Source organism: Poecilia mexicana, unplaced genomic scaffold (genome assembly GCF_051168715.1).
Source record: "Poecilia mexicana isolate PSO_F unplaced genomic scaffold, ASM5116871v1 scaffold_5, whole genome shotgun sequence".
NCBI classification, from domain to species: Eukaryota; Metazoa; Chordata; class Actinopteri; order Cyprinodontiformes; family Poeciliidae; genus Poecilia; species Poecilia mexicana.
In genome coordinates this window covers 1,853,491-1,993,642 of record NW_028263374.1, presented here as the reverse complement: position 1 = coordinate 1,993,642, position 140,152 = coordinate 1,853,491, and the positions used below count along the sequence as shown (strand labels likewise).

Genomic DNA, 140,152 nt, shown 5'->3' with positions numbered 1-140,152 from the left:
TTTAAAGGGAAAGAAGAGGAGATAGAGAAGAGGTCTGCCTCTAGAGCGGCAGAAAGAGAGAAAACAAAACAGAGAAACCACAGCAGCAAATAGCATATCTTTATATAATAACAACTATAACATCACTGAAAAGTACAAGGTACTACAAGATGAGTCAGTGGCAACCTCACCCAAAGAGTGTATCTGCGTAGCATCTGAATGTAAAACACCCAATGATCGTAATTCCCTAAATCTTCAGTTGTTAAAGCGAGGCTCCAATAGGGATGTAAGATATAGTATGATATATGTTTAGTTTCTCATAAAATGCTTTTGGTAATGGAGTCGCTTTGGTTGTTACAATGCCCTGTGATGGGACTGAGGGCCTGTCCGGGGAGTCTTTCACTTAATGAGAATAAAAGACACACACTAGTGCACCTTGACTGAACTGACAGAGATTTACTGTAGAACAAAATGGGATATGGAATTATTCTGCCTCAATCACAGAAGTATCTTCATGAAGATAACTTTTCTGTTTTTTCAGAAACCCAACTGATAATGGATGGGAACATCCATCCATTTTCTAAACACCCTTGTCCCTAGTGGGATCAGGACAGGTGATGGTGCCTCTTTCCAGCGAGACGTTTCTGGACAGGTTGCTAGACCATCGCAGACAGGACAAACAACCATGCACAACACACACACCTAAGGAGAATTTAGAAAGACCAGTTAACCTGACAGTCATGATTCTGAACTGTGGGAGGAAGCCAGAGTACCCAGGGAGAACCCACCATGCACAGGGAGAACATGCAAACTCCATGCAGAAAGACCCTGGGCCGGGAATCGCACCCAGGACCTTCTTAGTGTAAAGCAACAGTGCTACCAGCTGCGCCACTGTGCAGCCCAGCTGGGAACATATAGGGATGAGAATTCCCACATGTCCACATCAATACTGACCCAATTCTATTTTAATAGAGCAAACACTTTCAACTGGTACAGTTTTGGTTATGCACCAAGGTTTGGTTCTCATTTTTCTAGATGGAATGCAATGTAATCCTCTTCCCAATGGTTCTGCACTAAACTGAATTTTAGAACATGTTATTTATTTGAATTTCAATTGCTCCCTTAATCGGTTTAGACTACATTATATGCTATTATCCAACTAATTTTAAGAACATTTCAGAAGCAGATTTTAATAGAATTTGAAAGCCCTAGAAAACTTTTGAAATCCTTCTGGAGAATACATGTTTCATGCATGGGATCATTGTTTTCCCTTCTAAAAATTTAATCTGTAGCACACACAACTACTCACAGCCACACACATGCGCACACACACACACACACACACTCAGCTCTTCAACAAAGCCTCCTTGCGGTGCTGACCGAGTCTCATTAGAGAATGAGCTCTCAGGACCGGAGACACAATTGCCTCACTCTCTTTGTCTTTCTTCCCCCTCTCTTCCTCTGTTCTCTTGGCCTTTTGATGTCAAGGGTACTGAACCGTAGAGCGCAATCCAAAGAATAAGCTCATCAACAGTGGCACATGTGGCTTTCTCAATTTTTTGGGGGTGATTTTTCTCTAATTGCGCTGAATCTACACGCACACTGGGGAGCAGACACACACGGAGCAGCGAGCCCTGATAAGATGCTGCTGTTCTGTCGACACTCCTCAGTTCATCACAAGCAGCAGTGTTGGAAACTCTAGTGCTGCGATTGACTGATAGAGACATCACAAAGACTGCATTTTACTCCACTTTTCCTCTTGGAGTTCAAAAGGCCCGCCCATAGCACACACACACACGAACACACACTCAGCTCATCTCAGCACTTCTCTTCGACCCAGTCCATGTCCTAAACACAGATGCAACAGGCATGGAGTCAGTTTCAGTAGAGAAAGAGGTTACTTAGCAAAACGTCTGAGACAAAAGACATAAACATATCTTCATTTTGTTATTTTGAAAAAAATCTGGACCCCTGCAGAAACTAGGGATGCACTGACCCACTTTGTTCCCTTCCAATACCAATACAGATATCTAAGGCTTAGTATCGGTTGATACCAATCCAGTACAGAAAAACTGCTAAAATGACTTAAAATGTTTCTTTTTTTAAATAATGCACTGAATTACAAATGTATTTGATAACTTTGCACCAGTACACCACACTTAACACCAATAACTTCAAAACCTTGGTCCAATATGGAAAAACAAGACAAGTTTCATATATATATATATATATATATATATATATATATATATATATATATATATACACACATACATACATTAGAGATGTGCCGATCAGGTTTTTTCCTGCCGATTCCGATCACCCATGAGGGCCGATCACCAATACCGATCACATAATTATTATTTTTTTAATCATAAGCACTACTGGTTACATTATGTGGAAAAAGGAACCATGAATTCACCTTAATTTAGACAAAACTTGTTTTTAATAATTTTTTCCAAGAAAAAAACAAAACAGGCACTGTGCAAATTGTACTGCTATTGATAATACTATCTTTAACAGACTGAAAACATATGTAGGCTCTGAAGAGGCTAAATAATGTAGAAAGTCAAAATAAAACTCTCAACATTGCCAAAAAATTCAAGTATAAAACTTAACATTCAAAGGCAAAAACAGGTTCCTTACAATAAACAATCCTGAGTTACAGAATGAAAACTTCCTGGTAGCATGGCGGCTAGCTGATTACTGCTAGCTCTGAGTGTCTGTTTCTGACTGAGCGGAGTAATTATGCAGAACAGGGAGGAGATCGATTATTTTTTCAGAGATTATCTGTCTCATGTTAGGACAGCGAAAGTTTTAATACGTATGTAAAATTTATTTTTTAAGTTAGATGCTGCATGTTTAAGCAGAGGTTCGGTGTGAGAGTCACTACCAGGTGGAGCAGAAGCGGCGCTCCGTCTGTCATATATTACTACCTGTAGCTCGTAGCGGCGGTTCAACAGCGAGAGCAGAACCAGCGTCTTACATCGCAGCTCGAAGACTTAAATAATTTTGCGGGTTATTTGTTTAGCTTTCTGACCGTCATGCTAATCCGGGTGAGTGTTTGTAGCTGTGCGCTGCTTTACCTGCTATATGTCTTTTTACTGCAGTGAGCCTCGATGTAGCAAAACTCCGTCAAGTATGGCATTGTTCTTATGCCATATTAGATTCGTCGTGTTGATGCATTTTGACCTGCTTCACCCCACGTGCTTCAATTTTCCGCCGCAACATGCAAACTTCCCCATTCACTCAGTGCGTCATAGTTCCACACCACATCGCTTAGGATTTGTTGCTACGCGTTTGCGCAGAGTGAAGGAAAGAGGAGACCAGCTGCACAGGCAGGCTGCGAAATGAGAAGCAGGTGATCGGTTTGTGTGATCGCCAACAAGAGACCGTGATCGACGATCACATGGGCGTAGGTTTGGGTAGGGACGGTAGGGACATGTCCCGACCAATATTCACGGGATATGAAAAAGTCCCGACCAATTTTTGCCATATTGGCTCAAAGAACGTGGATCTACGATCTTTGATTAGCAGCAACAGGCGGTGCGTGGAACGGAAGCTTCTTAGTTTGACATTAATTATGAGCCTCCGAGACCGAGTCGGAACGGTGCTGTCGGGGAGGTGGGGGGAGGGGGAGTCAGTTGAATCGTCGGACGTTCTTTGATTAGCTGCAAAAGGCGGCGGCTAGCTGGGCACACGCGTCTCCTTCTGAGTCTCCGAGACCATGTCGCCACCAAAAAAGAAAAGGACAGACATTAGAAGTTATTTCGCTACGTCGGCTGTAAGTACAGTGAGTGGACCCGTAAGTTAGATATCTATCACGCAACGCATTTGTTGTAAAGTCCGGTGTTTAGTAAGGTCAGCACTGAATGTGAGGTAGAATAGGTCTGTTAATTATGTAATATTTTTTCACATAGGATGCTCAGACAGCAGAGCAAGGGGCAGAGCAGAACGATGGAGAGGTGGCTGGAGCTTCAGGGCTCCAGGTGAGGTGTTAGTTCTCAGATATGAAATATACTGTGAAATTATCTCAGTAAATATGGCATTTGAAGTGTTAGTCTTAAATTAAGTTAAGCTAGTGTGAATACAAACCAGGTTACGCTTTGTTTGCTCTATAGGAGGCAGTCAGTGTGAGTGCCAGTGACCAGGGAGTATCCAGAGGATATTTCTTTTGATCTTACTTGTAACGTTTGCTGAATTTTGTAAAGGAAAAAGTAAAGTGTTCTTGAACTGATCTGCTGAGTATGACTGTATCTGGTTGTATACACAAGATGTATGATATGGTTATGGTTGGGGGGAGGGGTTATTAAGCCAATGTGGTTTCCCCCCCCTTCTCAAAAATGTTCGGTGCTCTTCGGCATTTCACTGTGCTGGGGGGGGGGGGGATCAAGGTCCCCACCAAAACTTAGACCAAACCTACGCCCTTGGACGATCACATATCAGTGACGTGCGGTCATGGAAAAATAATAAATCATTTATATTGCTATTTTCACCCTGTGGTTTGTACTATAAATTATCTATTTTTTACTTAGCTTAACCAATTCTGATGATTTTTTTTTCTTCAGAATCGCTGGATTTTAGCATTTTCCCATTCAAATGCTCAGAAGCGAAGCCGGTGAGGCAGCAGGGAAGCTGAGTCTCACCTGGGATTGCGCAACCTCTCGCTAACTGCACTGCCTGCCACTCTATGGGAGCATGTTCGTCCTGTCTGTACGCCATGGCTAAAAAACATTTAATATATGGACTGATTTTCCATAATTTCGCTTATGTATATAATGTACAGTGTTTTTTTTGTCACCAACTGTGTTTGTATCGTGTTTTGTGTGAGGAGTAGCGATCAGAAACGGCAGAAAACAGATTCCAGGGGAGGCAGGCAGTTCTCTTCCCTCATGGCAGGGGGCGCTCATGATCCCAGATATTATTGTGACTGCACAACTGCAGTGTAAGACACAGTGAGCTAGCCATGGAGCTAGCCACAGTAAATAAGTAAAGTACAGCGATATATTTGTTTTCTCCTCTCTTCCGACGTCAATATGAAAGACTACATTTCTACACTTAAACAGTTTTCTAAACTGGATTTTCAGTTGAAGCAGGAGATAATAACTAAAGGAAGACCAACACCGGACTGAAAGTTTTGCTTCGAGACAGTTTGATTCTCAAACGGAGTAGAAAAGACATCCCAAGGATAGACTTGGCTTTGGATGAACGGATATTTTTGTGTAGAATTAGCGGTGCGTGGATTTAATTGATAGATAAAGGTAAGACAGCAATAAGATCTTTTTTTATGAAATGTGCGTTTTGTGGGCTACAGTTTGTATGTCTAAATTATTCAGTAAAATAGAAGCGGTAGCTAATCTACCACAGTAATTATTTATTAATTAAAAATTAAGCCTAAAACATACTACAACAACAGACTGGATGTTCTGTTCTGTGTGCAAAATTCTTGAATGTCTTTTGGTGTTAAATCCTAAAACATGAAGTGGCATTGTTGTCAGTTGCTATGGCAACGAATCTGCGTTGCTTAACGAATACAGATAACTTTGCTGTGGATCATAGCACGAAATCAATACCTACATTTATAAGTTTCACTGAGTTAACGCGGCTATGGATGACATGTAAATAATTAGTCTTTTTGCCCTCCAGCGTTGTACGCTTGCGCGAAATTTCCGTAGGTCCAATAACGTGTGGTGTCTAAGTCATAAGTCAGTGCCTCACCAGCAATGAACCTCACCGCACGTCACTGGTGTGTGTGTGTGTGTGTGTGTGTATATATATATGAACAACATCAGACATCTCAGTCCAGAAATGTGCAGTTCTAGGCACAGCCAAGATACTGCGCAGAACCCTCAAGCTCCCAGGCTTTATATATATATATATATATTTTTTCCCCACATTATATTTATATTTTGGCAATAAAAGGGTGATTTTTGGGGGGGACATAATCACTTTGGCCATTATTTTTGTGATGTTGTGTTAAGTGTGTAAATCCCATATACTGTACCAAATAGGAGAACTCTGGAGTGAAGTAAAGGGGATCGAATACATATACATGTCCTACCTTTTTATTAGATAAAAATAAAACTAGGAGAACCATTATGATTTTTCTTGTGTTTCACAACTGTGCACTACTTTGATTTTATAAAGAAAATCCCAATAAAGCACACTGCAATTCATGTCTGTAACGTGATGAAATCTGAAAAGGTGAATAGTATTTCACAGTAGGTCTACTGCATTTCTGGTCTGACACTACATGTGATTCAGTGATCCTTCTGCTAACCAACAAAGAAAACAAAAGAGGGTGAAATGTATTATTATTATTTGGTCATCAGTCGCAGTGGGTGTTTAGAGACGGTTATTGTTAATGCAACATTTCCATAGAATTTGGATACCAGAACAGATGAACACCCACATTGACCCAGTGACTATATTCAACAATATTACTTCTCTATGTTATACATAAAAAAACCAGAATCTGACTCACTCCAGAGTTCCTTTTTATATTCCAATAGTTTCTCCTCTACAGACTGAGTCAGGCTTTCCTTTGTGCTTCCTGTGTTATTTTTTTTAGATTTGAGCATTTATCAAACAGGAAAATAGTTGGGGGTTTTTGTTCCATTATAAAAGGTTATTTATCTGTTTGGAAAAAAAAAAGACAACAAAACTTTTGGACTTGCTTCTTCACAGGGGGTTGTGGGTGTTGGCATGGTCTGAGTCACAAAGTACTGCAACTCACCTGGATTTCCTAAGAGTGCACAACTTTCTTTTCCCCCATTTTTCTGAGCGCCTGTCTGGTTTGTGCAGTACGGCTGAGTTCTTATGGATCTGATAAGCAACTACATTATGTTTCTTTAACAGTACACGCATAGCCCCATCCAAAACTTGTTTTATCTCTCAGTCAAACAGAAGTTGGTGTTGAACAAAGAGGGTAGATTTGGGTTTTGTTGTGGTTCAGCTTCAACTCACATGCCCAAACCTCCCAAAAGCAACAAGTCAAGAAGCTTGCAAATTGAAAGTACATGAATAAATTAGCTGAAGGGAAACCTACTGATTTTGGAAAAAAATAGAAACACTTTTTTTGCTTTGCATGAGTCACATGATCTACAGCCGGACGTTACTCCTGGAGGGAACGCCAAAGAAGACAACAGGAAGTGGAAGGAGGACGATGGCTTGTTTTTGTTTCAAAGCTACATTAAAACTGAAGCACAAATTAAAACCCCTAGAAAAGTCCCTTTTTACAACACAGAAACAATCAAAGCGGGACTACAGCGGCATAACAAAACTGTAACACTGACTCATATCTTATCTTGACAAATAAATGAATCAAATCTGATAAAAGTTTAATCATCTCTTCACAATCAGTTAGTGCCCCAACTGGTCAGAAAAAAAAATAGCTGAAATAACTCCTCTTCAACTTTTGCTCTTCATCAAAGCATCTGTGTTGCATAGCATGAAACTAAGTCATGTTATTATTGAGTCATTGCAGCATTTTTATAGCTATTCTGTAGAAGAGGCACATGTGCATCTTACGTCTCTATGGATACGTTCACATCCAATGTTCAAAAGAATATCCTTTTCTTGTTAGCACTGCAGCAACAAAGACTTAGACAAATTGATAGTTAAAAAAAGAAGTTTCAAAAATAGGATAAAAACTTTGTAGTCTTTTTAACAACAATTTTTTCCTAATGGCATTAGTTAGGAGGGTAATTGTTATATGTGGGGTTTTTTGTTTGTTTGTTTGATTTTCTTTTTTTACTGCTGCAAAGGATGTTGCAATAATATCGGCTATAAGTAACCATCATGATAAGAGTTGCTATCAAGGAGCTGCCAGCACCCAGACGTGAACTAGAACTGTAAAGTAGACTAAACTGCAAGATTGCCAAGAGTCGGCAAGCAAGGGTATTATGAAAAATGGCCAAAAACAAAAAGAAATGGGCTTTGAAGGTTAATTCAAAGTTGTGCAGAAGTTCAGATTCAGAAACAAAGCAGGCTGCTGCATGGTTTAGATCCGCTGTCTGCGGGAGGATACGCGTTTCCGATGCACACACAATGATCAGCTTTGTACGTCAAACAAATGACAAGCCTCCCGTGTTTGAAACCCCGGCCACAGCAGGTCTGAGTCCCGTTCACCGTCTTCCCTGAAAGCTCTCTAAATAAGACGTATAAATAGGCAGATGACACAAGCGCATCCTTCACAAAGAGACACTGAGGAAGGAGAAAGGAGAGGAAAGCGGACTCTGGCTTTAGTCACAGCCCTCCCTTTATCCTGCTGCCTTTCAGAAGAGCAGGTTAAAAAGCAGTCTTTTTTCCTTTTCATGCCTTCCTCTCTCTCTCTCTTTATGTCTCTCTCTCATCCCTCTTTCTCTGGCTCTCTCCCTCTTTGCGCTCTCTGAAACAGGTCGTCTATTGTGGCAGCTAGCGAAAGGCTACTGTGGCATTTATCAGAGGGGAGGAAGGCGGGGGGACAAAACAGTCCCAATAAAGAGATAGAACAAGAGAAAGGGAAGAAAGGATGTGGATGAAGGCCACTTTTTTCTCCTCTTCCTTTACAAAGCATCTCTCCCCGCCGTCCCCCTCACGCACGCACGCACACACACACACACACACACTCCTTTCCACCCCCTGCTCCTTCAGGCTACCTCAGACAAAGGAGGCCCGACTCTCACAATGCGCTCCCTCCGTTAGCCCGGCACACTTTATATCCGCACTCTATTTACTGCCGCTTCTGGAGAGCACACACACACACACATTACAGCTGTGTGTGTTTTTGTGTGTTTGGGAGTTTGTTAGGGTCGTGTTGGTGGTTGGGGTAGAAGGGGCAGTCTATATTTGCCAAGGGTCTTTACAGACCAAGGACCCAAAGCTCCAAGACGTTACTATGGAAACTCCTTTGAGCAGCAGCACAACAGGTGATTCTGATGAAGGCCTGCTCGTCTCAACATTGACAAGCCACAGGAGGTCTGGACAGTGTGTGTATGTGTGTGTGAATCTGTGTGTATTTCAATAAGGAGGGTGGCTACCAATAAGTTAGCACCGTAGATCCTAACCAGCTCCAACATGTGGGAGATCATGTTCAAAGTGGCTAGCTGGACACGCTAATGACAAGGTGGTCGGCCTCCTGCACAAAGCCTGCAAATCTGATAACATCTGCTACCAGGAGATAACAGGAGTCACAACAGAAAGAAAAATACCAAAGAAGAGCAATAGGAAAATCTGGAAAATCATGTAAAATAGTACCAGTAATACTTTGACCACAGTACTGAATCATGAGAATGTTCTGAGGTTTTTAAGTGGATGGTTACAGTTTATGTAGCTGGACACGTGACGGCTCCATCTAACAGATCGTTGCATCTTTACTAATGACAAAAATTACCCTTTCTTATGAGCAAGAAAACTGTGAAAGAAGCTAATTGTTTTATCAAAGTAATTATGTTTTTAACTATTAGCCGTTTTTATAACCCCACCAGCAGAATTTCTATGGTTAAATGAAACCATATTAGTTTTTTTTTATATCTAACTGAGGCTTCTTCCACCATAAACAAATAAACTGAACTAGTTTGTCTAATGTATAAATGTAACCAACTAGTTTCTAGAATCATTATCAAATTAGTCTTCCTCTGAATCTAAACAGGTTTTATGAACTAAACTTAATAACTTGGGTTGATCCATATATTCTATAAAACTAACCACATCATTTCAAGATCCTGAAACCTACCATCTAAATCAAGAACTACTAATCTAAACCAAGTAGTATATAGAGTTAAAATATAGTTAATGTGTATTACTCTGTTAAATATTATTGAATAGCTTTTAGCACCATCAAGTTTGAATCTTACCAAAAGAAGAGGGACTCCTTTGTGCCAATAGGTAACTTTTCATCAAAGCTGACAAAAATCACATGTGGGATACCTCAAGGGTCCATCCCTAACCCCCTCTTATTTAATACAACTCAAAAATTTAATATCTGTAAATATAATAATTTAGTGGCTAAATACAGTAAACTTTTATTCCATAAAATTAAACAATGTTAGTGCCTAAGCCTAAATAAACAGTTTGTGAAAATAGCCAATTTTATTTTTTATAGCTATTAAAATAGTTTACCAATACCAGACCACTCTGTCGTAAACCGTATAGTTGTTGAGGACTTAAGCAAGTCATTTTAAATGTTTCTAATTAAGACTGATTACGACTACAGTTGGGACTTTTTGAAATGAGCCTTTGTCCCTCATTTTAGAAAATTAAATTCAAATATTAAACAGATTTTTTACGCATAAAGTGAAATATTTCAAGTCTTTATTTCTTATAATGATGATTATGGCTTACAGATACGAAAACCCAAAATCTAGCATCTCAGAAAATTTGAATGTTACATAGAATCAATAAAAACGTTCAGTTCTTAAAATAAGTGACAAAAAAAAAATCAAAAACATTTTCATTATATTAACTTTTTTTAGCTGTTTTTCTAAGCAGTTACTAGCAATATAAAATATTAGTAAACATTATTCTGTGTTCAACATATGCTATTATTGATGTGTTCACACAAAGTAAAGAGCTAAAACTGTTTTTCTAGACCATAATAACAATCAATGACATAAAATAATATTGACTGGATAGTTTGGATCACTTGGCTTTACAATACAGTGTTTTGTCATTGTACACCGTGAAATAAAAACTCTGAATTGTTTCCAGTTTGGAGGCGTGTATGCTTTCTTAAATGATAAAACTGACAAATGCCATGTAAAGACATTTATCTGGGTAGTTTCTCCTTCAATTGTGTTCTCAGTCAACGATAAAACCAGCACACACAAAAAACGTAGTGATAGTGGAAGACATAGCAGATACAAAGAGGAATGTTTACTGTTTGAGAAATGGAAAGGGTGGCAAACCTTAAGACATGGTTGTTACAATCAGATTACTGTTGCTAAGATATTACAGCAACAATAAGTTTAAGACTTTTGTTTTTTTTACTAAGTACTAGTTTTGCTTATGTATTAATGTTTTACATAAAATAAAAAAACTGATAGAATATTCTGTAGCTAAATTTGAGTGTAAAAAGTACACCAAGCATTAGCTTCCATAAGCTAGCTTGGATGCCACTGCATCCAGGCTAGCGTTTAAAAATGCTAGCCTGTTTAAAAATCTTGTGATGAACGGCGATAGTAAAAGTAACTATCCAGGCTTTTTTTCTTTCTTTCTTTTTTTTGACGACCAAAAATATTACAAATACAAAAAAATGTCTTTGTTTAAAGGAAAGAAACGGCAGCAAAGGCTAGTGGACCTGACACGAAACTAACGGGAAAAAGTCAGCTCCTAGCTTTAGCACTGGAATCACATTACACTACCGGAGCAAAATGAAGACTGAATGTTCAGCCTCATACAAGAGGAAGTAGCCACTTCATTTCTTAAAAGTCAGAATTTTTAGTTACTGGATGAGAGAGAAGACACGAAAAGAAGTATAAAGACTTTTGCAAGAAAAATTTCACATTATTTTCAAATTTTAATAAATGCAAATCACACAAAGAAAATCCAAAATAAATAGTATTTAAATATCTGATTCTGTTTTCATACAGTGTCCAAGCATTAAACAAGAAACTAATATAGTATATAGACACATAATGGCATAGTGTTTCTTTAGATTTCACAGATTTTCAAAGAAAATGCAAATCCCGTCAGTAGGCCAGTGTACGGCAAACAAACGGTCTTTGGACACTTGCAAATAACAGTATGCAAACACACACAACAAACAGGTATAGAGTAATATATATATATTAAAAAAAAAAGTCCAATTACGGGTTGACTACAACAGAACAGCGCTGTGTGAGCGAAACGGAACCTCATGTAAATGACCCAGGAAACTGGTTTGTTTTTATTTTGTGCGTCCCGAGTTCAGCTATCAATAGAGTGTTTGTGAATTCTCTTGATGTACGCAGAAATAAACAAATCGGCTGGAAAAAAAAGGATGGCAACAAGCCGATTATACCTTTATCTTCCGATGTGGCGGACAAAAAACATCTGTTCATGCACAGGACGGTGATGGTGATGCAAATCTGTTGGTTAACACCGAAAGTAGTAAAAGCTGTTGAAACATGTCAAAAGAGCTTTTTGTTCGGGCCTCACCGGCGGATCGTCAAATGACCTTTTCAAGATGGAGCTACAATTAACTCACCTAAGTTTACTCATTATTTATTATTACTACTACTACTACTACTATTATTATTATTATTATTAGAGACTTGAAGAGTAGACTATACAGGAAAAACAAATAAGAAGATAACAAACAAACAAACAAAAAAAACCCTGACGTATATGGACCTGCTCAATCATGTCCTGTCAGGCGAACAATGCGAGGCCGTTATGCGATGTGCGTTACGGGAACAATGAGACAAAAGAAACTTGTAGTCACGGTGCTTGAAACTCACCGCGTACTTCCCAACAAAAACTTCTCTCTCAGCCGTCTGTGCATTTAGCGAAACACACCTTGGTCCTGTAGGAGCTTGTGTCTGACAGGGCGCGCTGGAAGGTGCGCACGCACACACACGATGCCGGCGTTGCAAATTAGAAAAGAGAAAAGTTTAGGGAGATTTAAAAAAAAAAGGGATTAGTAAGTGCTGAAAAGCAGCATGAGAAATGCAGCGCTGCATTCAAAAATGCTTCCGTTCTTTATTCTTTACAACTGATTTACAGCTGTTGATAAATCGCCCGCAGTGGCCCGGGAGTGCAGGCTGTACTCCTGCATTATTTGCGCACTTATTATGTGCTTCACACGGATGAGTGACTGTGCATTCACAGCACAGCTGGAAGAATGTAAATGAATGGCATGTGTGCTGTACACAATGAGCCTGTTTATTTAAACTGCGTGTTTAATCTCATCCTTGTACTCAGGAGAAAAAAGAAGAAGCGTATTATTACCTTGACAGACAGTTTGCAGGATGCGACTATACACCTGCAGCAGAAACAACGCACGAAAAGCTAAGAAGGAACAGGAAGACAAACGTGTTGGAAAACCCCCCAGCTTGTTCAGTGAAAGCTCTTACCTTGAAGGTGTGAATGCTCACAGAGTTGTGAGTGTGCACGGCTGCTTTTTGTCTCAGGGCGTCTCTGAAAGTGGACCATTACGAGCAGAAGACTTGCACCTCATCATCCAACCAGCACAACCCACTGCGTGACCTTTCTGTGTGTATGCGCATGTGTGTTTCCTCCTAAGTGTGCACATTTCTCGTTTTTTCTTCCTTTCACAAGGCAACAGGTTGAAAGTATCATTAAATAGTTAGGCTACAAAGAGGAACGATGTAAAGATGTGGCAACAAACCTTTGAAGTCCATGTTTTTTAAGGATAAATACACATTTTCACACCCTGTTGGCCTCAACGGTATAATCTTAAAGTTTCCAAGGTGACCAAGAACTCTCCAGATAAGATGCTTCTTCAAAAAAAATCCTTGACTTTTTCCCACTTTGGATAATTGAATATGAATTGATTCTTGTGCTAGTTTGCAGAGAACCAGTAGTAGCTGAAGGATTGTGTGTAATGAAGGCTCAATGCAACTCAAACGGGCTGTTAGATAATGCAAAAGAAGACAATATGAAGCTGAAGAAACGGACTGCAGTATTGCAGTCTTATCAGAAACGCAGTGAAGAATTAACCAGAATAATCTCACTTCACCCGCTTAACAGAAGCCAACCGATGAGAAACATCTGCTCTCGCAAAGCCTAAGAAGAATTTTGAAAAAAAGACCAAACCTTGATTTAAAAGTGCATTTCATCAAGTTGATAGAGATCTCTTGAGCAAAGTAATGTCATTACCCAAACACAAGTGAAAGCAAAAACTAAAGTCATTTTTAGTGGTGTGAGTTTTGTAGCGTTTCCACCATAAACCGCCAGAGATGAGTTTGGAACAGGTCAAGTTTGGCAAAATCAGCTCCAAACAACAACAGAAGCTAAAGCTAACAAATGATCAAAATCAAGCATTGAACACTTAAGTTTTTTTTTATTATTATTATTATTATTATTATTATTAAACCTTTAGTTAACCAGATAAGACTCACTGAGTTCATGACCTCTTTCACAAGGCTGACCTGGCCAAGAAAGACAGCAACGCTTGTCACAGTGGACAAGACAGACAGACAACAATAAAAAATACAAACATTATCAACATATAAAGAGCAAACAGTCAGGAAGGTTGTGGGAGGGTTCCTCATATAACTCATAAAATAAAATTGAAGGCGTTTTCTCAAAGCTAAAGTTTGCTGAGGCAACATAAAGAACTGGACTTCAACCATGTAGCAGCAGCACCTGAAAATATAAAAGGTGCCGAGAACAGTGCTGAGCGGCGCGCCAGCCGGTGCTCACATGCCATCATCTCTTACATTGTCACAGCTCAAACCCGTAATGCCATAGTTTTTCGCGCACATTGTACTTCTATGTCAAAACATACTGAACTCCAGTGCATTGCGTAGTGTAGCGCTATGCTTGGAGCCCCATATAAAAAGGCTATCGTCCTCGCCATTAGCTGTCTGTTCCTGACCTTGAGATTTGCGCTGCATGTTTTCGAACCCTCCTCTCTCAGCCCATCTGATTACTGTCAATAAAAGTCACTATCACCACAGAATGAAAACATAATGAACTCTCTTGGAGCTACAGATGTCTTGTCCAACTGGTGACGAGGTTCAGCACCAACCTATGAGTAGAAAGTATCCGAAATACAGTCATGGTTGAGATATAATGATGTTTACTCTAAAAGACTAGATGATGCAGAATATTAAGTTCATGAATATCCTGACATATTACCATGCAAGATCTTGTGGCAGGCATGCGATCTTGTTAGACAACCAAAACAAAAGCATCCTAACAAAAAGTGTTTATTTCATATGATAAATGTGTTATACTTATGAAAATGAAAAAAAGTATAAATGCGTATTATTTTACTAATTTCATGTGATTATCAGTGATAAGTAAAAAAAAAGTATTTAAAGTAAACCAGAAGATACAATCTGCCAATATTGCTGTAGTTTATATTGTAGCTATCTCTGAATTAACTTCCAGATTTGCGTAATTGTTGTCCACTGTTGTCCAATTGTTATACACAGAAATTGGTGCCAATATTTAGTAATGCTAACCATGCTAATTGGTCTTATTGCTAATATGAAATGTTAAAGGTAGTTTAGAATATCAGCTCCAAATCATTCTTTTCTTTTTATATTTCAAAATCCAGTTTTGAAGCAATTACTTGCTAACACACACAGTGTGACATCTCCTCTGATGATGAGTGGCTACAAGAGACTAGCTAGAAATAAAATGAACACTGTCTTTATCTGTCAATTACAATTCTTCAGAAAATCTAAGATAAAAGATTTTTCAAAAAAAGAGAAAACGTTAACACACTTCTAAATACCGTATCACTATGACTCAACCACGCTAGCATTAGAGCTCATATAGAAAACAGTAGAAAAAAGAAAATATTCAAATGAAATCTGCAAGTACTTCAGAAATCCTCTAAAATAATTTATAACTGCCTATATTAACAGTTCAAACACCAAATATATGCCTTCTGAGCCTGTGACCAGAGAAGAGCTAACGACTCATTGAGGAACTTCCATCTTTTCTCCAGCGTGAACATAATGGTAACAAAACAGAACACTGGATGAAAAAAGGAGCTGAACAAAAAACAAACCACAACTTGACTCGACGAACGACTAAAAGACTAAATCAAACACTGAGCTCAATGGGACTGGGGTTTACTTTTCAATGTTGGCTTATTATTGTTGTTATTGCTGTTTTGTTTTTGCTAAGTGTAACTTTTGAACTATTCTATCTTTTTCTACAAAATAATTGTTTTGCTCATTTCCTGCCTCCAGCCAATTCATTTCACACTCACCTTAATTCCTGTTGTAATCCCGCTCAACCTAGCAACATCAAAATTATTTCAATGGGTCTTTTTCTGACTCTACAGTTACATATGCTCCACAGAAAATCCACTAACACCATTTTTACCAGATATTTGGTGAAACTAATAATTTTTTTATGCATTTTGGTCTCGCCTGAAAATTATTATTTATAAAAACTCCGACAAAAGAGGAGATTTGAGAAAACTCAATATTTGCATTTGTCTGTGTGTGTGGGAAAACAGATTTAGGGTCCAATGCATTACAGTCTGCGACAAATAATCCACCAATAATATATCCACATATTTGCTTTGGTGTGATTCAAATGGACTTTGTCTTTTGTTTTATTAACTTTATATTCTAATACGCTATTTAAGGTACTTCAACCAATACATATATCTGTCAACACAAATGAACATCCTGGCACCACATTTAATTCCTAACAGGAAGTCATGGTCATGAAGGATCCTGACTGGTTTACATAAGTTTCAGCTTTACACTGCACTGGCCTCCATTGGTTCGGCATGTTTAAAACAACGCTCAGAGGCGCATTTGTTCAAGTTCGTATGGATGAAGATATTTCTGAAAACGATCCCTTGTGTATATTATTTTTAAGCGACTTGTCTGAGATTTTAGTTTATTAACACCTGGCTACATGTGTACCGAGGTCTGCTGTCCCCTCATTTAATGCCATTTTTCTTGTTCCAAAATTAAACAATGTGTGTTTTTAATATCTCAGCCATAAAAAATAAAAATTGGGTGAGTGCACTAAGGGTGGGTAGCTGTAATTCAATTGTCAAAATATATTATTGATGTTGTATGCGCAGTTTGATTGATTTACACATTTAATATACTTATATTACCAAATATTACATGCAAATATTAGCATTTGCAATACCACACACCTAACATTTGATAAGTGAATTCAGCTCTAGCTTGATGTTTAACAGTCATGGGACACAACCAACAGAAATGTGACATTTGGATAAAACAGCCTGTGTTTGGTCAAGTCGGCCAGCCGAGTGTTTTGACATCAGCAGTTCTAGCGATGCTTCCGACAGAGACAATGCAGCGAGAAGGTCTTCTTTTAAAAAGATCACAAGGCCTCCCTGAACCCTGCATTGTTCTGAGTGATTGGCTTGGCCTCACACAGTGCTAAAGGATAGGCTGAAGAAACACACACACACACACACACACACACACACACACACACACACACACACACACACACACACACATCTATAGACACACTATTATTCTCTATTGTGCTGAGTCTCTGTGGACTCTTGGTTCAATAGGATTCAGAGAACAATGCAGAGAGGATACAGGAGGTCAGAAGAAGAGGGGGAAAAAACCTTTGTCTGCTCTGATACTCTTGTGGAGACTTTCAATGTATAGGAGATGGTACACACACACACACACACGCACACACACACACACAAGTTGTCACTCCCACATACACACTTGCTTAATGCATTAAATTCAAAGGTCTACTTCAAGCATAAAAAGCTGTGCTATAAATAGTGAACAACCATGTGTGTGGTACTCCATGTTTTATATTGAAAAGCCGTGCATTTACCGTTCTGGTTTTACATACTGGTAAAACAAAAACAAACACAAAAAAAAAACAAAAAAAAACTCAATATAACGTAAGTAGGCTCTAATTCAGTGACTTTATATCCAATCGGTTTACATAGGGCCCAGTTTGATTATTTTTCATAAATTAGTAACTTTTTGGAAAAGGAGAATTCTTAGTTTCTGAAAAGTATTGCTTAAAGAGTAACTAACCCCTAATCAATGTTTTGTTGGGTAAACTTTGGTGTTAAACAGTTGGGTAAACTGTCTAAATTTGCACTTGAAGGTTCTATGTTTATATTTTTGTGCATTTTTGTGAACAGTTCTTTAAATCTGCAACATTTTGCCTAAAATGCTGTGAGTGGCGCCCTCCATGGATTGAAGGGTGGCTACTGCAGTTGAATTTTCTTACTGGTTACAGCGGTGCGCTACTTCACATTTCCATCTCCGGGTGTAAAAGCATTTATCTAAGGGGAACCAGGAGACGGGTCAGTGAGCGTGGTGATCGTTGATCGACACATTTGTGCGATTCATTTGCAACTTGGCCACGGAGCGGAAAGGATCTCCTCTATGCAGGACGACTGCCTGCAGCTGCAGAGACCGGTGCTCCACATGCTGGGGCCATAAACGTCTCCAACAACACAGGAAAAAGTTGCAGGAGTTGTTTTATGAAAAAAAAAAAGTTGCTAGATTGCTAGAGTCATTAGGTTTGCAACGGTAACTTCCCTCATCCTGACCACAGACTCCAACACTTAGCCGTGACCTTCGATGTCTCTTGGCTCCGCCCACTTTAGTGGAATCTTTCAAAGATTTGCCTGTTATGCTTTCACATGGAGGTTAGCTACACTTTAAGTCTCAACTTGTCTCGTAAATACAACATCGTGCGTTGTATGGCCTCAGGAGTTGGACATACAGTCGATATGCAGAAACAGGTGAGTTAAAGTCCAAGTCTTCTCCAGAGGCGGGGTCCATCCTGGACAGCTGAAAACACACACACGCAGGACAAACAACCATGCCTGGACACACTCATAGCAAACGCCAGTGAGCCCAACAGTCATGGTGGAAGGAAGCCGGAGCACCCAGAGAGAACATGCAGAAACACCCAGGACCGCTGCCATCATGTTAATACAAACCAAATGGGTTGTTTCAAGTTAAAAGCACTGCACCTAACAACTGATCAGTTGTACGGTTTTACCCATATGTCAGTGTGTAATTCATAAAACGAGGAGGGCGGAGCTACAGTACAGCCTGTGATCTGCTTTACTTTAATGCTTTACCTGTAGGTAGGATTCAGAGAACAATCCTACCTGGAAACCGACGGGGCATTGAGGTGCATCGGTTTTAAGTTAAAACACTGGAAAAAAGGCAAGTGTCTCTCTGGGCTGTGGCTTATGAGGCAAATGACTGACAGACTGAGGAGTCACCTTTCCCTCCTCCATGAACCCATTCACCTGGGAAGGCAAAGCTCCATGAGGGTGGGGGGCTGTGGGGGCAGAGAAGGGGGGCTATGATGAAGGGCCAGGGGAGGGAGGGAGGTGAAGGGTGACATGCCGAACCACTCCTTGAGATTATCTTCTGTGTGTATGCCGAAGTGTATAATGCTCAGTCTGCACCAGTGTTGACAGAGGGATGCTTTATGTCTGCACCACTGTGTGTGGGGTGGAGGTGTGTGTGTGTGTGTGGGGGGGGTGGCTGCTCACTTTTCATGATAGAAATCAATTCTTTTCCAAAGTAAACTTTTTCTAGATGTCTGAGTGCTTTTAATTTTTTTATTATTATTTTTCAGTACGATTACATTTAATTCCTGACAAAATTACTGTGGATGGGTGGATGGATAGATATTTTTTACTCAGTTGGATGGTTAATGATTTCTGGATTTTTTTTTAAACTAGAAAAGACTTAAGTTGAAGTTCCACAGCAGCAGCAGCAGCAGTGTATGACACCTGGATCTCCGTTGGAAAACAAACAGGAGTCAGTCGGGAGTCAGTGAGAAGCCATTTCGCTGTCAGGAGAAATGGCTCCTGACAGCCATTTCTGTCAGGAGCCAGGAGCCGGCTCCTTACTTTACATCGGAGTAAAGTAAGGAGCCAGAAGAATGAAAGGAAAGAAAAGAGGAGTGACAGGAAGAAAGGTCAGGGACTCCCAGCTGATGGACTGCTTTGTGTGCAGTCAGCCAATCCCCTCCCCCCCACCCTCTACATAACCATCTTCAGTGCTCAGTGAGACCCCCAGGGTGGCACTATGCCCACCAGCCTTCACATACCTTCTCCTCCTGCTCACTGAGAACAAGACATTGCTTCACAACTGACCTCAGAGCAGTCTGCTATTTCACACCTCGCTTAGCTCAGACCTGCAGCTCATTCTTACAGGACACTCCTGACCTCTGACCTCACAGTGCTTCCATGCATAATGTGTGTTAACATAGTACAGATGACCAGTCCTGCTCAGCTGGTGGCTTTCCGCCCAACTGGAGCCCAGAACCTCCACCAGTGAAGAACTGCAATCCTTCTAAATATTTAGGAGACGATTTCAGCCAATCAGAAAAGAGAGCACTTATCCGCTTATTTGCATTGACTAAACAGAGCTGACATCATCATCATCATCATTATCCTCACCATGATGGACATGACTATCCCACATAACACCAGGAACAGACTGAAGTTTGTTTGTGTTTAAGTTTTTTTTTTTAATGAGCCGAGAGAGGATTTAAAAGCACAATTAAAAAAAAACAAAAAACAACACACTCCCAGCTCAGAGTTTCATTAGTTTCTACAAGCTCCAGCTGAGAGAGTCCAGCTGTCCACTCACCAGTGCCGCTGCTCTCCACCAGACAGCCGAGGGAAAACTTCCGTCCTAACCGCTCACCGCATCCAAGAGCGCGGCGCGACGCGGCGCGGCGGGACTCAGGCTGCTCGGTGACAGTCCGGACCTCTGCTCCCGGTCATCCGGAGCCGCTCCTCCTCGGTTGCAGTCTGCCTTGGAGGGGTTTGGTGACGGAGCGCAGACAGACACTGTGGCTGACCGTCGCCGGTGCGTAAATGTTTTGGAGCGGGCTTTCCATCCGCTGCTCGGAGCTTTTCCAAACAGCTCACCTCCCACTTAAAGGGAGAGGGACGAATTTCCAGGTGACGGAGAGTGGACCCGAACACACACCCTCACACACACCGAACAAAGAGTGTGTCGGGGGGAGAGGCGGTCCATAATCTGCCCCTTCTTGTCATAATTACACACAGATCGACAGGCGCTATCGACTTGCTCAAGATGATCAGGACCACTGGGTTTCTTGTAGGAGCCACAGGCTACTTTCCATGTCAGTTTCAAACGCGGCTGTAGATCGGCCAACAACAGAATATTTGCATTAAACGTCAGATAAAAGTATATATAAAAAAAATTTAAGCAGTTTTATTTATCATGTTGGAGACGCGTTCACTAATATTTCCATATAGATCACCAATCCTCCAGCAGTATCAGAAGTTGGTATGTGTGACAATACTATCAAATACTACATAAAAACAGGGCCAGTATTGCTGATACCAATACTGATACGTTTTATTTAACTTTGATTTATCAAAATTTAGACATTTAGGCGTTTTTGTAGATTTTATGATAAATTATATTGGTAAAACCTGAGAAAGAATTTGAACAAAGGATAGGTGTCCACCTAAACTTTGCTTATTGAGGAGACAAACAGAAACAAGAGAAAAACAAAACACATGTATGTGTGTTTTTCCTAAAGTGCAAAATATAATTTGAGAAAATCACAAGCATCTACAAGATAATTCAATAACATGTTAACATGAATTGTGTGCATATTTTCTAAAGAAAAAAGAACAAAAATTATTTGAGAAAAAAATTTAAATTACACCTTTTTTGAAAGAATACAACACAATAATAATTCAATGTGAAACTAAAGTATCAATTTTATTGCATTAGTTTTTTATTTTTACCCTCATTCTTTTGGTCCTTTTGACTTGATTATTTTTGGGCCCATGGGATAAAAAGTTTGCATACCCCTGATCCAAACCACACAGCTCTGGCTGTATGTTTAGGAACCTCCTGTTGGAACATAAACCTCCACCTCAGTCATCAGTCGGCTGCCTCTAACAGGTTCTAAGTTTGTGTTTTCAGCTCCATTCATCTCACCGTTAGACCTGATCTGCTTCCAGAGGAGGCTGATGAGCAGAGAGACTAGCAGCACACTGCAGCTGTGAGGGAGAAGGGACTGATGTGTCGCGACGCAAATAAGTGAATAACTGAAATAAATGGATGAGGAAAAACCCCAGAGTGAGTGAAACATAACATGGCTGAGCACAAACACTTCCCTGAAAACCTGAAGCTAACGCAGATGACACAAAAATCACAAAGCCAAGAAATTATTATTTTTTTTTTAAATGGCAGAAAACCAACACAAAACAGTGGATAAAGGTGGAAGGAAAACTAGTCACAGGTTCATTCTGCTTAGTTAAACCACATTTTATCACAGTTTTGTTTCAATTTCCTTTAAAACTTCAAAATATGAATTTCTGGAATTCCTGACAGATTTCATCAGATGTTGCTTGTTTTCCAGTCTGTTGAAGAGATTTTGTTTTATCTACAGATCTGCTAGAAATCAGGACTTGTTAAATTGATATGAAGTTTAACAAGTTAATTCAAAGTTTAAAAATTGGCACAATTTGCTTTTCTCACAAGATTTGGCTGCTTTGGGTTTCATCTTTTCTCTTAATAAACACAATCATCAGCTGTAAACAGAGTGGCTGGGACCTTTTGTTTTAATGACTGGAAAGCCCACAGTGGTCACTGAAAAAACTTAAAAACGTAAAGAAAAATTTAATGAAAATTAACCAATGAAAATCCAACACTGTTTTTGAGATGTGGTTCAACAAAATCCTAAAAAAAAAAAAAAAAAAGTAACCAAGTAAAACAGGCCTGGACACAACTGATGGATAGGGATTGTACACAAAATGACTAACAAGTCAGTCGCAGGAGGACGATTGATGACAACTAGAAAAGAAGGATATCCACAATGATAACAAAGAACTCAGAACAACCTCCAAAGAAATTCAAGGTGAACTCCAAGGTCAAGGTACATCATTGTCAATTTGCACCAGCTGTTATCTTTTGAGCCAAAGCGGACTTCATGAGAGACAACGAAGGAGGAAAGGAAAACATAAAAACACAACTCTTCCAAACTGTCCTCCCAGATTGCTCGCATGCAAATCTTATTGAACATCTGCTGAGGGTGAAACATCTAGAGAAGGCAGCCTTCAAACCTGAGACGACTGCAGCAGTGTGCAGATGAGAAGGGAGGCAGAATACCTGCGGGCAGGTGCAGAAGTCTCACTACTACAGAAACAGTTTAATTGCTGTGATTGCCTCAAAAGGTCATTCAATGGTGGTGCAGGGGTCGAGCGCAAGACCCATATTTGAAAGCCTTAGTTCTCACAGGTTCAAGTCCCGACCTGATGACCTTTACTGCATGTCTTCCCTCTGTCTCACAACCTGCTTTCCTGTCTGACCACTCTCAAATAAAGGCCACTAGAGCCAAAAAAACCTTAAAAAAAAAGATGCGCAACAAAGTATTAAGTTACAAGTACCATCACTTTTTTCCAGATCTGTTTCATTAGCCTTTCTTTTTTTTTAATTCCATTGAAGCACATTTCAAAAGCAATGTCTGATTTTCATTGGATCATTTTCAATAAGTTTTATTTTATTTTTACTTTTGTACGTTTTAAGTTATCTCAGTAACCACTGTGGACTTTTCAGTCATTAACAGAGGTGTACTAACAGTTTTGGTCTGAGTGTGTATGTTTCGTACTTACTGGGGTTGGGTACAGAATGTCCAGATTGAACAATAAAATGTGTTTGATCTGGACAGTATGAAGTGACTGAACCTTCATTTACCTCCACTGGCTTATCCAGTTAAAACTACAACAGGCACAATCTTTAATCTCATTCAGCATATTGAAGGTTTAGTTGATGACAGCAATGGGAAAACAATAGAGACAAATTAATACCCTGAAATACCTAAATTGCTTTTCAATTACATCATCTGGAGTGAGTTGGTGTTGTTTTTGTTCTTGCACCAGTGTTGTTCTTCAATCATTACTCCTGATTTTCTCTGTATTTTTATAATAATTTCTAAAGATGGTGTCTCAGAACTATGCGAACTGTTTTCATGAACGGGACGCGTCGGAGTCACCGAGTCCAACATGCTGAGTTAAGTTTCCCTCCTTTAACCAGTCGGGGCTTGTAGATGAAAATAAACCTTTCTACACCTCCTCCAGTATCACCTGAACCTCTTTCATTTATACAAACAAAATAAAACCAACTTATCAATTCAAAGGCACAAGCAAGCTACTAATTAGTTTAAACAATAAACAGCCCTGGGTGGGCTCTGTTAGTTACCTTCAATGAGGCATAATATATGGGTACTTGGGGGGAAAAATTGCATTGGTTACCACTGTTGCTTCACAACATGTTCTGGGTTCAAACCGCCGCCACAGCCCTTTTGTGTGGATATTACATGTTTTCTGTGGGGAACTCTGGCTTCCTACCACAGTTCCATTTTATATTAACTGGAAATCCTAAATTGCCCTTAGGTATGCCTGATTGTTTGCCTGTTAACTTTGTTGGACTTCTCCAGGGTGTGCCCCACTGTCTCTCCTATTGAGAGCTTTGAACAGGCTCAGTACCTCAGAAACCATGTACAGGACGAAGTGGGTTCAGAAAACGGAAAGGTGATTCTTTCCAGCTTCGTGCTACTTTCCTTCATTTACAGTGTTTTCCAGGTTCTCATAAACCGCAAACTTTTTCACATTTTGCCACAAGCAACCTTAATGTTTTCAAGTGCATGCAAATACTACCAACTATGCATTCCAGATTTCAATGAGGAAAATGTTAATCACTTGGAAAATATTGCAATAATTATCAGGCCTGAGCAGCAAAAAGTACTGCAAAGGCTTATTGCAACTGACAATTGTATTGTCTTTTCTTCATCCACAAATGGATTTTTGGTTTTCTTAACATGAAAATTCATCAAACTATGCCACTTTGGAATCAAAAAGGGGGGTGTCCAAAAAGCGCTACAGCACCCTCTTGTCTAAGATGACCCAAACTGTCCATCACAGAGATCTGACATGTGGAACAGATCCCTCCAAATTCAAGAAAATAAAGTCTCTGCAAGGTATGTCCTAAAATTTACAGGAATGCAGGAAGACTCTCTGAAGACGTTTTAAAAATTAGGCCCAGGACACGTAGTTTCTCTAGAGCCACAAAAAAGTGTCTTGGCACCATGGTCCAAAACCCCCAGGAAGTCGGTCATTTTGTCTCATTTACACACTTTGTATTTCAGCGAACTCCTCACAGCTTTGGACTTGCAGAATCAAAATCAGTCAGTACACTATCAAGGCTTTGGAGATCAAAAGTAATCAAAAGCTTTTTGCTGCAACAAAACGTGATGGTTACCAAGCCTCAACAGCTTACAATTTGACATCAAAGATTCAAGGTGAAATAAATTACACACACAAACTCACAGCTGCATAAAACATATGTCATAACCAACCAGCACATTCACATGGTCATTTGGTGACATCACTGTAGCCCTACCCACACAGGAAGTAACATATTTTGCTGCTGGATGACTTCCTTTTTGCACTCTGCCTCAGAAATGTCAACATGTGTCTGAAGTCACCGAACAAGGTGACACACATCCTGCACTGGACAGTGACTGCTGACCGTGTGTGTGCGACAGAGTGGCACCGTCTGCATACGGCTGACTCAAAATCACACAAACCGAACTGGACATGAATTCAGATTATTATAGTATTTGATAGTATTGTCACACATACCAACTTCTGATACTGCTGGAGGATTGCTGATCTATATGGAAATATTAGTGAACGCGTCTCCAACATGATAAATAAAGATTATTAATAATCTTTGTTAATTTTGAGTTGTACGTTGATTATTCTCACTTTGACAGATGACAATAAATGAGTGAGATGGAAAAATTTTCAGTTCAATCCTCAAAATTACAACTTGCGTAATAATTGTGCACACAGTGTATAATCCTTTTTATAAATTATTCAAATCTGCAAATTAACATGACATTGATGTTCATGATGATGGCCTAAGAGGAAAAACGTCTACCTGAATCAAGCTAAGCTTGTTTTCAAAGTTTCTCGTTTTGCAGTGTTTAATGTGAGCGGCGAGTGGGGCTTAGCTGAAATTCCTTGGACAAAAAACGCTAAGCTAAGTTAAAGTGCCAAGAAAATAATAATTGTTTGAACACTTCGAACACTGTAAGTGAGAAAATCTTCAAGGTGTAATTCTTTTCAATTGCCTGCATCTCAAAATGTGATTCAAAAAGTAAAGACATCAAGCCAAGAACAAAAAAAAAGAAAAAAGAACTGATATAGTTAGGGGAGTGCACACAGTGAGGAGAAGATAAAAGGAGGTGCGGCTGTGTGAGGAAAGAGAGAAGGACAGAGAATGGAAGGGATGGAGAAAGAGAGAAAGAGAGAGAGAGAGGTTGAGTTTGTGTGAGGGAAGCTGATGTACCATTTCTAATCCTCCCGTTCGTGGCTTTGTGCCGTGGCCCAGCAGGAAGTGGGAGCTGGGCAGACAACAATTAACAAAAGAGCTGTGAAGAATACAATTAGCCATCAATGGCCAACCACAGGCTTTTGTCCTGTCACCATGGAGACGGCACAACACCACTATACGAAGATTACAAAACCCCTTTTCTTAATTTCTCTGTTTTTTTTTTCTTGGTCCTCTTTTCTCTTTTATCCCTTCTCTTTAGACCACTCTATTCTTTTCTATTCTTCCTCTTTCAAAGTAATATCCCGATTTTCCCACTTAGTCTTTCTTCTTAGTTGTTCTCGGACATACTTGTATGCACAACTACTCATGTAACCATCAGTGTTCTTTCTATAAAATGAAAAGCTGTGAGCCCTTGTTAGCTGTTCGACTGACACCAACAAAAATTCTTTAGAAAAAACTTGACTGGATCTTTCCATGTGGAGCTTGTATGTTCCGCCCGTGGTTTACTTTGGTTTCCCCCACAATACAAGAACTTTTATGTTTGGTTAAAATAAATGTGTTTATGTGAATGGTGTTTGTCTCATGTTTTTGTGTAGGTTCTATTAAAGAGTGGTGACTGATCTAGGGTGTCTAACCACCAGTAATTGTTCAATGACAATCTAACGGTACTCCAAGACTTTGCCAGATTGTAGGTCGATGTTTGCTGGTAATCCAGCTGGCCTGGCCTTCCCAAACTCTGAAGTCAGAGCTAGACGGGCAAGTGACCAAGACTCAGAGGCAGTTTAAGTGTTTTATTAAACTTCTGAACAAATAGAAGTCCTTAGGGGTGTTTTCAGACCTGATAGTCCGGTAGACTCCGTTTGATTGGGGACCAAAATTGAAACATTTGTTCCATTTTCAGCTGGTGCCATTTGCTCTCATCAGCAAACAAAGGATCCAAACCCTTTGAAAAACCTGTTCAGCCCCTGTTGCCTGTGGGGGCGCTGCACAAGAACCTCTACAGGAAACACTAAAACCTCTGAAGAAGACACTGAACACAACTTAATTCTTCATGACATGCAAACAAAATGGAGTGGTGACAGATTTGCCTTTGGTTAAAGACCACAAGCCATTTCTCGAGCTAGTGTTAGACTTGCATGTTTGTTTTGGTTGTATTTACCCAGAATGCCCTGCGCTACAGTCAGCTTCCTGCTTTTGGAATGGTCTCTAGACCCCTTGGAATTCACATATGTGTCCAAACCGCACCAGAGTTCACTTTAACCGAACAGAGACCTAGGTTGCTGGTCTGCATCAGAGTTTGTTTATGCAATCACAAGCAATCCAAGCAAACTGGACCTTCTAGGCTAACGAACTAGAGTACGATTAAAGTGGACTAAATAGAGCTGGTGGGAATGCACCCGAATTCAGAATTTGTAATTCTTGGGGGTTTCCTGTTGTCCAAACTCATGAGTGTTGTGAAGAGCTCCAGGTATCTAGGGAGAGTGGCTGCAGCAGAGTGCAGGGGTTATCTAACACCAAAGATCTGTACATAGCTAAAGCTATGAAGATTCTAGTTAGTAAAATTCACTTTGAAAGTTACTTGTAACAGCTCAAGGCACCCAGGACTGTGAAACTTAAGGCGCTTTTCTACTAGAGCATCCCTAACTGGTTCGGTCAGAATTTCGTACCTATTTCTCAATTAGTACTAGCCGCCGTGAGCCGAGTACTTCGCAGAAGCAATTTGATTGATGGCTTACCACATTTGTTGATTGGCCTGTGATTACTTCACAGCAAACGTCAAATAATATTTCTAATATGTTTGCACAATCTTAAGCAATCTAAGCAAAACGGACCGTCTAGGCTAACAAACTAGAGTACAATTGTGTGTTAGCAGTGGACCGGCGGACATGCTATCAGAGAGCTGCTCAGTATGGAGGAGCGTAATTCTGAGCTTAATCACAACCAGCACCAGGAACACATGCGATAAACTTTGGAGGAGAATGACGGTTATTTTAAAAACGGGCAGCAATGAAGACAAATGAAACGCTGCGGCTGTGGTCAGCTTTCTGTTGGAGCTGCAGTTTTGTGCTGACAGTGTAAAACACTGGAAATGGACACTATTAGCTTGGTGTGAAGTGAATTAAATTTTTTGTTTGGATTTTCTTTTTTTTAAATCAAGTTCATGAGTGGCTATTGGTTTTATACCTTTTGACTACAATACCCAAATCCAACAGGTTGCACATTTGAAAAGAATAAAGGTGGCAAAATGTAATTAATCAGCTGATCGGAGTCTTTATCATTGTGTTTGGGAAAGCAGTGAGTTTCTATGAGACGAAATGAAATATCTGCGTTTATTTGAGTCCATCAGAACCAGAACCTTGAGGTTCTCCATTACTGAGTGTCGCTGCAAACATGAGTGGAGAGTTGACCACAGTTGCCGTCCTGACCACAGCAGTGAGGAACAGATCCGTAATGGAGACGCTCACCTCTGGGCTGGAACCGAGCCGCACATTAACCGGTTAGAGCAAGACTTTCCAGCGGAAAAGCTCCTGTTAACGACCTGGTGACGTGTTGCTGTAGTGACGAGGGTTTGTGGAAGATCAGACTCAACTGGTGGAAGATCAGAGTCAACTGCACACCTCTCCAGCACACCAGGAACTTACTCTCTTTTAAAATGAAAAAGAAGGTTACAGCTATGCAGCTGTTACCTTCATGACATTCTCACAAAATATGATGGGCTGCACATTGAATCGTATGATTTTACCCTTCTGGAGGAGGAAAACAGCAGAAAACCAACCCGGTTTGCTTGGAGACTTATCTACAATGCACCCCGCCTTTTGCCCAGTGATTGCTGGAGATAGGCACCAGCACACCACAAACCTTATCTTTTTTAGACGCCATTTAAAAGTATTGATATATTTCAGGGGCTTTGTGGATCATTTAGTGGAGGAGGTGCGCCGTACTGACACGGTTTGGTTTGGTTTCCCGTCTGCATGTCTTCCTCTCCTCTCTCCACTCTTTTTTATGCCAGATTACACAAGTTGTGCATTGCGACAAAGCTCCGCTTCAATGTAAGATAAAGTTTTGTAGATAGGGTGGGGACTTGTCACTTTTTCCTTTTTGCTGGTATCGGTGTAGTTTTTTTTTTCTTTCTTTTTTTTGTACAAGCGGGTTCTTTCAGACATCATTGTGAGGTTTTGTTAACGATTTGAGAACACAATAATAATCCAAGTAGAAATTACTGTTTTCCAAACTGAAACAGTTGGGGCACCTCTTTTCCTACAAAGCCCGTCTCATTGTTTCTGTCACAGAAGGTGAACAATGGAGTGAAACTGTATTTTACTGAATGACTACCTTCAGCCTGCCAGCGACAACAAAATACTTCGAAGCTTTGTTCAAATCGTGTTGCATTCTCTCTGCACGGGCAGCAGCACAGCTCATGTTTCTGAAACAACAGCTGTACCATTAGTGATCCATTGTTAGAAGATAAAAGCTGAGCGATAGTCGCGGCCAATAATTTTATGGAGATGCTGAAAAGTGCTCTCACCAAACAGTTACAGCACAATCCTCCAAACCTCCAGTATCAAACTGGTACCAACAAGCACTCATACTGTAACTGGTTTATTACTCCAGTGCATGTTGGTCTGAATTATTAAAGAAGTGGGCGTAACTTTGATGTGTGGCATTAGATAATATCACAAGCTCAAACATTTTTTTTGTCATTCTAAATGAAGGGAAAGAAACGTCATAATTAGACTCAGAAGACTATCTGGCACTTAGAAATTTCAGTTCAATGCATGCAAACAGATACAGACCCATTCAACAAATTATAACTGTATTTATTTATGACTTTACCTCAAAGTGAAACACATTATATAGTTTAATTACACACAGATGGATGCTTGAAAGCTTTTATTTCTCTTAATTATGATAATTTTCCACCTATGACTAATAAAAATATGACTTTTAAAATTACAGTACTGCATTAGATCAATAAAAAAAATGTAACCCATGTTTAATACCTGCTGTCATCTTGTCAATTTTCAAAACGTACTTTTAATCTGACTCATGAGCGTCATCAGAAATTATATTCTAACTTGTTAAATATGACTATAGACATAAGTTTGGTCTATTATACATTTAATACATCCCATAATTTGTACAAACATTATGTATGACTTCTAAAAAAATGTCTCTTACTGAGTAAATACAGATTAAAATGTGTGGGAACGTATCTGAAAAACAGTAATTTGATTATGCTATAAAATGCCACCATGTGCATGGAAAATACATAATACTGCAGCGCTTAAGTTGCATTTCATCCATCTTTCAATTTGAACATTACAAGTGAGATAAGTAATAATGGTAACTTCACCTTCAACCTTCAGAGATAGCTGGAGGTCGTCTTTGAAGATGACCTTTGAAAGATATCAAAGGTAATGAACTACAGTTATGTAGACCAGTGGTGCCCAAAGTCGGTCCTGGAGGGCCGGCATCCTGCATGTTTTAGTTCTCTCCCTGGTTTAACACACCTGGATCAAATGATGGCTCATTAGAGGCCTAAGAAGAACATTGACCTGCTGAACAGGTTGTTACTACCACCAGGGAGGGAACTAAAACATGCAGGATGCCGGCCCTCCAGGACCAACTTTGGGCACCCCTGATGTAGACCATAGATGCCGTATGCTGCGATGCATCAGCAGAATGCTTTAGGATACCTCTACAACTTGCCCAGCTTATGGTTGAGCTTAACTGAATTTCAAAACACAGCACATAAAGCATCACAATAACAAAACATACCATTACCCCTCCTTTAGATTAGATATAATCTGTTGACTAATTAGTTGACTTCTGAACGCAACTGATTGGAGTTGACTTTATTTAAGAGCATCAGAGTAACAGCTTGCGTTGTCACCTGTGTCCCTCCACGATGGGAGCCATTACTCAACCACAGTCCACCCGTCTATGCTTACTTCTCCTCAGGTTGAAGGCGAGTTGAAAAAGGCCTCCAGCAGTCAGTGTGTGACGGTCCATCGTGAACACAGGCGAGGCCATCGCAGAGGCAACATATTCACATCTAAGGATCAGTCAGAGCCACCAGATAAGCTGACAGGCATGTTTTTAAACTGTGTTTTGTGGCGAACGTGGAGAAAATAAAAGCATGCACAGGAAAAAAAAAAAAACCTCTCTACCATGTCCCCAATAAGACATGAAAGTTCAAACTTTTCCTCAGGTAGAATTTTAATAATACAGAAAAAAAATAACGTGGTTTTTTTCAACATGTAGTATTATTTGAAGTATAACACCTACCATATTAGTACAATATGATTTTCCCCTTTTTTTCAATCTTGCAGCAGCAGAGAAAACTGAATTTCCATTATGGTGACTTAATAAGTGAAATAGGTCAGGAAGTGTGATTAATGACCTATTTAGAATGGTATAAAGTTTATAAAAGTAACAAAATGCTTTTCAGTCGAATGACTTTTAAAAAATAAGTTCACCAGCACAAACCCCTGTCCGCAGTGACAGTTGCTGTGGGTTTAGTAACCCAACATAATCTACATGAAGCATGTCATAATAAACCCAACCTCAACTGCAGTCAACTGCCCACATGGTCTTCCTGTGTCCTAGTTTTCCCCTCACTTCTGAGGTTGTTATACTCTAATGGTAACGATTGGAATCAGGTCACTGGGCTGCTATCTCCACTGTGCCATTAGATAGATATCTTCTCTATCTGAGAACTGCTGACTGCTCTGCCCACCTGCCAACACACTGCACTCCATTAGGCGCACACACATAGTAAACTACTCAAACTAAGTCCGGGGTAATATTCAAGAGTTACCCAATTCAATTCCAGGCCGATGGAGTAGACCGACACTGAAAGGTGCATGTGCAGATACTGAAGCAGCTCTTCTCTTCACCTGCTCTCCGGAAGAACCTGTTCAACTGAACGGTGAACCAGATTACAATACATCACGTTGTTCAGAATGTGGACATGAAAACATTGACGACAAAGCGCTGCTAGCATAATAACAGCTTCTACTACTGATGAGTAAAGTTAGCATGCCGTTCTGAATGATGGTGTAAGGTTTTGAATTGACGTTCTGTGTTGGCTCTCTTACCTCGAGTTGTCAGGTCGCAGTGAGTTTGTGGGGAAGTAAAGAGATTATCAGTGGTGAGTTTAGCAATTTAAAACAACTCAGACTGTTCAATGTCGGATAACACGCTGTAGTAGACAATATTAAATGGTTAAACTTTCACAAGAGGACATTTTAAATTTTTTTGCTGTTTGCTCAGAACTACAAATCTAAAATTTGGGCTAGTGGAGGACACTGTCTGTATGAATCCACCCAACATCCAGATCAGGAGTTGGCTGGGATGACGTCCAAGCAATTTCCAAACCTGGAAAATCTAAAAATCTACTGTCTTGACCCAGTTGCATGAATCCAAACGTTAATTTCACCTTTAGTACTCTTAAGAGTGGACTGAACAGTCCCAGGTGATGAGACATATGGATACAATCAGCAACCAACACTACTTCAAATTACTAACACACATTGTTAAGCAGAAAAGAATGACAAACTGAACATTCTTTACACAAAAGTTTAGGCAATTAATATTCATCAACATCTTGTGTTTCACAAATATGAACATTTTAGTCTGAGTTCTAATAAATTAACTAAAACCAATTCTAGCTAATTTATTAGAGCTAACTGAGCTATTTACCTTCCACAATTATGAGAACTAATTATAATTTTATCTAATTATAATATACTTACTAAAATCAAAATTGAGGTATTAAGATTTTCTTTTTTACATGTAATACCAACCAAGAAAGATTTGGCATTGTGACTTTTTATGAGATAATATATGTCAAATAAACTTAGGCGCATTGTTTTTTTTATCAGTTGCAAAATTATTATTATTTTACAGTTTATACCATTTTATTTGTATATTATTTCTTCATATGCTGTGTGAACTCCTGCTTTCTTTTGTTGTTTTTCTTTGGCTGCAGGTACCACATCATATTTCACTGTGTTGTGAATATCTGGACATGTGACAAAAAAAAATCTAATATAATTCTAATATTTAAAATAAGGACTAAATTTATAAATTTCTGATGGAGGATTTGACAGAACACAACATTTAAAAAAAAAAAAGAAGTACGGTAAAAACACAATCTGGGTCTATGTAGTGACCATCCAGGTTTAAGGACAGACCCAGAAGAGCGACTCCAGCCGGGATCATCTCATCTCATAGGTTTGATCTTCATAATCCACAAACCATTACATACTTTTGGACACAGAGACTTGTTGTGGCAAGTATCATTATCACCTTCAAAACTTAGGCTGTTTTTTTTTTTCTTTCACCACACCAGCGTACACAGTGGCGCAAAAAGTTGGTATGCAAGCGCATGCAACGCATAGGGGCGCTGCACCAGAGTGGGCGTCAAAACCCCGTCTGGAGGGGGCGGCGCCCCGATGATGCCTTCGCATACACTTCACCGCGCCATTACGCTCCTTCACCTCGCGCACATGTAAATGTAAATGTAGCGAGTTTTACCTTTCACGTCTCGACTGTATGTTTTCTACGCTCCTTCACCCTTACGTACCTTCCTTTGGGGGGGGGCAATTTATGTTTTCGCATCCACCTGAATAATATGTAGTTGCGCCCCTGAGCGTACACAGCATATAAATCCAATCACGGTCTCTTGTTGCCGATCACACAAACCGATCACCTGCTTCTCATTTCGCAGCCTGCCTGTGCAACTGGTCTCCTCTTTCCTTCACTCTGGGCAAACGCGTAGCAACAAATCCTAAGCGACGTGGTGTGGAACTATGCAGCAGGTAAAGCAGCGCACAGCTACAAACACTCACCCGGATTAGCATGACGGTCAGAAAGCTAAACAAATAACCCGCAAAATTATTTAAGTCTTCGAGCTGCGATGTAAGACGCTGGTTCTGTTCTCACTGTTGAACCGCCGCTACGAGCTACAGGTAGTAATATATGACAGACGGAGCTTCGCTTCTGCTCCACCTGGTAGTGACTCTCACACCGAACCTGTTTGAAGCTGCAGAATCTAACTTAAAAAAAAATAATTTACATACGTATTAAAACTTTCGCTGTCCTAACATGAGACAGATAATCTCTGAAAAAATAATCGACCTCCTCCCTGTTCTGCATAATAGACCCTTTTCACAGTGACGTCAGACAATGGCCGCCATAACTCAAACCTGGGTATCTTTACTTCCGGTGTGATTTTGCCTTGGGAACCAAGCTGAAAAATTCCCGCATTCTCATAATCTTAAGGATATAATAAAAGGTAAGTTTAATGATAACAGCATTTAAGTGTTAGATAGCTGTTATTAATCATTGTAAATTCACCATTCTCTATCTGTGTATAAAATAAACAGCCTCCGATCAGAGAGTAAACCACCTAGCAGCAGCTTTAGCCACATTTAGGAAAAAATATACTCTCTGTCAGCGCTGTAACGTTTAGAGGTTCACTTTCTGTATTTTATAAAACAGTGTTTACGTGTTAGATAACCGTTATTAGTCATTGTCAATTTACCATTCTCCAACCAGCCTCCGATCATGAGTAAACCAGCTAGCAGCAGCTTTAGCCACAGTTAGGAAACATATACACCGCCGCCTGTCAGTGATGTAACGTTTAGAGGTTCATTTTCTGTATTAATGGAAAATAAAGGACATAAAAATAACTTTAATCTGATTACTGGATTTGAAATACGAGCTCGTTAGATTATTCGTTACCGGAAAAAGTGGTCCGATTAGAGGAAGGCATTACAAAGCAGCGGCGGCACCGGACATCTCTGCTTATAACAAACAAACCCCTATTTCATGGGATGAGTGGCAACTCCAGTCTATAATTTAAGAACAGATTCTTAAATTAGAATCTGTTTTAGGCTCAAGATTAGAGCCTAAAACGTTATAGTTCAAAAACAGTAAAAAGTTCTGGTTAAGGAACAGTTATGTCACGTAGTTAGCTAGCTAACAAAATTCACTAATGCTAAGCTAACGGTTACGCAAAACAAAAATACCTACCTTCATAGTCAAACAGGTATTGTTCGGTGAAGAATTTCTAGCCTTTGTCTAATTTAGATTTTGTTGTCAGAGAAAATTGGTTTGAAAATCGTGATCTATCTTCAAATCTTATTTTAGGCAAATGTTTTAGAGACTGTAAACTCCATGCTCCGGTGTTCTGTCTGATCAACATATGCTGTCAGATATATACATATATCTAAAGCTCTCTTTCTATATATAGATATATATGTGTCCATTTTACATATGAAATAGACAACTTTATCGTTACTTACTATGTACACCGGAACTAAGGATACACAGCTTCGAGCCAAAACGGAGGTTGTGTGACGTCATGTGAAAAAGGTCTATTACTCCGCTCAGTCAGAAACAGACACTCAGAGCTAGCAGTAATCAGCTAGCCGCCATGCTACCAGGAAGTTTTCATTCAGTAACTCAGGACTGTTTATTGTAAGGAACCTGTTTTTGCCTTTGAATGTTAAGTTTTATACTTGAATTTTTTGGCAATGTTGAGAGTTTTATTTTGACTTTCTACATTATTTAGCCTCTTCAGAGCCTACATATGTTTTTAGTCTGTTAAAGATAGCATTATCTTTAACAGACTGAAAACAGTCTGTTAAAGACTGTTTAACAGACTTTTAACACACAATGCCTGTTTTGTTTTTTTCTTGGAAAAAGTTAAAAACAAGTTTTATGTCTAAATTAAGGTGAATTCGTGGTTCCTTTTTCCACTTAATGTAACCAGTAGTGCTTATGATTAAAAAAATAATTATGTGATCGGTATTGGTGATCGGCCCTCATGGGTGATCGGAATCGCAGAATATGGACTGGAAGCCCCGAGATCAAAGTGGGGAACACCCCCAAAGGTGGTGGAGAATGACCGAGCTAAGATCCTGTGGGACTTCCAGATCCAGACAGACAAGATGGTAATGGCGAACCAACCGGACATTGTGGTGGTGGATAAAGAACAGAGGAAAGCCGTTGTGGTGGATGTAGCAATACCAAGTGACCACAACATCAGGAAAAAGGAGCATGAGAAACTGGAGAAATACCAGGGCATCAGAGAGGAACTGGAGAAGGCCTGGAAGGTGAAGACCACAGTGGTGCCTGTGGTCATCGGGGCCCTCGGGGCAGTCACCCCCAAACTGGAGCAGTGGCTCAAACAGATCCCAGGAACAACATCAGACATCTCAGTCCAGAAATGTGCAGTTCTAGGCACAGCCAAGATAATGAGCAGAACCCTCAAGCTCCCAGGCCTCTGGTAGAGGACCCGAGCTCAGAGGATGAAAGAGACCACCCGCAGAGGTGAGAAGGGAATTTTTTTATTTTTTATATATATAACACACCTTGTTCTTTATAAAGTAATTAAAAATGTACGTTGGACCATGTCTAGTGCCGTCCTGTTGGACCTACCTGGTTCGAGTAACGTCATTTTCAATAATTGCCATTGGTACTGCGGTTTCTTTGCAGGTCCGGGTCAGATGTGTGATTGGAATTCAAAAAGTTTGATGGTTTCAGAACTGATTTTTCTTTCACACAATTTCCGTGCCATATAATCCAGAAGCTTGTGCAATGTTTGTAGTGTATGTGAACATGTGATTGGTTCATTTGAGTTGTAAAGAAGGACAATCCAAAATGCTTTGGTTTACCAATAAAGCTGTGTTTTAGCACTTTAAAGTGTTGCTGGAGTCTTCACCTTACACGATTTTCTACGCTCTATACGCACTTTAGTAGTTGTAGGTAGTTGTGTCAGAAACGTCTAATTTTTCTTACAAAATGCAAACACGAACAAATGTTACTGAAAATCCCAAAGAAATGACATGCATACAAACTGAGAGTGTTAGGGATTCAAAACTCTGTTAACACCTAGCAACAATGTTTCCGGGTCTCATGGACGGAAATCAGAAGCTGGTTTGTTGAAATTGTAAATTTTTATCAAGTTAAAACAAAAATTTGTAAAAAAAAACAAAACAAAATAAAAAAACAAAACATTGAAAGGCAGGCTGTGACATTTATCTTTAAAGAGGGCGGACCATGTGTCCATTTGACTCTGGTCAGCTTGTTTAGGGAAAGCTTTTGAGAACTTATATGGAAGGACATGAGATATTTATGAAGTGTGTTTAAAATAATGTTCATTCTTTAAAAACATCATTCTTATGAAAGGATACTTACTGGTTTAGTCAATTTCAAACAGCAGTGGAGTGATCCTCACTCTTTTGTCCATTAACAACTCGTCCTTTAAATTATTCTAGTCACAAAATTCGGAGCTATTTATTTGTAGATTAAAACATAGGGATTTTTAAAATTAACGTAGAGTGAATTTGAACTATAAAGCGATGCAGCGAGTCATTTTGTATGGTTTAGCTTAGGGTTGGGTTTTCTACTTTTAGACTTGTTACTAAAATATATTGTCACTTTACTAAAATTATGGCCCAAGTCATTTTTTGCCAAAAGTGTATTTTATTTTATTTTATTTTTTTGCATGAAACATCTTTTGACAAGAAAGATTTATTTATTTATTTGCCAAAATCACTTTTGGCAAAAATGACTTGCGCCATTATTTTAGGAAGGTGATGATATGCAAGGGAAAAGAGGTATTATGGATCCAAGGTAGCTCTTGGTCTTCTTCAGAAAATAACATTTTAAAAGTCCAGAAAAGTCATCTGTTGAGTCTGGCTGGGTAGATTTGGTAAATTTGCTGAAGAAAACACTCAGGGGAATGTTGTGTGGGGTCGTTGGGTGCAATTCGGTTATTTACTGGGGAAAAATATTAAGATTCAAGCATTTCACTTAAGATTATTTGCGTTTCTGCAGCAGTGTGACCCGCTGACATCCAGCGCCAACATCAACAGCAGAGAGGTCGGTGGGGGCCCTGACAGACAACACTGAGATAAACAGCAACAGTGGAAAAAACCTCATAAGATTATTCTGCTTAGCTGACACTAATATCACAGTGATAGCACACATCTGCTTATGTGTGCATTTACAAACCTGCTAAAAAAAAAGAGACAGAAACACAAGCACACACATATGCCGAATTGTGGCAGACCGCACGGGAGATGCTGAATGGGACTTGTCGAAACAACCGTTTTCTCTTTTTTTTCTCCTCCTTCTTCATATGTCAACACGTTGCAGATCTTTACCATCCGATAAGCGAAGTTCGCATTATTTCTGAGAAGCGAGGCACACCGCAGCACCCTTTTTTTTCCGACCCCCTCCCTCATCCGCTGAAGGCAGCAAAACAACGCTGCGGAAGCATGCCGAAGGCGAGAGAGCTGCTCTTCGCAAACACTACCCTATAAAGATATGGAGACCACAATAACCCGATGAAGCCGATAGTGATGTGCAACGACATTCTACGAAAACGTCTCTCCGGGGGCCGGTGTGTGTGTGTGTGTGTGTGTGTGTGTTTTGGGGGGGAAGTTTCGGAGCTGACTCTGGAGCTGGCTCTGCTTGGCGAGGCCCCAACATCACGGCTGAACCAGGATGGGTCAGATGTTCTTATCGTCGAGCGTTTGCCCATCAGCCTCTGGCGGTTCTTTTTGTTTCATCATTCTCTCCGTCTCTTTACAAAGCCGGCCAAACTTTGCCCTCCGACGGCGAGCCGAATGAAAGAGCCGCTCTCTGTCCGTGGACGCACACAAACGGGAGATAACGGGGCCTCTGCTGGAGCGAGGGAGTTTGGGATGGAGGAGAGGTGTGTGCGGTGTGTTAGTGGGAGTGGGGGGGTATGGCACTACCCCACACAAAGGCAGCCCTGAAATAGCCCTCTTGCACAATGAGACCTGCCACTCTGTCTATGAGATAATGTCTAATTGAAAACACTGCAGCCATTGTGCTCCTGTCACCGGCTCTATTGTCCAGATAGCCCTCTCCCCCCCACCACCACCACCACCTCTCTTTTTCCATTGACGCGGCGCGATTGTTCCTCACCATTGTGGCAACCCGATTCTCTCTCTTTTCCCTCTCTTCCCCCCCTCTCCATCACCCCTTCTCCCCGTATTGTTATAATTTCATTACTTATTTGTTTTTTTGTTCTGCTTCTCCTTTCACTCCCCTGCAGACCCTTTGTTTGCTACAATTAGGCACTTCATTTGGATATGCTGCCAATGTGGCCCTTTGTGTGCATTTCTGTGTGTGTTAAAGATGGAGAGAGAGAAAGAGAGAGAGAAAGAGCAGGTGTCAGTTTCATGAGGAGATAAAAACAGGAAGCAAGATAGAATAGCTCTCTGAGATGAAATAAAGCCCTTGTGAGCATCACAGAGGAGGGAGCCTGGTTTGATCCCGATGCAGCTCTCGATTCTGGGAATATGAAACAAGGCCCTCGTGCAGCACGAGCGTTGTCCGGAATGAGTTTCCATCTGCGTGACAGCCTTTTGTTGGGAATGCAGCAGCAGGCCCATGTACACAAATTAAGTAGGACCGGGAATTTAATGTGATAATTACGTAGATTTTGATGCAATTAATCACATTTTCCATTTTACATGCAAAAAAAAAAAAAACTGTGTTTCTGGTACACCCTTAAATCTGATGCACAGGCAACATCCGCAAACAGCGATGGATGACAAAGTCTCTTCTCTTGGCCTACTGCATTTCAGTTTTTGCTTCAAAAGTCAATCTGATTGGACGCTGGAAAAGGCTATTGTTGTGTTCAAGTTGTACTTAAAGGAGTTAGCCTATCAGTGATGCTATTCAAGCCTAAAATAACATCTCAATGCTAAACATGTAGCAGCAACACAGACGTCCCCAATGCTAATGTCAGCAAAAAGGGTTTTGGAAATGAAAATGTTGCTTATTTTGTCAAACACCAGAGCAATGACTAATATCTTCAGGACAAAAAAACTAATCGGGCCTGTAACATTCAACTAACCTACTAAGAGAAAAGGAAAGAAATAATAATAATAAAAAACTGATAAACTAAATAATAATAATTTAATAAAAAGTAAAATAAAAACACTGTTAACTGTTATCACAATGCAGAAATATTACAGATCAGTGCATGTCTAAGAACCAAGGTTTTGTTTTGTGGAAAAGACGACAGTGAGGCCAAATTAGTTCTGAGAGCTAATAAAGAATAACACTTTCTAGGTTTTAAAAACAACCAGTCCGCAAAGCAGAAGGAAAAATTTTAATTTATCTAAATCACTTGCTAAGTTAGAAATCCGTTACATTGTGGATATTTGATTCTTAATCTTAACTAGCCATCACAGCGAATAACTGAATAGAGTGATAGACTAGAGGTGGCGAAAAACGTGTAGTTTTCTTCTACGGACCAGATAGAGGACGGACATACGGTGCAGTGATGTTACATCAGTGGCTAACACAGAAAATTGCAGCTGCTGCTCTATGTAGCAACCACATTTCCTTTCAGTACCACTCATACAAATGTTAAGTGCAAGCAGTGTGTTACAGCCAATCAACATTATGAACAGAACTAGCTACAGAATGTTCTACAGAACAGGAATGGTGCTGGTTACCACCTAGCATTAGCAAAGCTATGGAGCGTTAGCTTTAGCAGCTAGGATAACAAGACACAAGGCACATTTGTAATATTCAGACATGTTTTACGGGTAGTGAGAGCAAAGAAAGGAAAACAGCGAGCTAACGCTATCAGTGCTCAAACCACTTATTGAGATAAAGTTTGAATCACTGATAGCCTCGGCTCCGGCCCAACATGCTCTAAGCAACGAAACAAAGAGAAACACAATGAAATAAATAATATGCAAGTTGCTTTATCCTAATTATACAGTGACCCCTTCTGATGAGCAGTGGAGAACATCCGGTGGGACAGTCAATTGGACAGTCCTTCCACTAGCTCCTCTTATCTCAGAGAATAGATTTTAAAATACTGTTGTTAGTTTATAAATCACTAAATGGCTTAACATCAAAATGCACTTAAAACCTTTTGTTGTCGTATTAACCTTCCAGACCTCTGAGGTCTTCTGGTTCTGGTTCTGGTTTGCTCTGCGTCTCTACAATCAGAACCAAACATGGAGAATCAGTCTTCGCTTTTTGTGCTCCTCTAATCTTGAATAAACTTCCAGGAAACTTCAAAAGTACTGAAACACTGAAGCCCTTTGAACAGGCTAAAAACCCATTAGCTTAGAGTTGTCTTTAATTACAACTAGAACATCAATAACATTCAACCTGTCATCTTTTTTCTTACTTTGTCACAGCAATGTCATGTTTTATCTTATTTGTTGTTTCATTTTCTTCTAATCGCGCAAAGCTCTTTGAATTGCCCTGAACTATCTTGCCTTAACTTCTGTCCAGGCAGCGGAGGGGAAACCACTTCGCCGCCTCAATCACACACACCATCTCTTCTTGGGGAATCTATGATCAGATTCCTTCTGCAGAAGATCAGACAGCCAGTTTCAGGCATTCAGTCTCTTTTTCAGTCACGATAACAGATTGTACTTTACTTAACAGACAGCAGATTGTACTTTACTTTGGCTCAGAGGTCATGCTATATGAACGTTTTTTAAAAACTGTCGGAAAAATCAGAAAGGCATCTGTCATTTGGACAGATTCCACTTCACCACTTGGAGCAAAAACATTTTCAACTTTAAGCACAAAGCACATTGCGGAGGCAAGAAAAAAAAAACAGATAAACTAAAGGCGACTGAGATGTATTTGAGTATATCTCTGACCTGTATGCTGAACTCAATGCATCTCACCGTCCAGAGCGCATCTATGACTGATGTGACACATTAACCAGGATTTCCTCTTGCTGAAATCGATAATAGAATTGGTATCTCTAAATTCATATGAAGTCCCATCAATAATGTTCAGGCAACCTTCTGCTTCCATTGAGGACTAAAGGGTGAGCTTGGAACAAGGTTCAGCTGTCTGGACATGAAGTAGCTGATGCACCAGAACGACTCGTGAGGGAAGCTATGCTATGCAGCTTACGGAACATTGTGTGTGCTGTAAACACCTGTCTCCCACTGCAGTGAGAGAAGTGCAGAGCAGGATGACATCTTTGCTAGCAATAAAATATTTTCAACATTAGTCTTGCTCCGACTTTAATTGCTCAGTTTTAGGAAGCATGGCCAACGGAGACTGATGGCCTTCGTTCACTTAATCCACTGACATTGCCAAAGTGCAACCCTTTACAGGCAGACTACAATTCTATAACGGCGCAGAAAATCAACGTCACCTTTCACAACTCCTCCTTCTGTTCGCCGACTGGCCAGGTTGAACATTTACCAGAGGATTCCAGCTCAGTGACAGAAATCCCAGACAGAGCAATAAAGGAAGGACGGTGATGGCCAGGCTACAAGGCACCATGTCTTGGTGTGGTTTACTGAGTCCATGCTTACCTTTGACCCCAACAACACTGTAATTATTGTTCAATGGTAGGGGATGAAGATGAGCTTTAAACATTTTCCTTCAGCTGCAACTCACCTGGACAAAACAGGCCTTGCTTTCAACTCAATTCATCTTGGACTGATGAGTCACTAATTATAAAGACAAGCATTGTTGTTGAAAGCAATAGATGTAGAATTTTGCTCTGGAAGGCTTGTAAAGGTAGAAAAATAAAATGAAAGCAGCAAAATATCAGGGAATCCTGGAGGACAATTCATTTCCATCTGCAGGAGAGCTACAGCTTCAAAGAACATTTATTATTTAATAAGATGACGACATGAAGATGACGTCCAGCAGAAACTACACAGAAATGATCTGAAGACAAGGTGGATGTTCTTGAGTGGCCCAGTCAAATCCCAGTCTTCAATGCCACAGATAAACCATGACTGAACTTGAAAAAGGCAGTTTGGAGCCGATCCCTGCGCAGCCTGACAGAGCTTGAACAGTTTTGCAAACTTCAGAGATCAAATTTATGCTGCAGAAAAAGGTGTTTATTTTGCATTTTTATGGATTTTGCAACAAACTGACAACTTTCTTTTTCAGATTTTTTTTCATCTCTTCAGACCTTAGGACAGTGCTTCAGCTATGCATGGTCTGCAGTGCAACATTTCCCAGTTGCTATTGATAGCATGTGCTGTGACTGTGATGCAGCTCAGCGTAACCCTAGACCTCCAGACAACGGTTGTTATGGCGATGCTTTCTGCCTCCTTCATCGTCTGGACAACTTGCAGTGCTTACATGTAGTTTGTGTCTGGTTTATCACTCTGTTGAAACCCAGAATGCTGCCGAACAAACAATGTAATAATAGTTGGGGCATCTTAGATAACACCATGACCAGGCGGATCGCTGTCACCTCAACAACAAATATCCTGATGTTTTAATAGATCTTGTACATCTTATATTTTTATTTTATGGTTATTTTGTGGAAATCAGTTTTCACTTTGACATTGAAGCTTTTTTTTCAAAAAAGTTAAATTTTGTTGCTCATGGTGAGAAAAATTACTAAACAGGGACAAACAGCCAAGGGATGAATACATTTTAGATGGACTGTACACTTTAACCCATATGGTTAAAACATATAAGACAAGACTGTAAGTCTTTGATTAAAAATAAAAATCTCAGTAGAATCATTTTTGCGACATTCTAGATAAAAATGGCTTCACAAGTTTTGATAATCTCCTAGCCTCTGAAAGGGGCAGCTGCATGGTGCAGGAGGTGCTGAACTGTTTGGCCACAGGCCATTGTGGAAACACATTAAAAGTCAAGCTGTGTGTGTTTGTGTGTGTGTGTGTGTGTGTGTGTGTGTGCGTGTGTGTGTGTGTGTTTCTTTGAGCAGAATCACCAGAGCTTTCAGGAGAGACGACTGTATCATTTCACTCAGACATATTAACTTTGATAAGACTGCCCTTTATTTCTTTTTTTTTGGGGGGGGGAGGGGGGGTTGGGTGGCTGGGGTTAATTGGTGCATAACTACTAGAGCATGCTGCAAATTATTAGAGGTCAAACCTTTAATCCATTTAAAAAGCAGCAGAAGGGATGGCCTGCATCCGCCCAAATGTGTGAGAATAGTCAGTAAAACTACTTTAGAATGTGATTATGAATAATATAGGGTGTGTGTGTGTGTGCGTGTGCGCGCGCGTGTGTGTGTGTGTGCGTACCAGGTTTTTATGTCCTTATTGGAACCTATTTTTGTCTGCAATGTGGGGTTGTGGGGACCACTGCTCTTTGTGGGGACATTTTATTGGTCTTCATGAGGGGAAATGCTGTTTTTCCCCTGATGAGTTTTTGGGTTCAGGGTTAGGTCTGTGATGGCTGGGGTTAGGAGACACAGTTGTCTCAAAAAGTCTGGCATGAGCTCAGATACACACCTGCATAAATCTATAAGCATATATTTCTATGGGATGCATGTCCTTAATGAATATCCATTGTTGTCCTCTTCAATGAAAACATAAATGCAAAACCCAATAAATAAATCTATTCAGCACTGGAAAAAATGAAGAGCCTACTGCATCAAACCCCACTGAAAACCTCCTGGTTATTCCACCAAATACAGATTTCTGAACTCTTCCTGAGTTAAAACAGTAGTATTTAAAAAAACAGGTCAGGTTCACGCAAAGATAGACCTATTAAAGAGGCAGCATCATGTGTTTTCCAGTTACACAGTGCCATTTTAGGTAATCAAGTATGCTAAATGGATATGAACTTGTTCCATCCATCTGTCCATTTTCTGTACACCCTTGTCCCTTAGTGGGGTCAGGAGGGTTGCTGGTGCCCCTCCAGCTAACATTCCAGGCGAGAGGTGGGGTCACCAGTTTGTCGCAGTATGAACTTGTTTTCTTTGCATTCAGAAAGCACTGAAGCTTTTTCGTGATTTTGACCATTTCTCATTTTCTAATAAACACTCAATTTTTGGTTGGAATTTTGGAGACATGTCAGCAGTGTCCATGTTACTCAAGAGTAAAATCAGAGAAACTAATTATTTTAAGTGGTCTCTTAATTTTTCTAGAGCTGTATATAATTCATAAAGTAAAATAATTATTTAGTTTTTCTTTTTTTGTGTGTTTGTTTTGTTTTGGGATGTTTTGCCTCTTAAATCTTTACTGGCCCAGTCTGACAATTTTCTGGTGACCCACTGAAAAAATTGCAGAATTGTGAGCTAAAAGCCTAAAATGTCATTTATGTGCTACCTCCTATGTGACATATTTTATTTTGGTGGTGTTGGGTTTTTTATTTTGTCTGTCTTAATTTTTCTTTTCTTTTTTTTCACTTTTAATAATTTGAGGTTATTGAGCCGGTTCCATCTGGCAGAGGAACAGACAATGGAAATCCGTCTTCGCTGTTATCAGGTACATTTGCAAAATGTTCATTAATGCATTATGTCTCTCTCCATCAAATAAAAGGAATGAAGTGAGATGGACTGTGCAGCGTTCTAACAGACATGTAGGCAACAGAGTACCTGATCTTATCACAGCACCTTTATCCACATGCTGCGAACTTGAATCCTGAGGTCAGATTTGTGTGGATAACTAACAGTTGTTCTACCAAAGCTGTGGCTCTCTGGAGCTCCTCCAGAGTCACCATGGCAGTGAATGCGTTAACTTCTAAGTTTAGAAGGTTTTAGGGAGGCATGAGGAAGCACACACACACACTGCAGCAGTTTATTATGTGCAACAAGAGGTTTGTGAACAGTAGCAGATCACAGTGGCTCACTCTTCAATAAAGCGCTAGAGCTTTTTTAGCTGCTGTCGTGCCTAAACAAGTCAGACCGCAAATGTCACATTCATTGAAAAACTTTCCCCAGGCAATCCTAATTATTCCCAAACTACTTCAGTGCCAGTTAATAAGCCGGCGCTCATCAAAGGTTCTGCGGCTCTGTAAGCTTTTGACCCTGAGGAATACTAGAACCGCACGTCAGAAGTTTGATCAACAGTCTGTTTTCAACAACAAAAAAATAAATAAATTCCGAAATTGGAATGTGTGATCATTGCGGCCATGGTAATATTTGTGTTTTTATATTTTCTCTTAGGACACCCAAACAATAAGCTGGGTGTGTTTCTAACATTTGAGTGAGTGGATTGCAGGCGACCAAAATAGGACAAGAGAAGGTAGCATGAAGTTCCCAAAAGAAGATTTTAGTTCTCCAAAGATTTTCTTTAAGGCAATAAATGGACCCATAATGATGCCACAATAACCAAATGGAGCTAAATAAAACCAGCACCCACTCGGTAAACACAAGGTGAAAACTGCACAAGCAGAATAGAATAGAATAGAATATCGTTTACTGTGCCACAACTGTAACAGCTGTAAAGTGACAGGTCAGGTTCACACAAAGGCAAAACTACGGCATCCTGTGTTTTCCAGCTACACAGTGCCATTTTAGGTTATCAAGTATACTAACTTTTGTTGATATAAAATTCTAAATATGACTTAAAATAAAATTTACTTTTTAATTTAACGCTTTGAATTGGACCTCTGTATCTTTAAAAAACTCTTCATCTTTCTAACACCCCGCCGTCTGGAAGTCATACAACATGGCTCCTCCATTAACCCTTTAACAACGTTTTTACCAGCATTGCTCTGGCAAGCAGCTCCTGTAATGAACTCAGCAGATGTTTGCTAATTGCTACTAATCTTAGTTGTTTGTTTAGTTTAGATTTTTTTTAGCTTCCTTCATCTTATGACCTTGTGACAATACTGTCGACCTCCATTGCTGAATAATTTCAAAATCGATCCATTATTACTTCCATAAACAGAGCTCTGCTATGTGATGTCTACGCTCTTCTTCTGCGCATGCAGGTTGCTTTGGTAAACCATTAAAACAGAAGTCTGATCATCACAGAGTAATACGGACGACCGCGCAACGAAAACTGAATGTCAGTAAAAACAATCTGAATTGTGCATCAGGATGTGTTCAAACATTTATTGGCAATGGATCATCCGTCCGTCCGTCCGTCCGTCCGTCCGTCCATCCATCCATCCATCCGGTCAAACTGAGGATACTTGAGCTTCATTCCAGTGAACAAGTTCGTTAGCGAGGAATTAACACTTACACATTTCGGTAACACTTTATTTGAAGGGGGTTGAATAAGACTGACATGACACATGTCATAAACATGAATAAGCCTTCATGAATATTTATGACTGTCATTCGGTAAATTATGACACTTTTAATACAAAGTTGACATTATTCAAAATGTCTTTGTTATGACAACTTGACATTAACCAAGAAATCATTACTGATATAAATTTGTTATAAAAGTATTACTGATTGCACTTTAAAAATTAGGTAACTTTATGTTATTAAAGGTAAAGTTTAAACAGTAATGATTTCTTGGTTAATGTCAAGTTGTCATAACAAAGACATTTTGAATAATGTCAACTTTGTATTAAAAGTGTCATAATTTACCGAATGAAGCTTTATGACAACAGTCATAAATATTCATGAAGACTTATTCATGTTCATGACAGGTGTTATGTCATGTTTATGAAAGTGTCATGACAGTCTTATTCAACCCCCTTCAAATAAAGTGTTACCCACATTTCATGTGCAAAAAAGACAGACAGAAGACTTATGTATATGGATTCTTTAGTGCATTAATCATAGACACAGTCATTAAAGTCAACTAAAGTTGGAGTACATAACTCTACTATGTTGTTCTCTTCAGTGCTTTGAACAACCTGGAAATATTAACTCACAGTAAAACAAAAATAGGTAGGCTGGGCAAAACGTTTGATGCTGCTCGATTGTAAGCAGGTTTAAGCTGCGCTTCAAATTGCTAAAAGGAGAAAAAGAACAAAAACCCAATGAAGAGGATAAGTGACTTCCTGCTTCCTGTCTTTGTCAATTTTCAAACATCAGAGACCAAAACTTTCTTCCACCTTTCAGTTTGCCATGTTTGGTGCTTCAGCCACAACATTTAAATGTCAAACTGCACTATTAATACTGTTAATTCAGTTAACACCATATCATTTACAATACTTATATCTAAGGGTTGCATATTTGTGAATTTTCTGAATGCACTTCATAGATCTATTCCCCAGTGCACTACATGTTACCTCTGAAGAGCAGTAGCATTCCCAGAACCTGACAGAGTTCAGTAGAGGTCAGACTGTTTGCGTGAAACCAGGTGGTTGCATCCAGCAGCTGTCCAGTGTCTGGGCATCCTATTTACAATTTGTGGCCGCCCTAATGTTCAAATTATTAACAAAATCTGATAACTGATGGGCAATTTCAGCACATGACTCCCCAGGCTCACTCAGGTCCAGAATGAGACCCCCACCCCATCTTTCTCAAGTGCTACTAATGTTGGTAATGCTATGCTAGCATGTCTAAAATTGACTACCACTCACTGTTATGCTATTCCTCCATTCACAATGCAGCTACATTGTCCTCTTGCGCGTGTTGCAGATGCACCATCTCGTCATAGTTTAATCATTAAGATAACCATTTCTTCCCTGCATGTGTAGCAAAATGCATCTGAATTAGACTAAAATGGATTTTAGTGAACTTATAAAATCCAGTAAGATCTCAGCATGTTAGAAAAATCCACAGCATTTATTTTCTTTATTAATAACAGAACCACTGTTGGTTTCATTTACTTGAATAACTTTTAGGAAAGAATATACTCTTAGGAGTAGCTTCACTGTGCTGTACTTTATCCTTTTAGCTGTGTGATATTATTATTAAATATTGCTACTCTTATATAGTAAGATTTCTGGTTACTTTACCCACTGTGTGGAACTTTACTTTATGAAGAACAAAAACGTTTTAAGCCAAAAATACACCAGTTACAGACACACACCTCAAGTTTACGTCAAAGTGAGACTTCCTGTTTATACTCAAGCTTTATTTTTTCTGTTTTCTATCTGCTGAACCGTTTGTGCCATTTGGATGTCAACAGTAGATATTGTCACATGAAGTACTTTACCCTGTTTTTATAAATATTTCATACTGTAAGTATTGTTTTCAAAAGTTTTGTATAGAAAAAAAAATGACATGGAAAAAATTTTCTTCTGTTTGAATTTATGTAATGATAATTTTTTATTTTGTCTTTAAAAATAGAATTTGTACAAAACTGTCTAATTCCATCATATTAAATCAGATGTTCTGATCAGTTACTCGGAACTTGAGTAGCGCTTTTTTACAATATATATATTTTTACTCTCAATTAAATCATTTCTTGGACAGGCACTTTTTTATTTTTAGTTGAGTGAAAATATCAAGTGGTGCTACTTTTACTTGAGTACATTGTTTTGACTACTCTACCCTCCTCAGAATTATTAATAAAGTTATAATGTCTTATAGTCAAACTAACAAGTCGGGGCACAACCTGATGATCAGGAATCATTAGCCAAACAGCATTCATTCTGTCAGCTACTGTTCTGCAAAACAACTTCTTTCCAGAGTCTGGGATCTTATTGACAGCTGTTTAACCTTACAGTCAAAATAGTAAGTCAAAAAAACCCTATACCTGAAGGTTAGTTGAATGTTGCTAGCTCAGCTGCTAAGCTAGTAACATGCAACTAACCTACAAAGTCAAAAGGGGAAAAGTGAGCAAAGTGATAGAGTCAACTAACTAATGAATTATGATAATATAAAACTGGAATAAACTAATTAATAATAGAAAAACAGGAAAAAATGATCACAATGGATCAATATCACAGTTTAGTTGATGTACATGTGTTAAAACTATAACATGTAAAGATTTGAGGGATTTTTCTTATTAGCATCTAAGTTACCACGGAACCAGCAGAACAGGTGTGTGTTTGTGTCTGTGTGTGAAAAGCTGAGCTAACTAGCCAGTGAGCTAATGGCTAGGCAAAGAATAGGGAGGTACCACGTGGGAAATTGGTGCCAAATTAGAACAAAGGAACAATGTAACAGCTAGCCAAGCTAGCTTTAGAAGCAAGACAAAGAAGAAAATGGCTTTTAGTGGTTCCTCCAGGTACAGAAGAACTGGAACAAACGTATTGGAGCAGAGAGAGAGAGAAAAGAAAAGTAAAGCAAACCCAATGTGCTGGTTTCAACTCCGTTATTAATTTGTTTAGTTATACAAATTTAACTCAGTACTCTGCTTTGGGTCCAATCATTTAAACACACTGCAAATATGATCAAGCCATGAAATCAGGAACTCTTCAAAGAAACAGTGGATTAACAGTTCAGACACAAATATTCAAACTGGTCACAATAAGCGAAATCTAAATCGTTGTATTTATAGATAATTTATCTCTGCCCCGACACATAAAGAAAACCTTCATCTTACTGATGACTCTCGGCGGTCCTGTGGATATAACACCTCAATATATCAACACCTCAACCATGAAAATTTAGAAGAAATTAAAAATAAATTACGCTCCTCCTTCGATGTTGATCTCCTACCCACAACGTTCTGCCTGTCATTATTTCAATGCACCACAAATCTGGAACAAACTTTCCAGAAAACTGCAAAACAGGTGAAACACTGAGTTCCTTTAAATCAGGGGTCCCCCAAACTTTTTCCTGCGAGGGCCACATAGCTGTTCCTTCCTCTGGTCGGGGGCCGGTCTTAGTTTTCGGAGAAAGAAACCTTAGAAAATTCTGGTCGACGGGGGGGGGGGGGGGGGGGGGGTGTTCTGTCTTTGAAACTGTCGAGCGGGGGTGGGGGGGGCGACGACACATTCGCGCTTTTAGATAGATTTTTTACCCAGAATGCAAATGGAAAAAACCGTGAGTGAAACGGTGACTGGGACTGACTAGTATATATTCCATTTAGGGAAAGTCAGTTTCACATCTGCTCAAGCCCCCTGGTGGTTGAAGAAAAATCCACATATAAACCGGAAAATACAATATATGAAAAAAAACACTGAATGCTCTCTGGTATGAGGAGGCGGGCCGGATCCGGCATTGTTCAGGGGGCCGGACCAAATGACGTGGCGGGCCGGATCCGGCCCGCGGGCCGTAGTTTGGGGACCCCTGCTTTAAATCAAGGCTAAAACCCAGATGTTCAGAGCTGCCTTTGATTAGCATTATGTGGAACATTGACAAACATACTTGATGTGTAGTTTCTTGATTTTGATGATGACGTTTGACAAAATGCCATGTTTATTGATTGTTTTTTAGCTGATGACTGGATGATGTTCTTATGTTAGTTATTATACAAACAAATGTGACTTATTTCTGCCTTATGAACCTATTATTACTAGTTATTCAGTGAACTCTCAACTGTTTTGATTATGTGGAACAAACATGTTGCAGCTTTTCTTTTTATTCTATGGGTCCAGTATCTGCAGAAGGCTTTAAGATCCTGCCTGTCTTTTAATTTTTCCAAACAAGTTTTGCAGAGGTCTCAAAGTGACACATTCATGAAAGATTCCAGCAGCTGATTCAGATCTGAGGCTTATCTCTTGATGAGTGTCTGACACATCCACCCCCCACCACCATCTCTTCCTAATCTCACACTGGCTCTGTTCGCTGACCCCTGCTACCTCTGGAGCAGCTTTGGCCATCATGTTCATCAGGTCCCCTGTGTTGCAGCCAAACAAGCTCACAATGAAAAATGCCTCCACATTTCCCCGGTTTCATAAACACCATCTGAAACAAAAGTCCCTTATCGTTGCCGCGTATTATTCACCGTGTTAATTGGAGGGAAAATAAATGCATTGTGCATCTTGACGGTGCTGTTCAAACAAGATAAGGCGCCGCACGAGCAGGTCCGAGACAGTGGCCGATGAATGAATTGTTTAACAGAGCAAGTGTGAAAAAGTTGGAAACACGCTTTCTTTCCTCCCTCTCTCTCTTGCTCTCCTGTGTCTGTGGGACCAGTCTGATAACCTGCTGGCAGATGTCGATACCTGACATAAACAGAGCGGTGCTGTTGCTTTTAACGTACTTGTTTAAATACAAAGTCTTAAACAGTCATGTCCCTTAAACACAAGACTGAAGGTGCTGTTGTTATGTGATCTCCAGAATCTGAAAGATGGAATCTTCAAACTTAGTCTTATTTTTTTGTATCGTAGTTTCTTAACTGTCTGCCAAATTCTAATTTTTTGCACTTTGTTCCTTTAGGAAAAATGCACACACATCAAGTATTTTGCAGATTCTTATTAACTTTATCTGAATTTTGTCATAGTTTCAACAAAATAATTCAAAGGAAAAACAAACAAAAAAGCACCTAAAGGTCAGAAATTTGATGACATATACAACTTTAAAATATATATATATCAGTATTGGTATAAATGTTTTACAATTATTACATATTTATTGGTATCGAATTGATACCAAAATATGCAATAGCACACACCTCTAATAAAAGTACGGTAATCAAAAGTGGATCTGATTTAGACCTACCATGCAGCAAAAGCTCACATTTCAAATAATCTGCTAATACTGTCAAAATATTTCAGGCTAGAAAAACACAAACAAGTAGGAAATATGAGATATTGACTTTCTGCTTTCAGGTTTTCTGTTTTTTGTTATACATATTACAAAACAATCACACTTTTACCAAGTTCCCTCACTGTATAAAAAATTAATTAAACAAACACTAAAACTGAATCAAATTGTGAATATAAAAAGATTATTAACCTGGTTACAACGGATGTTTTTTGACTTTGTATTTACACATTTACCACAAACCATAACCTGGTTTTTCTCCAGCTACAGTAGAAAACGGTTGAAATATATTAAAGAAGAATGAATCATTTTATCGCTGACATCCAGAAAGTTCGCATCTTGGTCAGTTTGGGACTCAGAAGGTAAAAGAAAGAAAGAGAAAAAAACAAAACAATGGACTTTGCTGCATTTGGCGTGTTTGAAACTGTACACCTTACACAATACCAGTCCCCTCTACCCTGCACAGAAATACACCGATTGTCCACACTGAATGAAGAGAATAAATATGTCAGTAATTATGTTTTTGATAGAGGTAGCAGAGATGTCTGTGTGTGATACCATGGACTGGAAAATGAAAAAAAACAAAAACCACAAGTATCACAGTGTGCATGAATGGGTAGAAAGTTCTCATACAGGTTGAAACAACCCACCATGAGACTGTGGGTTCTGACTCAGTATCGCTGCCTGATTACTCAGAAAGATATTAAAGATAGGAAATCTGTGGCATTTTGTGCTTGCAAGGTGAAACTTGTGCATTTCAGATCAGGACTGTTCTCTTAATATAATCTTAAAGCAGTTTTGCTACATGTTTACTGTAGGCGAAAGTAATCTGAAAATGATCTGGATGCTTTGTAGAGGAATTGTCGGTTTGGCTAGCCTGGCAGAAACAAGCCCCGTGTCCTATGCTTCGCTTCGTCCAGAAGGTCTGGACTCTCAGCTGTTGAGAAACGATTGCTTCCTGGAGGACTCTGGGATTTTCAATTTTACCCATTACCATTTGACGGTGATGTACATAATGCGCCAATTTGACTTCATGAAGCTTAGCAGAAATTACCTGGACTGTAAACAACCGTCCTCCACTGCGAAGAGAGACGTGCCGAACTGTTGACGTTAATTCAATATTTGGAACCTCGTCAACACGGACTGCACAGTTTCCCTCACTTCCTCTGCTTGCATTGATGAAACTACATGCAGACTACAATTCTAAAACAGAGCAGAAAATTGTTCACAACTTCCCCTTCTGTTCGCTGATTGGCTCAGTTGAAATTCTAACAGAAGAATCCGAGTGGCCCTGTGACAGACTGGTGACCTGTCCAGGGTGACCCCGCCTCTCGCCCGAAACATTCACTGGGGATAGGCACCAGAACCCCCCTCAACCCCATTAGGGACAAGGATGTAAAGAAATGGATGGATGGATGGAATCCAAGTGAATAATAGAAAGCCCAGACGGAGTTGTAAGCAAGATTTGAATGGGGTTGGAAGGCAATGGCCAGGGTACCAAAAATTAGAAAAACGTGAAAAAGTTCAACATCTTCATCACTCATTTCAGAAAATGAATCTCAGATTGATTTATTACATACAGTGGTGTGAAAAAGAGTTTGCTTTCTTCCTGATTTCTTTTCTTTTTGCATACTTGTTACACTTCAGTGTCTCAGAACTCCAAACCAGTTTCAATATTACTCAAAGACAACACAAGGAAACACAGAATGCAATTTTTAAAACTTCCAAACCTACAAGGTCCTGTGTCTCCAAGAGTTGAATACTGAAAGAAGAAAGAGGTAGGAGTGAGAGCTATTTCCCAGGATGCTTAGTGGCATGATTTTGTGTCTGGAGTGAGAAGGAAGTGTGTTACCGGTGCACTGACTTGCTTCTTGAGTGTTAGTAACATGTTGTAATGTTTTTTTAATGCAACTGCCAGTTTGTAACACTTGAAATAAATGTTTTCTCATATTATTTAAAGTCTGTTCAAAATGAATATTTGAGCAGATATCAGAATGATGTTTCATAAAATGCATAGTCGTCTACTTTGCTCATTCAAGTTGAGTCCAGAATTTAAATTCTATGAAATTAAAATAAGTATTTATTTTAACGTGAAAATGTGATGTGAGAGACAATTATGCAGAAATAAATTCTTGTTCAACTAGGAGGGCAGCTCCTTTATTAACTTTAATTTCTGAGTTAAAAGCTAAATAATTTTCTAATTGACTTTACTTGCATTTTCATGGCAGGAAGTGTACCTTCATTTTTAAGTTAAATCACCTACAAATGTTTTACAGTGTAGATGTGACTCTCTTATGGTTAGCACTGATTTGAATTGTAACCCAATAAGTACAGAAGAAGTTAAAATAAATCTGATGTATTGTTTAAAGAATACACGCAAGAAGAATTAGCAATTAAATTTTGTGTTGTAAATAGATGCCACGTTATTTTTTTTAAATGATCATTAAAATGTGCAAATCTGCCTTCATCTCAGTTTTTTTATACTTACATTGACAGTCACATTAGCTGCACTCATGGTCCAGGTTTGCAGAGAATGTTCCTCAATGAATGAGAAAGAAAACACTCTGCCAAGGCTGCAGCGGTCAAGCTTCTCAGGTGGGCGGGTGGGGGGGGAATGAAGCAGGTGAGCAATGGAGGGAGAAGAAAGAACCAACACCAACCATAACTCCCCCACACCCCCTTTCCTCATCCCGTCTGCCTTCCTTTCTCCTCAGAACAATTGCCACCGACAGGAACAGGATGTGATGTAGAGAGGAGGTCGATCTAACCAGGGTAGTTCCTTTTGGCCGAACCAGACGAGGAAAGATGGATTCATAGGTGGCAGGGCATCCTGTTTGGGTATGTGCGTGTGGGGGCCGTTCCTATTTATAGCGTGTTTCACTTTCAGACTTTACAAAGTGCCTGGCAAAAAAAATAAAAAATATTTATACCCCTCCAATTATTTCACATTTAGTCTCTTTTATAACTACAAACCTTGGAGTATTCTGTTTGGGACTGTGCATCATACACAAAATTGAAAGATGTGCATAGTTGTGACAAGACAGGAGAATGATTCACAGTTTTTAAATGTTTTTTTACAAATAGAAATATGAAAAGCGTAACGTACCTTCTGATTTACCCCTTTGAGTTCCAGCAGCAGGCCTCTGAAGATGCTCCCACCAGCTTCACGCATTCAGCGACTCGACGTTTTGTCCATTCTGCCCTGCAAAAATACTTAAACTCTATTGGATTACAGGGAGAACATCAATAGACATCACTTTTCCCCCCACAGATTCTTAACAGAAGTTAGGACTTTGACTGAACCATTCAAAGTCAGTCAAAGTCCTAGCCAAGGCCAAGGTTAGTCCTAACCTGGGTTTACCTAGGACACGCATGGAAATGAGAGAAGATGGATTTGTCACGTCTCATACATACTACAGCTGTTGGGTAAAATCAGATCCACTTGATTAAAACCGTGCCAGAGTCCACGTTTCCAGCAACACTCTGGACAAAAGGAAACATATGACAAGGGGCTTTTTACTATGTTTTCTCCATTTTTAGATAGTGACTCTCACTGTAGTTCACTGAACTTCAAAAGGTTTAGCAATGACTTCGTAACCCTTCCCACATATATTAAAGTCAGTGACTTCATGTCTCATCTGTTCTTGAATTTCTCTAGTTTAGGACATGTGTTGTTGTGTTTTTAAAGGATTTTCTGGCTCTACTGGCCTTTCCTGAAAAGTGAAGTGAAGGTTGTGAGAGAGGGGGAAGACGTGGTCAACAGGCTGGGTCGAGAACTGAGGCCTATGTACATGAGTTTCACGCTTTACCCCGCGTCACCGCTGCGTCCTTGTGTTTTGTTCTTTTAACCTCCTTCATATTGCCAGACAGCCTGCAGTGCAAAAAACATCCACCTCAAAGTAAGTTAAAAAGATAGAAAAAGAGACGTTTTGCACCTTTGTGAGTAAAGAAAATCTGCCAATGTAATTAATACATTTCTATAAATATTTCAGCATTGTTGACTTAAAACAAGCTCCTATATCTTGCTGAAAAGTTACTTGTAAGTTAGTTTTGTCTTATTTCAATTGTACTAAATTATTCACACTAGAAACTAGACAAGAATGTTTGGTAAGTTTTTGTGCTTTTGCAGTGTGTATCCCAGAAATGTCATGATTGTTTGGGTGTGTCAGTAATCCCTGGATATTACATTTAGTTCCAGATTGGTTTTGATCGCTTTTTCCACTTGAAACAAAATGACTTGAGAACTGTATTTTATTTTTACTCAGATTATTATTAGAGAAAATGAGTGACTGGTCTTCCATGTGAATACAACAGCAGCTTGAGGCATTGTGCATCACAACACTGGCCTCCGTCAGTGTTATTTCGACTATGGGAACTCTCTATTCTAGCCGGCCGTAGTGCCGGTTATCTGCACAGTCTCACTTCCCTCAGCCTTCCTTGAGAATGTCAGCTGGCATGTGGCATTGAGAGTCGGCCATCCATTCCTACGTTCACAGTACAGACACAAAGCATGTGGCACTTGACAGCGATGCCTGACGAGAGAAGCTGCGGCTCGCCGTGGCAGCACGGCCATTTTAAGACGCGGCTGAGGCGTTCCCTGCCCTGAAAGGCGACACCTCTGCCTGCGCAATCGAGGCTCCTTGCATCTTTTCTTTCCCCCCACTTGCGGGCTCTTGTCTTTCCTCGGCTGCTAATTTCCATCACACTTTCCCTTCTGTGTGGGGCAAGTCTGGGCTGTGTGTTATTAATACTATTGTTAACTGCACACTCAAGGCTGCGCTCCCTGACTCAGCTCATCATATTACAGAGATATTGTTCACAACAGAGAAATTGCCAGTGCTGTTTTATATAAAACTGTCTATAAATATAACAGAGAACGTCTTGTCCAACTATGGAGACACGCAAGTTGGTTGTCATGATGTGTTCTGGCAGCACAAGACTTTCTTCTTGGGGTTGGTAGATGTTTGGTTGTGATGACTTCTTAGAATTGAATGTATTTTTTTTTCAATCAATCAAGTTTATTTTTTATTATTATTATTGCATAGCTCATTTCAGGAACACCACAGTGTTTTACATTGTGAAAAGATTTTTTTTTTTAAATCCATCATAAGCACATCATCAATAGTTGTGAAAACCAACAACATACACTGTGTTTTAATATTCAATGCACATCAAGATATGCCAATGTTCCACTTATTGTGGTTCAAAAGCAGCTCTAAACAGGTGGCCCTTTAGTCTTGGTTTAGAGACTAAAAACTTAGCAACTTAGCAGCTTATCAAATGAAAAAATAAAATGTTAGATGCAATATGGACAACGGATGGTTTCCACTTATTTCTCGTAGTCTTGAAATATGACTCTGAGAAATGTAACAATTTCTTTTGGTGAAATAACGAAATTTGATTATGATTTCGGCGAAACAACTGTTGTCTAAGATGTGACGGAGCGCCATCTGGAGGCCAAATTTAGGATGTACACGCACTGTCAGAGTAACTGCTACAGTCAGTTTTTTAAATTATTTCAATTCATCTGAATGTCTTAGAGATCCAGATTGTGACACAATGTGAACATATTCAAGGGTTGTAATCACTTTTGCTCACTGTGATCACTGTGCAAAAGTAACAATCTAGAAGATAATATACTTTTATTATTATTTAAGCATAATAAAATCATATTACAGTAGTCTAGTTGGATATAAAATGTTGAAATGAATTTGTAAGTGTCTATCTACATATATTACAATGCCAATATTGCAGATTTAAACATATATATATATATACATATATATTTATATAGACGAAATACTGTATATATAGGTTATAGTTGTATGGTCCAGTGAAATATTTTTGGCATTTAGTTTTTTTTCTTTTGTAAAGTTTTTTTTTATTATTATTTCTGTTATTGCAAAGCTTATTATTGTAGTGATAGAACTCTTTAACATGACAATTTAGCTGTAAATCTGCTGGTACAGAAGCCCAGCACTCATTAAAGCACGAGTTTGTAAAACACATAAACACTAACACCTAAAGCCTCGAACATTAGCCCAGAGTATTAATGCGCTGATTTAAAGGATTGGAATTTAGCAATCAGAGAGTTGCTCTTGTAATAGGTAAGTAAAGCAGTAGAAAAAACTATTCACGTATTACTTTATGTACAAACATAGACATCACAAAACCATCCAACTTTTTATTTCTCTGTTTTATAGTTATATATATATATATATATAGTGATTCTTGAGAATAGGGACAAAACAGGTCCTATGGATAAAGCATGAAATTTGAATAAAATATACACAAAATATATTTTTTTCAAATATCTAACTAAACTAACCTGGGTCATGTGAGCACAACAATGTATATTTTTCTTTTTTTTGCTGAATATTTTTTATTTTAAACATTGTAATCGGTGGATGATGCCTGTAAAAGCCCTTGTCCAGGAGCAGAACTCAACACATTCTTATAGTTTAAAACAATTAAAGAAATACTAAAATTATATATTATGACAATTAAGTATAAGTAGTCATATAAATAATTATAAAAGTATCGATAAATTGAAATAAAAATACTTTTTTAGATATTTTCCAACTCCGTTGAAATTTGTCCTTAGTTTTTGTCAACACCGTCAGAAATGAAAAGAATGTAAAAAAATCAGGCATTATTGGGGGGCACCAGAACTTCTGAGGACCCCATGACGTTGTCTTTTCTCTTCCTTTGCTAGGAGGGCTAGTTAGCTCCGGTTAGCTTAAGTTATTCTTTAGTTTTTTCTTCTGTTTTATTCCTAAGTTGTTTGTCACAACCATGATGTGTCAACTCCATAACTGACAATTTACAAAACTTTGATGAAATTTTGCGAAATAAAAGCTTAATTTTGGTATAATGTAAAGATTTCATGGACCTGATGAGCTACAATATGGCCTCCTTCAGAATAACATCATATAAATTGAGGTAGTTTGGCATTTCGTCAACTCCGTCAGATGTCAACTCCGTCAGAGTTTTTCTGATTCTTTCAGTGAAATTGTTGTCAAATCTCACTTAATTGTGCAACTAATTCATTTTAATGCATTTTACATGAATTGCATTACTTCACATGTACCAAGTTTTTCATTTTACTCACTAGTTTGTCACCACCTTCAGTTCTGTGTCAACTCCGTCATGCACTGTCAACTCCATCAGATGGACTTTTTCTTGTTTTTTGTTTTAAATAATATTTATTTTATTTCTTGAGAAGCATTTGTCTGTAAATTGAGTAAAAATATCACTAATGGGGTATTTTAAAAATCATTTTAGATTTATTTTTGTCAGATGGTGATGACAAAGTTCTGGGTCAGGTTGATTAAAATTTTTTATTTTTTTAAAAATTCGCAACTGGGAGCCTGTACCTTAGCATCTTCATATTTTCTAAACATTATTTGTCATATTTGCATACATAAGGTTGAGAAATAATAAAAAAAAATATGGGAAAATTAAAACCCATTTTGTCCCTATTCTCAAGAATCACTATAACAGTAACTGTCCTTAGCTCAACCGTATTCAGTTGCCCCGCCTTTGCTAGGTTAGCCATCATAGTGCTAGCTTGACGGTTTTGCTCTCTGATATCGTCTCCATTCCCGTTATTTTTGTCTGCAGACTCAATATTGCCTCAAGAATAGTGTTGTTGGATACTTGCGTTTCTGTATTGACTCCTGTTGTCTTGATTTTCTTACCAGTCGGTTCTTTGCACGGCATTACTTTTACAAAAGAAGAACTTCATATTAATTTACAATGAAGAAGGTGGATTTTTTCCTGGTACTTTATAAAAATAAAATATCAATGAACCATTCTCTAGTCTTGCTGATATATTCAAAGTGTTTTGATAGTTACTTCAAAAAATATAAAATAAAAAAACATGATTAGATGAAAATAACAAATCCTCTTTTAGACTTCATAGACTTCATAGTTTGTTGTAAAAATAAATTTTATGTTTCAAATGAGGTGGATTGGTAGTTCTAGTCAACAACTCATAGTGTCATTCAGGACTTCTTATTGTGAATTAACTTCTCAGCTTCCTGGAAAATTGAGTTGTTAGCATGTCATGACAGTCATGAGCAGGGGTGAAAGTAAGGGGGTATGGAGGGGTACTGCGTACCCCCAAAAGATTTAGCGGGGGTACGCAGTACCCTCAAGAAAATGGAGCGGCTGTCTGCTGTAAAGAATCAGCGGGTGCACGCAGCCGTGAGTGCGTCCGCTGATTAGACATGACTGACTGGTTATTCTAACAATGACCAGTCTAAAACAGTGGTTTTTAACCTTTTTTGAGGTTCCAAACCCACCAGTTTCATATGCGCATTCACTGAACCCTTCTAATAAGTAAAATATCGCCTGTGCTGCTGGAAACTGTTGAGCGGAGGGGGGGAGGTCGGGGGTACGTGCTCCTCCGCAGCACTGATTGGCTAAGCAATGTAACGTGATCCTTTGCAGCAAGTGATGGCAAAGTGGGGCGTCATAACAACTTTACACAGTGTGTCTTTACCTCCGCGGCAGAGGCTCCGCCGAACCCCTGGGGTTCGATCGAACCCAGGTTAAGAACCACTGGTCTAAAACATGACTTAATAAGTTAATAAATAGCTTTTTTCTCACTTCATATTGTTTCTGAACTGTTCATGATATGCTAGACCCTCAATTCTCCACCTTTTGACCCCCTCGGAGTTTGAAGCTTTCGTCAACTGCCAGCCTTTAAAGGTACTCTGCTACAACATTGTTTGTTACAAAATATCCAAAGTAAAAGCAAAGAGAGATGAACTAATTGTATTTCATGTAATTAGGTTCAATTTCAACAACACATTGCAGCTTGAGAACACCGCTATGACCGGAGATTTCATTTAATTTAACATGAGAGTGCTTGCCTGTTTATCTCCAAAACACAGTGGTTGCCAAGGTGCGTTCGATTAAATAGACTGGGTCATTTTGCAAAAGTGGTGCAAAAATACTAAAAACCTCCGCTTGCTTTGGGACAGGACGAACAATAAATCATTTACCATCTACAAACCTTTACATAAAAACCGCGAGAACAACTAAATTGTTAAAAATTTCAAACGAAATCGAAACTTGACCAGCATGCAGAGAAAAATAACGTCCTTATTCAAAAGAAAAGACAGGGAGACCGGAGCTGAGAAGATACCCGATAAAATTAAAAAAAACAGCTGATGAAGATTTTGAGCAATCTGAGAGTCAGGGTGAGGAGACGCTACATCACGAAGATGAAGTGGAAGCCGCTTCAGAACAAACAGGTCATGATGCTAGGCCTACTCATCCTTCTGCCTGGACACAGGAACAATATAACCAGTTTAAAATCAGAAATGAATGGCTATATGCTAGAAATGGAAAACTGGGATGCAGTATATATATATATATATATATATATATATATATATATATATATATATATATATATATATATATATATATATATATATATATATATATATATATATATATATATAGAGGGAAGGTCATCCACACAGAAGGGGTCTCACTCCCAGAGGGAACAATAGCAGACATAGAGCACAGCTACAAGTACCTGGGAATACCACAAGCAAATGGCAACCTCGATGAGGTCACAAGGAAAGGAGCCACAGCCAAATACCTCCAACGAATAAGGCAAGTCCTGAGAAGCCAGCTCAATGGCAAGAACAAGATCCGTGCAATAAACAGCTATGCCTTACCAGTAATCAGATACCCTGCCGGAATAATTAGCTGGCCAATGGAAGAGATAAAGGCCACGGACGTTAAGACTCGGAAGCTGCTAACCATGCATGGAGGGTTCCACCCCAAATCCAGCACCCTGAGACTGTACACAAGCCGTAAGGAAGGAGGCAGAGGACTAGTGAGTGTGAGAGCCACTGTCCAGGATGAAACATCCAAGATCCATAAATACATCAAGGACAAAGCCTCAATGGACGATGTGCTCAGCGAATGTCTCAGACAATGGGGAACAGAGGACGAGGTGCTGGAGGAACCATCATGGGAAGACAAGCCCCTACATGGGATGTACCACCGACAAATAACTGATGTGGCTGATATCAGGAAATCCTACCAATGGCTGGAGAAAGCTGGACTCAAGGACAGCACAGAGGCCCTCATCCTGGCCGCCCAGGAACAGGCACTAAACACCAGAGCAATAGAGGCTCAGATCTACCACACCAGACAAGACCCAAGGTGTAGGTTGTGCAAGGAGGCCTCTGAGACAGTCCAGCACATAACAGCAGGGTGCAAGATGCTGGCAGGGAAAGCATACATGGAACGACATAACCAAGTGGCGGGCATAGTGTACAGGAACATCTGTGCCGAATATGGACTGGAAGCCCCGAGGTCAAAGTGGGGAACACCCCCAAAGGTGGTGGAGAATGACCGAGCTAAGACTTCCAGATCCAAACAGACAAGATGGTAATGGCGAACCAACCGGACATTGTGGTGGTGGATAAAGAACAGAGGAAAGCCGTTGTGGTGGATGTAGCAATACCAAGTGACCACAACATCAGGAAAAAGGAGCATGAGAAACTGGAGAAATACCAGGGCCTCAGAGAGGAACTGGAGAAGGCCTGGAAGGTGAAGACCACAGTGGTGCCTGTGGTCATAGGGGCCCTCGGGGCAGTCACCCCCAAACTGGAGCAGTGGCTCAAACAGATCCCAGGAACAACATCAGACATCTCAGTCCAGAAATGTGCAGTTCTAGGCACAGCCAAGATACTGCGCAGAACCCTCAAGCTCCCAGGCCTCTGGTAGAGGACCCGAGCTCAGAGGATGAAAGAGACCACCCGCGGAGGGTGAGAAGGGAATTTTTTTTTTTTTTTATATATATATATATATAGGTGGACGCTTCCACGGGTCCACCTATGCCTACTGGATCATTTCAGTGGAGATTTCAAACTGTGGCAGGAAGCCGGAGTGCTCGGAGAGAAACCTGCAAACAGGAAACCTGTCAAATCATTTTACCTTTTGCCCCTTAAATTTAAATCAGACATGTTTGGTCCCAGTCACATTTCTCCAGCCTCAAAATGGTTACTAATTAGGTCTTCTAGGATGTTTTTCTTCTTCCGATGTTAATATTTTTAGCTCCTGTTGAGAAAATAAATTTAAAATAAGCTAGTTTTAAAACCTAACATGTCTTGATTCAAATGGCCTAATTGTAGTTTTAAAATCAGTAACGTATTCTGGCTTTTTGACCTTTATGTTACCTGTAGTTACAGCAGATGGTTTGCTAGGATCGTTTGAACTGCCTTTTGTCTGTGGGAAAACAATACAGTAGAAGTTCTAGCTTTTCACACTCATCTATGAAAAGCCGTAAACACAGCAGGGGTTCCTGGCTTCAGACAAAGGGTCAGAGATGGCTCCTGGATTGGATGAGCAAAGATACGCCTTATTTGCATAAATTAAAGAAAAGAAGATAAAACTTTCTAATACAGAGTAACAGATCAGATTTGCTCTTGCAATTCTCCAAAGATGTCTTTGGACGTCTTTGCTTTTCTTTCTTTCTTTCTTTCTTTCTTTCTTTCTTTCTTTCTTTCTTTCTTTCTTTCTTTCTTTCTTTCTTTCTTTCTTTCTTTCTTTCTTTCTTTCTTTCTTTCTTCTTTCCATTTATGTCAGGTAAACGAATGTATGTCTGTTTTTCTGCAGTTTCTGTTGTAATTTTATGCGTTTTCTATTGGATTGAACTGCAATTCTGTGACGTCAACACGCATTGCTGTTTTCTTCTGAGTGACTACACGTGGCCGTCGCGAGAGGGCCCGGGATCATAAAGGAAGAGAGAGAGCCAAACTTTTTCCAAAATTAATTAATTCATAAAAATCTTCCTTAACACTCCTCTCCAAAGGGCCCTTTGCCATCTTCCAGAGGAGGGGCTGGAGAAACTAACCTCTGGTGTCTGATCAGTTCTTCTCATATATATAAATCAGACCGTTGTTAGACATGTCATGCTTATTGTCTGCCTTTACGGTTCGTTCTCCCTTCATTAAATAACAATAGAACTCTGTCAGCTTTGGATCCCCACAGATGACGGAGGACAGGTGGTACGTCTCCGTCCCACATTCTGCAGGCACCTCTATGGTCTGAGTGGCTTTTGTTTGGTACTTCCTGGTAAACCTGTGCAGAAAAAACACCAGCACCTTGTTATCGGCCAGACAGTGTTTTTTCTGCCAGGGTGACCCGCAGCCTGAACAACGGCGTTTGCATGCCAAATCCAACCAGTATTCAAGCAGTATAGATATACTGGTTGAAAATAATACTGGTGGAAGGGCAATCAGGGCGCCATTGTTCAGGAGCCTGAGGGTAGTGGCTCCACAGTTAGAGCAGGAGTCGTTGTCGTATAACTCTCTCTCTGTGTCGCCGCCAAACGAATCCAGCCAGACCAACACAGACTCCAGCAAACTTTTTATGTCGTAATCCTTTCCCACACCTGATGGCAGCTTCTTCTCCCTCAGCTCCATCAGAACAGGGGAAAGGTCTTTCTGACTAAAATGTTTGCCGGGCTGACGGACAGCTGAGAGTAAGAGACTCCCACAGCAGGGGATGGACGATGCCTCCAGAAAAATCCTTTCCTGAGCGAGACACCGCTTGGTGACACTCAGGTTCAGGATGCTCTGGAAAGCAGCGTTCACCCAGCTGTTCTGGAGCTCACTGGAGAACTTGAAAAAGTTCTCCTCAGCTTGTCCGGGTCCTGCAGATGTCCTCCCTACAACTGGCAGATCCGAGCCAACGTTAGCTGCTGAATTATCTTCAGGAGAACAGGAAACCTCGACACCAACAGAAATCTTTAAATTTAGAGGTGTTTTTCTGGGCAAAGGAGCAGCTCTATTGTTATCTGAAATACAAAGTTTCCCATCCGGGGAACTTTGTATTTCAAAGGTCCCTGTGAAAGTCCCCTTCAGAGGACTCTTCTGTAGGGATGGGACCAGGGAAACCAAAGCTTTGGCTGTCTCCTCACCCAGAGCTTTGGCTGCGAGATCAGCTGCAGACAAATCTACCCCAGCCAGGTCAGATTTTTCTGCGACTGTAGTCTCACCCCCATGGTGTACCATCGTCTCCGAACAAACTTCCCCAGCCGGGTCGGTTTGTCCAGAGACAGTACAGTCATCCTCTGTATTGTTTCGTACAGAGGACGAGATGGAGTCCAAGGTCCCAACATCCAAAGCGTTTTCAGGACAAACCATCCCAGCCGTGTCGGTTTGTTTTTTGGAAGTGGATGGAATTCCTTTCCAAAACAGATTGTCTTCTTCACAGCCTGATCGTTTTCTTTGTTGCCATCCTTCCCAGGAAAGAAACGATCGCACACTTTCTTCATTCCGGTGGTCACGGCATATCCAATGCCCCAACCAACCGGGAATATCAGGGGAACAATCGCCGTTGCAAAACTGAACATTGTTGCTTTATACAAATCTTAATCTCCAAGAAATGTCTGGATCCTGACTGATGCTTAGAGATTCCAGCATTCAAGCATTAGAACTTCTTTGATCTACTGTGATGTACATCTTTGACCTCATCAGTGAGCTCACTGGACTTCTGGAGTAACGTCTTGCTTCTGATTGTTGCTATGGAAATGATCAGCTCAGCTCTGCATGACTCAAGCTGACATAAATATTTAAATAAAACATTATACTTTTTATTTATTTAACATGGAGAGATTAATAGATTTGTATATGATTTAATTTTTGCTTTTGTGGTTTTCCATACCTGCTGTGGTATAAATGTTCTGAAGCCTTTTATCCACTATTATTTTTAATTACTATTAATTCATTAGAATTATTCATGTATTAATCATTGCACAGTGCTAGAAACAGTCTGTGACTTATTATATTTATTTTTTATTAATTTTCGCAGACAATTTAATGCTGTGACTATTCTACCAAACATAAGAAACCCAGAACCCATAAGTTCTTGGCTTGCTTCATTCAGGAGCCTTGGGGATAAAAGGGCTTCATGATTGTATTTCAAAGGAAGATTTCAAAAACAACTCGGACAAGAGTTTGGGTCAGGTGCTATTCCGGAATGTAGACGTGTGAAGGGATCTCCACAATGTGAGTAACACAGAGTAGCATGCCTTAGTAGGTGTGTGTGTGTGTGTGTGTGCGTAAGTAAAATGCTCGCTACCTTTATTTATTATTTTTTTTTGTCATAGTACCCCCAAGAATTTAAAACGACTTTCACCCATGGTCATGAGACAGTTAAGCAATTTCTTGGGTTTCTATTTATGCAAATAAAAACAAACAAAAAAAAACTCAAGATCTTTTTTCCATATTGTCATAACTGATGTGTAGAATTTTGAGGAAAGAGATTAATTTAATACAATTTCAAATAAGGCTTTAACATAACAAATATGTGAAAAAAGTGAAAAGCTGTGAATAAATTCCAGATGCTCTGTATACTACTCAGAAATAGAAAATATTTTAAGAAAGAGCTCACAAAGGATTTGTAAAGGAACTTCACTTATATTTCACCTGGCTAAATAAATAAATTGTAATGGATTTTGTTGTTTGTTTATTGTACATTATTTCAAGCCACTATCTTCCCAAACATGATCAGAAAGTTTCTATATTTATGACCTCCCTTCTCTGGAGGCGCTGTTTCGCTTCACTAGCCGTTCGTACAGGCGCGGAAGGCGGAAGCAAACGCGCCATTGTAGCAGATTTGCAACGTGAGTGGAACGTTAATGCGCTCTGAAGCCAGAAAGGGTGCTGTTTTTTAACGCTTTCATCTCGTTGGTGTTTTTGTTGGAGAAATGGCGTACAGAGGACAAGGACAGAAGGTCCAGAAGGTTATGGTGCAGCCCATTGTATCCTTTTGAACATACCGACGGTACACCGTTTAATGAGGTGCTAAGATGACTTAGCAGCTAGGCTAATTTTTAGCTAAGTCGTTGCTAGCTAATAAATTTGTATTTTGGTACATTTTTAAAATCTGCTCGGAGTGACTATTGCGGGCATGTACAACGTTTCTAAGTTTGTTTCTAGCTGGTACTGAATGACAAATTTACAACCTAGCAGCGGAAAAGACTTTGCCGCGTTAAAGTTAGCATCAATTTCAAGTATCTCATAAAAGTCATAACTTAGCAGGAATCGATTCAAGTGCAAAATGTGCATTCAACGTTAATAAGACAACAGATTATTTACAATACAGTATTTTTTTTTGTTTTTTGTTGTTTTTTTAAATCGTGAGAACTTGTGACTCAACAATTTTGTCCCAAAAAGTTTGGACACCCCTGATGTTAGTTGAAAAGACTATTCCAATTGTAGCCAATTAGTTTAAATAAGCTTCATAAATTCTGATTATAAAAGTCATCAAACATCCAGACTTTTAAAAAAAGCCTCAATATGTCTATTTTTTGTCCCTGTTTGATTCCATGGCAGTAAGCAATAACTGTAAAGTTGAGCAGTTCTTTTAAAGGTTAATTAAATGTTTGGTTTGGGGTGTGGGGGTTTGACAGTGTTTAAAGTAAATATTTGACGGCCCATAATGAATTAGATTTATGGCCTGCTGTACTCATAGTAACGTGCCATCTCATGTGAAACCTGGATGAAACTGGAACATGTTGCAGGGTGTAAAACAACCGTGTGACAGCAGCTTTATCTACTGGAACCAACAAAACTAGTTTTCTTTCAGTGTGAATTTAAAAAATAGTATACATGTCTGTCTGCTTACCTTGACTTGATGTTTCAGAACCTCATTTTCAGATACCTGCAGAATGTAAGTTCCCACTTTCTCTTCTAATCCCAAGTCGATTAAAGTCTAGATTGAGAGAGCCTGATTTGGTTTTCTCTCTAATTCCCAGCGCTCCAGAATCCAGGTGTGGCTGTATGAGCAGGTCAACATGCGGATAGAGGGATGCATTATTGTAAGTTCCTCAATATTTCTATCAAAAATATTCAGCTTGTAAAATGTTTTTAGAAGTTTTAACCAGTAATAACCAAACATAGTAAAAAATTAACTACTAGTTTAGATGTTAGTTTCACAATTCCTGGAACCCTGTTAAAAGACAGTGTTAATAATAACTGGTTAGAACAGGTTATTATAGTTTTTATGCAATGCTAAATCCCTGGTAAACTTTGTCCCTGTTTTGATTTCAGGGCTTTGATGAGTACATGAACCTGGTTCTGGATGATGCTGAGGAAATCCACATGAAGACCAAGAACAGAAAGCCACTGGGTAATATGACTTAAAGAGCCTAACCTGGGTCAGCCTTGTAGTGATGGATTACCCTTTCACTGCTTTTAAATCATTGATTCATATTAGGGAAAAGAGGAGTTCTATTACAGATCTACACCCATCCATCCATTTTCTGCCGTTAATCCGGGGTCGGGTCGTGGGGGCAGGGCAAGATCTACAGCGTCTTGCAAAATATTCCTACCACTTGAATTTTTCTCTTTTGGTGTGTTTTCACACCTGATAGTCTGGAAGATTTGGTTTGATTGGAAACAAAAATGGCAACATTTGTTACATTTTCAGCTGCTGTGGTTCTTTTACACTTCACTCAGTCAAGCCAACCAAACTATTTGAAAAACCAAATTCTCGCTGCACCAAGAACCACAGAAGGAAATGACACGAAACCTCTGAAGAAGACACTGAGCACAACTTCCTTCTTCACAAAATGGAAAAACAAAATGGGGTGGCGTTGGATTTTGGCGGTTGTAGGATTTCACTCTTGTTTTAGATAAAAGAACACAAGTTATTTCTCCTGCTAGTGTTAGGCTCATCTTTGTTTTAGTTGTATTTACCCAGAATGCCCTGTTCTATAATCCTCTTCCTGCTTTTGAACCGCTGTCTTTTCCACTTTCATTCACATAAGATAACATTTTATTGATCCCCGAATGGGGTGGGGAGATTTGTTTATCCCAGGACAGCTTACAACAGAAATGAAAAATAAGTAAGTAAATGATAATATAGAACTGTAAATGACAATTATCAGTGATAGTCTTAAAGACGCATCAGTCAGAATATTGCTAAAATATTCAACATTTAAAATGGGGATAGAGACTACATTATAAAGTCTGAGCTTCAGACAGAAGATTTGCTTTAGCATTCCTTAGCACATCTGGGCTGTAGCAGCGTTTGGCTATGTCTGCTCTTCATATCGATTATTGTATGTATAAACAGAGTTTATTTTTATACATACAATACATACATACATACATACAGAGTTTTTTTTATCTGTTTTCTAATTTGCATCTGATCCGTCTCCGTGTCGCTTTTCTAAATCCTTATATGTTGCCTTGTCTTCCAGGGAGGATTATGCTGAAAGGAGACAACATTACACTGCTGCAGAGCGTGTCCAACTAGAAGAGGAGATTCTGACAGTTCTAGACTTTTCTAGAATTATGTTTTCCCTTTTTTATTGTTTCTGTGTTTTGTTTGTATGGCATGAATATTGTAATTGTTTCTCTCAACCACATGGTCCCATTTCGAAAATAAAATTTTGTTTTTCCTAGATTTGTACATCCGATTCCTAACACATAGGTCATTGAGCTGCACTGCCATCTAGAGGCAAACGAGATGATTGCAACCATCTCATTTAAGTCAAATGAATAAAATACAGAATGAGAGCAATAATTTTTTGTTCAATATAGGTGTGTACATGGTAATAAAAATTAAAGCAATTCGGGATATGGTTAATCGTTTAATAACCAAATAGTAATATAAATATACAAAAACAATAAATATATTTATCTGTGTCTATATATTTTTTCATTAATTTTACATTCACTCACTGCTTCGGGCACATCCCAGGCCCATTTGTTGGGAAAAGTTTGTCCTTGCTGTCTGTTATTCAAATGAATGAACGGAATGACGTAAAACGTCAGTACGTATTCGACGTGTCCCTGCTTTGCTGACTGGGAAGCCCTTAGTGTGGAGCTGCCAACGCCCGGTGTTGAGACCCAAATAGAGAATACGGTACGGAAAATTATAAATACCCACATATAGTGTTTAAGGTATGTTCTTAATATTTTTTTTTTGTTATCTTTTTAGTGTATCAGCGTTATGTAGCATGTGGTGCTACTTAAAACGGGGATATAGCTGCTAATTATTCCAATTCAGAAACAGCATCCGCTAGATTTAGCTGCACTCCCGTTAGCCCACAAGCTATCGGGAGGACGGCATTCAGCTAGTAAAGCAAGTAAGCAGACTGCATTATTAGACCGGAAAGTAAATTCACCCTTTTCGTTACTCAAAGCTATTTACTGCATAACGTATTGTCATTTAGGCTATAAACGTATTGCTTGAAATTAAGCAATACTTCTCTAGTTGTTAGCTAGGGGTTAGACGCTTACAGAGGTAAAACAAACCTTAGTTGTATGTTTATATTTAAATAATATACGGTCCAACATTCAAAACGGCTAACATTTAGATAACCGAAAGTTACCAACGATTCCTTGTTGTTCATATGAAAATACATCGCGAGATGGCGATTTAAAGAACCGGCAGGAAATAGGCCACAGAGGCCGGGATGTGGTCGAAGTGCAACAGCTGAGGCCAGCAGCAGCCAGCTATCGGTTCTTTTATCGTTGGAACTTAAGGCCAGATGTTAAAATTCTGATGTTGGCGTATATAACCTCTCGGAGTTGATGCTGGTCCATTTAGAATAAGAAAGGAAGCGCAATTTTGAATGCTACGTTTGCAGTCGATGTAAACTGCGTATGTTTAGTTCATCAGTCTGGTTTTTGATTGAACAAAATTGAAAACGTGTTGCTTTTTAAGTGCAAATTACGACACGATGCTTTTTGTATTTTTATTATAATCTCAGACATGTTTTTATATTATGGCAGGTTTTCTTTCTCAGTCTTATCTACTGGGGAAATACTGCTATATCAGAATGAACCTTCGCGCTGTTTAACAGGCCTGTCCTAAAAATGCCTACTGGCCTACTAACACAAATGCTTGGATTAAGTCTAAAAGCGTTTACAACTGCAGCCACCCTCTGTCAGCCACTGCCATCAGCTTTGCCTGCTTTAGAACAGTTTGACATATTTAGAGTGCGGCGGGTTTTGAGATTTTTCCTTAATACTCCGCTTCATGGAGGACACGTTAGATAACGGTTCTGTTTGAAAATGGAGAGTAGATGATAGTTTTCTTTCCTAGAGCTGCTGGTGGTTTAGTTGGTGCCAAATGCACATTTATTCTTTAGAACTGTGGGTTTAGATTCTTAGAAACCAGATGACTGAGAACCCATTTTTGCTGAGCACCGAGTTGTGATGATAGTTTAGTTGCTACTGTTTGGGTCAAATCCTATTTCACCCTTCTTATGAAGTACAACTTTTTTTTAGGGGTAGACTTTAAAATTGAAGTGTAAGGAGTAACACTAGTAAATTCTCCATTGTGTTTTAAAATGTACTTTATATAAGAGTTTTGCAGCCGGATTCTGAGATTTGGTTTTGTAAACTGTTAGTCTCTCTTTATGATCTATATTATAATAAGATATGAAATAGAATTCAAAATGTTTTTCCCCCTAGCTTTCCAGATGTGATTAGCCAACAAATATATCAGCACAGGCATCGTTACACTGTTGTGAAATAGACTTTCTTTATGTTTGAAATATAAACAGATTATTTAGAGTTCACATTCTTAACTGGCTTTAGAATATATGAAATATCAGTGTGGTTACCCATTCAACACCAGTCTGATTGTTTTCCACAGAGAATGTAGAAGCTTAGCTCAACTCGGAGATTTTCTAAAGGCTGCCAACATTTATGAATCCATCATGTTCCATAACACAGGCTGAAGCTTTGTAAGGATAAAATAGAAATGTTTCTGTGGTTTGCTTAGCCAGACTAACCAAGAGTCTGAATAAATGACTAGAAAGTCTCCTTAGATAGGAGTTTTCTTTTAAAAAGCCTTTATGCTCCTGTATTTTTTCTGACTTCATTTGAAATACCACATTGACACTAAAACCAGTGAATTGAGTCTCTGCCACTCAGTAAAGGCAAAATGTTGTAAGTAGGGCTGCTCCGATCAGGTTTTTTGCTGCCGATTCTGATCACCTATCATTGCTAATCACCTGAATTGGCTGTTAATTTTTTGCGTTAGGTATAAATGCTACTATGTGATCTGGCAAAATTAACAAATGATCTGGTAATAAATTCACCTAATTTAGACATGAACATGCAAAATACATGCAGGCACAATATAGCAGCTATTCAGTCAAAAGGACAACTGAAAAACCTGCAATCAGTAAAATATTTAACACTAATTCTCTCTGTACCATAAATTATACATGAGTCAAATAAGTCTGCCTATCAAAATAAACAATCCTGAGTTACTAAATTAAAACTTTCTGAGAGCACTGCTAGCTGATTAATGCTGACTCTGATTGGTTGTTTCTGACTGAGCTGAGTAGTTCTGCAGATTGTCTGGATGAGACAGAGGAGATCGATTATTTATTTTTTGTTTGTTTATAAATTATCTCATGGACATAGTGAAAATTTTAATATGTAAAACCTGTTTTTGTTGTTTTAAGTTGCATGCTGCAGCTTCAAGCAGATGTTCGGTGAGAGAGTTCACTGTCTGGTGGAGGTTGAACGGCACTACGTCTGTGAAATATTATATTATTATTATTATTATTATTATTATTATCTACTACCAGTAGCGCGTAGCGACGGTCCAAGAGCGAGAGCAGAACCAGCGTCTTACACCGCTGGCTCTTATAATTTTAAATAATTTTCGGGTTATTTGTTTTGCTTTCTGACCATCATGCTCTTCTGGGTGAATGTTGGTAGTTTTGCGCTGCTTTACCTGTTGTCTGATCAACACTCTGATCCGGATGACTTTTTTGTTCCTGCAGTGAGCGTCGATGTAGCCAAACTCTGTCAAGTGCTTGTTTTTTAAATGTCATATTAGACTCGTGTTGATGCATTTTGACGTGCTTCACCAATGAGGTAATTTTTCATCGCAACATGCAAACATCCCCATTGACACTGAGTGTTAAAGTTCCTCACTACATTGCTAAGCATTTGTTGCCGCGTGCTTGTGGAGTGTGAAGGAAAGAGGAGATAAGCTGCACAGGCAGGCTGCGAAGGGAGATACATTTGATCGATTTGTGTGATCGGCAACAAGAGACAGCGATCACCGATCAGTCACTGTTTCACAGAAATTATGATTGGTGGCCAATCAATCGGCACACCTCTGGTGTTATGGTGACTTATAGTGCCTGGTCATTGGAAAATGGATCACAATGGCCACTGATCAGGTGATTCTGCTCACTAATGGAAATTTCTTAAGTGTTTTTATATGCACAAAAATGATTAAATTATCTCTGAATTAAAGCATTTTCTACGTTTAGTTTTGCTCTAATTTATGTTACACGCATAGACATTCTGAATTTAAATTTTACTTTCAGAAAATCAGTTACTGTCTACTTTAATATAAATTAGTTGGTTTTGCTTGGTATTAGTGCTGATACTACACAACAGGAATGGAGGATAACCTGTCCTCCAGTAAGAATACTGTATCGGCACAGCAAGCATAAAAAGTACTGTCTGGTGCAGCTTCGCCTGATTAAAATTAGATATGAATATGTCTTTTTTTTTTTTTTTTTCCTCCTTTCTTTTCCTAGCTGGAAAATGAAAACCTTTTTTTCACCAATTAAATATAATAGAAACCAGCAGTATTTTGACCAATTAAGCCAACATGAACATCTTTGGCTTTGGAGTCTGGAGGGAACCCATGCACAGGGAGAAACGCTACTCAGCTGGCCCCAGCAGGGATCTGATGTATGACAACAGTGCTGACAATTAACCCACCTTGCAACCTTTAGGTAATAGAAAATCTCATCTAAGATGAATAGAAATCTATCAATAAGCTGCTAATATTCTTGCTTGAAATCACAGAGGATCTATTGAAGCAAAGCCTCACAGCTGAACTTAGTTTATCAGTACCAAGTATAAATCGATATGGATCAATGAGACAAAACCATGTGACTTTTTTTTTCCCCGTCACATTGAAAAGTTGCTCATGTATTGATATGTGTTGGTGATAACAGCATCTGTGGGCTGCTGTGTGATTATCAAAATAGGATGGCTTTCTCCTTGATTATCCTATCACATAGAGGCGTGCTGATTGATTGGCAAATTTCCGTGAAACAGTATGATCGCCGACCACTGTCTCTTATTGCTGATCACAGAAACCGATCACCTGCATCTCGTACTTCGCAGTCTGCAGAGGCCCAGTGTGCAATTAATCTGAAAAACTATTGAAATAATAGGGCTAGCGGTAAAAGATTCTGTGTTCTGCTCTCGCTGTTGGACCGCTGCCACGTAATATTGGCATGTTCAGTCTCACGTTCCACCTCCACCAGACGGTGAACTCTCACATTGAACGTCTGCTTAAACCTGCAGCATGTAATCAAAAAAAGAAGAAAAAAGATATATGTATGTATATATATAATTTATATATATATTTAAAAAAGAATATATATATATATATTTTTTTTTTACATATGTACACTGCTCAAAAAAATAAAGGGAACACTCAAATAACACATCCTAGATCTGAATGAATGAAATATTCTCATTGAATACTTTGTTCTGTACAAAGTTGAATGTGCTGACAACAAAATCACACAAAAATCATCAATTGGTTAATAATCAAATTTATTAACCAATGGAGGCCTGAATTTGGAGCCACACACAAAATTAAAGTGAAATGTTCCCTTTATTTTTTTGAGCAGTATATTAAAACTTTGGCTGTCCTAACATGAGACAGATAAGCTTTGGAGAAAAAAATTCGGTCACCTCTGCCTCTTCCTGTGTTCTGCAGAATTACTCCACTCAGTCAGAAACAACCAATCAGAGCCAGCACCAAACAATTTAGCCATGCTCCCAGGAAGTTTTGAATTAGTAAGTTAGGATTGTTTATTTTGATGCAACCTGCATTTGACTTTGAGTTAATGTTTTCTTTTTTTACTTGAGATTATTTGACATAGGCAGTGTTGTGAGATTTATTTCATTTATGTATAATTTATGGTACAGAGAGCCTTACTGTTTAATATTGTTTTACTGATTGCAGGTTTTTCAGTTGTCCTTTTGACTGAATAGCTATTGTATTGTGCCTGCAAGTATTTTGCATGTTTTTTTGTCTTAATCTGGTGAATTTATTACCAGATCATTTTTCCATTTTGCCAGACGACATAGTAGCATTTATTCCTAATAGTGAAAAATTAACAGCCAATCCAGGTGATTGGCAGTGACCGGTATGAGCATCGGCAGCAAAAAACCTGGTTAAAGCATCCCTATCACATCATTTGCTCACATACTGCTTCCAAAACAACACGTCATTTTTCTTATTGTTTCTCTAAAGTTCATTTATTAGTTTGATCAAAACCAAAGAATTGGTCAGAAATGTCTAATTAAATTTCAATAAAGTTTATTGCATTTTATCGTAAACAGTATTTGTCTAGAGAACCTTCAGTCCAGTTCTAGGCCCAACAGACATGCTTTCACAACAGCTTTACCCAGTCAGGAGACAGTTTTAATGTGTTTAGCATCTAGAGTTGGTTGTTAGCAGCTGTGTCTCTTTCTAAGGAGGGCATTTTGGAAGTGGACTGTCCCTCAGTGGCTCCCTGCCCCCATGTAGTGCTGCAGTAGAGCTCAGCTCTGCTGCGGCTTAATGCTGACATGCTGTAATTTGTGGAGCAGAAACAGAGATTCTGTGGCTCGCTACCGAATGATCCTTAAACCGAGTGATTATATAAGGCTTAGTTGGCTTCCATCTTGCTGTTTCACAGTCGCTGCATTGAGACATTGGCGCAGATGCCAGACCTGTAGTTAGGTTTCAGCATCTCTGAAGTGACTCAAAATATGAGCAGGGATTTCTTTTTTTTTTTCTTTCTGTTTTTGTTGCTAGCTGTTACAACAGTTGGAGTAAAACAGTTTCCATTATCTGATATTTATTGAATGTTAGTTCAGAAGTAAAAGCTGCTCTTTTTACTCTTCTTTGTATGTTTTGCACTTATGAAGCAATCCAGTTCTGTATTGTGCTATGGAGAAGACGTGTGGGGAAACAAAAATTTTTTTTTTGCGTTTTGGCGTTTCAAAGAAAGACAGTCATAAGGCAAGGATATCTGCGTTTTGAACGCTCTCGCGATTTTAGCGCAGCGCTCAGAAGGAACACAGTAAATGTCACGATTGGACAGCGGGGAAGCAGTCAGTCCATCACTTTATGAAGCCATACAAAAAAACCTTGTAAAAGAGCAAACAAGGTTAGTGCGACCCCACCAAAGGCACAGAGTCAATAAAAACTCTTGCCAGCAGTCGTTGGCTGGAGGGTTAAAAGTTTTGTTTTAATGGAAGCAGCTTGTTCTCATGCAAGTAGCAGGAGGAGTAACTGTTATTATTGGTGTTTGTAAAAGAAAGTCGGGGTGCACCGATTGCAGTTTTCTAATGACCAAAGCCTGACGGAGTTTGGCCTGCTTGTTTCTGCACTAGATATAGCAAAAAAGTTGCAAAGTTGGCAACAGTAGGCTGACCATTGTGAAACATAACCCTCTCTCAGAGCCTTGTGGTGGTATAAAAGATCAGTAGATAAGATCAGTTTCACTTGTAAGCATTGACCAATTTATCAATCATCCAAAATGAAGGAAATTGGCTGATCAATCTGTACTCCTACAAACAACCCCTACACCCTCTAAGGCCAAGTTCCTGGGGGAAACACTGAAACCGGCTACATGTGTACCAGGTCTGAGTTTGAAGCCTTACTCCTTGTATTTCTTCCAAATGTGAATTTGTTAATCACTGTGCTTTAATTTTAAATAGAATTCTAAATGGATTAAAAGGTATTGAATTGCTGGATGTTTAAGTAATTTTTAATTTTAAATGTATATTCAATTCAAATGGAGATACAAAGTGATACTTGAGAGGTCAACGTAAGTTGAAGTTTGTATCTTTTGGAATTGTTAAATTTCTGAGTTCCAAAAAAATAATAATTTTTATCCATAGTAATCTAAAGATTTCTGATTTCCTTTCTGTGTTTCTCTGCAGGTCTTGAATGAGTAGAATAGACTGTAAACCACAGCTATGCAGACCATCAAGTGTGTTGTAGTCGGTGACGGTGCTGTGGGTAAAACCTGCCTGCTCATCTCCTACACTACAAACAAATTCCCCTCCGAATATGTACCTACGGTATGTATGCCAACAGAAACACAAGGCGACACTGGAATCGCTGTGTTACTGTTCACTTTTTCAAAGTCGTTTTCTGAACCTTTTTGGTGCCAGAACAGTAATGTATTTTATTGAGGTGGGTTTAGAAAGATCTAATTGGGATCCACATTCATTGTGATATAAAAGTGCAAACAGATATATGTATATATTTATATTTAGCTTCTATTTACAGTGTCAGCAAAAGCATATCAAATTGAATGTCTTATTGAGCCTAACAAGGATTTGTTTTGTGTGTTCCAGGTGTTTGACAACTATGCTGTAACTGTAATGATCGGTGGGGAACCCTATACCTTGGGATTGTTTGACACAGCAGGTATGGCTTTGGTTTTGCCTCAGTGTTTCATTTTCTAATGTGAAATGACATTTGAAACCACCTAATGGGAATCACATTTGAATGTGCAGTCTAAGTAAATAAAACTGCTTAAAATGGAAAGGGGCTTTTTCAAAGCTCATCCACAAATCCACATGCAAACTTGTGTAAATATCTAGTTTGATGAGTTTTAAGACTTACCAGTGTGAGTGGATGTGTTTTTTTGGATTCTGCAGGTCAAGAAGACTACGACAGGTTACGTCCTTTGAGTTATCCCCAGACAGATGTCTTCCTCGTCTGTTTTTCAGTCGTGTCCCCTTCCTCCTTTGAAAATGTCAAAGAAAAGGTAACTGACTATTTTTATATGTAAACGTATATAAAAAGATAAATAGACTTCATGTTCTTTCGTAAAATTGTACACACATAATATTTGCAATAAATTCCCAGCTGTACTCTCATCAATTTTGTTGCTATATTTAGCAACTTTTCAGGCAAAAAAAGTGATAGACTAGAATCAGAATCAGCAAATTAGGGTTTTTAAAGATCAGTGATCATCCAGGACACTGCAGTCGGTGCACCCACGTTTGTAGTGTTGACAAAGAAGTATCTACTATGGGTTGATATTTAATATGAGACGATTCATAAGCATTTTGGGGATGTTTCATAACATCTTTGATGACCAAGAATTTACATTTAGCATCCATATTCTCTGTACAAAACTTTGGTCAGATATCTCCAATTAATATCTGCCAGAGGCTGCTTGTGATTAATTGGGTTTGGTCGCTGTCATATGTCATCAGAGTCAAACGGCCCAAACATGGATCAGAGGCAGACCCAGTGGAAATGAAGTGTAATATAAAAGTCAAATTGAATTATTGGTGAAATGTGAGTGTTATTACTTGTTCCTATTTTCCATCAAAGCTTCTTAGTAGTAAGAAAAATAAATCAACATGCAATGGCAGGTGTGGGCATTTATCATATTGTTTATCATTTATTGTGTTGAATTTCTTAGTTTAAGAATTTTGATTAATCATTGTCACGGTAAATTTTAATTATTACTTAAATCCCCCAAAACTGTCTCTATTGTTGGAATTGTTAGTTTTACTTTTTTTTTTTCAATTAAAGTATCAATAAATAACAAATTTGGAAAAAAAAAACCCAGATTAATGCTGTGTGCAGTTTAGTGTTATAAATCACCCTTCTTTATGTGACTGGTGTCCTAAAGAAAAGTATTACAAATTCAGTCACAGCCATACCCAAAGCTACCTAAAAAAGAAATAATAAGTCATTCATATCATCACTGTACTTAGTATTGTGATAAGACTTTTAAGTCTGTATTGCCCACCCTGATGCAGTGGAAACTCTTACTGGGACCAAATGCCAGTATGGAAGGGGTTTCCATTGTTGAATGGGTGGAGTTGTTCCCACTCGTCTGTCAGAAACAGTAGATAATGTTTTGGACACCTTTTAGCAACGAATACAATATGAACACTTTGTGTCAGTCAGTAAGTCAGCATTGCCTTGCTATAGATCCTAGCCTCTTGTGTTTCCACAGTGGGTTCCTGAGATTACCCACCACTGTCCAAAGACGCCCTTCCTTCTAGTCGGGACGCAGATCGACTTGAGGGACGACCCGTCCACTATAGAGAAGCTGGCCAAGAACAAGCAGAAGCCCATCACCCCAGAGACGGCAGAGAAGCTGGCAAGAGACCTCAAGGCAGTTAAATATGTGGAGTGCTCAGCCCTCACACAGGTAACCTTTACACAGAAACACACTTAATGTACCGTCACACACTGCTAGATTGGCTGAGCTGAAATATCAAAGGCAAGAAGAAAGAAAGTGGAGGAAAGAGGAACATGTTCACTCCCACACCCTGCCTGCTGCATGCTGTAGTGGATGGGTTTATTCTGCATGCCAGGCTACAAAGGTCAAATGCTGACCTCACTAAGTAGGGCTGGACATTAAATCCTAGTATATTGTGATAGACACGCGATCAAAATCAATAGATTATACATCTGATAGAATATTCACTGAACTCTGGTTTGAATGCATATGTGAACGCCAAGCATGCCAGTGACCCCTCCAAAAGCTGGAAGCTGACTACGGCACAAGTCATTTTGGGTAAATACAGCCAACGCCAACATGTATACCCAGTCCTAGTGGGAGAAATGGCTTCAAGACTTTTACCAAAGACAAAAGAGAAATTGTACAACAGCTAGAATCTGATGCCACTCCATTTTTACTTACATGTTGTGAAGAAGGAAGATTTTCCTTTAGTAGTTCTAGTAATGTCTTTGGATGGTTTAATAGAGTGCGGTGTGAAAGAACCACATCAGCTGAAAATGTAACAAATGTTTCAACTTTTGTCCCCGGTCCACAGAGTCCATTGGACTATCAGGCGTTAAAACACCCAGAGTTAAATTTGGTTGTTTGGTGTGAGAAAAGCAGAGACTCCTCTGAATACATCTTTGCTTTTATCATCTTCTGCTTAGTTTCTCCTGTCATCACATCTCACTAACAGGGAGGCAGAAATACTGGTTTATTCTAGAAGAGATCTGTACAGCAGAGTGGACAGACCATAAGGTGTGTCCTTGTTGGACAGTCAGCAGGTCCAGAGAGCTGTCCCAGTCCCGGCCGGACTGCAGGACTCCAGAAGGAAGGGAACACACATGACCTCACATGGCCAGAGAACAATAGTGTTGATGAAACCAAGGCGTAGCCTCGGTTTCGGTGCTCCGCTCCTTCCTTCCTCCTCTATTTGACATAATGCTTACATGGCTGCTAATGTCACTTCCTGTGTCCTGTTGCTAATCTCAGCCCTCACCCAGCTGCATGTGATCCTCCATCTCTGCTCCATCTGACCCAGCAGCTTTCCTCCCTCTGTTTTCATTCACTTCCCTCCTCACTCTGCCATGTTCCTCTAATCCTCTCATCCATCCCGTTGCCCTGGTTACTAACCACTGTTTTCTGTCCTCTTCTGTCGTTGTAGCGAGGACTGAAGAATGTTTTTGATGAAGCTATCCTAGCTGCCCTAGAGCCACCTGAGACTCAGAGAAAGCGGAAGTGCTGTGTGTTTTAATCTCTCTGGGCCACAGCTCTCGTCTTTTCCTCTTCTGGTTGCCGTTAGTTACCTCCTCTACATTCCTCATCCCGCCTTCTCTCTCTTCCATTGTTCATCATGTATTCTCAGATGGTGCAGCGTTGCTAATGTTTGTTCATCGGCATGTAGGGCTGACGTTGGCCCTTTCCTTGTTTGTCAGCTTGAGCTTTTGCGTCAGCTGGTTCTAATTAAGGTCAGAAGGATGTCTTGCTGGGTCAGAATGGAACAGGAAGCAACACTTTCTGTTTCTAACGGAGGTGTTCTGAGAAGTCAGCTGGCGATGGGACGGTTCTGAACTCCGAGGTCACAGCAACGGCAAAACTCTTGTGTGGAGGTTGTTACTGGCAAAAGAAGACCTTAAGTTAGCTTTCTTCACCATCAGTAAATTTCCATCAATACTTTTTTATTTTTATTTTCATGCATTTGAAAGTATTGGTTTAGGAAATGTTGATGGAAATGTTAAAAATTTGAAATAACTTCCTCAATTCTGCAAAAATGTTTTCCTGCTCCCTTAAGGTGGTTTTTGGCTGCTCTGAAGTTAGTAGAGTTAATGTGCTAAAGTGGAGATGAAAAGACATTTACAGAAAACGTTCTGATGTAGCAAACGTTTACCTCACCTGACTGATGAGCTGTTTCCGCTTAGACTCATTAGGAATGCGTTTCTCTCTCTATGTCGCCGACACTAGCTGACGTAACAGAACAAGTCCTACTTACCTGATAGCAACACGTTCCTGAAAACCTCTCCATTTTGCTAAGATGTGTGATCCATTGTAGTTTCTACTTCCTATTTGTAACGTCAACATGTGACTAACTTTATGTTTTGAATTGTTCGCTCTGAACCAGTAAAAAAAATAGAAACGGAAACCTAATTCATATTTTCTTTTTCTCTCTTTGTGGCATTTCAAAAGTTGGCTCAAAATTTCCTTGACAGTTGGATGGAAACATAGCCAGTGACGTGTTCATAATGAAACCGAAGCAAGCGTGTAGATATAAGGAAGTTTAAATATCTGTGGTTCACTCAGGCTTCCAGAGAGAACGCAGACTTTAAGCAGATAACAGGAAGGTTTCTAATAGGGCTGAAACGATTCCTCGAATGATTCGAGTACCTCGATTACTAAAATTCCTCGAGGAAAATTTACCTGCCTCGAAGCTTCGTTAATTTATGTTTTATTATTTAGCGCACCGTGTTCCGGCCGGGACTTCATTTGCGTTGCGCGGAGCTCTCACTTCCGCCTCTGAGTTGTTGACAAAAGCTAAGTCTCAGCGGCATAAAGTCCAATCTTCAAGATTGGCCCGTGGGGATTTTATTGATTGATGATAATGCCCGACTTTTTATCGTTTTTGGGGAACCAATAAGCATCCTTAAAATGACTGGGGGAATGCCTGGAGTACGGCAGCATTTCTCCTCCGGGGCTGTTGGTTGAAAGCGAACGGCGGGAAGAGCGCTGAGGTGAGCGGATAGACTGAACAGGGCGGGCGGCTGAGTAGCTGATGCTTACCGTGTAAATGTAGCTTTACCGACGAACCGCACAATACATTTCATATCCCGGTCTGAAGAAACGGGTGGCGGAGCGCATCGTACATGGCTGGTAGATGAGTTTCTGAGTGTGACCAGTGAAGGTGTCGTAAATATCCCGTATTGCTTCCCCCGTGTTCGTCCCCCGGTCTAACGGTTCGTCAGTCCGCTGGTCTATTTCCTCCCCTCCACCCATCTTACGTTCGTTCATTCGCCCTCTCCTCCCACTCCAGGCGGCATTTCCCGTATTTTCAAACCCAAAGCGTGACAGGTTAGGTGGCAAGGTGAGTTTAATTAATCTATTAAACTCACTGAAGATGAATACATAAACTAAAAGCTGGATTGTAGACATTTTTATAAGCATATTTGTGAGCCTGCCTCTTTGTTATTAAATTCAATATAATTTCATATTTTTCTATAACTTTTCTTCTGGTTAACTTAGAAAGTGAGCTATTATTGTTACAGGTTAGTTTTCTAAACTACAAAAAAGCAACTGTTAGGGATGCTCAAATATGAAAAATTGGACTGATATCGATATCTGATAGTAACACCGGTATTATGCCAGATTTACCAATATTTCATTTTAGAATTTTTTTTTATCCGATTACTCGATTAATCGAAAGAATAATCGATAGATTACTCGATTACTAAAATATTCGTTTACAACAGCCCTAGTTTCTAAACTTTGAATCTCCGTTATGAAACAAGCTGGATTTGGAAATCTTAAGAAATCTTCTCCTAATATTATTGATTAAATGGGAAGGTTAGAAAAAGGTTCTGAATGTTATCTTCTACCTTTTTGTAGTTTGGGAAGAGAAATCACAGTGAGGTAAAATCTGTCAACATGTCTAAGCTTCACATAAACACAATGTTGCCGTTTCAGCCTAAAAGTTTCATGAACAGAACATGAAGTTCATGAAGTTTTATTTTGCAGAACTAGACTTTAAACCACTCAACACTTAGTGTTCTGATAGTGTTGGGTACAGTTTGAAAAGCTTCTTTCTCTCTCTGTCTGGGCGATCAATCCTCACAGGACTGAGCTTCTGATGTCAGATCAAACACACGCACACACACACACACACGCACACACACACACACACACACACACACACACACACACACACACACACACACACACACACACACACACACGTTCATCATGTTAACTTAGCTCAGCACTATTGTTTCTACACAAAACACTTTTTTTTTTTTTTTAAAGCGTATTTTCAGTTGTCCAGGGGGAGGGGGACCTTCAGCCCTTTTTTCTTTGCGTTGCACTGATTCAGGAGTTTTTCTGTTTCCTCCACTTGCTTGTCTCACTGCCTCTGATCGAAGCAGCAGTCAGATCACCAAGCCTCTCACACACCTCGATACACTTCTGAGTTGATCAAATGATTTGCAACTATCTGTATTATTTTTCTGTTTGTTTTTTTTTTCCCCAAACTCTCTGCATTTGCTAAGTTAGTGTCTTGCAAAAGTATATGCAACCCTTGTTAATTTTATTTTATTTTATTTTTTTTACATTTTATGCCATTATAACCACAAACTTCAATGCATTTATTAGGATTTTAAGTGATGGACCATCAGAGTTGAGTATTGTTGTGAGCTGTTAAGAAGATGGGTTTCCAAACTGGGACAGAGTTCAGGTTACAGCTACAGCTCTTCATTTGTCTCAACTGAAAATGATGCTAACTCAAGTTTTTCCCAGTGTTTCCTCAGATTCTAAATACGATTTCTGACTGGACTTTGACGAGTCTATTCTAATGAATGAATAAACTTTGGCCTCAAGTATTTCATTTTAGCTCCAGCTGAATGTTTCGGCCGGTCTTACAGGGAGTCTGTTGACGCTTCTGTCAGCTTTTCTTCCTGGAATGCTGGAATATTTAGCTTCATCCACCTGAATGCTGCCAACCAGCTTCCACATGGCAGCAGCGTTCCATTTTCCCTTCACACACATGCATGCCCACACACACACACACACACACACCCCGCCCCCCCCCCCACACACACACACACTGTTTCATAAAAACCATAAATGTTTATCTGACATCACAAGTATGATTTTGATTCAATTTAATTCACAAATCTGCAATATGTGTCCATCTGACATAATCATTTCCAACTGGAAAAACTCTGAATGCTAAAAAAAGAAAGTTGAGATATATTTATATATTTATATATATTATAAAATTTTGTGTCCCTTACGTCATCGACTGCAGCCAGACTTGTGACGATTCACAGCATTTTTGGTCGTGTTTGTGACATTCTGACCAGACCCAGATCCCATCAGGACTGCAACAGGCTGAACTCTTTGAACACTCTTGGTGGCGCCAAGTCCTTTTTAAATCATGATGTTATCCTGGCATTCCTTGATTGCAATATTACTAAATATTGATACTTGATTGACCAAAGACTAATTACTGACAGTGTTGCACTCAACAATAAATTAAGTGCAATAACACTGCATTTTTTTAGGTTTTGTGCATTCCTTCTATACACCAACAAGTATTTGGAAAGAATGTCCCTCTGAAACTTTTCTAAAAACCCACCAAATGTTGTGAAATGCAGGACAAACTTTAACAAACTACTCAAAGGTGTTTTTTTTTTCTTTGCCCCAAGCCAAACATGTTCAAAAACAGCAAATAGTTGTTAGCAAAATTGGGTGGAAACCCAGCCAGTCTGACAACTCTGACCATGCAACATTTTCTTCTCATGCCAACATCGATATTCTGCTTTGTGTTGGTCCATCACTTAAAATCTCAACATGTTTGTGGTAAAATAAGCAGCAGGTATGTGAAGACTTGTGCACTATAAAGGAAGTTTGACACCGCTTTGCTGTTTAATATGTTCTGCTCCTGTTTAGTTTCATCTGTGTGTGCCGCTCCTTTACCCCGTGTGTTTGTGTCCACAGAAAGGCCTAAAGAATGTGTTTGATGAGGCGATATTGGCCGCATTGGAGCCCCCAGAGCCTAAGAAGAAACGCAAATGTGTGCTCTTATGAGAAGTCCCTACTTTTCTCAAAGCACACATACACACACACACACACACACATACACACACACACACACACACACACACACACACACACACACACAAAGACATGCATCTCACATACACCTGTACAACATCCTCCCCCACATGTGTTCCCTGGCTCTGCTGAGGCTGATTGGCATCGTCGTCCTACAAAGCAGCCCACCAGGTTTCCAACTATTCTCTGCAATAATTCCAAGTTTCACACACAACATGAAGCTATCCTGGCCAGATACCAGTCTCTCTCACACACACACACACACACACACTCAGAGCTCATTCTGTCAGGTGTGAGTCAGCGTACTGCCCCGCCTTCACCGGTGAGTGTGGTCAACGTCTGACCACCTCTGTTCTTTCTCAGCACTACCGCTAGACATGTAGTGTTTTTTCTTTTCATTTGATTTGCCAACCTCCCCCAAACCCTGTTGCTCTTCAGTAACACCGGATATTTAACTCCCGTTCCAAATGGACACACTCCTAACCACTAGAGGATGTTTAACTGTGGCCGATGAATTGGCCAGAGTCACACAGGGCAGAGTGTGACTCCGCCCTGTGTGGCCCTTTGGAACGAGGCTCGTTTTCCTCAAAGAGCCAAAGGCGTCCAGCACCGACGGCTCCACAGGAATCGGCCTTTTCTTTTTTTTTTTTTTTTTTTTTGTAGAAGCAGAGAACTTTTAAACAGTGTTAGCAGAACAAGTGGTGTGTTGTTCATGCGTTGTCAGGGACCAAGGGAGGGTAAGGCAGGACGCCTTTGGAACATCATCACTGCCACACACTTTGAAGCGCTGCAGCAGACGTCCTGATGAACGGAGCGTTGCGTTTTAGACAGCTGATCACCAGATTTCTGTGCCGAGTCAGAGTTTGGTGCCTTCCTTCTAGTGTTCATATATGAGGTGTGTGTTATAGCCCATTCAAACTGTGTGGTGGTGTGTTTAGCTGAGCCTTGGTCTCTGTTCTAAATGATAGGTTAAACAGATGTAATTATAATGTAAGCTGGCACACAACGTTGATGTAGGCTCCAGGTGTTTTTACCAAAACATTTTTTTTCTTCGTTATTTCTGTTTGTGTTGTTTTTTTATGGTTATTATTATTATATATAAAATATATAAATATATAAAAAGGTTACTTTCACTCCTTTCACATTTAGGGGTCGGAACTCATCTGAACTCTCACCTGCCAGTTTTACCAAGAAAATGTCTGAGCTTAGTTTGGCCAGAGTGACTGTTTGGTAAAGATCCTAAATGACTGACTTTTTTTTTTTTTTTTTTTTTTTTACTGGTGGATTAGAGTTGGGTTGATCTCCAGCCCAAGTCAGTATAATTATTATAACCCGTTGTTGTTTTTGGTGCAGAACCAAATGCTTTGTCTAAAGTTTGTTCTTTGTATATGCATTCTTTTCAGAAATATTAAACTTATACCTTAATTGCCTTTACCATGTGTCCCTTGTCTTTCTTTTGTGTTAAGGATCCATGAAAGAGAATTAGTTTTTAAAAAAGATTTGTCATGAGTCAGGAATTGTTTGCTTTTGGGATCCTAGAAGTTATTTCTAGAACAGTTATGTAACTAGAACAGTGATTTGATCATGTTAAATATGTTCTACAGAGACTGGACCTTATTTAAGGTGAAATTATAATGAAAATATATTTGATGTAAGCAAGAAATATTTTCCATCTTTATTTACTTCCTTACAGCCTGTCATGCTGTTGTTAACCAGAAGGTGGCAGTGCCCACTTAGTTTTCATTTTGCCCACAGTGAAAGACGAACGAAGCCCAAAATGTTTGTACTGCTACAGGAGAGGAACAGATTTCTGCAAGGGGTAAAAAAGCTGTATGCAGTGTTAGAATAGGTTAACAGGACAACTATTAGTTGCGTGTGACCTGCATGTTTTAGGAGTTTACCTGCTGTTTCCTCCAATTGCTGCAAAAGAGAGGATTCAATCATTTGATTCAGCTGTGAGGAAACGTCTAAACCATGCAGGACAGTGGGCCTCTGAGACATCCAATTTATCAAGAGGTTAGTCTTTGTTGTACCTCATGCTAAATATATTACACAAATTTATAAATAAACAAAATCCTTCTTTGACTAGAATTTAATGATGGTTGCCAAAAAACATGATGCATTACTGCCACCAAGCTCTTCAATCCTCCACTCATGACCTGTTCTAATTGCATCTGAGCTTGTTATAAGACACCTGAAGTTAGAAACAAAGAGCTGTACTAAATACTGAGTTCTATTTTTCTACCGAATGAAATACTAATTTCATGAAGCATTAAAATGTAAATGAATTATTTAAAAATTATACAATGTGATTATCTGTATTTTTCCCCGGTGAGGCGTTCCAACAAAGAAAATGACAGACCATTTGTCCAGCAGTTCCAGTCGTTGCCCTCATGGGTGGTTTGAACAGAAACAGTCACCACCAGTTTGTGGATGTAATGCTAAGGCTGAGAGATAAAGATCACCCCTTTACATTTTATATAGATGTCCTTGAATGGCGGTGAATGGGGGATCCATCCCAGCCTCAGTGACCTGTTTGGCCCAGCTGGGAGGCTCCCTCATCCACCCCTGTGAGGCGTTCACGCATTCCCTGCGTTTCTGGAGTGCTGTCTGTCAGCGCCTCCTTCCACTAAAGAGCCGCTGACAGCCATTAATTATGGCACAGCGTGAACCAAGGCCATTCCTCTTTGCTGAAATATCAGCGCTCATACACAGATGCTTCTGCGTTCGGCCGCAGAGCCACGCCACCTGGCCTCTGTTGGTCTTCGAGTTTGACGAATGAGTCTAAATGTTTTTTGGTTTTCTTTCTGTTCTCTGAAGTCATTTGATCACAGTTCGACTGCACACACACACACACACACACACTATAGTGGCAGGTAGCTGAGGGTTATGGTGCTACACCCTCTTTTAAGAGAATTTTATGATGATCTGCACAGATACTGAGTTGTGATGAAAGGCATGCTGAGGATTTTAACTTTTTATCTGAGCTGGGCAGTAAATCACCGTTCAGACAGCTCAGCTGTTTACAATGTGAGGTCTTCTGTGTGTTTTTATCTATGTAACCATGGAAATAAATCTGTATTTCTGACTAAAACTGGGAGACGCCACTTGCCTAGCTATGATGCTTCACAATGTTGTTTTGTTTTTGTTTTTTTTACCTCCACCCAGAACACAATGTGGTTTTCAAGAAGATGTTAACTCTTCTAGTGGATTGGAGGTTTAACTGGGGCCTTTGTTTTTTTTTTAACCTCACCTTTCATTAACAGTTTAGGAATAAAGTGGCATTATGTGAAGCGCCGTCCTCTCTGACCTGTCAGCGGTGCGGGCTTCCTCACCCACGCTGTCTATGGATGGTTGAGATTTCATTGTCAGGTGAACCGATTACCTACATCTCTCATGACAACGTGAACACTGTTTTCTGCCAAGCAGCTTACTGTACAACAAGTACACATACGGCATCATAAAAATCGACTTTTGCTTTGAGTACGCCAGGATGTACGGCTGAGTATGCAGGGACCTTTACCGTTACAAGACTTAAAATTTTACCTTTGAGTCTGCATTGAGTTCACCTCGAATGCATGGGGATTGATGCAGAGTGAAGTACATCTGAGTATCTGGGGAAGCCTTAACTTGAGCACACAATCCTTCAAAGCCCCCACATGTTCAGATGAACTTCACTCATGCTAAAAGCAGACCTAAATCAGATGTCCACCAGACGCCTCTGTACAAAGGTCAATCTTCACATCATTCTCAGTGGGAAACGGCATTCACTTTAACTGTTTTGAATACAACACCAAGCTGGGAGTAATAAGGAATTATCTTATTTTAATGTGGAGAGTTGCTGCAAACAGTTGCAAGGATGTGCAGCATTTGTGTGTTGGCTGCCCAGGTGGACAAGAAACGGGGCTAGGCACCCAACTGGCTCATCAAACTTGCTGGTGTCCATTCAGATTGTGGGAAATTAAGAAATTTGTCATGAGAAGTGCAGGCAGTCGGTACGCTCTACATGGACGTTGTGTGCAGTCTTAACATACCATCCCTATAATGATGCATGGAGGTCCCAGCATCATCCTGTGGTGATCCTGTGGATCAGCAGGAACAGAGAAGCTGATCAAAATTGATCGGATGATGGATGGAGCTAAATTCAAAGCAATTCTGGAAGACTACCTGTTAGAGAAACTCAAAGTCTAGACATAAAACCAAATGAATCTGAGGCAAGTCGTTGAGACCAATAGCTCCAAACAGAGGGAGAGCTAAATATAAATCTTATATTTCCATCCATCTATCCATTTTCTTACATGTTTATCCTCAGTGGGTGCTGGTGCCCATCTGCAGCGGTCAACAGGCGAAAAGCAGGATTCATCCTGGACAGATTACCAGTCCATCATGGAATCTACTCTTTAATTTTATAAAACATTTTCCTCCCATCTCACATTTATGAGCTACTTTTTGCTGGTCTGGCACATAAGACACCCTCTGTAAGATCCATGACCAAGAAAAAGCTTTCTGACGTATTCAGATCAGTAATTGGGCTCTGTGATTGGAGAACATACCTGGCAGCCAGGTGGCCATCCCACCAGGTTAAAGTCGGTCGCTGGAACATTTATTTTGATACGGAAGGTTGCTGTTGCCTCACCGATACATGTAACACACACACATGGTCTAACCTCAGCCTGGTCCAGGTGCTAAGGGAAAGTTTCTGGCAGCTCAGTTGCTGACAGATGCATGCTTGCACAGAAAGCATGCGTCTGTGGAGAGGGAAGCGCATCGTTCTCCTCCATACCAGCATGCAGAACCGCAACTACGGCAGCCAAAGCCCCCATCAGCAGCATGATCTACCATCTGGGGTTGAGTGTGTGGGTGAGAGGAGTTGTCACTTTCTCTTCACCTAAATCCTCCCTCCTTCCCTCTCCCCGATCCATTCTTATCTGATCTGTCCACGCTTGTATAAACTGTTGTCTGAAAGGCATCAAATGAGTGTTTGGAATTCAGCTGTATCAGAAATGCTCTAAAGCTGCACAGATACAGTTGTTGGGAACAGCATTTAGTGGTAATGTAATAGTTGTGGGACGCACTGCAGTTGGCAGTGTTAAAAAAAATGCTGCCGGAGCTTTTAGATCTCGTTTATTTTACTGTGGATTGTGTTGTTTTTATCACCATAACAAAAAGCTTTTAATGTTTAACAAGGTAACGGCTGAGAGGTGAACAAGCACTAAAACACTGGTGTCATGGTGGTTCTGTGCTTGGGAGTTGGGTTCATTTCACCTTTACAACCTCTGCAGGCACTTTACAAGAAGCTCTACTGGATCCAGTTGTTTCTCTATTCCAGTGGTTCCCAAACTTTTTCTTCTGCGCCCCCCCAGTGGTTTCCAAACATTTTCTGCGCCCCCCCTATGGATTACAAATGGCTGTCTGGTTGAAACGACATGTGTGACAGGGGGCATCGACTTTTTGGGGGGCAAAATGTAGCTGAAAATAGACACCAACATCGGTAGCCTACAAGGTACCTTGTTAACCTTAAGGTTCTGTATTGATGTTAGCTAGTCATCTTTTAGCTAACATTACCTGCATCCAACAGCTTTACTCAACTCAGTCGGTTAGTTTGGAGGGAAAAACTGTGAAAAGTTCTTTGCGTTTTGCTGGTTTGCTGCCGTGATTCTAACACAAACCTACGTAGCTCCGCACAGCAGCAGCAGGTCTCCTTCACAGGTGTAAACCCAGCGCGAGCGTCGTAGCGCTCATGTTGCGTTAAAGGCAGCTCGGAAAAACAGGTTACAACATGTTAACAACGGATTAAACAGTTTTAACTGCTGATAAAAGTGACAGAGGACACAAATATGGGAAGTGTGGAAGCCTCTACTGTATCAAATTGACATAGGAATAACAGAGAGTTGGCCATTCTAAGGTAAAAACCCAGCGCATACAGTGTTCTTGTTTGTTTGTTTTTCATCCAGACGGCTTCCCGCGCCCCCCCTGCAATGACACGGCGCCCCCACTAGGGGGCGCGCCCCACAGTTTGGGAACCTCTGCTCTATTCATCTGTCAGAGTAGCTTGGCCATTCCCTTCCTGCGCAGTCTGGCTCAGTTCTCATCTCCCTTCATTGCTCTGTCTGGAATTTCTCTCATTGTTTCGCCAGTAGAAATTCGACCGGGCCAATCAGGGCACAGAAGAAGTCGTGAGTGAAGACGATAACTTTCTGCGCTGTTTGGACTTGTAGTTTGCCTGTAGTTTTAACTGCGGCAGTAGAGGAAGTGGAGGAAGCTGTTCAGTCTATGTTGTCCACGCTTCCAATTATTGAGCAATTTTCATCATGTGCATCCCATTCAGCAGAGGAGAGACAAACATGAAAGTCGTTCTTGCCAGCAATACCACAACTTTTACTAGTTCAAGTCAAGCTAATTTGTCTGTAGCAGCAGCTCACCTCGTCGGGTCTCATCCACGGCAGCGTTTATAAACTAGGCTTAGAAACCAATCCAGATCTTCTTCCTTCTGACATGCTTGTTGATTTAATCAAATTGCTGACTTTGCCTGAATATGCACCACATGATTTCTTCCACTATGTCGTAAACAGAGTTTCTCCTTACATCAGAGCAGAATTAAAAACGTTCCAAAGTCTGGATGCTAACCAGTTTTCTCGCACATGATGGTAGGGCATTTCCTCCATCCCTAATAATGAATAAACATGTACCTTTGCCATAATCCAATGTTTTATTCCATCCTATGAAGTAGATGAACATTAATCTTCTTACCTTGTAAAAGGTGTTTGCTGCAGATCTGTGAGCACACAGAGCTGCCGGGTCTTCACCGTGCTTTATTAAACATAAACATAACATAATAAACTTTGTATGTGCAAAGTAACTAAATGCACAGAAGCTTAAGTCGTAGGCCTACGAATGTGATTTATTACAAGAAAAAAAGCTTCAATGTGAGAGGATGTCTTACACAACGGAGCAAAAAACAGTGAAAACACAAGAGGTGAGAGGGAGTAGAAGGTAAGGTGTGTGTATGTGTGTGTGTGGTGGGGGGGGCTAAGAGAGAATCGCAACTGTCATCACAAACAAGAACCATCTGTCTCATTTGTGTAACTTGTTTTCTTTTAATATGAGAAGTATGCTGGAGAAATCTGGGAGTTTGGGAGAGCGCTGGGAGGGCCAGGCTCTGAGCTAAAGTCGGCCTTCTCCTGGGTTCTCTGGGTGACTGGCATTAATATCCAGGCAACCCACACGGCTAACCCTGCAGACTCACTACACACACCAGCCCAGACACACAGACGGCCCTGGGAAGTCTGCAAACTGGAGTATCAAGCAGACACGTGAAGTGAAATCAGTTTCAAGATGAACGTCCTAGTGTCCTGATTTTAATGAGATGACATCTTTGCCCACTTACATCTTATAACTTTATTCACTGGTGAAAAAGCACAGAAAATACAATGCACGATGAAAACATGTGTTTGATAATATTTGATCGTTTAAGGTAGCTCAGCTTTAAGAAGACTGTGAGGATTGAGCCTCTGGTCACATGTACATCCCACTGGGACCCGGAACATTCTGGAGGGACTCTGTACAGTTAGACTCAGAATTATTGATATTCCTATCACATTTATTTTTTTTAGTTGAATTAAAATAAAATAATTTTAATTCAATTAAATAATTTAGTTGCTGATATTCAGGAGGCATCAATCCATTTTTAACAATGCGCAAATACACCTGGAAGGACCTGAGATTCACCCATTCATCTGTCCTGCATGTTTTTAGACCTGGAACAACAGAAATGTGAACGAGTCACATCATTAATGGTTTTCTAATGAAGCTCCATCAGTTTTGTAACAAAGAATATTTCAGTGGAATACATATTTCTCATGTGACGTCACACTTCCGGGAACTTTGTAACTGACAGCCATCTTGGTAGGCAGTTGCTATGACAACAATAAACAAATCACAAGATTAGAACTAGCTCGTGCCTTATTCCTATCTAACTTATAAACAATTTAAGTACATTATGGCTATTACTCAATTATAATTCTTGAGTACTGTACTCACCTCTGTGCAATACTAAGATAAATATCAGTAATATTTACTGGAGTACTTAGTACTGAACAAGCAAAATTAGCTTAGCTAATGTATCTTTTATCTGCAAGCTAAGATAGACATATAGCTAGACATGTATGTTACCACATGTACTTAATCTGACAGTCATCAGAACTTTGTCATTCACATGAAGAGTTCATATGTTCTTTGGCCTTTGGAGCACCGATTCCATGTGTCCATGGATTTCAGGTGTGAAGCTCCTCCATGGTGTACAGACTCTTCGTGTCCACTAAGTGAACTGTCACAGTAGGAGATCAGAGGCAGCTTGTCCACATCGTCTGACATGTTTCCATTTTCTGTCTCATATGGGTCAATGCCGAAAGCAATGATTTTGTTGAAATATCTTTCTCTTGCACATTAGTGAACACTGCCCAGGTATTTTCTTTTTGTTGGTCTCAAAGCCATGGATCAGCTTTGTGCTGCATTTGCCTATCAAGATGGCATGGATCACTTCCAGTTCAGACTTGTGGGAACAGGGTTCCCACAAGTCTGACGTGGGAGAGAGAAGTGCATTTTTCATCTACCGCACTGAACAGTAACAGTAACAGGTAGGGGAGGGACAGTGCTGTGTTTCTTGATATGTCACACCAAAACGACACGATGGAACATTTGAGCAGTTTTGAAAAACCACAACCATTTGTTATATTACATATTGCACTTTATTAACTCACACATAGACACACAGCAGCAGAGCCTGACTGCCAGTCTCTTGTCTCAGGCGCAAACCACAATCCACATGAGAATTCCCTGACTGACTGTACGCCTGCACGTCTCTCAGAGGGAACGTACGGACACATAAGCCAGCAGACATTCCCAATCAGAGCGGCTCCCCACCACCCACTGCACCCAGGCCATGGCAGCGGTTTAATGAAGGACAGATCCCAGCCATCCCAAAACCACAAATGGCTGGAGTTGCACTCTCTGCAGACGAGGAATCCAACTGGAACCACTGTAAGTCAAAGATATTGAAAGAGAAAGAACAAGAAGGCCAGAGTGGAGAGAGCTGGGGGGCAGTATGATATTAATAGGACAGAAAGAGGAACAAAGTTTGTGCCATGTGGTCCGCATTTCACTGTAATCCGTGATCTAGCCTGGTGTTCTGCTCTCCCCTCTTCGCCCCCCGCTCTGCCTCAGACAAGTGGTCTCTGAAACCCAAGAGGGCAGTTCGGTTCTTCCCAAACCTAGACAGCCGCAGTCCCAGTGCCGCAGAAAACACATCCATCTCCTATTGATATACTGTCTGTGCTGATACTGTATACGGCACATAAATAATGTTTATAGGTGTCACAGGGTGCAGGGAAAGACCTCGGGGTGTAATGAAGCACACACACCCCCCCCCCCCCCACACACACACACACACACACACACACTCAAAATGCTGCACAAAGCAAACTGTGGTCACATAATAATACAGCTGAAGACATGGGAAATGGACGATTTTATTGAAATATGTGAATGTCTGTCAGCAGTGTGTATGTGTGTGTGTGTGTGTCCTTGTTTTTCATACATTGTAAGGACCATTTTCCTAACACATACTACATTGTGGGGACCCACTGCTCCTTATGGGGCCCAAAGCTAGGGTCCCATAAGAAGAAGTGCTGTTTTTGGGTTGGGGTTGGGGTTAAGCTGTAGAAATGAACACAAAATGAATGGAAGTTGATGCAAAGTCCTTGTGAAGGTAGGAAGACATACTATACGTGTGTGTGTTTGTCTTGTGGTGAAATGCAATCTCCCATGTTTCTCACGGTTTCCCACTTTTTCTCTTTAATATTTAATATTTATCATTCATACACACACTTACCTAGAAACACAAACACCATATAATCTTTGTTTTATTAAAAAAATGACAACACTGAACTTAAAAACATATTTCATTATCAGCATACATTCATAGGCAGTATGGTCTTCTTCAGTGTCTTTACAGAATGACAGTTTATCTCTATGATATAAACACGTTATAGGGAAGCTTGGCTTTATGGTGGTGGTACAGGAAGTCCTGACAGTGGCATTGATAACTTTATGTGTGTGTGTTGTGTGTGTGTATGTGAGTGAGTGCAATACATGTACAGAAGGTAAGTGAATATCTATTTGAATGCTTGTTTCTGTGTGCCGAGGGTTCTATGTGCGCTTGGAGAGAAAGTGCTTCAGTCATGCTTGGAACATGCCCTCTGGATGACCCCTTTGGGTGTGAATGTGTGTGTGTTTGTCTTTGGAGAGTTGGCTGGTACATGCATGTTACTCATGTTTGTATGAAGCAAACTTAACAATCTGACAGATGGCAACTAACGTCAACATCACTCCGAAAGAACACAAAAGGATATTCAGGAATAATAGCAAGTCATTACAAATCTATTCTGGTAAATGTTTAGACAGAAACTTTCAGGTGTCCTGGACAGTCGTGGCTGGATGCAGGTGTTGTTCTGTGGTGTCGTTTACTGTGCATTAGGGGTGTAGCAAGACGGCCGGGTCAGAACAATGGACTACATTTCAAGAATGAGGCAAGATGTTAGCTCATTTTTAGGAAAAACTTGGAATCCCCACTCTTTTATGGCAGTTCCATCAGGCCAAGTTGTGGGTTTTATTGACTTTATTATTGAAGTCAGACTCGGAAAAGAGGGAGAGCGAAAGGAGACGGTTGTAGCTCTAATGCTTGTGCAAAAGAGGACAAGAATCAGATGTTGGTTGGAGTAGCAGCCATGCTGCACAATTTTCCCAGAGTGTTTCTGACACTACTTGGTCTTTGGTAGTGCAAGTGCTAAATCACCATTTGGTCCATCTGTCCTGCTTAATGGCCAGAGAGCACTTACTCAGGTTCACAGCCAGAGATTTTCTTACGACATTGGGCTGTGTGAACCCAACTTTGGTTTGACGCTTACGGGTCTCTACAAAGCAGATGCCAACTTTCATCTCTTTCTTATATCTAAATAGATACTAATAAAATGCTTTCTTCAATGCTTTTTTCAAAGCTCTGGGCCAGCCTCGTTACAAGTCTTTGTTTTTAAATCTGCTAACAAAATGAGGCAACTTAAGAAGCATTTCTTTTCTTACTTCAAAATAAGAGTCTCAGACAAGTAGCTCAGTTTCCATTAACCATAAAATTGAACACAACTGGGATTATGAAAGTAAATTAAAGAAAACAAACCAATAAAAAAACCCTCATGTTTGTCAATGAAAAGTGTTTGCACCAAAATGAGGGATTTTTTTTGGTTGTATCCAAATCTGTGCATTTCACAAAACTGTAAAAGAAACACTTTTTTTGTATTGTTCGGATCATTCCAGTTTACATTCAGCAGTTCGTATTTTTAGCCAGTGCACAGCTCGCTCCACCAGAGCTCTCAAAGCATCACACAGTTCATTAAAAGTTGATTTTGGCATTCAAACAAGTTGAATCCAGACCTATTCTATAAAATCGCCAACTACAATTTCGCAAAACACAGCTGATGTAGAAGCTCCCACGTATAAGGGGTTTGTCGCTCCGCCTGAATAAGACGTCTCCTCTGATGGCTGAATTATGAATATATTTCTTATCAGTGTGTACATCCGTCACCACCTTAATTTTGAATCACTTATTGTGTGAGCAGACTCACTCGTGTGATTTTAATTGCATTTCCCACTTGCTGGAAATAAGTGTTTTCTTACAACTATGTTTTTCATCATTAGAAGAATATCAATGTTTGTGCACATTTCTAATGGAAACGAAGCCATAGGTACAGATGTTCTGTCCTTAAGCTCTCATCTTCATATGCAGAAACCTATCTTATAAACTGACACTAATCTTACTAGATGATACACTTTACTCAGGCCAGAAACATTATAGTGTTTTAACGTTGCAAGATTTCTTGGCATGACCTCTTGCTACACCCCTACTGTGTATGTATGTATGTTAGATTTGTTCGATACCCATCACCTGCAAGTGCTATGAAACAAACCAGAAGGAGACGAAAGTGGCTTTTTCCTCTCCATTATCATCATTATATTCATCATCCTCATTGGAGGAAGAACCCAGTGGGCGTGTCAACGTCAGGGTATTTCAGTGGCCAGTTAGGGACTGATGCACACTGAGGAACCCACAGAAGATCCACAGAAGGTTTGTGTTTCTCTGTGTTGTGCGGGTGCGTCCTCTGACAGACTCGCCGACTCCCTTTTTTCACATCCAGCTCTCCAAATGAGTCCTGGAAGCAGCAGCAACATCATCAAGCACAGCGGGCAGGCAACCCTCCTTCTGATCCCAACCCCACCTCCACCCTCAACTGTTCAGTCACAGTTCCAAATTTGTCACTTCTTGTCCCAACTTGTCTCCTTCTGTGTGTCCACCATCTGTCAATCTCCTCAGTCTCAACAAATAAGTTAGAGAATATAAAAATAAAGGCATCAGTGACAAACCAAATGTGAGCATGAGGGAGACAGGAAGAGAATGGATGTTCTTTTTAAAAAAAATCTGACTCTGTTACTGGAAGTAACCATTACTACAGCAGGATATTTTTGCGTGATGATGGTTGACCTGAAAGAGTCATTGCCCATTGTTGTTTTAGGAGGGTGGGATGGTTTTAAAGCAGAAGAAGGGGGAGTTTCATAGAGCTCCTTGCTCCCTCTGGACCGTCACTGAGGAGCCGTATAGGATATTAGCTTTCCGTCCATCAACGTGGCCCTCTCTGCAGATTGCATCACCGGCAAGTGTGAATCTCCACCATTTTGCGGCACTGTTTGCATTTCACATAACAGCACCAGTGGAACTTACAACTACACCTGTCCACCACCTCCACTTCCTGGGTCTGGAAGCCTCGGCCGCAGCACATCAGCTCACAGCCGTCGATGGCCTTGGACGTTCTGTTACACTGGCGTCCCACTGTGCCCAACATACCCGGCGTACGTGGATCATGGTCACAGAAATCCGGACTGGGCTCCAGGTAGACCAGATCTTCATCCGTGTGAGGTTTGAACTGGGAATTGCGAGGCACCAGGACTTTGGTAGATCCCACCTTGCGCTGCTCCACCTCTGTGGCGCCGTCGAATTTCTCCTTGATGATGTTGCCAACCTTGCGGAATGGTGGCATGGCTTTCCAGCAGGTCTTCACCTCACAGGAACCTGACACACCATGGCATTTGCATTCCACTCGCATGTGGGACAAGATGGCCTGGAGAGATATCACAACCACTCTCATTCTCTGAACACCGACACCCAACAAGTGTAGCATTATAATCACTAACAGACTGATCATCTTGCTAAAACGTAATGATGGAGATGACAGACGGTAGCAAGGAACGAACCAACAAACTTGGACCTGGCATTTGGGCTTTTCTCAAATTAAGAAGGACTTGACTGTCCTAAAAATGTCCCCAAACGGGGATGGACAACTCCAGTCCTCCAGTGCCTGTGTCCTAATCATGAAATTACTTGAATTGGGTGTGTTACAGCACAGAGGCATCTAATTGTTGCAGACCCTTTAGGACTGGAATCTAAAGGGTCTGCAACCCTTTAGACTCCAGTCTAAAGGGTTGACTGGAACCCTTTAATTTAGAATTTAAGGGTTCTTAAATTCTAAATTTAAGAACCCTTTAATCTCGACTGAAATTCGAGATTATAGTCGGACTTAAATGAATGTTAACTCAACCAACCCCATTTTTCCTCAAGTGGAAGGTTGTTTTGAAACTTTGAGGATTTTTTTGTTCGCAGAAAAGTTTCTATTGACTTGTTACTTCCTGTGGACTTGGTACTAACTATAACTAAACAGGAAGTGAACTAGACATAAAACCACACCTTTTAATCTGATCATCTAAAACTCAATTAGCTCAACAATCCTGAGTCTCGATGGCAATTGAAATTAAATTTGAGCAAAGCAATGGAAGTTTGTTTGCAGATTTTAGCCACAAATCAATTCAGTTCTCACAGAGAACTGAGCAGTGGGCTACCTTTCTCCCAGCTTCGTTGTTGTGCAGGTTCATGAGAGCGCGGCTGGAGGACTGGCCTTTACCCCTCTCTCTCACATCCACAAAAGACTGCGAGAAGGCCACTCCGTATGCGATGTTATCACTGCAGCCTGACCATTGGAAACCTTTGAAAACGCATAAATATGTACAGGAAGTGGTTATTACTGTTATGACGTTGTTAGCTTTATAAGGTCAAAATGAGTTATTTAAAATGTCACATTATTTCATCTTTTTTTCAAGAGTAAATGGGGTTGGCCTTTCTGTTCCCTTTCCATGTGTGAAAGTGCTGCAGAGACCTACCCTCTGGACTGACTCCATGCACGTTGTGGTCACAGCCACATTTTTCCAGCTCTCCGCTGCTGCAGGCCCTTGTGACCGCAAATGCCACACTGGCTGCTGAGATGGCATACACAAAAGCTGCCTCACGGGTGCCTAACACACATAGGAAAACACAGACACATTTTATATAAATGAAAAGAGCTTCTTGCTCTGAATGGTGCAGCCTAAACAGGGAACACACTTAGGATAAGAATGAAGCCAAATGCAAAGTAGTTCCTACTTTTGACCTATAATACATGAGGATTGTGAGTGATTAGAGCATAAAAGCGCTGACTGATGCTGTTAGTGGTGTTCCTTCAGGACTTGCTGTTGTGTACAACCCTACCTTGGGTCACTACTTTGCCAAACACAGGCATGGTTTCCAGAGTGGAACAGTTCCATCGACGGTTGCGAAACTGGAACTGACACTCGTCTATGGCCAACTGTGCTCCACGGCGGACCGCATCCATCACCTCCACACTGCGCTTACAGATCTGCACCTGAAGCACAAGCACAGCGGACATGTTATGGTCAAAACATGACCTAACTGTTTGAACTGACTCCTTACCACTGTCGTTTGAGGTGTGGAAAAAAGAAAGTGGGAACAGTTTGAAGTTTAGTCACCCGTTCCCCTGCAGCCCTGAGCGCATAAAGAACCATAGGTATGAAATGATCTTCAAATTTTAAGACTTTCAAGCAAGTGATAACTTTGTGAAGCAGGAAATCAAGTTGTTTTTAAAGACTGCTCTGCGCAAACTTAACTGGGACCTTATTTGTGTTGTTTTTTGTTTGTTTTTTTATATATATGTTGTTTGTCTAGCATTGAACTTTTGTGATAGATGTATTTTTTTTACTTTGCAATATGCTCCTTTTAGATAAAAAAGCTTTTTATTATATTGTTATTATTCTCTTTTTTGGAAGAAGCTTTGTAAGATGTCCGTATTGCATTGTAATATATTGAATTTATATTGATGCAGATGAAAACTAGCCTTTATGGCTAACTCTGGCATATTATGTAAAGTGCATTGTTCCTTTTTGAAATAAATGAACAAGAACCTTACAAAACTGTTGATAACTGAGCTTGAAATGTTTCAAGCTCAGTTATCAACAAGTCATAGCAAAACAGTAACTTGCTAATGTTAGCCTAGCACTTTGACCTATAAAGTCTTAATAAAATGTCATCAGCAGGGGCGAGGTGTAACTTCTTTGAAGACTGTATCTATCTCGAGTCAGACTGTTAATGAGCTGGTTTGACTGGAGAGTTAGGTGGTACCAAAAGGCATGAAGAAGCTTAAACATAATAATATTCTGCTCATCCTGTTATAACAGGCCCTGTGATGGACTGGCCACTTGTTCACAGTATACTTTGCTTCTTATGCATTAACCACTGGAGCTAGCCCCAAACCGAACGGGTTCCTATGTTCTACTATGATTTAGGGCATATAGAAAATGGATGATGTGACCCTAAATCATCACTGACTGTTGAAACCTCACTCTGGGCTTCAAGTAACATGGATTCTATGTCTCTCCACTCTTCCTCCAAGTTCTGGAACCTTAATGTCAAAATGAAACGCATCTAAAAATAGTACTTTGGACCACTGAGCAACAGTCCAGTTCTTTTTCTACTTAACCCAGGTGAGACACTTTGGCCGTTACCTCTGGTTCAGAAGTGCTATGACTCAAGGCGTGCGACATTTGTGTGTAGGAGTCGTGTGTGTAGTGGCTCTTAATGTTACGAAGTGGCTGCGGTTGTCCCTGTTGCACCTTTTCCTACTAAACTTTTTCCTACTGCTCAGCTTTCTATGAATATGCTTGGATGCAGCATTAGGGAGTGTCGCAACCAGTTTCCAATGTTTAACTTTTTTAAAATATTAAAATTTTCTGAGACACTATTTCACTCTTTGTGTAATAAATGCATACATATTGGTTATATATAGAAAAAAAAATGCTTTTTATGTACCTGTACCTGACTTTATTTTGAATAGCTTTGATGAGGTACTGGACTTGGACTTGGTATTCGCTGATACCCAGTTTTTCTTAACTCTTCTGTAGCAACAAACATCTTGATCTGGGCAACTCTATTTGACAACATTACCCTGAATTAGAACATGTTTTTTCCTAAATCTCAAAACTTACTGCTGTAACTCAGCTAAGACTTTTTTTCCCTTGCACAAGGTGAGTCCCAGTGAATTCTGCATGTAACTCTGAAACCCTTCTCTTGGGATTACTGTCAGTCCTTCCACTGAGTGTACCTGTCTTTGGATAAGGCCTCGTAACCTTTCGCACGTCTCCTCGTCCCTGATGCTCCCCACTGATGACAGCTTGGCGAGATACCTGACGAAAGAGCACAGCAAGATGAAATCTCATCAGCACTTTTTGAAGTTCTGTTTCTGTAAGACTGTCAACGGTAACCTATTAACAAATGCAGTTATTCTGGAAAGCTTAATGCAGATTAATTGAATCAACTATTTTGACCTAAAAGCCTCTCCTAGGAGGGTATGGAGAAGGAGTGACGTTGCCTTTTGTGTGTCGAGCCCATTATGCGCCAGAACAATCTGATCTCAGCAGCTGGAACTACTGGTGATATATATCAAATGGTATATTTGATATATATCACCAAATGTATATCAAATATATATTTCCCACTTTGACTGGAGGTTCCCTGGTCAAAGTGGGAGATTCCACCGAGAGTGATGGAGAATGAAACCACTAAGAATCAGACTGATAAAAAGGTGATGTCTAACCAACCGGATGCTGTGATGCTGAACAAAGCAGAAAAGAGGGCAGTAGTGATAGATGCAGAAGAAGGAACACAAACAGCTTGAGAAATTCCAACGTCTCAAAGAGGAAACAGAGGCGTTGTGGAGAGGCAGGGCCTCAGCAGGGCCTCAGCTGGAGCAGCGGCTCCCAATCCGGGGGAGTGGAGACGGATTCCAGGAACAAACCACTGGGATCTCGGTCTAGAAGACAAGGCTAGCTTTTGTGCTGATATGGGAATGTTTTGGATGGATGTCTGCTTGAGAGGAAGTAAAGTGGCTTATCACACACAGCACCTCCAGGCCAGACAGGTCAGATATGCTGCTAACGGACACACTCCCACACAATAGAAGAAGATGTGTGAGAAAATGACATTGGTCAGAATATTCTGATCCTCCCACCTTCACCTCAGGCTCATATCTGAAGTCCCAGCTGCACCTTACAGAAATAGACCTTCTCATGACCCTCAGATTATGTAGCGTCTGTACCGCTCCTCGAACAGCAACGGCCTTTAAATGCGTGTTGAGTCTAGAAGTTATTTTACTAAAACAAAAGAATGTAATCAATCCAATTTTTCAACAAGGATTTGATTGCCATTTTTCTCAAGATAAACACCTGTGCCTTTAAAGAGTCCACTTCACAAGGGGCTGGATTGTAGTTAATGCAGCCACATGCTGCCACGCTATAGCTCTAATAATGGTCCACATTCTTCTGAAGGGAGAATGAAAGTGCTTCATTGTACGTCTGAATGTTAAAAACAGAGTTGTTTATATGAACAGAAGGAGCAGATAAACGGTTTACATTTTTTTTGTAGATAAAAATCTGAAAAGTGTGCTCTGCGTATATATTTAACCTCCATGAGTCAGTGCTATCGTAGCATACAATGGACCTTTTGCTACAGTTGCAGCTGCAACTCTTGAGGTACAGCGTCTCTACAAACTGGTCTTGAAAAAATCTGAAAGTTCTGCTTGTTTTTCTTCACTATGCCAAACTTTGCTGTATCTGTGAACATCCATTTCCAAGTCTTGCCACAGATTCTCAGCTGGATTTAGGCCTGGACTTTGACTGGACATGAATATGCTGTGGTCTAAACTGGTTTAGGGTTGTTGTCCTGGTTAGGTCCCAACCCCAAAAAAAAAAAAACACACACAACCTCAGGGCTCACTCTATCTGCACAAATAGAAAAGAAAAATTAAGTTTACATGTCACAGTGTTTGACAAAACGTAGGAAGGGAAACCAAATATCTTTAAAGTCTTCAAGCTTTCCTTTTGTTATATAAGTCAGTTTTTCCACGTTGTTGCTCAATAGTTTGATCCATTTATTTATCTTTGGTCTTTCTGTGTTCCTCCATTTCAGAGCAATCAAATGTTTAGCCTGCAAGAAGCAAAAACTCAAAAGCTTCTTTCTATTTGTAGGTCCTTTAAACCCATCAGGAAAAATGTGCAGCAAGCAAAGTTTACTGTCCACTGAAACATCCTGTTCAATCAAGCGAGAGATGAACATGATAACTTCCTTCCAGAAAGTTTGAAGCTCCAAACATTGCCACATACAATTTAAAAGAGAACCCTTATCTATGAATACCCTGATCATCAGGAATATTTGAATTGAAATGAAGTTTTACAGGAGTGATATACATTCTAATTAATCATTTGTATTGCAATAGTCTAAACTATTGGAGTCAGAAACGCTCAATTCTGACCCCAATCCATTTTTGTTTACATTTTGTTAAAAAGAAAGTTGTCTGTGTCTTCTTCAGAAGTTTTTGTGTTATTTCCTTTAGTGATTCTTGGTGCAGAGCGCCCCCACAGCTGAGGAGGGACAGGTATTTCAAAGGATTTGGTTTATTTGACACAGTTCAGTGTGAAAGAGAACCACAGGAGCTGAAAATGTAACTAATGTTGCAATTTAAGCCTGCTGGTCTACCAGGTGTGAAAACACCCTCAGACTGTTCCACAGTAACTGCTGCTGACACTCTGTTGTTTGAGGTTATGTAAAGTGAGTTCCACAAGGCATAGAAAGAACAAAGTTGTAAATCAAAATGCACGTTGTGAAAAGCAAGACAATTGACTTTTTGGACCATTATTCTTCACAGACACAGATCTGCTTAGTGTTTCTCCAACTTTGTTTTATGAGTTTGAGGTTATGAGTTTCCAAGACCACACATACCTCCGTAAATCCCTGTTTGTCCATTTAAATCAAGGCATGGCACCCAACCAGACTGAAGAGGCCTTTCTGTCTGTCAGACTGTTTGCATAACTCAAATAGAATCCAAAGTCTTTTTTCTATGTGTGTTTTATACCATGTAATGTAATCAATATTGCAAAGCGAATGACAAACATAATAATGGTTATTATTATGTTTGAAGGTAACCTAACTATTAAAACTGTTGAGTTTAGGGGAGAATTTTTACATCAAACTTTTGCATAATTTTCTCTTTTTTTAACCACTGTATTGTAATGAAGATTCCTCCTATGGGTACCAACGCCCTTCTTCTCTCACCCTCTCAATGTTTCAGATAGCCTCCCCCCCACACCTCTTCCTTTGTCTCTTTGAAGGTCTTGTTTTCTCTTCTCGTCCAGACAGAGTCCGTATTAAACACTCATCACTGTGATAACCTTGTTCTCTGCCACTCCACCACATCTCAGCCACATTGGCTCGGCTCTTCCCTCGAAGCTGACCTCACCATCTCAGAACGTTCAAACTACACCAGCTTCTTGTCTGCAGCATTTTTCAGGATTCCGTCTCATGTGAATGATGTAAAGTTTGGAGAAAATATGCGACATGACCATTCAGACTGCAGACGCCTTGAAAACAACTGGATACATGTCCGATTTCCACATATAGACAGAAGTGGCTCAGATTGGATTTTTTGGGGGGAAGAGGGGTTTGGTATGAGACGGATAATCTGTGAAAAACATTGAGCTCTTCTGCTTTCCTCCAGTGCTAACTAAAAGCAATCAATCAGAGCTAGCAGGAGGGTCTTAGCGCTGTCAATCACCATTGGATGCTCCTCTTCTTCCTTACAGCTGAGCCTGTTGGGAATGCTAACAGGGTCAGGCATGGTGGTGGATAGACAGTTTTCCTGTAACATTAGCATGTTGAACAGCGAGTATGTAAGGTAGACTGACAGCAATAAGCCCCTCCTCCTGGCTCCTGATTGGTTGTTTTTGGTGCATTTCTGCAATAGCAGCTCAGGAGAGGAGGTGGAGGAGATTGATCTTTTCACAGATTATCTGTTTCATATTAAACAGTCATGACAAGGTGACAGTTTTAACAAATATGTAAAAAGCCATATATTTTTTAAGAATTACATACTGCAGCTTAAAGGTTCTAGTCGTGCGGTGGAGCCATTAGGATGAGAATAAAGAAAGAGGAGAGTGAGGAAAACGTGTCCAAATGAACAAAGGTTCATTTGGACAAACCGTCTTTCGTCAGGTGGAAAAAAAAACATTTAGTTGGACGGTTTTGTTTGCTAAAGTCAATCAACTTCATGCTGCAGCTGCCTGATGAATGTGGTGACTAATTCATCTGACAAACAAACTTTTATCAAATGCCTGAGTGCAGCTGAATAAGTCTGACTTCTAGAAACTGGAACTGGGAAGTTAAAGGTCCGACCTCCAATTCCTATCATCAGAGGTACACAGACACTGAACCTCAGCAGCTTCAGGACATCACATCAGTACAAATGCTTTTTTCTGCAACCGCATTATGAAACATATTAGTGCCACAAGTCATCAACTACAAAAAATTTCAATCACTAAAACTCATTAATGAACGCTTCTGTAAATTCAATTGGAGGAATTGTAAACCGTTGTTGCCGGGGGGGAGTGGGGGGGCGACCTGTGTTTCTCTTTCTATCCATATTGGATCTGGTCCAAACCCAGACTGCTGCAGCTGCTCTGATTTTCTCCAGCGCGGTTTCATGACATTCATCAAAGCCATGTGTGATGCTTGATGCCTTTTTGTTCTGCTGCCTTGGATAGGGAGACACTGTTGAGGTACAGATGCAAATCTCTCAGTGCCTAACGATTCGATTCAGAATTTTAGGACTATGATCAAATTCAGAAACAACTTTCCAATTCAAAGGACCAAGAGGTTCTGTTTAAATTAAGTGACTGACAAGAGGAGAAGAAGACATTATGAACAAATAGATCATTTATTTAAAACAAATCCAGACTGTGTCAAATTCCATCAGTTTAGATTCCCTCATCAAAAACATACCTGGAGTATTGCTCTGATACTTTCAGGCATATTTGAGATATCCTTGAATCTCTATAGCAACCACTGAGCTGTGCAAAACGTCTGCGTGGACCTAGCACCACCTCACAGAACAGCCTTTCTCCAAGACTCCCCCACTCAGCTCCTTCAGACTAGCCAGCAGCAATTAGCAAACACCTGGTGGAACTGCAGCTCTGTTAAACTCATTACAGGAGCTTCTTCTCAGTGAAACGCTGGTAAAGACATTCCTAAAGGATTAACAGAGGAGCCATGATGTGATGACTTACTGAAGGCGGAGCTTCAGAAACAGCAGGAGTTTTTAAAGTGACAGAGACCCAATTTCAGTGGGTTACATTACTAAGTAAAAAATTCTTTAAGTCATAGTTGACATATATGTATATATAGCATGTTTATAACAACTGAAGGTAACATAGTTAATTGGTTGTGCCATAAAATGGCACCATGTATCTGGAAAACACATAATACTGCCCCTGTAAATTACTACGTTAGCTTAGCTTAGCTTCCTGGCTTTTTCTTAAGAAAAAAACATACTCCAAATTAGGGCTATAATGATTCCTTAATGAATCATTATACCTACATTTTCTCTAGGATTCCTCGAGAAAATGTATCTACCTTGAAGCCTCATTAAATTATGTTTTATTATTTATCACACTGTGTTCCAACCGAGTCATCATTTGTGTTGGGCAGGGCTCTCTCTTAAGCCTATGAGTTGTTGCTAAGTCCTAAGTGCCAGCAGCCTAATGGCCAATTTTGAAGTTCAGTCTGGGAGGATTTTATGATAAGATCCAGGTTTTATCGTGTTTGGGGAACCAATAAGCATCTTGAGATTGACTAGAGTACGGCAGCCTTTCTCTTCCCAGAGATGCTGCCTCGTGGCGGTGAAGACCACGGCGGAAGAATTTATACAGGTGAGCGGATAGACTGAACACAGCAGGCGGCTGTTCTGTAATTGATGCTTAGTGTAAGTGTGGCAATACGGATGAACTGGAAAATAAATTTCATATCATCCCAACAAATATGTGGCAGAGCAGATCATGGCGGCACGTAGCTGGTAGATGTTTCTGTGTGTGATAAACGAAAGTATCAAATCCCGTCACTAACATGAACACAAAAGCTATAAATGTCTGGACAAGGTGGGAGTTCATCTATTAAATTGACTGAAGATGAATACATAAACGAAAAGCTGGAGTATAGACATTTTTTATAAACGTATTTGTGAGCCTGCCTCTTTATTATTGAATTGAATAATTTCAGATTTTTGTATAACTTTTCTTCAGGTTAACTAAGAAAATGAGCTATTATTGTTACATGTTGATTTTAAACTACAGAACAGTTATTGTTAGGGAAGCTCAACATGCGAAAAATAGGACTGATGTTGATATCCAATAGTAACACTGCTGTTATGTTAGATTTATCAATAGTTTATTTGATAATTATTTTTATACGATTACTTGTTTAATCGTAAGAATAATCTATAGATTACTTGATTACTAAAATATTAGTTTACAACAGCCCTACTAAAAATACATATGGCGCGTCAGACGAGGCGATATGCAGCACATTCACAAACAGAAGTGGTGAAGACATACAACTTAAACACATTTTAAAATTGATTTTTGAGCATTTTGAACCAATTCAGAATACCCAGGAGTGGGAAATGTGACTTTTTTTTCACTATTTCTACTTTTGAGTAAGACCATCACAAAGTCAGTACAATAAGCAGGGAAGAAAGGCGCTTCTGACAGGAAGCACTCAGAATGGCCTGACATTCACCTTGGAACCATTCCATAAACATTGGATAAGCTAGTGTTCAGGTAATTTTCTGGATATGTTTTCGTGTGTGTGTGTGTGTGTGTGTGTGTGTGTGTGTGTGTGCTCGCGCGCGCGTGTGTGTGTGGGAAAAGTTGAGTGTAGGCCTGGGGTAGGTGTCTCATTTTATCTTTTCATACTGCTATGTGCACCCTTCGTTTCCCAGAGACGAGGTTAACAAAACACCTCTGCAGGGGAGTCAACTCATGGAAGGACAAACACACACACACTCACACCATGGTCCCTCCTCTCATCCTGGCTCTCCCTCTCCTCTGTCTATCTCCTTGGCCCCCGGTGGTTTGTGTCCTTCAATCCTGGGGGCCTAAGCCCGCTGGAGGCCTATGATGCGTAGTGCAACACAAACACACTGCAGCCTGCGAACGCACCCCGATCCAGGTGGAACGCTCCATTGCTCTCATCCAGCCCCCACAGGGACCCTCTGTCTGCCTCAGCGAACCATAACAACAGATCATTCCAAGCAGCATGCAAACCAAAACATTTTGTATCTAATATGATAGAAAAGTGATATCCATTACTAACTTTTACCCTGTCATTGCAGTATTCTTATTTTTAAGCGGGGATGTGTCAAGACCGCTAATATAAATTCATAATTTGCAAGGAACATTTTTTTTATCTCAATTTTTAATCCAAGTACAAACAATCTCAATGAAGTTAAGTTATTTTTAACGAAACCCCAACAAAACCTCATATAGCTGAATCATTTTAGGCATTTTTGCTGTTTGGATGAATTACACACAGAAGAATCCTCACTTTTTTCAGTTTCCTTATTTTTGGCACAAACTCCTCCTTCCAGTAGGTGGCAGTAATGGCCCCTAAGATTTACTGGTCAAAAAATAAACAGGATGTTTGGACAACAAGCTTTTAATCTGAAAACCTACGCTGCAGGAAGACGAAATCCAATCTGTACCCAGCATTCCTAAAACTAATCAGTAAGTAAAATATATTAATATAGCACTTATCACAGAAATCAAAATCACAAAGTGCTTCACAAAAACACAAACATAAAATCAACTAACCCTCGTTAGCAACAACTGCTGTCATGCACTGTGTTTTCAACTTCCCTATAGGGCAGTGTTTCTCAATTCCGGTCCTCACGCCCCCCTGACCTGCATGTTTTAGGTGTTTCCCTTCTGCCACACACCTGGATTGAATCTGTGGATGATTAACAGGCTTCTGCAGTACTTGATGGTCATGCAATCATTTGAATCAGCTGTTCTGGAACAGAGGCACATCTAGAACATGCAGAGCAGGGAGGCCTGAGGACTGGAATTGAGAAGCACTGCTATAGGGTTTCAGCCACTCACCTCGTTTAAGATCACTGCAGTATTTCAGTCAGATAGAAATCTGAGATTAAAGAAGGTCCATTCAAAACCTCTGCTTTTAATTTTCAGTAATTCAGATGGACTTCAACAGAGGCCCATCTTCCAATTGGGTCTCTGTTGCTTCTAGAAACAGACCATGTGCTAATAAATCCCAATCATGTAATGGTTTTTGATGTGTATGAAGTGTGTGTGTTCACTTTGATTTCTGTGGCCTGGCCAGCAGTAGCTTATTTGCATAAAAGTGACATTACCATGAAACAGCTCATATTAAAAGCGGCTCAAAATAGAAAGAACAGAGCAGGTGAAACCTCATTATCTGAAAACGACTTTGTGCAAAAAATGTAATGAACATATTTTGTATAGACCACAGTCCTATCATAGCTTAACTTAAGCATAATGGATCACCTTTAATATCTTCCTTGGTGTGAATTTGTGCTGGCAAATTAATAGACAAGTTTCAGATTCAGATGTTTCCTACATTTCATAAAACTTCTATGATTTCCTGGATTTTTATTTATTTATTTCACCTTTTTGCAATTTTCTTTAAAATAATTTTTAAAAAAGTCTGAAAATAGGAGCAAATAGAAGTCATCACAGAAGGCTCTGTTAAAGGCCGCTTCACCGTGTTGGACCTGGACAAACCTCTTCAGAAAACAGGACATGAATCTGTATGCTGCTGCACACCTCCATCCTTTATAAATGTGTATTTATGTGAAAATATCCTCGTGTTTACCCCGCTGGCTCTGAGCACACACTGATGCTTCACAGGAACAGATGTATATATAGCAAACGCAGAGACGAACTGGAAGAACAGCTTCTTCTGGGCTGAGGCAGAAAACCCATGATTCAAAGTCTCTGAACAGATTTTAGTGAAATAAATTAGTCTGAATGAAGCCTTCACATGAAGCTCCTCTGGCAGATTTAAAACGCAAATGACCCGAATTAACCCTCGATGTCTTTCTCCGCAGAGAAAACACAGCCTGCACAGCAGACTGTGGCCTGTAGAAGGCGCTGTTCTCTCATTTTGAACCCGGCCATCATGCTATAGGTGGCTTCAGATAAAACAAGCTCTCATTATGTTCATCACACTGTCTTTAAACTGTTTTACATAAAACTACATGAGAAAATTCAGAAATAAAACATATTTCTAAGTGTTTTTGTTTTTTTATTTATTTAAACAACGGAATGGAAAGCATCACTTTGAAGTGTAAAATTGGTGCTATAAATACAAATCTGTTGGAGGGAATCAAAAGATAAATGAATTCAAAAAATAAATATGTCATTATTTTTGTATCAAAAACAATATGGAAGACAGATCACACCACAACAGTATTTCTTGTTTTCAAGAAATTTCATTTTTAGGACGTGAAAATATTAAAATGTAAAATGTTTGTAGAGAGACATTTTTTTAAATGACTGATGTATTTGTCCAGTTATACATTTTATATTTCTATGTTTATTTATATATTTCTTTAAAAGCACAGCGTTATGCTGCCAGTTTTCAGTGTCAAGTACTTGTAAAGATTAGACCAGTTTATGCCGATTTTAACCAGTTCTGATTCTTGGGTTGGTGACAAAATGGGCCCAATTTGATGCTTTTTGGGAGATCGGCGACCAGCTGAAAGTTATACCAGAGTTTAAAGGATTTTATCTACCGATCTTATCAAATGTCTGAAAATCATCCACTGTCCTCTTTTGATCTGCAGTGAGGCTCACCAGGCCACATGTAAATGATCAGCAATCAGGTAATATAATCTTTATCTCTGATGAGTCATAAAATGTTGACAAAATCTGCAAGACTGTGCAAAAAACTTCCCAGAGATTTTGACTAACCCTAACCCTAACGCAGTAAAGCAACTCAGCGCTCGTTGATGCTCCACAGCCCAGTGTTATTTACAGTAGAAAAATAGACAAAGTTTGATGGAATCAGCATTTTGATTCCCCATACAGTTTCTATCTACAAACGTTTTGTCCCGTGGGTCAGAACTGGCTGATTTAACCTACCAGTGGTAACAGAATTCATTAAATTGAAAATGCAAAAATGTGTTTACTATAATTTTTGTTTTATAGTACAATATTTACAATATTTTTTTTTTCTGAAATCTGAATCTCATTAAAGATCCAAAATATAAAAAGGGCTTCAGACTGTCAGACTGTTTCCTTATTATTCTTTTTATATATTGTTTCCTGTGCTGTTGACCATTTACTTATTTTATTTTTCCATTTTTGAGTTGGGCTCAAACAAATCCTTTATAAGGTTCTTAATTGAAATATCACAGACCATATTTACAGTGTTTACAAATAAGTTCCACTTGCTGCTGAAAATTTCTAGTTTGCCATTTTTTTTCCCGTTTTTTTTTTTTTTTTTACAGTTGTACCCAGTATGTTATTCCATCACGACAACTACATCCATTTTTTTTACAGTTAATGTATCCATGGTGATCTAAATGATAAAGCTATGGCTGATTTTCCAGCTAACCTTTAATATCAGGGCAGTTTTTGAAAAGAACGTCGGAGCATATTTCACAATACGGAACAAAGCATGGGCACCACATGAGCAGTTGGAAACAGGTTGAAGTTAACAATTTTTCCCAACATAAACAACCTGCAGTCAAAGGAAAATGTGACTAATTTATAAAATCTGCAGTCTGACAGTTGTTAGAGCCAAAGAAGAAGAACAGGTTCAACGCTAACGTGAAACAGAGGATGAGAATTTATCATGAGAAAGAAATGTCTTATACTGTGCCTCGCAAACTATTCACACTCTGTGAACCTTTTTATATGTTGATGATTTTTAAAACACCAAAAAAAAAAAAAAAAACAAAAAAAAAACAGAAAGTGTGTCATTCAACCCATATTTTAGGGTTTGTCTCCATCTTTGCACATCAAGAGATTGAAATTCTTGCCCGTTTTTATGGGAGTGCCTGAAACTCAGTCAAAACGGTTGAAAAGAAAAAAACAGATTTGTGTTGTTGCCAGTTTTCAAATGGATTTAAGCTTACACTTTGACTGGGCCATTCTAACACCTGGATATGCTTCCATCCCAGTATGTTTAGGCCTGTCCTACTGGAATGTAAGCCTCAGTTGTTTTCCAGGTTTTCTCCAATTTTTGCCCTGGAATTAGCTCCATATATATTACCATCACGACACTGCCAGCACTTTGTAACCCTTTGGACGGTGAACAGGATTAACATGTAGGTGAAAAATGTAAGTCTTTGTTACATCTGACCAGACCATCTTCTTTCTTTTTTCTGGTTGTCTAAAATTACAAACAATACTTTTCTATTGGATTTTTTCAACCATGACTTTATTCTTGTTTCTCTTCCATAATTTTCAATTGGAGACCAATCGGTTCGATTGATCTCCAATTGAAAATTCAACATGATCCATGCTACCAGCTCCACAAACCCACCGTTCCTGATGGTCTTAGATTTTCTAATAATTGTTCTCAAATTGTGCATCCTTTCAATGTCACTTCATCAAATTATTACTTTCACATAACATTCCCAAAAACATACATTAAAGTTTGGGGTTTTAACATGTTCAGGATGAGAATACTTCTGTTTTTTTTTTGTTTTTTTTACAATATAAATCTCTCTACCATGTTTTAAAAAAAGTCCTGTGTTAAACCCAGAGTCGGGTCACAGATGTGTCCTTGTTGCTCTGTGTTGTCTCAGAGCTTCTCCCCATCGTCCTCTGTCATTGTTTTGACTGCTGATAGTCTGTGAGCTCAAAAGCTGGTCCTGCTGTGCTCCGCTTCAAATGTGAGAGTGTGACAAAGAGGCTGGATGGACGGCCTATTTTACACCAAGGAGGACTTAAACGGAGAAGATAAGAAAGGAGTCATCTGCTGGACGACTGCATGTCGTCCAAAAAACCCCGGTTTGATGGAACTGTCCCGACAAGAACGTAAAGCCAGAACTCCTTCATCTGTTGGAGCTGCCAGTCAGTTGATGCTTCACTGTTCGGCTGAAGAAGTCTCTGGTGATTTATGAATAGTTTCACTCTTTATTTTTTTTAATGATTCAAAATAAGCTTCCTACGTTGAAAACACAACTGCAGAAAAAAGCTGAATATGTTTAAAAAAAAAAAAGGTAAATGAAAACCCCCCAGCCCCCCAAAAAAGTGAGACAAGAATGACATCCAGTCGCTGGTTTTGGGCTTAAAGAACTTTGGTTCTCACAATAGGTAAGTGTGTGGGTCTTTGTATTGCGGGCTGGGTGGGTCAGATCTTCAGTCATAATACTCAAAATGGCCTTGTGACTACATGTGGGAGGGAGGCGGCACCAAAAGGAAAGATAACACTGAGGACAGGATGTGAGAGAAAGAATGGTAACGATAAAGACGAAGTTTGCTTGAAAAGAAAAGGAGGTGGAAATTCTGAAGGGTGAAAGGTGAAACAAAATCAAAAGTTCCCTTAACGGTACTGCATCACCATGCTCCCAGTGTGTGTGTGTGTGTGTGCGCGTGTGCGTACATGTGCCCACGAGTGTCTGGGTGTATTTATATGCTGCCGGCTCCACTAGAGCTTATTTGCCCCTAAAAATAACACACACAGCCAACACCGCAACCCTCACACACACACAAACACATACGCATACACTCCAAAACTCATTTTAACACACATTTGCGGAGAGACGCCATAAAAGTCCCAGAGTTATCTCCACGCCTGGTGCCAGTGCCACGGCCCCAGCAGGCTGGGAGCCAACCAGTAGCTGGTTGTGCGTGTTCGCCTGTATAACGTTCCAATCTGCGTACAATAGCTGTGAACAGCTGATTGGTTCTAAATGCAGGACCTGGCAGAAGATTCCTGTGCTTCCTGTATCCGCGGTCGGGAGTGAACGTAAACGAAGGTGAACGTCACAGCGGCCAATCACAGAGAGCTGGATCGCATTAGTCAGAATGGGATTCTGTTGTTTCTAGTACTTGAGAGTTACGACTTTACGGGGTGAACTTTGACTAGGCCAGCAGTGGCTTCAACTGAACTACTAGCACTGGCAAAGTTAAACCAGAAAACTCTATCACTCCATGACACCATCCAAACGTTGTGAGACATCAATGGGACTGATGCCATATTCATATTTTCAGCAGACTGCACTAGTGATTCGCTTTATTGTTTATGCTTGGATCATATGTAGAGAGTTGTTGTAGGCAACCAGGAAAACCTGCAGTTGGAGTTTTAGCGGAATGGATTCACACACAATTATTGTGATGCTGACGTGCGCACATCCCAAAGCAATACAAACAACAATGCACACACACACACACACACCCACGCACGCACACACAAGCACACACACTCCAGAGTAATCATGTAGCCTAACAGTCATGTTTTAGGACTGTGGGAGGAAGCTGGAGAGAATCCATGGGGAGAACAAACTGCTGCTACACCAAACAACAGCAGATCGAGTGAATGTGTAACTAGCAAAAAATATGTTAATCTGACAGCAGATTCTTTCATGTTGCTCTTTTTTGTTCCACATCTTATCAATAATCATACAGAACAAACATGACAACAGATGAAGATTAAATGTAGGAATATTTTCTGGGAAAAATGTGGATAAAATGTTTGCAACAATGTGCAAATGACTTACTGATAACTGATAGCATATAGGTTCAGTTGACCTATATGCTCTTCGATTAGTTGCAACCAAAGTTAACTTCCTGTTTGATTTGTGATGCTCACAAGCGCTATGTGTTTTTTAACACTTAGCGCAAAGGCAGCTTAACGACAATCAAGACAGAAGAGAAGTTACCTACATAGAAGATAAGCATATAAAATGTGTCTTATTATCAGCCCTCATGATTGAGACAAAAAGAATGTTTATGATGCTTATGATGTAAATAAGTACTTGTTTTAAATGTGTGATTTAAACTGGGCATTTGTTTAACTAGATGCCAAAACTAAAGATAATTTACATTTTAAACGTCATTTTAAGTTATGTTCAAATTAATCAGTAAAGTATGCAAAGTATGCTACAGCTAATATGACTTGATTTAATTACAATACATTTGTTTCTTTCTCTAATCCCCTCAACACTGCAGTGGTCTATTAAAGGCCATTCTGTCAAACATAGAATGGCGGTCTTCAGAAATGCAGTGGAACCGTCCCATAGTCCACATGGATTATTTTAAAACTAATAACTGTATTTTCTATCATCATAATACTAAAATTACTATAATACTTGACTGAACACCAAAGTGAATTAGTGTTTTTTTTAAAACAGCCCAATAAAAAAAGACAAAAACAGACAGATAAGAGAACAGAATCAGAGACAAAACTCACTGGTTTCTGATCAGTGTGAGTGCTGAGGCTTCACTAAGCCTGGCTGTTAGCCTGGTCTATAGCAGACTGGCTGCACAGGATAAATCGCCATGGTAACATATGTGTTACTAGTTTTGTGAATCGAGACTAAATTAAGCCAGGATATCCAGAAAATCCAGTTTTAAACCTCTATCCTGGTTTCATGAAACCAGGATAGAGGATGCTAGCAAGTCGGTCAGGTGGAGTTTGTTTGGTCATGTGACAGTGATAGTCATGCAGCACAGGATTGTGGGATGTTTAACTGACACAAAGAAGGTGAAATCAGCTGTGTGGTTGTTTTTTTTCCAATGTGTCAGCAGGGTAGTGAAATATGTAAGATATATAAAATATCAGTACATATGGATTATCGGCCATAACAGCGATATTAATATCGGATATTGATATCGGTCAAACTTTATCATCGGTTAAAAAACATTTCTTTGGGTTTTTGTTCTACTTATTTGAGCAACAATAACATACATATAATAAAAAAATTATTCTGCAATGAAATGTTTCTTTAACTCAGTGTCAGATTTTACCATCATAACCTAATAATACAACCAAATTCATCTTACATTTTAATAACATTCATAGTAAGACAAGTTAGTTTTATTAACTAACTTGATTATTGGTGTATAAAAGAATAATTTTACTAGTAAAGATAGTAACACAGTTAGCTTTTACGGCAAAAGATATCCAGTTACTCTCACCTGTTTATCTCCTAAGTAAGGTTAAAAAAAACTTGGCTCTCATCTAGTATTGCATTTATAATGAGATATTTTATCACAACCTGGCAGCTTTCAGGTTGTTTTTATTTCCACAGTCACTTTGGACAGATAAGGAGATGGGCCTGCTTGTGAAAATTTACATCATTCATGAGCAGTGGACAGGTCCTGACATGCAGCATTTACTGGTGCTGCTTACTGTTTACACAGTTTAATGTGTGTTTCTGTATGTGGGTGTGTGTATTATAGATGGTTTCCTATGTATAATAAAAACTTACTGTATAGTCACGTAAAGAATGTCTGAGACTTTGAATTTCCATGTTAAAATTTGATTTCTGTTTGGAATCAAACATTTCAAGGGATCGAAGCAGTGAATGTTTTCAGTGTCTTCATAAATGGATTAAATGACACTAATTATGTGTCACATAGTTTCTGTCAAGCGTCGTTTCCAGTGAACCTCACTGAGGTTCTTCTCACAGCCCCAAACTGGCAACAAAATCCATCCGCCCCTCAGTGACAGGCAGGCCTAGAACCATGGACCAAATGATTCTCTGCCAAGAGCTTAGTGTTGTACAACTACTCCAAGTTGTTTTCTGTTTAAAATCACTTAAGAAAAAACTGCTCACAAATTGATAAATTGTGTGGTCTGTAAATATGTCTCACATTACAAAGGGGAAACGGCTTAAGAATTGGTGTCCGTGTTGTTTGCATTTCACGGCAGATTTTTGGATTTGTAGTTTTGCTCTGGTAACATCTAACAAAAAACAGACAAATGCAGAGATGATACTACACATAACATCAACAGTACTTAATGTACTTAATGTACTTAATGTACAGCTCGACACACAGGACAACATCGAAAAGCAACAGTTTTCTGGAACCTTGGGCTGGTTCCAGAAAACTGGAACCAGCCCAAGGTTGGTAGTGACAGAGACACGCGATAGTGACAGAGACAGAGACAAAAGCTGAACCCTTTTCAACTTTTTTTGTGTCGCATCGCTAGCCGGCGTGTGCACGTTTATGAGCTCAAAATTACACATGCAGGAATTTTGCCGGTCGCTTGGCGTTTGGCTAAGGAGGGCAAACAAGTTGTCGCCTCGTGTGTGTCAACCCTTAAGACTGTGTCCAATGTGTGTATTAATCCATATTACAGTATATTTGGTTTTGAATTGTTGAAACAGGCAGTTCTAAGAATTTTTAGAGATAATCTCAAGTATTTGTGGATTTCAGCCATGACTGGTGGTTCCTGACCCGTGCTAAAACCAGAACTTAACTAAATATATGATGCAGTTAATGTCACACAGTTTTGACATATTTGTAGATATATTTATGCATGCACTGGAAACAATCAGTCAACCACCATTAGTAGGGACCCAAGTTGGAGTCAACAAGAGTGAAAGGAATTGAAAGTTGACTTTAGAGTTAAGATCAGGTTCTGGTCTTCAGGTTAACGACATGATTTTGTGTTTGTTCTGCTCTTGCTCTTAGAGGAGTTTCTGATATGTGGTTTTCTGTCCTATTCTGTTAAGGTTGGTCATTTCTGTTCAGTGTTGTCTTCACTTCCTGTTTTATTTTGCTCTCCTTTCTGAGTTTTTCCCCATCATTATGCTTGTACACTTGTGTAGTTTCTGGTTTTTCTGTGAGTTCAGTTTCTGTTCTGCCATTCATTAAATTTGATCCTTTCTGGCCCTACTTGAAAATTTTATGAGTTTCTTTTCTGATATCACCACTTTTGGATGAAATATTTGGGTTTTGGACTTTCCTTTTACACTTACTGTCCTCTGCCTCCCTCTTCGCCTGCATTGGGCCCTCAGAAACACACCAAAGTGATAACAGAGCAGAGCACTAAATATCTAAATGTGAGATGTTTTGATTGGAGGAAAGGACTTACGGTTTAAAATCCCCAAAGGGAAACATGGATATACACTGCAGTGCCTCACAATGAATATGCCAGAGATATGCACACATGTTCACACACTCGCATAGCAACAAACAGAAAACCAAAGGAGTCATACTTTCCGTACAATGCAAAGATACGGTGACATGATGTAAGTATATTTAGCAGCTGGGGTGGGCAAATCACATGTAAGATAAAGTTACAACAGTATTCACGTCTTTATCGCGATTGCCTTTGTTTCTCTATCTCTTGCATCAGGTTGACAGAAGACTGTGACGTCCTAACTTGAACTCACTGTTTCCCACAAGGGTTTAAAAAGTAAATAGCCTGTTCTTTGAGGTTTAGAAAGCAATGTGCTGTCTTCAGACAATAAATAAAGACTATAATCCTTTCTGTAAAGGAGATTTGTGCCAGTTTAACTAAACAAACAAATGACTTTGAGCCAGTCTGCTCATTTTCTTAACCTGTCTCTATGTAATCCTTTAGGCATAGTGACGGTTCGTATCCACCCTCTGGTTAGAGATTCACACATTCTGATCAGCTTCTGAAAATATGTTTTTACAAAAATGATTGATATGCTGACTGAATAATTGGACTGATTTAATTCTATATAGTTGAATGTGAATTGGTTCTGTTTGTCTTGGAAAGTACCTTGAGAAAACATTCATCCATTGTCTTTACCTGTTTATCCCTGCAGGGTAGCAGAGAAATTAGTGCAACGTTCAGTGGTCATTGTGTGAGAGACGGGGTCCATCCTGGACAGATGACCGGTCCATCACAGGTAGACTCTTATGACAACATCTGCAGCGTGCAGATGTTGTCATAAGAGAATTTTTGTGTTCATCACATGATCAAACCCTGAAACTACCCAATAAACAATTCCTATTTGGCAACCTGCATTTACGCACATTGCATAAAAGACAAGTACATTGTCTTTTATGCAGATGGATGGATGGATGGATGGATGGATGGATGGATGGATGGATGAATGGATGGATGGATAATCTCAGGTTTTTTTTTCAATATTTCGTCAACTTTAAGTAAAATGGATTTACTTTGATAGCCAACAATAAGGGAAACATATCAAACAGTCAACCAAACTGTACATCAAGAAAATGTGAAAATTGTTGCACAGTTTAACATTTACAAAAACAATTCAGAGTATTTGTACTGTTTTGCAGCATTTATGAAATATTGTCATAATGTTTTTTATTTTTTAATACAAAAAAGCAATAACTTCACTCATGCTTTTTTCATTGGTTTACCTCAGTTCTTTTAGTGTTCAGTTTGAACCTTAGTTCCCTTATGGCGCATTCACATTCACACCAGCCACTTTAAAACGGCGGTATTATGTGTTTTCAAGGCACAAAGCGCCATTTGATAGCACAATTAAGTCACTCTGTTACCTTCAGTTCTAAAAATGTATTAAATATGACTTAAAATAAATCTGACTTCCTAATTTAATGCCTTGAAATTAGGCCTCTGTCTCTTTAAAACCTCCTGCTCTTTCTGAAAGTCAGGAAATCATCACAACATGGCCCCTGTATTAACCCTTTAGCAACAGTTTTACCAGCATTTTGTTGAGAAATACCTCGTATAATGAGCTCAGCTGATGCACAATACCACCGGGTGTTTGCTATAATTGCTGGTTGCTAGTCTGAAGGAGCTGAGTGGGGAGCTGTTAGTAGTTGAGGGCTGCTCTGTGAGGCAGACGCTCAGAAGCTTTGAAACTGCAGCTCTGAGGAGAAGCTGAGCCTTGAAGGGGGCGTTAGGTCCAACCAAGTGATTTGCACAGTTGAGTGATTGCCATGGAGATTAAAGGATTTCTCCAACATGCATGAAAGAATCAAAGAAACACTCAGGTATATTTTTGATGAAGGAATAACATTAGAACTTCATTTAAAGCTCCAAAAAGTCAAGTTTACATTATAGGCTGGAAAAGACATTATAGGCTGGAAAAGACGATTAATCGAACTCTGGTTTGTTTACCTAGAAAGTCCGGCTCATTTGAGGAGCCATGCAGAATCAACTCTGACGCAGGTTGTAGTCGTCACCTTAGCAAGTTGTAACAGAAGAGGCCGCAACTATTCTGAAATCATTTGTTTGGCAGCATTTTTGCTTTGGAGTAGAAACAGCAAATTGAGACAGACTCACAAACAAGACACAAACAATATGTAAGCACAGCAAGCTGTTCACACGGCAAGGAGGCAGAAAGAATCGCCAAAACAACCATTACCTGGACATTTAGTGGTACATTGAGATACGTCACAATCACACAACACGCTATAAACAGTCACTGGAAAATTGTCAATGTACTGCAGACATGCATGATTGAGAGTTTTCTAGAAATCAGAAAAAGACAGACATCAGTTTGATGCAAAATCTAAAATATTTGGAATAAATGCCTTCTTGCAGCATAATTTTGATCTTGAAAGTTTTCTTAACATTAAATACATTGATATCTGAGATCACAATTACTGCTAAGTTCGACAGCCACTACTTACTGGAAATGTGTGTATATCACTGAAAAAAATGACCACAGCTGACTCCACCACTGCTTCTCTGATTCAGTTAAACACACAATCCCACAATCCTGTGCTGCATCACTATCACTGTCATGTAACCAAACAAATATAGAAACAAACATCAACAAGAGGGAAATAAATATCATACTGTTAATATCAGCCCATTTTTATTTATCAGAGGGATAACCATGTGTCAAACATGAGTAATGTCGGCCAATTCTGATATTAGTGCCAATATATCGTGCATCCCTAACACCTTTGATATCTGTTTTAATTAGATTGCACTGCAAAAAATACAAAATCCCCTTTTTTTGTCCAAATATTTTAGTACATATTTTAGTACACTTGAAATAAGGCAAAACCAGCTTACAAGTCTATATCTTTTCCACAAGATATAGGAGCATGTTTTAAGTCAATAATTTCTTAATATCCATGGAAAAGCATTAGTTACATTGAGATACTTTTTCACTGATAATACATTTTAACTGTGCTATCAGTGAAAAAAAATCTGCCAGTGGAACTCATAGGTTTGATCAATATTCATGAATTATTGACCTAAACTAAGCTGTTACATCTTATCAAAGAGTTACTTGCAAGTTAGTTTTGCCTTATTTCAAATGTACGAAGATATTTGCACTGGAAACACTTAAATGGTAAGATTTAGTATTTTTGCAACATAATTAGCAACAATTAGCACATTGTCTGAAAGAAATCTGAATTTGAGGTAGAAGTGGTGATATAGGAAAGCCCTTTCCTATGTCAAGGTGAACTATGTATCGTATCATCCAAGGTAAAATGAACATTCCCAGCACTTCGTGTGGTCGATGCAAGGTTAGAGAAGAACCATAACAGCGCGACCTTGCAGCTGCAACATGCAGCCAGTTAAACAGCAAGGATGAAAAACGAAACCTCACACGGGAAGCTGAATCATCTTGATGTCCGATCTAATCTCCTCTCATTGAGTTCTTGTGATCTGTTGGGGGCTTTTGGGGGCCACATCCATTAAGCCATTGCTTACATGTAGTTGTCTCATGTTTTATAGCTGCTTGTTAACAGTCCTTCTGACTGCTGGCCATCCTTTGACCCTTGCTGAAGCCTTGACAACTCTGCTGCGGACCACACAGATTCGTCTGAACAGTGTAAATCCCAGAGAGCAGAGCGGCAGCTCCGCAGCCTGCCCGTACACGTCCTGCTGTGTGCTGCTGTCACCACACCTTCAGCTCCCAAACAGCACAATTATCCTGCACCCAGTGACAGAGTTCAAGGCAGCTTGAGCTGTTTGGCATGGCTTTAATTTGACTTCCACTGATGAATCTGTCAACAGCGTCAGTTAGACCATCTGCAGCACGATCCCGACGCAAACACGAGAGGGCCGTTATAAATCTCACAAGGTCGCCGTCACGAGGAAACATGCGACGTCTACAGCAGACGTTTGTGACAGCGGTGATTTGTCAGCTAATAATGGATCTCGGCAGGAATAGTTTGTATCACCTGCGAAGCAAAGGGTGTGGGGGGAGGGGGAACTGACAAACAAGAGGTCGACCTCTAAAACGAACAGATTTTCTGCAGGTAATGGAAATGAATGGCAGCAGAGAATGGAGCGGAGCTTGAAGAGGAATGCAGAAAGTGAGCTAAACACCTCCCACAGGTCTGCTGGGAGAGCAGGCACACACATGTGGCCCAACCGACCGGCTCCCAGGACCCGGGAGGAGGCGGCACGCCGGCCCAGCAGGGACTCGCTGCTTTACGCCTCTAGTCTAATATGAACCTCAGCTTCATCCACAAGCAGGATGTAATACTTAGAAATGATTTACATTTCTATAAAGGACAATTTAAAAACAAAGAATTTCTAGCTTTTTTGTTTTTCATCCTCTGTTTCGGATAAAGACACAAAGGTGTGTTTTTATACAGAAACCCTCAGTATCTGTCTCCATTATGGATCCAGTTGTATGTGATATATTTAAAGAAAACTTTGTCAAAAACAATTACATTTGTCTTTAGTAAAGAAATCGCTTGTGTGAGTAGAGTTTTCTCTTGCTGTATTGGAGCATAATGTAACGCAGTGTGGCCCCTCCCCCACCTGTTGCTGTGCACTCTGGGTCAGGTGAAAGACAACTTTCATTGTCCTGTTGCTTCAAAGCAAAAAGATGCACAACTTAATTCTTTAGTTTCCTTCCAATGTGTGTTTCAAAATGAAAATTACAATAATAAAAAAATTAGATACCACTAAAAGTCAATATGTTGTGACAGTAGTTAGATTTATTTTTCTTCTCCTAAATTTTGACTAAATGCAGATAGTTTATTTTTGTTTATTATTATTGTTATTTAAATTGTTTGTTTTTTCAGATTAAACCGAGGTTATTCATCCTCACGGATACAAAAATGACAAAATTCCCCCCAGCTGAGAGTTCTTCTAAAATCATGAACATAAAGTGGCAGCTTGTCCAGTTTCAGCAGCTAAATGGAGCCAAATGTCCACCTGATGCTGCATGTTGTCTCATCAGACGATTACAATTCCCCTCACTTACAAGTACAAGGCCCATACCTGTAATAATCAATATCTTACATCATTTTGGCAGCAGGAATAATTGGTTAGGTTATCAAGTGGAAGTTGAAGACGGGCGCATCAATCCAAATATCAATATTGATATCGATTTCACTAGGGTGGTACAACTGATGCTAGTTTCACACAAAATTTTATTTTATTTTTGTTTTTTATTTAGTTTCTCAAATCAACCTAAAAACTTATTTTGTTTTGAGTTGCTCTCAAACCAATAAGTTTGTTTTGCATTTTGTTTTAGGAAAAAAAATGCACACTATATTTTTTTATTTTTATGTGTTCCTGTTTCTTGAGCTAATTTATTATTAAAACATTTTGTGGACACATTTAAGCTTTGTCAAAATTCTCTGAGGTTTTAACAAAATAATACAGAAGAAAAACCACAAAGATACCTGGACGTATATCAAATGTAAATAATAGAAAGCATTGCATCAGCCCTAAGGTGCCAGATGACCCGGTATTCATTTAGCATCGGATTGATACCAAAGCTATGCGGTATCCCACACCTCTAGCGGTATTTTTAAACATTTCATCTCATTTTTTTTGTCCTGTCTTGGTCCAGTGAAGCTGGAGAACTGGTCCAAAAATATTTAGATGAAAAAAAGGAAAAATATCTCTTTTATCAAAATATTTCAGCAACTTATTTTTCTACGAATTGTATAAATATTATAGCCGTCTACAGTTTAAGTTGTCACTGAAAAGTTCTCCTTTTAAGAATAAACATGTCGGATTCTTTGTTTTGCTGAGTATTTTTGTGAAAACGTTTTCTACTCCCCTCCGTAAGAGTGTCAGCTATTAAACCTCTGATAGAGTGTGTGTGATAGAGAGAGAGAGAGAGAGAGAGAGAGAGAGAGAGGGAGAGAGAGAGATGGTTAATAATTAACCTGAGCGGCCGCTGAGCCGGAGGTAAAGAGGACAGGCGATGCGGAGATCAGAATGAAAACAGCACGAGAACAGGTGTGTGTGATTGTGTAAGTGCGCGCGCGCCGTGAGTATGCAGGGAGAAGTGAGAAGCAGCGCTCCTGTCAGGAGAAATGAAAACAAAACTGGAGGCTCAGAAACTTACAGCCAGTTGCTGGCGCTGACGGAGAGGAGCGCGCAGCAGAGCATCAGGACGCAGCGCAGAACAAGATCCTCACTCATCTCGAGAGGCAGAGACTGGAGGTCCGACGGGCCGAATAATCCCCAGGTAAGAGGGGCTCGAAGGACGGAGAGTAAACCAGACTGCGGGATGTTAATCCATCGTCCCGCATCCAGGGGATCCCGTCCCGTCCTCTGCCACAGGCAGCTTCCACGCCACGGCACAGAGCGCTCAGATATATATGAAGAGAAACTAAGTATATTTAGAAAAAAGGAAAAAAAAAAAAAGAAATAAATTTTAACTTGATGTTTTTTAGTCTGTTTGTTTTCCTTTTCTGCTGCGCATTACTGAAAGCGCGCGGAGAGGTCAACGAGCTCTTCCTCCTTCTGCGCCGGTCTGACACGCTGAGTCCGTCCCGTCCTGTCGACTCTGCCCTGCCACATGCGCACAGCCTGAGCGGCCCCCCTGCACACACGCCGCCGTCTCTCCGTAAGTCTGATGAGAAGAGACCGTGAGCGCTGACTTTAGCTGAGGGGCGGTGCCAGGATGGAGAGGTATGCCACCAGGATGGGAGGTTTTCTCCTTCTTCTTCTTTTTTAAATCTTCGTTTTCGTGAGGGGGATGAAGTAGGCGGGTTGAGTGAGCCGCTGAAGTGTTGTTTATATGTGCGTGTGTGTGTAAGTGTGTTTTAGCATTTCTCACCTTGTAAGATTCATTTTTTTCCAACAAATACTCAACTTGTGAAGAACAACTGCTCCTTATAGGTCCCAAAGGCCGGGACCCATAAGAAGAAATTCTGATTTAGTGTTTGTGGTCAGGCTGACCCTGAATGAAAAATTAATAGAAGTAAATCCAAAGCAAGATAGACATACTATGTGGTGTGTGTGTGTGTGTGTGTGTGTGTGTGTGTGTGTGTGTGTGTGTGTGTGTACATGTGTGTGAATTTGTTCGTAATACCTTGTGAGACCATTTTCCTGACACATACTACGTTGTGGGGACCCACTGCTCCTTGTGGGCACCTTAGGACTAAGGTGTGAATTGAGTTTTGGAGTTTTGGTTAGGGTTAGGCATGTAATGGTTAGGGTAAGGTTTAGACTGTAGAAATAAATGGAAGTCAATGGAAAGTCCCCACAGAGATAGCCAAACATGTATGTGTAGGTGTGTGCGTGTGTGTGTGCGTGTGTGTGCGTGCGTGTTTTAGAGTTCTCCTGGGAGGATGCAATAGTGCAGTCATTCACTATTGCCCTCCCATGCCACTCACTGCTCCTGTCCAACATGCACACACACACGCCTGGCTCACACCACACACACCTCTCTGCTTGGCCTCGCCACCAAATATTCTGTGGCTAACGTGGCTATTTAAAGCTCGGCTGCAGAATGTCTATGCTTAAAACCGGAAACATTCAAATAATCAGACAAACGACACCATTGCAGTACTCACTCAGCAGAACTTTATACAACATGTGGGTAATAAACAGGGGTGTGTGTGAAACTACTAACGCTTCATGACTGACGTGATGCAGACTAAAGAGAACGAGACGAAGACTGAGTAGTATGAGGAAAATTATTCATTCAAAAACATGAACATGGAAGTCTCTTGGTTTAAATGACATGTGATGGATTCCAGTTTATCCATAATGATGACTTATTAACCTTATTTTCTTAATATTGGTGGTCTTCAGGGTTCTGGATTGGGATCCTTTCTGTTGTCGTTGCCTTCTTTGGGCAATATCAATGTTGTAATTATTCTTATGTTGGTGAAACCATGTCTTGCTAAATAGTTACTGTAAGTTTGTAAAACAAATAAATAAAACAAAAAAAATTAAAAAGGGAAAAAAGAAATAAAAACCAGAAAACTAAATATATTTTTTATATTTTACTTTTACTTGCCATCTACCAAAATTAGTAAATTTGTCTCTCACTTTTAATTTAGTTTTATAGTCAAATGTAAGCATTTGTAGTTACACCTTTATTGAAAAAGTGTTATGAGGTCGATCCCAAGCTTTTCAATTACATGAAACATGTCAGGCTGAATTATGCTAGAAACGTGTATAAAAAAATGCAAATGCATAAAAAATCTCTGCCATCCTTGGTAATACGTCAGTTTGAATCTGCTATTTATTCATGTGAAGGGCAGTGCAGATGAACAAGGAAACAGGAAGGTTTTGTCTCCAAGTTCCTTAAATTCACAGTGAAAACTACAGTAAACGTAAACAGTGTACGCACAGAAATAGATTCACAAGATATAATTTTGACGGGAAAAATAACAAAAATAGATTACACTTATGGAGATGACAAGACCCAACTTGTTGCTGTTTTGCTTTCATGTGGCTCAGTCTGTGTGTGTGTGTGTGTGGGGGGGGGGGGGTGTAGGTGTGTGTGTGTGTGTGTGTGTGTGAGTGTGTTTTGACAGTCAGTGTATGAGATGCAGTGAGATAAGATAAGCCTTTTACATTTGTCAAGAGGAAAATCCAGGCATCGCAGGAGCAGATCGTACATTTAGGTGGAATAAAATGTAAAGCAATACATAGAGTTTAAAAATGATGTGATTGAATAATCAGACATAACACAGTGGAAGTAAGTGTCAATAAATGATAGATTACTCTAAACATAGAGAACTAGAGCATTTTTTAGGGACAAATGGCATCAAATGAAGCCAATTCATGCTGTAGATACTGTATATTATTACATTAGTAGGTTTCAAATTCCTAAAACAGATGTCAACAGGTTAGTAACATGGACTTTCAAACTAAAACTTAGACATTTTTCTAAATAAGAGCCTTAATACTTCATAGCTTGTTTTCAAATAATAAAAAAACTTAATTGATCCCAAAGGTAAATTCAATAATTTATATATTTTTATTGAAAATGTAGCTTCCACATTTTAATGGAACTAAACCAGTGACAAAAAGGTTACTGTTGATCTCTCAAAATAAAACTCAGCCAGATTCTTTTTCATAGGTTAGATTATTACATAACAGGGTTTCAAATATCCCAAGGAAGTAAAATGGTGCTGAAAAGGAGATCATGTTTTACCGTAGAAATAAAAGTTGTGTCCTTTAATGGGTTTCAGTAAAAAAAAAAGAAAGTTGTTTCTCGTGGCTCAAATAACCAACTTGATGTTCTGGCGACTGCTTGCTTGGTGTCACATATAAAACACTCAGATGTGAAGGAAGAAGACGACTTCACATCTGGTTGGCAAACAGCTGTTTGGTAGACATTACTGCCACCAACTGGTGAGGAGGGAGGGTCAGAATGGCAATATTGTATAAACAAATTGTTAATAATGATGTGAATTATCACAAGGAGAATTATTTATGCTTACATACAGTTTACTTCAATATTAATACAGTACTCAGTATTCAGCACAAGTGCTATTGTGCGACTGTTTTATTTTCAGATATTTTACTGCTCAAAAATGTTAAAGTAGCCACTGTTAAAGTATTGTATATCGGCATGGCTGTTCTTATGAGCAAAAACAATACAAAAAAACATATAATATATAAAATTAATAGGAAATCTAATCAATGATTTGTATACTACTTTTTACTAAATCACTATTGAAGTATTTAAAACTAAATCGAGTCGTATGGGCATGGAATTGAATTGAATTGTGAAGTTCTTTACAGCAGATCTATCCGTTTCATGTATATCATATCTGAGTGTTAAAAATATAAAATACAATATGCAGTGAATAATGACTTCCAGTAGTTCCTCAAACTGACACCTTTTATAAAAAAAAGAAAACGAAAACTAAACATGTGAAAGTGAGTCATTGCTGCTGTTTCAGTCACAACACAAAGATCTGGAAAGACCTCAGTGAGAACTCAGAGACGGGAGGTTTCATCTGAAGGTTTTTCTACTCACAAGTCAAGATTAGTTTTAGGTGTGCATGTGTGTGTGTGCAAATGTTGCTGCTGGTGGCCATGATGAGTTGAGTGTTTGTGTTCACTAATCTCATTTCAGTTCCCAGAGTTCGGATAGCAAAATATTTAACCTGCTGGGACACAACAGTACATAATGCCCACTGATCTACCACACACGAACACACACACGCATGCAAAAAAGTGCTTTCCCCCTTAAAAAATTCAATCTGATTTTGCGTCGAACTTGAATGTTTCAGATTTTCAAAGAAACGTTAAAATCAAATAAAACACCACCAGTGCATTCACACCAGCTGTATTTAGTTTGCTTCAGTTGAAGTTTAGCTTGTTTGCCAAGAAAGTCTGGTTCGTTTGGAGAGGTGTGAATGCATAATCAAACTCTGATATGGACCAAAAAAGCAAACTCTGGTCCTCCAGTAAACCTAGGTCTCAGTTCAGCTTCAGTGTTTGAAGAGAAATGTGAACGCCAAGCAGAGAGAAACCGCTCCAAAAAAACTGGAACTGGACTACAGCACAGGGCATTCTGGGTAAACACAACCAAAACAAACATGTGTGTCTAGTGCTAGCAGGAGAAATGGCTCGTGGTCTTTCATCGAAGGCAAAAGAGAAATCCTACAACCGCTAAAATCTGATGCCACTCTTTTTGTTTAAGAAAATTGTGCTCAGTGTCTTCTTCAGAAGGTCTTTGTATCATTTATTTCAATTGTTCTTGATGCAGCACCACCACAGGTGAGGGGAGGAACTGGTTGCTCAAGAGGTTTGGTTGGCTTGACAGTGCAGTGTGAAAGCAAATTACTCCATTCCTAAACAATAAATCATTATCATCATCTTTGTCTATTAAGTGTCTTATTAACACCAGTCACAGCTGAAACTGTGTGGAACATCACTATTAAATAAGATAAAGTATAAAAATAAAGTAACAAAGTTCTAATAAATTAAAAACTCAAATCAAACCCAATAAAACAACATAAGCAGATAAAAAATATATACAGTTAAGACCAATAAAATCAATACCACTAAAGCTAAGGTAAAATCAAGTTTCAGTTCGGTTGAAGGCCAATGATTGGAAATAAGTTTTCAGACATGTTTTAAACATAACATGTAATTCAGCAATTCACTCTGATTACCAGCAGATTATATGGACCATAAGTTAATCATTTTAACTATTAATACTAAAATAAAAAAACAAAATAACCAGACAAAACAAATAAAATTAGTTCATTTGTTACATCTTGTCCCATTTTCCTCTGTTTGCTCATTATCAAGGTTGTATCAAAATTCTGCTTTTGTTTTCTAAACACTGAAGCACAATAATCTTATTTTTTTCATGCATTATAAATATGTTCTTGGTGAAAGTCTTTGCATTGCTTTCTTAAATGAATGACAGTGGGATTTTTTTCCTTCTAAGATGAAGATGTGAATGAACTGATCTCACTCAGGAATCGGCATGAACCAGGAAGTAAATCTTCTAACTTGTGTTCATTCAGATTGAGTAAAGTGAACATACTGCCAGGATGAGTGGCTGCTGAGGAAATCCAAGTTTACAGCCAGTGAAAGGAACTATTATCCTGTCGAACTCAAGATATCTGGGCTCTCTATGTGCAGACAGACAACACACACACACACACACACACACCCACACTGACTGTGTGAGTTCAAAACACATAGGGAGGCATGGACAGGCATGACCACATGAACTATATTAAAATGGGGTCAAGAGAGAAAAGGTTGAGCAAGGACGTGTTCCCCTTACGACTTCCCCATCTCCATGGCAACTCGAGCTGGCATACATGCCCATTGCAAAGGCATTCTGGGAAAGCACAGGTTTTATATTGCCCCTGGCTTTACACTCCTGTGCTATCACCCCGGTAACGCTAATGCTGCTTGGCCTTCTAACATTTACTCTTTGGCGACACACAGTCACGCACAAATGAACTGTTGCATGTGTACACACACACACACACGCACACACACACACACACACACACACACACACACACACACACACACACGTAGCAGACAATGTGTGACAAATCTGACAAGTCTCTTCCTCTCTCCTGGTTTTTCCAGCAGCCTGGATCCAGAATGGATCACACTCAACTGTTGTGGGAACTAAGTTCATTCTAAGAAACTGCGTTATATCTGTGTGCTAGGTAGAAAACAATCCCTGTAAAAACCAGGCCACAATTTTACACCTTGCTTCGTTCACTGGGAACCTTTGAATGAGGTTCCTCAGTTATCATTTCTCAACCTTTGGCTGTTGAGAAATGATAACTGAGATGAAGACTCTGTTGAAGTTTTTTTTGGCTCTTGTGGCCTTTATTTGAAAGTGCTAAGACAGGAAAGTAGGTAAAGAGAGAGAGAGAGAAGGAAGACATGCAACAAAGGTCACCAGGCCAAGAATCAAACCTGCGACTGCTGGATCAAGGACTAAGTTCTCTTTACATGGGTTGTGCTTAACCCTCTGCGCTGCCACATCACCCTGTGAACAACAGCTTTCCCAGCAACAAAATGTCTTAAACATTCCCAACTGCTCAATATTTGGAAGCGTGGCCAACAAGGACTGAACGGCTTCGTTCACTTCCTCCACTGCCAATGCCAAACTACACGATTCTATAAAAGCACAGAAAATATTCATCATCGTTCACAACTGCTTCTTCTGTTTGCTGATTGACCCAGCTGAAATTCTGCTGGAGAAATCGAGGTCTGTAGGAGAAATCTGAAGCATTAAACCGAGATGAGAAGCAAGTGGAATTGCTTAGGAAAGCAATGGCCAAGCTTGGAAGAAAACGAAGCAACAATCAACTCCTTCTCATTCACATTTTTACACCAGGTCTTCTATAATTGACAGTCTTTGTTAAAATGTATGTCCTTATCAAGTTCTAGAGCAGGAATGTCAAGCTCGTTTTTATTTTGGCCCATATCAAGATCATTAGTGTCCTCATAGGGCCAGGTGAAAGAAAATGTAATAGCAAAACCCATCAATAAATGCATGTCTCTGCATTTGATAAGTACTTAAAATGAAAAAATATAGAACGCCTTTTCACATTGATGTAATTTGGCAGTACACTGATTAGAACCGCTCTGATTTTATTGATAAAATGAAATGTAATTACATAACTCTAATCTTGAAGGCTCTATTTATGTGTCCCTAGAGTCTAGAGGACCTTATAAAAACTTATCAAGGGCCAAATTTGGCCTACAGTTTGACAGTCTCTAAGGGTTTTCATACTGGCTTTCTCACTGGGCCCAAATTTTAGCAAAGATGGATTCTTTTTTTGTATGTCTGAGTGTTAGTTAGGTTTTAAGTGGGTAGAACAACATTCCAAGCCTTGAACATCTCACAGAGCATCGTTCAGTCTACCATTTGATAATAGAGGATCGCATCTGCAAACCTACCAGGACATGGCTGACCACCTGAGCCAATGACCTCATTATTTGACCCAGGTGTGTTGAAGCCCAGAGCACTACAAGCTGCAGGAACGTCAAGCCATCCAACTCTTCCAGGTTTTTATGTATTCCACAGAGTAGGACTAAAAGTTATCCATACATGAATTCATTCAGTGGTGGATTGACAGATTTTATTGATTGACTAAAGATTAATTGATAACTGGCCATTTTCCTAAACAACAGAAAACCTGAGTTTTTCTTGTATCAAAAGTTTTGACTGTCTTTCTATAATATGAAGGCTAATTTTTCATAATATGATGAATTTTAAGAAAGTACATTGTTTAATATTTTTAAAAATATCAGCTGTAATAAATACTGACAGGTTAATAATGTGAGAAAAAAACGCAATGTTCACTTTCTTCTTAGACATATTTATAAATTACAACAAAACAGAAACCTCAACAGAAATATAAAAGATGAAAATAATAAAATATGTGAAACAATGAGTCTCTCATGAACAGTGAGAAAAACAAACATGGACATTTTTGAATTTCAAAAGTCAAACATTTTAGACTTTTGAAATTAAAAAAATTCCAAGATTTTTCTGGTACATTTCAGAGGGTTTTCTAGCAAATTTTCAACTTTCCAAACTCTTACTTTAAAAAAAATAAAATAAATAAATTGACAATAACCCTAACATGCCGTTGAAAGAGTGAATGTTACTAGTTTATTGATTGGAACTCAAGCTAACAAGCTGTTAACCGTGGATTAGTTGTTTGGATCCCTAACAAAAATAAAACAAATTCTTGTCTTTCTCTGGCTTGATCTACGTCTATATCCTGTCATTTTCCAGGCCTCCAGAGCCAGAACTCAGGTACTGCAGCTTTTAAGCTGCCACTATCGTGACGGTACTAAAAAAGGCCTTAGAAGATATTACATTTAACTTCAAACTTTCTGTTAATCTGTTCTGATCTGATTGGAAATAAAGCACATACCAGAGCCATTTGACTACAGTGAAGTGCCAGTAACGGAGTGGAAGCCCAGAGAGGATCAGCTCAGCTAGAAATCTGGAACCTTTTAAATAAAATGTATTCCTACAAAAAAGCGGATATGTTTTAAGCAAAACCTTGATCTTGAATATGACTGAAACTTTAAAAAAAAGTCAACTTAATATAGTCTGAGGTTAAATAAGCACACATCCACACTGAAAAAAAAACAGTGTTGATCTTAGAAATCAATGGTGACACCATGCTCTTTCTCTCAGGTCTCACAGGTCCAGTGAAAGCCAGCTATCAACGGAAGAATCAGAACGGCGGGTGTTGAAAGTGAAATGAACTAATTTGGTTATTTGGTTTTCTGATGATCTTACGCTTTGTTGTGGTTTTTTTCCCCATGTCAGCAACTCCTCACACGTGCGGTTGTTTCTCGTCTCCCTGCTGAAGTAGCTGAGCCGCCCCACGGGGAAATCTGCCTCACTGCTTTGAAAAAACACTTCATTTCCTGTCGCACAGATGATCCAGATTTAAATTCAATTGAATTTCCCCCATGCTTTGCTTTCTCTCCTTCTGCTTGTTTTTTTCTGCTGCATATATCATGTAGTTACTGATTAGCCTGGCTTGCTGTGTCCTTTGACCTCTAAAGGACCCCAGCCATAACACAGAGGTTAGAGGTCAAATGCCCTCTGGCCTTCTCTCTGCGTTTGCTTTGTTGCTCATCTTCCTCATCCTCCCTTTCGTTTCATCCTCTTTTCTCGTTCCCCATAAAGAGATGCTTTCACAGGGGGTTTTTGTGAAAAAGGTAGAGTGGTACATTGAATCTGTGAGGTGGGTGTGTGTGAGTAAAGTGTGTGTCGGTGTGTGTGTTTGGTGTCACGAGGGCTGTCAGGGGTTACGCCAGTAAATGAACAGCTGAGTGGTGATTTAGTCTGTATAAAAGCAGTCCAACTGTCATAACAAAGACGCTTTGACAGCAGGCCAATAGGAGACAATGAGGAGTCACTGGTCCCCAGGAGGCCCCCAAAGGCCCCTTTGGACACATATACCACACACACACGCACACGCACACGCACACACACACACACGCACAGAGACAATAGCTAGTCGGCAGCAGTCTCCCAGAGGCCTTGTGAGGGTGAGGGTCCAGAGGCCAGACTGAGCTCAATTGAAAGGACCCAAGAGGCATCCGTGACAAAGCCCGACAGGCGTCAGAGGGCCACTGCGGTCGTCGTGTTCCCCTTCATCTTTACGCTGAACCAGTGATGTACAAGTAACAGAAATACACATTAATGTTGCTTTCTACTGAATTAAAAATATACAATAGGCTTTTTTGTGATTTATTAGATTAGTGTCTTATACTTACAAACATATTCACACTCCACATCTTTACTTTTTGTCATGCTATGACTGCAATGTTGGGGGGAAGTTCATGTGGACAACACAATGACCTTCAAATTTCACAAATTGGAATTCTGAATATAAATTACTTAATACAAGTGTGTCCAAAGTGCGGCTCAGGGGCCATTTGTTTGATATTGAATGGCTCCCAACTGTAATAGGAAAGTGATACTTATTTAGCTCGTCCATTGCAGCTGGTTAGTGGATGCTGATTGATGCTGATGATCAGAGCAAAATTATTACCAACATAATTTTCTTTCATTGGAAAGTCTGAAATTTGACATGAAGTATTTCTATTTTTATAACCAAGGTTTTATCGTAAGCAGAAACATGTCAATGCAGAGACTGTTTTTGGAAAACCGACTTTGCTTCTCCCAAATCAGTTTTCAGTTAATTTATTAAACTTGGCTAACCAATCATTTTGAAAGAAATTTGTTAAATTAAGCTCAAAATTATTTGAAAACAAGATACCTTTTTTTTAATACAGCAAACGGGCAAAAATATTTTTCAAGTTTTGAGTCTATGATGAATAACATCCCTTTCCTACAAAAAATAATAATAAAGTGGATTACATTATTTGGTTGATTTTAGTTATTTTTATTTTCTTGCCCTGACAGTATCTTTGACTCAAATATTTCGGCCCACATGACACAAAGCTTCAACAACCCTGGCCTAATAGAAACACATGGATTCAAACCCCAAACCTTCAGTAACTACAGTTTCCTCAAAGTAGGCGGGGCTTATTGAGCCAACGCCTGAATAAGACACTGATGAAGATAGATGATGAGCGCTCGCACCATGACTGAATTATTAATATGTTTCATGTAGTTGTTTACATCTGTCACTACCATGATTTTTAATGACTTATCATATAAGCCAGTGGTCCCCAACCTTTTTATTACCACGGACCGGTGAAGACATGGACAATTTTGCTGCGGCCCGGGGTGGGGGGGGGGGGGGAACCGTCAGATAAGGCTTCTGCATGTTGGTGTTCCCGCTGAATCCTGAATATACCTAATTTGGGTTTTCTTGGGCTTTTTATCGCAGCCTGTGGGGTTTTCCCTGACTGGGAACGAGAATACAACCTGCTGAATGTGACAGGTAGCCAATCAGAAAGCGCGGTGACGTAAGAACAGAGGGGAATCCCAAACAGCTGACATATCGCGCAACTGAGAGTCCAGTGGATATCAGAGATGATATGTGGAAATGTTTATTATTTTATGTAAAGGTCATTATTATATATGTTTATGTTTATTCAGTTAAAAATGTTAACCATGAAAAAACATAGTCGCCTCCAAATCATAGTGCAGCAAATAGAGCGGCTGCTCCCGTCGTCTTTTATCCACCGCCTTTTCTTTTTGTTACGTCTTTTATCTCTTAAAATGACTCCACAAACTGTCACTATTGCTTCTACATCGTCATCCGTGTTTGGTTATTCTAAATTCCCGTATGCTATGTTGGGGGTTTTACTGGATTATCCTCTGGAATCGGGATGTTCGTGTGGTGTGTTCCTCCTGCCTTGGACACACGACCCGATCGAACCTGTTGGACTTTTATCAGCTCTGTGGTCACAGAGGTTTGGAGAATCGGTCGACAATCTTAAATCTTGCCGTCTAAACCAGACTTAAGACTCACAAGCTCTACTCATCTCCTCTCGACCAAACGCTCTCTGACTCTGGTCGCTATGGTAACTTTTACATATCCCTTCAAAATAAGATACAGATGCGCCACAAAAACGAGCATTTTACTTTCGTGAAAATTTTAGCTCACGATAATGACTAACGGAGCCCTGAGCTTGTTTCTCTGCAACGAGACGGTCCCATCAGGGAGTGATGGGAGACAACGACACCCGAAGTGTTGCTTATATCCACAGCCTGCTTTTCTCTACGTGGCAAAGCAGTTCGAAGCTTCATTGCCAGCAACAGGTGTTATACCCAGAAACGCATGCCTGCCCAAAATTGCATCCCCTCTCGCGGGAGCGCGCATCGCTCTAAGCTCTCGCATATTGACGAGAAAACGGACTGAAATATGACCGAAGAGGAAATTTTAAAGATATAACACCGGTCAGAAAGACGCATTTAGTTCAGTGTCAAAGGATTCTTTTACTGACTGATTTTAGTTTCCTCTGCGATGAACTCTTTGCGTAAAGTCTATGACGTCCTCGCATGAGGGTGTTAATTATAACCTGTCAAATGGTTATAACGGGCTTTAAATTTTCATGTAGTTAAAAAAAATAACCGGTCAACAGCACATGGCGCTCCACCCACCCGCCACCAGGAGGCGGCACCCTGCTACAGAGCCAAGAAGGGCCGGTGGAAACGCGGTCACTCCGAAATAGAGGCGAGCCGAGCCGAACCGGGTTGTTTCTATTGCCGCATGTTACACAGAGTGGCTTGTAATGTTTGACTCACCTACCGGTCCGGGATAAATCCATCCTCCTGTCTCCTCTCTGGGCCTTTTCCCCTTTGCCAAGAAACTTTACAAAGACATCTGATCCGTTTCTTACTCATTTTGCTGCTTGTGGGCTCAGTGTTGGCGCACAAGTAACTGAGAGAATCCCGTTAAAGGATTTTCAAAATAAAAGATCCTCCAGACTCAAATAATACATACAACGGAAATATTTAATTATTTCTTGCGCGGCCCGGTACCAATTGGTCCACGGACCGGTACCGGTCCACGGACCGGGGGTTGGGGACCACTGATATAAGCAACTTATTCAGGTGTGTTTTTTATTGCACTTCATATTTAATGGAAACACCACAATTTGGGAATTTTAGTTTTTCGATATTAGTGGAATATTAAAAAAGTTTTATGCACATCTGTAAATTTAGTGTGTAGGTCTGCCAGTAGGTTCAGGTTCATGGTGCTGCTGGATGGTACACCACTGTCCCAGCCAGCTTCAACAAATGTCTTTGTCTGAAGAGATGCATTCTCATGACATGATGCTGCCACTACCATGTAATGTGCAGTATTAGTTTCTACCAAACAGAGTGCTGCATATAGGCCAAGACAACATTTGGTGTCAGTGTCTTCTGACCGATTTATCTTCCTTCGTATGTTTGCTTAGTCCCATGATTCATTTTTTTTTTTTTTACAGATTCTGTTATGAGAAGGTTAGATTGGTAGAACAATAAATGTTGCTGCAGTTTGATTCTCCAGGTGTACTGTGGCTCTTGGTTCTTCTCTGGCAGACTTGCAGTTGTGTACTCCAAGTTTTTTGTGATTTCTTTTTACAGTTTTTAGCATTTTATTTTGTTGTTATGGATTAATAACATATAAATTGCGAACGATCTGGATATAAGGATTGTATTGATGTATTGGTTATTGAAATGCTCCAAATAATGGCTCTGCAGCATCCAAAAATGTCAAAATAAGCTCATGCGAACCTTTATAATGGTAGGAGTAAAGGGGTTACATTTGGAGATGGCGGGTTAAATGGAGCCTCGTGAGACGTTCACAGGTTGGTATATTGTTTTATAACCAAACTCTGCTTTTAGTTTCAACACAACCTTCTCTGCTGCGTTCCTTGGTCTTTATGATGCTGTTTGTTCCATACAAACAATGCAGACGCCCTGAATGGCAAGAAGAAAAAAAAATGCTTTTGAAGGAAATTCTGTCGTGCTATTTTTCTAATACTTTTTCCCTTCTCATCCAACACAGAGGAAAAGAAATACATATTTTAGGATATATTTTTTCACATTTGTTTTCTTTTTTGCTTTAGGCCTGAAGACAAGTGGGGAGAAATGATTTTGTGCCAAAATATATGACTGAAGTTTTTTTTATTTTCCTGTGTGTTTAATGAGAAGAAACAAAAAAGACTTAGAAAAATCACATGACAGAATTACTTCTTTTTTTTTCACTTGCCCTTCAGGACTTGAGCAAGGGGGGAAAAATAAGATATAAAAAACATTTTCCTTTTCCACTGTTGGTTGTTTCCTGTAGAAATTAAATAAATATATTTTTATAGACAGAAACACTTAATAGAAAATACAAAAAAAGGAGCAACTTTACAATATTTTAATCTAGAGACACGACTTTTAATGTTAAGTGAAAAAGATCATTTGTTAAGAACTTTTTATGACTTGCCCTTCTGGGCTTCCATACAAACCTCTGAGTCCTTCACAGAACAATTTGATTCATACTGCACTGTAAAAACATCTGTCTCTATTTTACTGTAAAATACCAGCATCTATAAATATGGTAATATTTATATGGTAAAATCCTGAAAATACAGATTTTACCATAAATTAGAGACTTTTCTACACTGTGGGATTAAATAAATCACATTATTGTTTACTCATTACACTCTAAAAAGAAAAAAGTTGAACCAACTTAATTGAATTGCTTCTGTAGGTAACAAGCAATTCAATTAAGTTTATCCAACTAAATTTATTAAGTTTAACCAATTCAATATATTATAATCATCCAACTCAATTTGTTAAGTCAGTCTTACTCAAATCATTTAGTTTACTTCAAAAATGGTAAATAAACTTAAATAACACTTTTGACCACTGAAAGCACATATTAACACATGTATTTAATGCTCAGATTGGTTGGCAACTTGAGATTAAGTACCCAGGGGACACATTAACATACGGCAGGAGGAAGCTGGAGTCGAACCGTCAACCTTCTGATTACAAGGCGACTGCTCTATCCACAGAGCCACAGTCGCTTACTGGGAATGTGTCCCTGTAAGCGTAAGAGTCATGGTGTCAGACGTGGGACTGAATTATTTCAAGTAAAGTCAAAGTGAAAAAGGTTATTTAAGGAAAAGATTTGTGTATTTAGATGACACTGTAAAAAGATTATTTAAATTTAGTTTGGAACTTCTTAAAAGTTTGAGTTGACTTTCTGTAGAATTAAATCAAAGAGATTTTAAATGTTTATTAGAACAAAATAAATGATTTGAGTAAGAATGACTTAAATTTGTCATGTTAAACCCCCTTATGAATTAAGTTATAAAAACTTAGCAAATTGAGTTGGAAGAACTTAGTGAATTGAGTTGGATGATCATAATAAATTGAGTTGGTCAGACTTAGGATACAAAACTGGCGTTGAACTCAATTGTTTTAAGTAAAGTCAAAGTGAAAAGTTCCTTCAGGTTAAAGATTTGTAAGTTTTGAGTTAAATGAACACAAAAAAGTAAGTTGTCATAGCAAAAGCAAAAGAATTAAGTTAAATTAATGTAAATAAGTCCATAAGATGAACTACAGCCAAAAACACTTTTTAGAGTGTAGGTGATTTTAACAAGCAGTTTGTTGGACTGGAGTTTATTTAGGAGTGTACAAGTAAATCTCTTTGTCTAATCTATAATTAGACAAAGCACGTTTCTATCACTATGTATTCACGTGTGTCAACAGTCTTCATGGCAGCTTTGTTCTGATGAACTACTACTTTCCTTTAGTAGCTTCAGTAAAGCCTTCACCCTAATCTCCATTCCAAAAGATCCCAAATATTGCTGGGGGGTAAAAACAACCAGCATCTGTTTTCATTTTGAAACTCAAAACTTCCTGATTTTGACAGAAAATAATT

At 39.6% G+C, this 140,152-nt stretch overlaps 3 protein-coding genes across 4 annotated transcripts; 2 read left to right on the top strand and 1 right to left on the bottom strand.

Moving 5' to 3' along the window:
* The first annotated feature begins 66,875 nt into the window (after positions 1 to 66,875).
* Positions 66,876 to 69,705, top strand: snrpe (small nuclear ribonucleoprotein polypeptide E). Its single transcript, XM_015012073.2, has 5 exons — positions 66,876 to 67,054; positions 67,939 to 67,965; positions 68,051 to 68,113; positions 68,346 to 68,424; positions 69,500 to 69,705. Exons 1-5 carry the CDS (start codon positions 67,001 to 67,003, stop codon positions 69,553 to 69,555), a joined length of 279 nt encoding a protein of 92 aa, XP_014867559.1. The 5' UTR covers positions 66,876 to 67,000; the 3' UTR covers positions 69,556 to 69,705.
* Positions 69,706 to 70,068: 363 nt separating this feature from the next.
* Positions 70,069 to 86,812, top strand: cdc42 (cell division cycle 42). 2 transcript variants are annotated; one of them, XM_015012072.2, is made up of 6 exons: positions 70,069 to 70,167; positions 77,244 to 77,384; positions 77,664 to 77,736; positions 77,970 to 78,079; positions 79,289 to 79,486; positions 85,262 to 86,812. In XM_015012072.2, exons 2-6 carry the CDS (start codon positions 77,280 to 77,282, stop codon positions 85,349 to 85,351), a joined length of 576 nt encoding a protein of 191 aa, XP_014867558.1. In that variant the 5' UTR covers positions 70,069 to 70,167; positions 77,244 to 77,279; the 3' UTR covers positions 85,352 to 86,812. The 2 variants fall into 2 exon arrangements, with proteins under 2 accessions (XP_014867558.1, XP_014867557.1); XM_015012071.2 differs by having other exon boundaries at positions 70,089 to 70,205.
* Positions 86,813 to 95,280: 8,468 nt separating this feature from the next.
* Positions 95,281 to 125,626, bottom strand: wnt4 (wingless-type MMTV integration site family, member 4). The gene is made up of 6 exons (XM_015012070.2): positions 124,939 to 125,626; positions 101,965 to 102,046; positions 100,059 to 100,212; positions 99,695 to 99,826; positions 99,377 to 99,519; positions 95,281 to 98,601 (listed from the first exon to the last, which is right to left on the bottom strand). The coding sequence occupies exons 1-6, from the start codon at positions 125,013 to 125,015 to the stop codon at positions 98,131 to 98,133; spliced, it is 1,059 nt and encodes a 352-aa protein (XP_014867556.1). The 5' UTR covers positions 125,016 to 125,626; the 3' UTR covers positions 95,281 to 98,130.
* Positions 125,627 to 140,152: the final 14,526 nt, after the last annotated feature.

What these genes read in the sequence shown, in the direction of transcription:
- snrpe (XM_015012073.2), top strand. Translation starts at nt 67,001, where the DNA reads ATGGCGTACAGAGGACAAGGACAGAAGGTCCAGAAGGTTATGGTGCAG. An exon ending in AGGTTATGGTGCAGCCCATT is followed by an intron (nt 67,055 to 67,938) that starts GTATCCTTTTGA and finishes TTGATGTTTCAG; the next exon opens with AACCTCATTTTCAGATACCT. An exon ending in CAAGAACAGAAAGCCACTGG is followed by an intron (nt 68,425 to 69,499) that starts GTAATATGACTT and finishes CTTGTCTTCCAG; the next exon opens with GGAGGATTATGCTGAAAGGA.
- cdc42 (XM_015012072.2), top strand. Translation starts at nt 77,280, where the DNA reads ATGCAGACCATCAAGTGTGTTGTAGTCGGTGACGGTGCTGTGGGTAAA. An exon ending in CCTCCGAATATGTACCTACG is followed by an intron (nt 77,385 to 77,663) that starts GTATGTATGCCA and finishes TGTGTGTTCCAG; the next exon opens with GTGTTTGACAACTATGCTGT. An exon ending in TTGAAAATGTCAAAGAAAAG is followed by an intron (nt 78,080 to 79,288) that starts GTAACTGACTAT and finishes GTGTTTCCACAG; the next exon opens with TGGGTTCCTGAGATTACCCA.
- wnt4 (XM_015012070.2), bottom strand. Translation starts at nt 125,015, where the DNA reads ATGAGTGAGGATCTTGTTCTGCGCTGCGTCCTGATGCTCTGCTGCGCG. An exon ending in GTCAGCGCCAGCAACTGGCT is followed by an intron (nt 102,047 to 124,938) that starts GTAAGTTTCTGA and finishes CTCTTTCGTCAG; the next exon opens with GTATCTCGCCAAGCTGTCAT. An exon ending in TGGCAAAGTAGTGACCCAAG is followed by an intron (nt 99,827 to 100,058) that starts GTAGGGTTGTAC and finishes TATGTGTGTTAG; the next exon opens with GCACCCGTGAGGCAGCTTTT.